Source organism: Rhinoraja longicauda, chromosome 32 (genome assembly GCF_053455715.1).
Source record: "Rhinoraja longicauda isolate Sanriku21f chromosome 32, sRhiLon1.1, whole genome shotgun sequence".
Taxonomy (NCBI): Eukaryota; Metazoa; Chordata; class Chondrichthyes; order Rajiformes; family Arhynchobatidae; genus Rhinoraja; species Rhinoraja longicauda.
The window spans coordinates 5,598,257-5,703,066 of NC_135984.1; the positions used below are offsets into that span (position 1 = coordinate 5,598,257).

Genomic DNA, 104,810 nt, shown 5'->3' on the forward strand with positions numbered 1-104,810 from the left:
AGCTAGCCTCTCCTGCGGAGTTCCACAAGGCTCCATCCTAGGCCCCATTCTCTTCTCTCTATACATGCTCCCCCTTGGCCAAATCATTCAAAGGCACGGCATTTCTTTCCACTGCTATGCCGATGACACACAGCTTTACCTCCCCCTGAAACCCAACAACCGGTCAAATTTAAACAGCCTCTTACACTGCCTTGAGGACATAAAATGTTGGGTGGCACAGAACTTCTTCCAATTAAACGAGAGCAAGTCTGAGCCCCCCCCCCCCCCCCCCCGACTCCATCAAATCGATAACGGGCAGCCTTGGAAGCCTATCCTGCCTAGTCAAACCGCATGTCAAAAACCTCGGCGTGATATTTGACTCTGCATTAAAGTTTGACAAGCAAGTCAACGCTGTGGTAAAAGCCAGCTTCTTCCAACTTCGTACCATAGCTAAAATCAAACCTTTCCTCCAATTCGACGACACTGAAAAAATCATTCACGCTTTCATTTCCTCCCGCCTAGACTACTGCAACTCCCTATACACTGGGATCAGCCAATCTTCCCTGTCCCGCCTGCAACTGGTCCAAAACGCCGCAGCAACACTCCTGACGGATACCCGTAAAAGGGACCACATCATGCCGATTCTGGCCTCTCTCCACTGGCTCCCTGTACGGTACAGAATCAACTTCAAGCTCCTCCTATTCACATATAAAGCCCTATATGGACATTCCCCCCCCCCCCCCCCCCCACATCAAAAATCTTCTAACCCACCTCTCTAACTCCAGGTCCCTCAGGTCGGCCGACTTGGGGCTACTCACTATCCCACGGTCTAGGCTTAAGCTCAGGGGTGACCGCGCTTTTGCGGTTGCAGCTCCTAGACTGTGGAACAGCATCCCTCTCCCCATCAGAACTGCCCCCTCCATCGACTCCTTTAAGTCCAGGCTCAAAACCTATTTCTACTCCCTAGCGTTTGAGGCCCTCTGAGGAGGCGCTGTGAACTGTTTTGTATGTGCTGTTATGTTTGTGTGCTACTGTATGTTTCATTTTTTCCTTAGTACCTGAACAGATGTACAGCACTTTGGTCAATGTGGGTTGTTTTTAAATGTGCTATACAAATAAAATTGACTTGACTTGACTTGACCGTTGTAATACAGTAAGCCCTCGTTATAACAGAGTCGGGGGGGGAATGGTGTCGTTTATTGCCGATGGTCCGCTGTAACCGAGGGAGGGTTTGTCCCCCATTGCCGCCAGTGGCCGGGAGCCGGGTCAGATCCTGGAGTGTCCCGTCAAGGGCGGCACGGTGGCGCAGCGGTAGAGTTGCTGCCTTACAGCACTTGCAGCGCCGGAGACCCGGGTTCGATCCCGACTACGGGTGCCGTCTGGACGGAGTTTGTACGTTCTCCCCGTGACCTGCGTGGGAGTTGGCCGAAGGGCCTGTTGCCGCGCTGTATCTCTAAACTAAACTGAGGGCCTGGTGGGCCATCCCTCACCACATGGAGATGACCGACACAAGATGGCCGCCCGGCACCACCTTGTACGGCACGGTTGTGGATCAGCACTAACCAGTGCTCCTGCCGCTGATCCCCGCAGCCAGAGAATGAAAGCAAAGATGGCGGTCTGGGGCAGACAGAATGTGCAGGAAGGAAGATGCTGGTTGATACCGAATATAGACACAAAATGCTGGAGTAACTCAGTGGGTCAGGCAGCATCTCTGGAGGGAAGGAGTAGGTGACGATTCAGGTCGTGACTGTAGTCTGAAGAAGGGTCTCGACCCAAAACGTCAGCTATTCCTTTTCTCCAGAGATGCTGCCTGACCTGCTGTTACACTCCATCTTTTGGTGTCTATCTTCGGCAACTTTGGGGCATTAGGATGGCGGGGAGAGGACACCCTGTCCCACTCCAAATGAGACTCCCACGACCATCTGCCTGCCCTGGTTAAAGGGCCTCTTTTAGAAAGGAGGTGAGGAGGAACTTCTTTAGTCAGAGGGTAGTTAATCTGTGGAACTCTGTGCCACAGAGGGCTGTGGAGGCCAAGTCAGTGGATATTTTTAAGGCAGAGATAGACAAGTTCTTGATGAGAACGGGTGTCAAGGGTTATGGGGAGGGGGCAGGAAAATGGGATTAGGAGGCAGAGATCGGCCATGATTGAATGGCGGAGTGGACTCAATGGGCCGAATTGCCTAAATCAACTCCTATAATGTGAACTTGTGACATCGTCCTGAAACATCAACTCTGTTTCTCCTTCCAAAGACACTAACCCGCCGAATAAAGTTCTTAACATCTAAAAATGTATTTTTGCTGCTGCAAGCAAAAAATATTAAAGGCAACTTGTTACCTTGTTTAATAGAGTTAAGTGTGGATTGATGCCATCGTTTGTTCATTTTGACACCGTGTCAATACCAATCACCTCCACAGTGTAGCCAGCAGCCTGAGTTTGTGCAGAGACTGCCCGCAAAAACCAAAACCCATTCTAAAAAGGTCAAGTAGTAACAAGGGTTTACTGCGTTACAGTTCCAGAGACACAGTTCAATGTTTGCAATGAAATAGAGATGAATAGGACAAAGATAGACACAAAAATGCTGAAGTAACTCAGCAGGCAGGCAGCTTCTCTGGAGAGAAGGAATGGGTGATGTTTCAGGTCGAGACCAGTCTTCAGAATTGGATGATCTTATAAAGTGTAGGTTAATTGCCTGGGCAAATGTAAAAATTGTCCCTAGTGTGTGTAGGATAGTGTTAATGTGCGGGGATCGCTGGGCGGCGCGGACCCGGTGGGCCGAAGGGCCTGTTTCCGCGATGTATCTCTAAATCTAAAAAATCTAAATCTAAAGTCATAAGGAATAGGAGTAGAATTAGGCCATTCGGCCCATCAAGTCTACTCCACCATTCAATCATGGCTGATCTATCTCTCCTAACCCCATTCACCTGCCATCTCCCCATACCCTCTGAAACCTTTACTAATCAAGGTCTGTTTCCAATTTGGCAACGTTCAAGGATTTTAGTTTTCCCTGCAGTCATTTTATTTTGAGGAGATAAGAGTGTATTTGTAGCATCTCTGGAGAGAAGGAATGGGTGACGTTTCGGGTCGAGACCCTTCTTCAGACTGATTTTGCAGTCAATTTGAAGCAGAAGGTCATTCGGCCCATCCAATGCATGTCATAGACAATAGACAATAGAAAATAGGTGCAGGGGAAGGCCATTCGGCCCTTCGAGCCAGCACCGCCATTCAATGTGATCATGGCCGATCATTCTCAATCAGTACCCCGTTCCTGCCTTCTCCCCATATCCCCTGACTCCGCTATCCTTAAGAGCTCTATCTAGCTCTCTCTTGAATGTATTCAGAGAATTGGCTTCCACTGCCCTTTGAGGCAGAAAATTCCACAGATTCACAACTCTCTGACTAAAAAAGTTTTTCCTCATCTCTGTTCTACATGGCCTACCCCTTATTCTTGGCCTGCCCCTGGTTCTGGACTCCCCCAACATTGGGAACATGTTTCCTGCCTCTAACGTGTCCAACCCCTTAATAATTTCATCCCCAGTTGAGCAATCCTCTGCCCTGAAGTTAGGTACAAACAGTTGGAGTAGCTCAGCGGGTCAGGCAGTATCTCTGGAGAGAAGGAATAGGTAACCTTTTGGGTCGAGACTCGACACGTCACCCATTCCTTTTCAGAGATGCTGCCAGACCCACTGATTTACTCCAGCTTTTTGTGTCTATCTTCGGTGTAAACCAGCATCTGCAGTTCCCAATGGTCACCACCCAACATAAAATGACTTCGTTGAGTGGTGTGAGCTGAATCACCTGCAGCTCAACACCGACAAGACCAAGGAGTTGGTGGTAGACTTTAGGAGGAGAGGAACACCCCTGTCCCCTCTCTCCATCAAATGGTGTGAATGTGCAGTTTACCAGTGAGTGTACCTGGACAGGTCCAGGATTGCTGAGGCCCTGTACAAGAAAGGGACCGAGCCGGCTGTACTTTTTGAGAAGGCTACGCTCCTTCAATGTCTGCAGTAAGATGCTGCACTTGTTCTACCAGTTGGTATCACAAAATGCTGGAGTAACTCACCAGGTCAGGCAGCATCTAGGAGAGAGGGAATGGGTGACATTTCGGGTCGAGACCCTTCTTCAGACTTTTCTACCAGTCGGTGGTGGCCAGTGCCATCTTCTTTGCTGCCGTGTGCCGGGGCAGCAGGGCAAAGGCCAACAGGATCAACAAACTCATCAGGACAGCTGGCTCCGTCCTGGGGGCGGAGTTTGATTCAAGGGAGGTGGTCTTGGAGCGGAGGATGCTCAACAAACTGCGAAGCATCCTGGACAATACAGCCCACCCCCTCCATGACACACTGGTCAACCTGAGGAGCACCTTCAGCAACAGACTGGTTCCACCAAGATGCAACACAGAACGCCACAGGAGATCCTTCTTCCCTGTGGCTATCGAACTGTATAACTCCTCCCCCTTCTGTCGTGGGGTAGACTGAGACTGATACTGACCTCCGCAATCATATATGTTGATTATTTTTAATATTGTCTTTTTACCTATTTTTAATATTGTCTTTTTACCTTACTAATGTCATTTAATTTTTTTTTATTTATCCTTGGAATATTACTGCTGAGGTGACCCGTTGTCTTGTCAAATACATTTCATTGTACCGTTTACCCTGTGCCAACCTACATATGACAAATTAAATGTATTATTATTATTATTATTATTATTAATTTCATGTTTCATGTAATTTGTGCTTTTTTATGACTGTTGGCAGATCAATTGTACCCTCCTGGATAAATAAAGTTCTATCGTATCGTGGTGAAAAGCCTTGATCACATTGAATGGCGGTGCTGGCTGGAAGGGCCGAATGGTCTACCCCTGCACCTGGTTTCAATGTATCTAGTGTATGTGTCTATGTTGAGCCTCTGGGACTGGGCTCGCTGCGCTGCCGCCGCACGGCCGCTGGGGGGTGCACAGGAGGCGGGCGCTGGCCGCCTGAGTGACGGCGCGGCAGGCCAATCGCAGGACGGGTTTCCGAGGGGCGGGACTTCCGTCGGGTGATTGACGGGTGGCGGCGGGCGGAAGCGAGTGGAACGGTGTGTCGTCCCCGGGAGCGGCGGGACCGGGACAGGAACAGAGATACAGCGGCGGCTCCAGCAGCCCGGCCCGGGCCCAGGTACCGCTCCCCCCTACCCGTGCAATGCAACCCCCCCACCCGTGCAATGCACCCCCACCCGTGCAATGCACCCCCCTCCTCACCCTGCAACCCCGGAACGGCCTGGCCCCAGGTACCTCGACTCGTGCAATGCATCCTGCAGCCCTCGGCCTGGCCTGCAGGTACCTCTCCCCACCCCCCCCAACTCACCCTGCAACACCGGCCTGACCTGCACTAACCTCGACTCGTGCAATGCACTCTACAGCCCTCGGCCTTGCCTGCAACTACCTCTCTTCCATCCCCCACCCATGCAATGCACCCCTCACCCATGCAATGCACCCCCTTATCCATGCAATGCACCCCCCACCCATGCAATGCACCCCCTCACCCATACAATGCACCCCCTCACCCATACAATGCACCCCTCCACCCATACAATGCACCCCCCCCACCCATGCAATGCACCACCCTCACCCATGCAATGCACCCCCTCACCCATACAATGCACCCCTCCACCCATACAATGCACCCCTCCACCCATACAATGCACCCCCCCACCCATGCAATGCACCCCCTCCTCCTCACCCTGCAACCCCGGCACCATATAGCGGCGGCCCGGCCTGGCCTGCACTAACCTGGACTCGTGCAATGCACCCTGTAGCCCTCCCTCGGCCTTGTCTGCAGCTCCCTCTCTTCCATCCCCATTAATGCCATGCACCCATCTCTCCTCATCATGCAACCCTGGGACTGTTGCAGCCCTTCCTTGACTCGGCCCAGCCCGCAGGTAGCTCTCCCACCGCCATTCATGCAACCCTCGCCATGTTGGCTCCGAGAGGTACCTCTCCCCATCGCGACCTGTGCAATGCACCGTCCCTGCCCTGCAACCCCCGCCACACAGACAGACATGCTGTCCACCCCCCCGACCCTGCCTGTACATGCACGGTACATTTTGCAGCCCGAGTTCTCTCCAGAGATGCTGCCTGTCCCGCTGAGTTGCTCCAACATTTTGTGTCTATCCTCAGTGTAAACCAGCATCTTCAGTTCCCACACATTTCTCTACAAAACGTTTTACTTTCCAGTCTTTGCGCCTCTCTCCTCCCTCAATGTGCATCAATAATTGTTGCAAACATGGTTGGATGAGAATCCGAGACTAGATTAGCCATTTAAGGGGCATACAAATTAGCCATTAAATTGATGCAAAATCATGTCTGCAGGCACAGGAGGCCAACGAGGGAGCAGCCACATAGGTGACATTTTCAGCTGCTTGTGAACGAAGGCCTGGGCTTTTAATTTGCAAAAAAAACACTATTTATTTGGGAATATCTCATTCCAAAGACACTTAATAGCTAAATATGTATCATTATCTGAAGAAGGGTCTCAACCTGAAACGTCACCCATTCCACCTCTCCAGAGATGCTGACTGTCCCGCTGAGTTACTCCAGCATTTTGTGTCTACCTTCGATTTAAACCAGCATCTGCAGTTCCTTCCTACGGCTAAATATGTATTTTTGTTGCTGCAAGCCAAAAATACTGAAGACTGTTTGTGACAATGTTTAATAGGGTTAGGTGTTGATCAAAGTGATCGTTTGTCAATTTTCAATGCCTTGTCAATTTCACTGCCTTATCGATTTCACTGCCTTGTCAATTTCACTGTCGTGTCAATTTCACTGCCTTGTTAATTTCACTGTCATGTCAATTTTACTGCCTTGTCAAGTTCGAGGCCTGAAGGGGAGGCTACAACATGGCAGGATTGAAGATTTGGAGGAGTGAAATTTGGGTCTTGGGACTAGTCGTAAGGCTAAGAAGATGGAACTTTACTTGCAGATATTCAGTCGCTGGTATTACTGTACCGGGCCCTGGTGAGTTGTACCGGGCCCTGGTGAGACCGCACCTGGAGTACTGTGTGCAGTTTTGGTCTCCAAATTTGAGGAAGGATATTCTTGCTATGGAGGGCGTGCAGCGTAGGTTCACTAGGTTAATTCCCGGAATGGCGGGACTGTCGTATGTTGAAAGGCTTGGGAGTGATTGGGCTTGAATACACTAGAATTTAGAAGGATGAGGGGGGGTCTTATTGAAACATATAAGATAATTAGGGGATTGGACACATTAGAGGCAGGAAACATGTTCCCAATGTTGGGGGAGTCCAGAACAAGGTGCCACAGTTTAAGAATAAGGGGTAGGCCATTTAGAACGGAGATGAAGAAGAACTTTTTCAGTCAGAGAGTGGTGAAGGTGTGGAATTCTCTGCCTCAGAAGGCAGTGGAGGCCAGTTCGTTGGATGCTTTCAAGAGCGAGCTGGATAGAGCTCTTAAGGATAGCGGAGTGAGGGGGTATGGGGAGAAGGCAGGAACGGGGTACTGATTGAGAGTGATCAGCCATGATCGCATTGAATGGCGGTGCTGGCTCGAAGGGCTGAATGGCCTACTCCTGCACCTATTGTCTATTGTCTATTGATATTCAGTCCCAGATGTAGGAGGCCTTGATAATGATTCTGACAGTTCCCCACGGGGAAAGTATTCAAGGCCTGACGCCAACTCTTGTGTTCAGGGTCTGATGGTAAATGAGAAGCCAAGTCTGAAGACTGGTCCTGACCTGAAATGTCATTTAGATTAAGAATAAGGGGGTAGGCCATTTAGGACTGAGACGAGGAAAAACTTTTTCACCCAGAGAGTTGTAAACCTGTGGAATTCTCTGCCGCAAAAGGCAGTGGAGGCCAAATCACTGGATGTTTTTAATAGATGGTTAGATTTAGCTCTTGGGGCTAACGGAATCAAGGGATATGGGGGAAAAAGCAGGAAAGGGATATTGAATTTGGATGATCAGCCATGATCATATTGAATAGTGCTGGCTCGAATGGCCTACTCCACCTATATTCTGTCATCTCTCCATTCCCTTCACAGATGCTGCCTGACCCTCTGATTTCCTCCAATAGTTTGTAATTTGCTACATTTCCAAAGTAAGCACAAGCTTTGAAATTATACACTTTTTAATCCTACTTATAATGGGAGCAAATTCCTACAAATGTACCCAGAAACAGTTGTGTTGGTCTTCATTATGAAGTGAGTCAAATTAAAAAAAATTAAAAAGTGCTGGAGAAATTCAGCAGGTCAGGTGGCATCTGTGGTGGAAATGGAAGGACCTTGTTTTGGGTCGGGATCTTTCTTCAGACTGGTGTCCCTGTCTGAAATGTCGACTGCCCATCTCCCTCCACAGATGTTGCCTGATCCGCTGAGTTCCTCCAGCAGATTTTTTTTTTTTTGCAAAAGATTCCGGCATCTACAGTCTCCGGCAATTCCACTTAAAATGTTCATACTTCCCAATCCTTGCCTGGCTGATCGCGTCCCCGACTCCTTGAGAAAGTCGGCCCTGCCTCACTGGCCATTTGTTCCGCTGGTGAGAGAGAGAGAGACACGCGGTCTGGGTGGCTGAAATACAAGCCGAACGTATTACAACATGCAGCAAAGCAGGCAGCGTCTTTGGAGAAATGACCAGTGAATGTTTCATGTCAGTAACGCTGTTGCAGCATTCCGTTAGTGCTTTCCACAATCTGCAGTGGTTGTAAACACGAGAAACTGCAGATGCTGGAGTCTTGAACAAAACAAAGTGCTGGAGGAACTCAGTGGGTCAGGCAGCATCTGTGGAGGAAAATGGACAGATTAGATTTTTATCGGGGTATTCGCCTGAAGAAAAAAAAACCCTGGGTGCTCCAGTTTCCTCCCACATCCCAAAGCCGTGCGGGTTTGTAGTTTAATTGTAAATTGCCCCTAGTTTATAGGGAGTGGGTGAGAAGGTGGGATAACAGAACTAGCGTGAACGGGTGATGGCTGGTCAGTGAGCCGAACGGCCGTTTCAATGCTTTATTATTTTTGTAAAAGATGCTGCCTGTGCTGCTGAGTTCCTCCAGTAATTGGGATCTGCAGTGTCTATTCCCGGAACCTCTCCATCCCCCTCCTCATTTGTACTTTACAGCCTGTCCTTCTGACTGGGCTTATGGGCATCTGCCCTAAAGCTTTCGGCAACATAGGAGGCCATACAGGCCTTTGAGTCCATGCTCCCTCTCAGCCGACCAATCCCATCAGACCCTTCGGGTAGGAAGGCACTGCAGATGCTGGATTACATCATCTGCACGGTGGCGCAGCGGTAGAGTTGCTGCCTTACAGCGAATGCAGCGCCGGAGACTCAGGTTCGATCCTGACTACGGGTGCTGTCTGTACGGAGTTTGTACGTTCTCCCCGTGACTTGCGTGGGTTTTCTCCGAGATCTTCGGTTTCCTCCCACACTCCAAAGACGTACAGGTATGTAGGTTAATTGGCTGGGCAAATGTAAATTGTCCCTAGTGGGTGTAGGATAGTGTTAGTGTGCGGGGATCGCTGGGCGGCGCGGAACCCGGTGGGCCGAGGGGCCTGTTTCTGCGCTGTATCTCTTAAAAATCTAAATCTACACCGAAGATAGACACTAAATGCTGGAGTAAATCAGCGGGACAGGCAGCACCTCTGGAGAGAAGGAATGGGTGACGTTTTGGGCCCCATATCTGAGGGGGGATGTGCTGGCGTTGGAGAGGGTCCAGAGGAAGCACAGTGGCCTGAACTAGGTCGCAGCCTTACAGTGCCAGAGACCCGGGGCATACTCCACCAAGTCACTCCAGCATTTTGTGTCTACCTTCAGAATACAAAGCTGTACATAAAGAAAGATTTCTTTAGCCAGAGGGTGGTGAATCTGTGGAATTCATTGCCGCAGATGGTGGTGGAGGCCAAGACATTGGGTATTTTTAAAGTGGAGATTGACTTGATTAGTAAGGGTGTCAGGGGTTATGGGGAGAAGGCAGGAGAGAGCGATTGTGAGGGGGGAAAATGATCGGCTGTGTTCAAATGGTGGAGCAGTCGACGGGCCGAATGGCCTAATTCTGCTCCTCTACCTCCTGAACGTCTAAGATTGGGATTGAACCCAGGAACCTGGGACGTTGGTGCTACCTGCTGTGCCACCAAGGCACCTTCAGGCTTTGTGGGGCAAGCTCGTGGCATTAGCCAGTTCTGGCCAGTCATACTGGGTTTATATTATTTCTGACGTTTAGTTTTAGTTTTGAGATATAGCGCGGAAATGGGTCCTTCGTCCCACTGAATCCACACCGACCAGCGATCGACGCGGATTAACACTATCCCACACACAGTGGGGACAATTTTACATTTTATACCCAGCCAATTAACCTACAAACCTGTACATCTTAAGAGTGGGAGAAAACCGAAGATCTCGGAGAAAACCCGCGCAGGTCACGGGGAGAACGTACAAACTCCGTGCAGACAGCACCCGTAGTCAGGATTGAACCCGGGTCTCTAGTGCCGATGGGCAGCAACTCCACCACGCCACTCTAAAGGCCTTCTCCTTTAATGACTGGGGAAAATCGAAAATAAGACTGGATGTTAACACTATCCTGTAAACATGTTTGGTGTAAAAAACAAGGAACTTCTTCCCACCCAGTCCCCTGCAAAAAGTCTATCCCCTACTCCCAATTCCTCCGTCTAGGCCGCATCTGCGCCCGGGATGAGGTGTTTCAGACTAGGGCTTCCGAGATGTCCTCGTTCTTCAGAAAACGGGGCTTCCCCTCCTCCATTATAGATGAGGCTCTCACTAGGGTCTCTTCTACATCCCGCAGCTCCGCTCTTGCTCCCCCTCCCCCCACTCGCAACAAGGAGAGGATCCCCCTCGTTCTCACCTTCCACCCCACCAGCCAGCGGATCCAACATATCATCCACCAACATTTCCGTCACCTACAACGGGACCCCATCACTGGCCATATCTTCCCATCCCCTCCCCTCTCTGCGTTCCGCAGAGACCGTTCCCTCCGTAACTCCCTGGTCCACTCGTCCCTTCCTACCCAAACCACCCCAACCCCGGGCACTTTCCCTTGCAACCGCACGAGATGCAACACCTGTCCCTTTACCTCCCCCCTCAACTCCATCAAAGGACCCAAACAGTCTTTCCAGGTGAGACAGAGGTTCACCTGCACCTCCTCCAACCTCATCTATTGCATCCGCTGCTCTAGATGTCAACTTATTTATATCGGCGAAACCAAGCGCAGGCTCGGCGATCGCTTCGCTGAACACCTGCGCTCGGTCCGCATTAACAAAACTGATCTCCCGGTGGCCCAGCACTTTAACTCCCCCTCCCATTCCCAGTCTGACCTCTCTGTCATGGGCCTCCTCCAGTGCCATAGTTGGAAATTGGAGGAGCAGCACCTCATATTTCGCCTGGGCAGTTTGCAGCCCGGTGGTATGAACATCGACTTCTCCAACTTCAGATAGCTCCTCTGTCCCTCCCTTCCCCTCCCCCTTCCCAGATCTCCCTCTATCTTCCTGTCTCCACCTATATCCTTCCTTTGTCCCACCCCCGACATCAGTCTGAAGAAGGGTCTCGACCCGAAACGTCACCCATTCCTTCTCTCCCGAGATGCTGCCTGACCTGCTGAGTTACTCCAGCATTTTGTGAATAAATCGATTTGTACCAGCATCTGCAGTTATTTTCTTATACAAGGAACTGCAAATGTTGGTTTATAAAGAGTTGAGTTTAGTTTATTGTCACGTGTACCGAGGTACAGTGAAAAGCTTTTGTTACGTGCTAACCAGTCAGCGGAAAGACAATACATGTCTTAGCCATGAGCCATCGAGCCGTCCACAGTGTGCAGACACATGACACGCAATAGACAATAGGTGCAGGAGGAGGCCATTCGGCCCTTCGAGCCAGCACCACCATTCAATGTGATCATGGCTGATCATTCTCAATCAGTACCCCGTTCCTGCCTTCTCCCCTGACTCCGCTATCCTTAAGAGCTCTATCTAGCTCTTTTGAATCCATTCAGAGAATTGCCCTCCACTGTCTTCTGAGGCAGAGAATTCCACAGATTCACAACTCTCTGACTGAAAAAGTTTTTCCTAATCTCAGTTCTAAATGGCCTACCCCTTATTCTGAAACTGTGGCCCCTTGTTCTGGACTCCCGCAACATTGGGAACATGTTTCCTGCCTCTAACGTGTCCAACCCCTTAATAATCTTATACGTTTCGATGACATGAGTAACGTGTAGTGCAAGGGGACAGGGTGCTGGAGTAACTCGAGGTCAGGCTCCAGAGATGCTGCCTGACCTGCTGAGTTGCTCCAGCACTCAGTGTCCTACTTGGTACTCTGGGGATGCTGCCTGACGCACTGCAAGACTTTTTTTTGAAAATCAAGTTCTTTGCTGTTAAGATTCGTTGAAGGTAAACCTTTCCCTGTGTCCGATTCTATTATTTAAACAGTGATTTAATCGGGAGGACGTTGGTGAGTCCAGACGGGACGACTAGACTGGGTTAAGGACTACGCGGGACATCGCAAACCTTGGGGTAAATGACCGTTGTGTTTCAGCTTGAATGCAACGCCAGAGAAAGTGCATTGGAGGAAATAGTTGTAAAAGGTGGGCACGGAAATGCAGTGGCCAGTGCAGTCCCAGTGTCGGTCGCACCTGTCTCTGTGGAGTTTGCACGTTCTGTGGGAACTCTGGACTCCTCTGTGTCCCAGACACATGCAGGTTAATAGGGTAGATGGATCGGGGTGGAGTTGATGGGCGAGTCATTATCAATGGTTGGGAAAGAACTGCAGGTGCTGGTTTAAATGGAAGGTAGGCACAAAGTGCTGGAGTGACTCAGCAGGTCAGGCAGCATCTCGGGAGAGAAGGAATGGGCCAGGGTCATCGGGTCTCGACCCGAAACATATAAGATAATTAGGGGATTGGACACATTAGAGGCAGGAAACATGTTCCCAATGTTGGGGGAGTCCAGAACAAGGGGCCACAGTTTAAGAATAAGGGGTAGGCCATTTAGAACGGAGATGAGGAAGAACTTTTTCAGTCAGAGAGTGGTGAAGGTGTGGAATTCTCTGCCTCAGAAGGCAGTGGAGGCCAGTTCGTTGGATGCTTTCAAGAGAGAGCTGGATAGAGCTCTTAAGGATAGCGGAGTGAGGGGGTATGGGGAGAAGGCAGGAACGGGGTACTGATTGAGAGTGATCAGCCATGATCGCATTGAATGGCGGTGCTGGCTCGAAGGGCTGAATGGCCTCCTCCTGCACCTATTGTCTATTGTCTATTGAAACGTCGCCCATTCCTTCTCTCTCTCTCGAGATGCTGCCTGAGTTACTCCAGCTTTTTGTGTCTACCTTCGATTTACACCAGCATCTGCAGGTTTTTTTTCCTACAGAGAGTTTGAGCAGATTAGGTTTTGAGGGCTATGGGCCATAGAGTGAGACTGGTGTAGATGGGGCATGTTGGTTAGTGTGGGCAAGTTGGGCCGAAGGACCTGTTTCCAAACTATATGACTCTACAACTCTATCTGTGTCAAAGCATTACATGATTTGCCGACCAAGGTGCCCCATGTAGAGTTGCTGCCTTACAGCGCCAGAGACCCAGGTTCGATCCCGACTATGGGTGCTGTCTGCACGGAGTTTGTACGTTCTCCCCGTGACCGCGTGGGTTTCCTCCGGGTGCTCCGGTTTCTTCCCACACTCCAAGGACTTGCGGGTTTGTAGGTTCATTTGTTTCGGTAAAAATTGTAAATCGACCCTAGTGTGTAGGATAGCCCGAGTGTGCGGGGATCGCTGGTTGGCGTGGGCCGAAGGGCCTGTTTCCGTGAAAAACTAAAAGCTAAATTTACTTAGGAGACTAGAACGTTTCCTGCACCAGGGGTCAGGATGTTCACCAGTGAAATGAGATTTTTTCCGTAAATTGGCTTTTAAGAAGCAGAAACCTAATTTTCTCGGAACATGTTGTGCAGGTAAACAGATAGTAACAGTTCCAGCATTTAACTGTAAGTTGTTGGCAGTGCTTGTGATGGGGGATGAGAATAGTTTTAATTTAGACACACAGCGTGGAAACAGGCCCTTCGGCCCAACGAATCCACAACGACCGTCGATCACTGGCCCACACTGATTCTATGTTACCTCATAGAAACATAGAAAATAGGTGCAGGAGTAGGCCATTCGGCCCTTCGAGCCTGCACCGCCATTCAATATGCTCATGGCTGATCATCCAGCTCAGTAACCTGTACCTGTCTTCTCTCCATACCCCCTGATCCCTTTAGCCACAAGGGCCACATCTAACTCCCTCTTAAATATAGCCAATGAACTGGTCTCAACTACCTTCTGTGGCAGAGAATTCCACAGACTCACCACTCTCCGTGTGAAGAAATGTTTTCTCATCTCGGTCCTAAAAGACTTCCCCCTTATCCTTAAGCTGATTCTATGTTACCTCAGTTTCGTGTCCACTCCCTGCACACTGGTGGCAATTTACAGAAGGCCAATAAAGCTACAAACCTGTACGTCTTTGGAGTATGGAAGGAAACCGGAGCACCTGGAGAAAACCCACGTGGTCATGTGGTGAATATGGGTTTCTGGCCCTGGGAGGTAGCAACTCTACTGCTTGATGCAGCTTTACATTCACATCAGACGGAACAAGGCAACATTAATATGAAATAAATTATCAGTTATTTTTTGCGCACGTTCTCCCCGTGACCTGCGTGAGTTTACTCCAGGATCTTCAGTTTCCTCCCTCATTCCAAAGACGTACAGGTTTGTAGGTTAATTGGCTTGGTATAAATATAAATTGTCCCGAGTGTGTGTAGGATAGTGTTAGTGTGCGGGGATCGCTGGTCGGTGCGGACTCGGTGGGCCGAAGGGCCTGTTTCCGCGCTGTATCTCTAAACTGAACTAAATAAACTGGGGTAGCGCAGCGGGTAGAGCTGCTGCCTCGTGCTGCCAGAGACCTGTCTTCTCCCTGTGTATCTCTCAACGCCTAATGCACTAACGCTCGGGAGGGTGTGACTGGTGGCTGCTTTCTGGGAGAGCCAGCTGTCAAACTGTTGGACTCATCGCGACGCCTGGTCTCCCATTTAGATCGGCGTGAGGCTGAGCCGCACGGGGACGCTGGGTACTGGTCCCCACCAGGGCCGCGGACCCCTGCTTCACCCCCGCCTGCCCTCCACCCCCGGGACAGGATGAGTCAAGAGGTGCTGAACTCTGCCGCAGTTCCCCTCTGTGGAGAGGACGTCCAGGGAGACGGACGCTGGCACTCGCAGGTAAGTGAGCTCAGCCCTGCCGTACACCGCTGGTACACCTGCAACTCTGGGGTGTGTCTATGTATATGTGTGTGTACATACACGCATGTGTACACATATATACCTATATATATATGTGTGTACATACACACACGCATACGTACACATATATACCTATATATATTATATGTATGTATATTTGTGTGTATCTATATGTGTGTGTGTGCATAAACACACATGCATATATACACAATGTATTTGTATATATATTAGATATGTACGTAGACAAAATGCTGGAGTAATTCAGCGGGTCAGGCAGCATCTCGGGAGAGAAGGTATGGGTGACGTTTCGGGTCGAGACCCTTCTTCAGACTGATGTGTATGTATTATAGGCACGGGAAAGGGAAAACACCCGTCCCTTCTCTCCAGAGACGCTGCCTGTCCCACTGAGTTACTCCAGCTTTTTGAGTCAATCTCCGGAGATTGATGTGTTTGAGGTGGGGAGAGTGGGCAGAGAAGAGGCAGATGGATTATTGTAGTACAGCGAATTGTGGACCCATGAATTTATGTTAGTGGGAATAAAGGCGTTGATTATTTTCTAAATGGGGAGAGATTCCAGAAATCGGAGGTGCAAAGGGATTTGGGGGCGCTGGTGCAGGATTCCCAAAAGGTTCACCTGCTGGTCGAATCGGTGGTAAAGAAAGCAAATGCAAAGCGAGCATTTATTTCGAGAGAGCTTGTACACAAAAGCGGGCAAGTAATGCTGAGGCTGTGGAAGGTGCTGAGCAGGCCGCGTTTGGAATATTGTGAGCGATTCTGGGCGTGGTATCGGAGGAAGGATCACTGTGACCATTCCTGGAGATCGTGGCCATCTTGTCCAAGTCGCTACTCTGCGGGTAGACAACCATGAACATGGGGAGTAGATCACCATGAAGATGGGGAGTAGATCACGAGGATCCTGGAGAGTAGATCGCCGTGAACATGGGGAGTAGATCACCGTGAACATGGGGAGTAGATCACGAGGATCCTGGAGAGTAGATCGCCGTGAACATGGAGAGTAGATCACCGTGAACATGGGGAGTAGATCACCGTGAACATGGAGAGTAGATCACCGTGAACATGGGGAGTAGATCACCACCACTCTGCCCGTGCCGTGACCCTGGGCTGCGATTGGCCATTGGGGGGCGATCACCACCACCCCATTGCATGTCAGTGCGGGTGGGAGGGGCTGAATGGCCACCTGGGGCTCTCTCGCGCCGCCCGTGTCCCAGGTGAGCGGGTTCTCGTGGCGTTAACCCCGGCTCCACTCGGTGGCGGCCACGATCACTTCGAGTACCACGGGATTACGCCGCGTTGGCCGTGAAGCGGGCGCGGCGGCCTGAGCGTGGCGGTCTGAGCGCTCTCTCTCCACTTCCAGCACAGCCGCTTCGTCTTGGACTGCAAGGACAAGGAGCCTGACATTCTCTTTGTGGGGGATTCCATGGTGCAGCTTCTCCACCAGTACGAGGTACGTGTGTGTCCTAGCCCCTCCCCCTCCTCTCCCGCCCCCTCCTCTCCCGCCCCCTCCCCCCCTTCCCCCTCCTCTCCCGCCCCCTCCTCTTCCCCCCCCTCCTCTTCCACCCCCTCCTCTTCTCCTCCTCCTCCTCCTCCTCCCCCCTTCGTCCCTGATGATGGTACTTTATTGTCACGTAACTAGCTGCAGGGAAACTTGTTGTTTCTGCATACAAAGTACATGAAAGAGTCAGCACAAAGGGGCCGACAAAGTTACAAAAAGTCCTCGTCCCCTCCCCACATCAGCCACCAGTGTGAACGGGCGATTGCTCTGATCTCCGACCCGACCTGTGGCCTTGAGCTGACCTCCTCCCTCACCCACCCGCTCCGTGCCAGCCTGTCTGCGAGCCGCGTTGCCCGTGGGCGAGTGGGTCGTGCCGCTGGCCCTGACTCTCGACGGTCCCTGGCGTTGCCGAGACCACGGCCGTCAAAGGAAGAGTCCTTCCCCAATACACTGGAAGGCAAACAAGGGCGGGCTCTGCAAGACTCTTAGTTTAGCTCAGAAATACAGCACGAGAACAGGCCCTTTGGCCCACCGTGTCCGCACCGACCAGCGATCACCCCGTATACCACCCCGACAAACCTGCACGTCTCTGGAGTGTGGGAGGAAACCGGAGCACCCGGAGGAAACCCACGCGGTCACGGGGAGAACGTGCAAACTCCGTACAGACAGCACCCACAGTCAGGATCAGGTGTTGCTGTAAGGCAGCAACTCTACCGCTGCGCCACCGTGCCGCTCCTAACAACATTAACATGAAGTCCCACTGATTTAATAAAGATAAACTAATCGCACGTGGTGGATGGTGTGTGACCTGGCGTACGGGCCCCGCTGATTTAACCGTGCCGCGCTCTTTGTTACGACAGATCTGGAGAGAGCTGTTCTCGCCTCTCCACGCGCTCAACTTTGGCATCGGTGGTGACACCACGCGACACGTGCTCTGGAGGCTGGAGAACGGGGAGCTGGAAAACATTAAACCCAAGGTACAGGGCAGAGGAGCGGGCCCAACCACACCACGGCATTGCAGCGTACAACCACACTTGCACCAGATTATTGCCTTGAAATATAGTTTAGAGATACAGCGCGGAAACAGGCCCTTCGGCCCACCGGGTCCGCGCCGACCAGCGATCCCCGCACATTAACACTATCCTACACCCACTAGGGACAATTTATTTACATTTACCAAGCCAATTGACCTACAAACTGTACGTCTTTGGAGTGTGGGAGGAAACCGAAGATCCCGGAGAAAACCCACGCAGTTCACGGGGAGAACGTACAAACTCCGTACAGACAGCACCCGTAGTCAGGATCGAACCCGGGTCTCCGGCATTGCATTCGCTGTAAGGCAGCAACTCTACCGCTGCGCCACCGTGCTGCCTAACCTAAGCTGCCCATTTGCAAACACCTTGGCCTGCGGTATTAATGTTCCTTTCAGGAAGAAAGTGTGCCCGGTCCTTACCTGCTCCGGCATCTTGATGAGTGCTGGCTCACCAACATGGTTAGTTGTCTCCTCAAGTTTAGTGTAGTTTGGAGATTCAGCTTGGAAACAGGCCCTTCGGCCCGTTGAGTCCGTGCTGACCAGCCATCCCCGTGCTGTGGGTATTTGGGGATGGCCAATGACTGCTGATGTTGCCATTAAAGTCCTCATCCTGTAACTAAATAGTTTAGTGTGTCATTGTCATGTGTACCGAGGTACAGGGAAAAGCTTTTTTCTTGCATTTAAATAAGACTGATCCACATTTTAGACTTTAAGTTCATTGAGATTGTTAGAATATGCAGTTGTACAGGGCCCTAGTGAGACCGCACCTGGAGTATTGTGTGCAGTTTTGGTCTCCAAATTTGAGGAAGGATATTCTTGCTATTGAGGGCGTGCAGCGTAGGTTTACTAGGTTAATTCCCGGAATGGTGGGACTGTCATATGTTGAAAGACTGGAGCGACTAGGCTTGTATACACTGGAATTTAGGATGAGAGGAGATCTTATCGAAACGTATAAGATTATTAAGGGGTTGGACACGTTAGAGGCAGAAAACATGTTCCCAATGTTGGGGGAGTCCAGAACAAGGGGCCACAGTTTAAGAATAAGGGGTAGGCCATTTAGAACTGAGATGAGGAAAAACTTTTTCAGTCAGAGAGTTGTGAATCTGTGGAATTCTCTGCCTCAGAAGGCAGTGGAGGCCAATTCTCTGAATGCATTTAAGAGAAAGCTAGATAGAGCTCTTAAGGATAGCGGAGTCAGGGGTTATGGGGAGAAGGCAGGAACGGGGTACTGATTGAGAATGATCAGCCATGATCACATTGAATGGCGGTGCTGGCTCGAAGGGCCGAATGGCCTCCTCCTGCACCTATTGTCTGTTGTCTAATATATGTTTAGTTTAGCGATACAGCGTGGAAACAGGCCCGACAGCCCACCGAGTGAGTCCACGCCGACCAGCGATCGCCCGTTCACACTGGTTCCATGTTATCCCGCTCTCTCATCCACTCCCGACACACTGGGGCCAGTTTTGCAGATGGACCTGCAAGCCAGCACGCCTCGGAGATGTGGGAGGAAACCGGAGCACCCGGTGGAAACCCACGCGGTCACGGGGAGAGCGTGCAAACCCCCCGGGCGGACAGCATCCCGAGGTCGGGACCGGACCCGGGTCTGTGGCGCGGTGAGGCAGCGTGCCGCCCGGCCGCCGTGTTCCGTGTGATGGTTGAGCGTTGGCATTGAGTCAGGGTGCCCGGTGATTGCAGGTGATCGTGCTGTGGGTCGGGACCAACAACCACGAGCACACGGCGGAGGAAGTGGTCGGCGGGATCGAGGCGGTCGTGCAGCTGATTAACGGCCGCCAGCCTCAGGCTAAGGTGCTGGTGCTGGTGAGTAAACTCCACTCTGCTCCCCCTCTCTCCACTGCTTCTCATGCTCTCTTTCTATTCCACGTTTCCATCCTCTTTTTAAAAAAAAAAAAAATTCTAACCCATTCTGTTTTGTATCATGTGTAGGTTTTTGTAATATGTGCAGATGCTGGTTAATTCGAAGGTAGACACAAAATGCTGGAGTCACTCAGCGGGTCAGGCAGCACCTCGGGAGAGAAGGAATGGGTGACGTTTCGGGTCTCGACCTGAAGAAGGGTCTCGACCCGAAACGTCACCCATTCCTTCTCTCCCGAGATGCTGCCTGACCCGCTGAGTTACTCCAGCATTCTGTGTCCACCTATTGCTATTTTTTTTCCCCATTATTACTTTTCTTTCTATCATATACTATTTTTATTTTATTATCTTTATTTCTGTTATTGTTAATTCTATCCTATTCTTCTGTTTTATTTCTCCTATTTCTTCTGTCTCCTTTTTTGCAAATGGGGTTCGGGGTGAGTTCACTGTATCAATGAAAAAATACAAGGTGCTGGAGTTTACTCAGCGGGTCGGGCAGCATCTCTGGAGAATGTGGATAGGTGACGTTTCAGGCCTGGGTCGGGAATGCTGGACAAGGTGGGGTGGATGGGGGGGGTGATTCGCAAATGTGTGGATATAGTCTCCTAGCAGTTCATCCAGCAAGTCTGACGGAGAAACAAGGAACTGCAGATGCTGGATTACAGAGAAAGACGCAACGCGCTGGAGTAACTCAGCAGGTCGGGAAACATCGCTGGAGAACGTGGGCGGGTGACGGTTTGGGTCTCGACGTGAAACGTCACCTGTCCCATGTTTTGCTGAGATACTCCAGCACATTGAGTCAACCTTCTGTGGGCAGGTGATGGTTTGGGTCATAGAAACATAGAAAGTAGGTGCAGGAGGAGGCCTTTTGGCCCTTCGAGCCAGCACCGCCATTCATTGTGATCACGGCTGATCGTCCACAATCATGGAACGTCACCTATCCACGATGCTGCATGGCCCGCTGAGATACTCCAACACGTTGTGCCTGCCGTGGTAGACCGGCGCGCGCGCGGGTGCTATCATGTCCGTGTTGCGCCCTCTTACTCCCTGCTCTTCCCCGTCAGAGTCTCCTGCCCCGGGGGGAGAAGCCAAACCCGCTGAGGGAGAAGAACGACCAGGTGAACCAGCTGCTGAAGAGCTCTTTGCTGAAGTTCCCCAAGATGCAGCTCCTCAACGTGAACGCCGGCTTCGTGCACTCGGACGGCACCATCTCCCACCACGACATGTTCGACTACCTGCACCTCACCCAGATGGGCTACGCCAAGGTGTGCAAGCCCGTCTACGAACTGCTGGTTCAGCTGCTGGAGGAGACACCTGAGGAGAAGCGGGCCACCCTGGCGTGATCGCTCAGCGGCCCTTCCCCCCGCCTGTCGCAGGGTCGGAGCGGAGCCACCGCGAGGCCGGCAGCGACCAGCACTGCCCGGAGCACCAAGTAAAGGCACCTTTGTTGCATCATTACACCAAGCGCAGGGTTCCCTCCGAGCTGGATACATTCATTTCCAATAGCAAGCAAAGCAGTCCATGCATTAGGCCACAGTGCAGCTGAATATATACGTTGCTCTTTTTACTGTCATTAGGCAAAATGTCTTTCCTATTAAACATAAGTGTGTGTCTGCAGTAACTAGCCAGTGGTTTTCATACGTTAGAATCAAGCACTCGTGGTTCTCACTGATTTTATAGCTGATTTGATATAACAGGCCACTTCCAGCCAACTCTCTTTTAAACGTAGAGCAGGCAGAGCAGCTGAAATATTTCTTTTTGTATGGTGCAGAATTCCCTTGTGTGCGTGTATATATATATAGAGTTTCTCCACTGGGTGTCAATAGTCTACAGTACTTTGTAAATACTGCCCGGTGTGGAGTTGACCCCTGGTGGTAGTGGGTGGAACACACAGGCACCAGGATTGCACATTGACAATATTTCCTGCGTTGTGTAATATAGTCGCGTCAGAGAGCCTGTAGTTGAAAAGCCAACTCGTTCTATTGCAGTTTGCTCTAACAAGAAGCAGCAACACGAATGTGTGGGAAGGAACTGCAGATGCTGGCTTACACCGAAGGCCAACACAAAAAGCTGGAGTGACTCAGTGGGACAGGCAGCGTCTCTGGAGAAAAGGAATCGTTGACGTTTCAGGCCGAGACCTTCCTTCACACTTCAGTCTGAAACGTAGTCCTTTTCTCCAGAGATGCTGCCTGACTTGCTGAGTTACTCCAGCTTTGTGCGTCTATCAGCAAAGCCTAGCGTGTGTTGCTAAGTGAGCCTTTAGTTCGTTTTAATCGCATTAAACGCCCACCTGCCAGCATTTTATTCTCAGTCCGCTTACTTGTGCTGTAGGAGAATGAGTGAGCAAGAGGTCGCTCGGTCCGTGTTTACACACCTGCGTAAGGTTGTCTGAATCTTCCAGTTAGTAACTGCCGACCCAGAATTCTGGATGCTCCATTGCAGTTAAGAGTTTGCAGCAGTTGCTTCCCGCCGGCGACATATCGTAACACTGCCACGTTGCACAGGGTTAAGATCCCTGACAACGCCGAGCCATCCGTCAGAATAACGCGGCCTTCACTGTGTTTACGGGCGGGCCAAGTGACTAAATCAGTGAGGACGCAAGGAACTGCGGCTGCCGGAATCTTGCGTGGGACACAAAATGCTGCAGTAACTCAGCGGGCCCGGCAGCGTCTCTGGAGGACGTGGATAGGTGACGTTTCCCAGTTTGAAGACGCCTCCCGGCCTGAAACATCGCCTATCCACGTCCTCCACAGAGGCTGCCTGACCCGCTGAGTCTCTCCGGCACTTTGTGTTCTGATTTAAATCAGTGATTTGCAGGGCCCTGAATCCGGGAGAATAGAAGAGTGCTTTTGAATGAGTTAGGACTTGGCCCCTCTGAGGAAGAATAAATATTTCAGCGCTCGGGTCTGCATGCTGACTCTGGCTTTTCTAGGTGGCTTTTGCTTGGGTTCGCTGAAGGCAAAGAGAGAGAGAGAACACTATTTACCCTGCACAGTGTCAGTGTGTCTGCGGGTATCTCTGTGTGCGTGTGTGCGTGTCAGTGAGAGGAAGGTTCTGTGTGAGTGTCATACATTCTACTACAGGTTAGATTCGTTTGCTCGTGACGGGAAGCAAACGCTTGTCCTGATTTTAAAAGTCTTTTTGTCGCTTAACCCCACTTTGCTCCATTGCTGCTCTTCGCAGGGATCACGTAGCACAGAGCGCTGTAATGTAGCACTTAAGACACTTGCAACGCCAGTCAGAGATCTGGACCATTATTGTCGAGGCATGAGTTCAATTCCCACCACGGCCGCTGTAGAATTAAAAATCCAAAAATTTAATGAATCTGGGATTTGTTTTGGACGAAAGCTGGTCTCAAAAATGATTAACATGAAAACCCATCAGGCTCACCCCCTTCAGAGAAAGGTTTCATAAGGAATGGGAGTAGAATTAGGCCATTCGGCCCATCAAGTCTACTGCGCCATTCAATCATGGCTGGTCTATCTCTCCCTCCTAACCCCATTCTCCTGCCTCCTCCCCATTTCTTGCCCAGTGTGGGTTCCCCCTGACTCCACAGGGCATCTTCACTCCGGGGGCTTTAGAGATGGACAATAGCCCACAATAATCTGCACTCCCTGACTGCATTAAAACCAAAGATGGGTTTCTTGTTCCCAAATCACCGACTGAACCAAGTAGCCAACTAGCGGCAGTAGGTTTAGGAAGGAACTGCAGGTGCTGGAAGATAGACTCAAAATGCTGGAGTAACTCAGCGTCAGGGACAGGCAGCATCTCTGGAGAGACCCTTTAATCTCGACCCAAAACATCACCCGTTCCTTCTCTCCAGAGATGCTGCCTGTCCCGCTGAGTTACTCCAGCATTTTGGGTCTATCTTCCGGCACCTGCAGCTCCTTCCTAAACCTACTGCCGTTAATTGGCTACTTGTGCCGTAGGAGACTTAGGAGTAGGAGACCTAAGTTGGAGACTTGTGCTGTAGGAGACCATTTGTTAGTCGGCTACTTGTGCTGAGTTACTCCAGCATTTTGTGTCTGAACGGCAGTAGGTAACAAGATGGAAAGGCAGGTGGTGAGAGCAGTACCTGGGATTTCTTTGGTCGGGAGAGAGTGTAAGTGAGGTTCGATTGCAGGTTTACCTGGCACAAGGTTCGCTTTGTTGGGCTGTCATTTTCCAGCCTGTATTTCTTCCTTTGATCATGTTAGTGACAGACGCACAGTTACAGGAGAAAATAACTGCAGATGCTGGTACAAATCGAAGGTATTTATTCGCAAAATGCTGGAGTAACTCAGTAGGTCAGGCAGCATCTCAGGAGAGAAGGAATGGGTCACCCGTTCCTTCTCTCCTGAGATGCTGCCTGACCTGCTGAGTTACTCCAGCATTTTGTGAATAAATACCATCGACGCACAGTCACAGCTATGTATCGTTCACAGTTGGATGTGGACTGCTAACAACTCCACCCACTCTTTTGTTAATCGGCTTTGTTAATCGATCAGCTGCTGATTCGCCATTTGTTAAGAGTGTCCCGTTTAATCGGTTGAAACCTAACGTGATGTGGACCGGTCGGTCCCTGTAGATGGGCAAGTCCTTGCCCTTGAAGTTAACGCAGCCCGCGCGTCAGGGCCCACCCTCTGCCATTGGCTCCCCTGGCGATCTCAAACCCACCCTGAGTGTGCCGAGAGGTTTGGGAAGAAATTAATGACTGGCCAAAGCACGCGCTTCCCAGAGCTGTGGCCACGCCAAGCCCATCGCTTGTCTCACACCAACCAGGTTTTGTTTTCTTCAACAGCCTAAGAAAAATTCTTGTTTTTCCAACAAGGAATCTAAGAAGGGAAAAAAATAAATCTTATTTTATTGAGGTTTCTTATTTTTAAATCCTGACGTAAAATCCTCACTTGGAAAACCAAGGCGTCTGCTCTGAGCCGGGTGAGGGAACGCTGCCTGACGAGGGGTGGGGCGTGCAGGAATCACTGTGACACTGCATCACTCTGCTTCCCAGTGGCTGGACGATCCCACTCCACCTGGCAGTGTACAGGTTATCAAGCACTAGCATTGGCAGCTTGCCCCGTTAACCCTGCGCTGAATCAGACACCCGTCTGCGTTCTCAAACACCCCAGCCGATGCTAAGCTTGTATTTTAGTTTCCTGCCCCCTTTCAGCTCACAGGCCTGTTTTCTTACGGAGTTGCCGTCACAGTCTGGCAGCGTCTGTCGGTGGGGTGGTCACTGTGGGGTTAATCTTGCGTTCCGTGCTTTTCGGGAGAGTTTCGCAGGTCGCAAGAGGACTGGTGCCCAGAGCTGGACCCAGTGTGGTCTGGGCTGGCATCTGCACAGGATAGGCGTGATCTGCTTATAAAGGGTTCGGTGAAGAGAAAAATGCGAGAAGCTTGGTGAGAGACCTGCACACACCCGGGCCCCGTTTAAATAAAAACACGCACTCAATGGTAGAACACTCCTCAAGAGATGCTTCACTTAAAGAGGAAAGTAGACCAAGATAAATTAAATCCTTTAAATAAATGACTCGCTAGAAACTGACTCTGTAAACACGTCGGATGCGGTAGTTGCACTTTCTGTTTTTAGATGCCTGGTTTATTGTGATATGTTTTTAACTTTTGTGTGGCTTTGGGCACCTCTGCTCTCGTGTGTCACCGAGACCTCACTCCTGGTTTGGGGGAGGGAGGGGTTGGTGTGGTGGAGGGAACTCTGTGGAAGGTCTCTGCCCTTTGGTGGCATTGCTCTGAAAATCTAATGAGAAAACGACTTGTGGCTACTTTGACCCAAGTTCTTCAGCAAACCTGTGAAGCCCGCCCGAGAGGCACTCCATTGCAGGGTGTGATTTTCCAACGTGCTGGAGATTTTCCTGAAGCTTTGTTGGATGATCTGAGTGTGTCTTCAGAGAGGCTGAGTCTGTTCTTGTGCGTGAAGGATTAACAATTTGGGTGTGTGTGTGTGCCGGATAATGCAGGAGCTTCTTGTAATTTATTACTCTCCATCTCCGTTGAATGTACCTGAAAATACCCGAGTTTAAACTACATTGCATTGTAAAATGCACTGCTCACCTTGAAACGTAACGACAAGAAATTTTGACTTTACACTATCTTCTGAAATCTGTTTTCTGGGGAAATCCATAATCCTTCAAATTATAAAGGATTTCCGCACGCACTTCCTCCCCCAGGTAGGTGAGTAGCCTCTGAGAGTCATAGATTTGCTGCACTGGAGGAGGAGGCCATTTGGCCCATCGTATCTCCTGCTACTTGGATAAAGAACTATCCCAGTCTAATCCCACCCATCACACACGCTCCGTAGTCCCACAGTTTGTGGCTCACCAAGTTCACATCCAAGTTCTCCAACTTGGAATTCGGGTAATAATTAATGGAGCAGCATTCTATGAAACTATAAGCTCGTAATAGAGGGTGAATGTATACTTTGTGTGGGGAAATGTTCCTTTCAAAGAGTCCTTAATTCCAAGGGTTTATTCCCTCCTCCCCGCCCACAGATAAAATGGAACTCTTTGGTACATTTTTTTAAGACATATATGGGATATCTGAAATATGGGACCACATTTGTTGGCACACTACATGGACTGGGAAATATATCCTCCAATTGCTTTAATGAAACTCTTTCCCCCCCCCTGCTCATATTTTACTACTGGCATGTATAATCTCTGCATCAGACTATGCTTCCAGAAACACATTGTATAGTAATGCTTGATAAAACTGTGCTGTAGCCAAATACTTGTCTGTTATATTCAAGAGTGAAGGAAGCATACAGTGCTATTTGTGTCTTGTTTGAGTGACTTGCTGAATGGTAGTGTATATGCTTATTTAATAAACAAGAATGTGTAACTGTTATCAGATATCTGAGCAGTGGTGTTTCGTGCTTCTATGTACTGTAATTAATGCTCCGTGTACTGTGATATTAAAAATGGTTTGAAACTTTGCGGCTGGTTCTGATGTGCGGTGGTAAGGATGTGATCTCCACACTCTGGACTGTGTAAGAAAATAACTGCAGATGCTGGTACAAATCGAAGATATTTATTCACAAAATGCTGGAGTAACTCAGCGGGTCAGGCAGCATCTCGGGAGAGAAGGAATGGGCGACGTTTCGGGTCGAGGCCCTTCTTCAGACTCGACCCGAAACGTCGCCCATTCCTCTACACTCTGGACTGATGTTTCACTGAGCTCTGACCCCACCCCCTGCATTCAGTATCATTGCAATGGGGAAAGTAGAACACATCACTGAGGCCCTCGCTAAAATATTGAGTATAGAAGTTGGGAGGTCATGTTGCAGTTGTATAAGACGTCGGTGAGACTGCATTCAGAGTATCGTGTTCAGTTCTGGGCACCGTGTTACAGGAAAGATATTGGCATGTTTGCAAGGGTGCAGATAAGATTTACGAGGATGTTGCCAGGACTAGAGTGTGAGCTATAGGGAGAGGTTGAATAGGCTGGGTCTCTATTCCTTGGTGCGCAGGAGGGTGAGGGGTGATCTTATAGAGATGTATGTGTCAAATCATCTCTATAAGATCAATGCGGCATGGTGGGGCAGCGGTAGAGTTGCTGCCTTACAGCGAATGCAGCGCCGGAGACTCAGGTTCGATCCTGACTACGGGCGCCATCTGTACGGAGTTTGTACGTTCTCCCCGTGACCTGTGTGGGTTTTCTCCGAGATCTTCGGTTTCCTCCCACACTCCAAAGACGTACAGGTATGTAGGTTAATTGACTGGGTAAATGTAAAAATTGTCCCTAGTGTGTGTAGGACAGTGTTAGTGTGCGGGAATCGCTGGGCGGCGCAGACTCGGTGGGCCGAAGGGCCTGTTTCCCCGCTGTATCTCTAAATCTAAAAAATGAGAGGAATAGATTGGGTAGATGCACAGAATCTCTTGCCCAGAGTAGGGGAATCGAGGACATAGGTTCAAGGTGAGAGGGTAAAGATTTAATAGGAATCTGAGGGGTAACTTTCTCACACAAAGGGTGGCGGGTGTATGGAACAAGGTGCAGTAGAGCACCAGAGACCCAGGTTCGATCCTGACAATGGGTGCTGTCTGAACGGAGTTTGTACGTTCTCCCTGTGACCACGTGGGTTTTCTCCGGGTGCTCTGGTTTGCTCCCACATTCCAACGATGTGCAGGTTAGTAGATTAATTGGCTTCTGTAAAATGTCCCTAGTGCGTAGGATAGAAAGTGTATGGGTAATTGCTGGTCGGCACAGACTCGGTGGGCTCGGTGTTTCCACGCTGCAACTCCAAACTAAAGTATTTCATTGTCGCATGTACCGAGAACGGAACAATGTGATTAGACAATAGACAATAGGTGCAGGAGTAGGCCATTCGGCCCTTCGAGCCAGCACCGCCATTCAATGTGATCATGGCTGATCATTCTTACTTACCGAAGCATCAGGGGTCTGCAAACAACACTAATAGATAACATAATACACGAAAACTCAATAAATTTTAAAAAGCGATATTAATGCAATAGAAAATGTTAGTAAACCCGAGTGTAACCACGACAGTTCATAGTCTGAAGTTGAATTGGTGTTTGTCGTGTTCAAGAGCCTGATGGCTGTTGGGTACAAGCTGCTCCTGAACCTGGAGGTCACGGTTTTCAGTCTCCTGTGCCTTCTTCCGAATGGTGGGGATGAGCTGAGAGTGTGGCCAGGGTGGTGTGGGTCTCTGATGATGCTGGCTGCCTTTTTGAGGCAGTGCCTCCATAAAGATCCCTTTGATGATGGGGAAGTCAGTACCAGTGATGGGACTGACCTCCCCAGACTATGAACTGACTTGGTTACACTTGGATTTTCTTTTGCATTAATATTGCTTTTGGAGGGTTGTGGACCAAGCGCAGGCAAGTGGGACTAGGGTAGCTGGGACACTGTTGTCAGGTGTGGGCGAGTTGGGCCGAAGGGCCTGTTTCCACACTGTATCGATCTATGACTTATGGAAGCCTGACATAAAAGTAGAGAAGACAAAATGTAGGAAGGAACTACAGATAGACAATAGGTGCAGGAGGAGGCCATTCGGCTCTTCGAGCCAGCACCGCCATTCAATGTGATCATGGCTGATCATTCTCAATCAGTACCCCATGCTGGTTTACATCAAAGACTGACACAAAAAGCTGGAGTAACTCAGCGGGTCAGGCAGCATCTCTGGAGAAAAGGAATAGGTGATGTTTCTGGTCGAGACCTTCATTCTAGACCTGAAACGTCACCCGTCCTCTTTCTCCAGAGGCGCTGCCTGACCCGCTGAGTTACTCCAGCATTTTGCGTCTGTAAAAGGGGAGAAGTTGTTCCTGAGTCTGGAGGTGCAGAGACCTTGTGTCATTAGCAGGAAGAATTGAGGCAGTGGTATGTTTTCACTGCTGGTGAATGATACAAAATCGTGGTATCAAAGCATAAATGCCAAAGAGGTAACTGTACATAAATGATGCATTTGGAAATAAAGTGAAGCACTGAGGGAGTGGCATAGTCTCCTCGTTGGCACCTTAGTTTAGTTTAGAGACACAGCGCAGAAACAGGCCCTTCAGCCCACCGAATCTGTGCCAACTAGCGATCCCTGCACACTAGCACGATCCTACACGAGCACTACTGACCATTTACAATTTTACCTTCTGCCGACAGGGGTGGGGAGAAGAGGCAATGGTCAGGGTGGGGTGGGTCTTTGATTATGTGGGTGAAGTGCAGACGGAGCACTGCTGTGTAAACTGAACTGCAGGTGTAAAACCAGTGGGATTCATGTGATACCACCAGGGGATTGCAGTGAACCTGCAGCTCAGCTGCATCTGGGGATCATTGGCTTGTTTTATTGTTTTCCACCTGCAGGTAGTTACAGTGTTCATCTCCACTGAGGCCCCTGTGTCATTAACGGGAAGAATTGAGGTAGTGGTACGTTTTCACTACTGGTGAAATTTTACAAAATCGTACCATCAAAGCGCAATTGCCAAAGAGGTAACTGTACATAAACTATGTATTTGAAAATAAAGTGAAGTACTGAGGGAGTGGTATAGTCTAAGAAAATAACTGCAGATGCTGTCATGGGCCTCCTCCAGTGCCATAGTGAGGCCCACCGGAAATTGGAGGAACAGCACCTCATATTTCGCTTGGGCAGCTTGCAGCCCAGTGGTATGGACATTGACTTCTCCAACTTTAGATAGTTCCTCTGTCCCTCTCTTCCCCTCCCCCTTCCCAGATCTCCCTCTATCTTCCTGTCTCCACCTATATCCTTCCTTTGTCCCGCCCCCTGACATCAGTCTGAAGAAGGGTCTCGACCCGAAACGTCACCCATTCCCTCTCTCCTGAGATGCTGCCTGACCTGCTGAGTTACTCCAGCATTTTGTGAATTAAATACCTTCGAGTGGCATAGTCTAGTTGGCATCTTAGTTTAGTTTAGAGATACAGTGTATAAACAGGCCCTTCGGCCCTCCGAATCTGTGCTAACCAGCGATCCCTGCACACGAGAACTACCCTGCACAAACACTAATGACAAGTCACAAATTTACCGAAGCCAATTAACCTTTGTACGTCTTTGGAGCGAGGGAGGAAACCGGAGCTCCCGGAGAAAACCCACGTAGGTCACGGGGAGAATGTGCAAACTCTGCACAGACAGCACCGGTGATCAGGATCGAGCCCGGGTTTCTGGCGCTGTGAGGCAGCAGCGCGACCGTGCCGCCCTAATCCCATCTGTTACTGAGGTTACACCAAACAAAAGCTTTTCACTGTACCTCAGTACACGTGACAATACACTAAACTGAAGTCTGAGATACCATTTACATTTGCTGGACCTACAAGAAGTTAAGATGTTATAGACAATAGGTGCAGGAGGAGGCCATTCAGCCCTTCGAGCCAGCACCGTCATTCAATGTGATCATGGCTGATCATTCTCAATCAGTACCCCGTTCCTGCCTTCTCCCCATACCCCCTGACTCCGCTATCCTTAAGAGTTCTGTCTAGCTCTCTCTTGAATGCATTCAGAGAATTCTGAAAAGATTGGCTTTTCCTCGCAAATGCTTGCCCATCAATCAATGTTGCTGCGTGTGCTTTGACTGCGACCACATTGTGGAAGTTCCTGGGGTCGTTTTGGGCTCTTCCTAGATTGCAACATAAAGATTGCAACATAAAAACTCTTCTCAGATTGCAACACCAAGTGGTGTGGGGAGCTATTAGTTTCACCAGCCAATACGGCAAAGAGCCACTCCACCCTCCAAGCCTGTTCGTCTATTGGCACCCTATTTTTGAACCACAAGGTCACACATTCATTAAGAAACCATTTCTCAATCGTAAGTCTTTTTTTAAAAAGCTCACAAGTTAGATATTTCTCGGTATTACCCTTTTACGTCAAAGTCTTAATAAACACGACTACACCCTGACCTCTCTCCCTCATGGCGCTGGAAATTCTGATAATCGAGGCAAAGGAGGCTTAGTTTAGGACGCAGGCCCTGCCTGGGTCGCGCTGACCAGCAAACCCCAACACACCAGACACAATTTACCATTTTTACCGAAGCCAACTAACCGACAAACCTGTGCATCAGGAGTGTGGGATGAAACCGGAGCACCCGGAGAAAACCCACAAGGTCACAGGAAGAGTGTACAAACTCCATGCAGACGGCACCGGTGGTTAGGATGGAACCCGGGTCTCTGGTGCTGCAAGGCAGCAACTCTACCACTGCACCAACTACCACGGCACGCTGTCTTTGAAAACTTTGATTTTTGAGCCGGGGTTTCCACTTGTGTGAAGGACTACAACTGGAGGTCGTCAAAGTAAGACGTCATCAAGAAATCCAGCGGGGACCTGAGACAAAACTTCTTTACCCAGAGAGAGGTCAGGATGTAAACATAGGGGTCTCCTTCCAATCGTTGTAACCCTGCAGTGCGATTGATCTGAATTGTATATCTTATAACTAAAATCATGCCCAAATTGTGACTTACAGAAATTGCAGATTCTGGAAGATCAGGGCAGAATAACTGGTATCCTAGTGAACTGCAGATGCTGGTTCAAATCGAAGATAGACACAAAATGCTGGAGTAACTCAGCAGGACAGGCAGCATCTCTGGAGAGAATGAAAGGGTGACATTTTGGGTAGACCCTTCTTCAGACTGATGGTCTGAAGAAGGGTCTCGAACCGAAACATCACCCATTCTCACCAGAGATGCTGCCTGTCCAACTGGGTTAGTCCAGTATTTTGTGTCTATCTTCGATTTAAACCAGCATCTGCAGTTCCTTCCTACACAGTGAATCCTCGTGAATACTTTCCAGAGAGGCTGCCTGTCCCGCTGAGTTACAGCGTTTTGTGTCTATATTTTGTGTAAACCAGCATCTGCAGTTCCTTCCTGCGCACAAGTGAGTACTTTATCCGTTCAGGAAGGGAAGTGCACTATGAACTAGCATAATTCCTTGGGGAAAGATTGCAATGTTACCTTGATACACACCGTAGACTGAATGCTAGCGTGGGTCTCAAGAAAGCATTGATCTGAAGAGTGCGGAGAACCACATCTATTGGTTTTGTTTCTGCATCGTCGATAGGTCTTAAAATCTTAAATAGGGGGAAAAAAGAGAAAAATTGAAGTGAAGAACGACGTTGAGGGAAGCACCTCCTTGACCCAGTGGGTGCGGTGAAGATGGGGGTGGACGTGTGAACACTGATGTGAATTCCACACCAGCCGCCTTTTGGCACCAAGGTAAAGCCCCACCCAAGCTGGGACACAAGGTGTGGGATTCCCAGCACACTGTCACAACACTTAGGAAGCATCTGGATGAGCGCTTGAACTGCCAAAGAAAAGTGGATTACTGACCCAGGGAGTCACGAGTCATACAGCGCAGAATGTACAGGAAGGAACTGCAGATTCAACTCTCCCCGTCCCTCCCCCACCCTCGTTCTCCGACTAGTTTCACTCTCCTCCTGATTAATTTTACTGATTGTACGCCTCGCTGTCACCTTCTCCTCAGCCAACAATGAACCATTCTACATTTCCTCGATCGTCTGCTTTGATCTGTCTTTTTCACACCTTACCCTTACATATCTCTAGTCTCCCTCTCCCCTGACTCTCAGTCTGAAGAAGGGTCTCGACCCGAAATGTCGCCCATTTCTTCTCTCCAGAGATGCTGCCTGCCTATCCCGCTGAGTTACTCCAGCAGTTTGTGTCTATAATACAGCATAGAAACAGGGTCTTCAGCCCAACTTGCCCATACTGACCGGATGCCTCATCTACGCTAGTCCCACCTGTCCCCATTTTGACAGTCAAGTCAAGTCAATTTTATTTGTATAGCACATTTAAAAACAACCCACGTTGACCAAAGTGCTGTACATCTGATTAGGTACTAAGGAAAAAAATGAAACATACAGTAGCACACAAACAGTTCACAGCGCCTCCTCAATGAGCCTCAAACGCTAGGGAGTAGAAATAGGTTTTGAGCCTGGACTTAAAGGAGTCGATGGAGGGGGCAGTTCTGATGGGGAGAGGGATGCTGTTCCACAGTCTAGGAGCTGCAACCGCAAAAGCGCGGTCACCCCTGAGCTTAAGCCTAGACCGCGGGATAGTGAGTAGCCCCAAGTCGGCCGACCTGAGGGACCTGGAGTTAGAGAGGGGGGGTTAGAAGATTTTTGATGTAGGGGGGGGAATGTCCATTTAGGGCTTTATACGTGAATAGGAGGAGCTTGAAGTTGATTCTGTACCATACAGGGAGCCAGTGGAGAGAGGCCAGAATCGGGATGATGTGGTCCCTTTTACGGGTACCCGTCAGGAGTCTCGCTGCGGCGTTTTGGACCAGTTGCAGGCGGGACAGGGAAGATTGGCTGATCCCAGTGTATAGGGAGTTTCAGTAGTCTAGGCAGGAGGAAATGAAAGCGTGAATGATTTTTTCTGTGTCGTCGAATTGGAGGAAAGGTTTGATTTTAGCTATGGTTCGAAGTTGGAAGAAGCTGGCTTTTACCACAGCGTTGACTTGCTTATCAAATTTTAATGCAGAGTCAAATATCATGCCGAGGTTTTTGACATGCGGTTTGACTAGGCAGGATAGAGTTCCAAGACTGCCTGTTATCGATTTGATGGAGTCGGGGGGGCCGAATAGGATGACCTCAGACTTGCTCTCATTTAATTGGAGGAAGTTCTGTGCCATCCAACATTTTATGTCCTCAAGGCAGTGTGAGAGGCTGTTTAAATTTGACTGGTTGTTGGGTTTCAGGGGGAGGTAAAGCTGAGTGTCATCGGCATAGCAGTGGAAAGAAATGCCGTGCCTTTGAATGATTTGGCCAAGGGGGAGCATGTATAGAGAGAAGAGACAGTGTCAGTGTCCTTTGGCAGCTCGTTCCATATACACATTACCCTCTGTGTGTGAAAATTGCCCCTCACATTCCTTTTAAATCTTTCCCTTCTCGCCTTAAACATATGTCCCCTGGCTCTTGGTTCCCCAACTCTGGGTAAAAGACTCTGTGAATTGACCCTACCTATTTCCCTCATGATCATACACACCTCTACAACATCACCCCTCATCCTCCTCCCAACCTGCCCAGCCTCACCCTACTGGCCCTTATCTCCTGGCAACATCCTGGTAATTATTCTCTGCACTCTTTCCAGCTTTAACAACATCCTTCCTAAAGCAGGGTGACCAAACCTTAACACAATACTCCAAATGCAGCCTCACCAATATCTTGCATAACTGTAACACAACATTCCAACTTCTATATTCAATACGCTGACTGATGAAGGCGATGTACCGAACGCCTTCTTCACCAATCTATCCACCTGTGACGCCAGTTTCTAGGTACAATACACCTGCACTCCTCGATCCCACTGCTCTACCATACGCCCCAGGGCCCTGCTGTTTATTGTGAAGTTCCTGCCTTGGTTTGACTTCCCAAAATGTAGCACTAATCTGCGTTAAACTCCATTAACCATTCCTCTGCCAACTTGCCCAACTGATCAATATCCCGCTGTAATTTTTGGTAATCATCTTTGCTGTCTTTGATACCAGCCAGTTTAATTGCCAGTTAAGAGTTGCTAATTATGCCTGGTACATTCGCATCCAAATTGTTACTATAAAGCACAAACAGCAATGGGCCCAGCCAGCACCAATGCCCGAGACACACTTCTAGTCACATCTCCTCCAGTCCGAGAAACCACCTTCGACCTGCACCCTCTGCATAAATATCATGGCCATTTTTCCAAATGATTATTGATTAGACGAGGGTTGGGACACACAGCTACGTGTCTCGGTGGTAGACACACCCTTGTTCTCTAACATGATTTTTTTTCCGTACACGTGGGAAAGTAGGCAGGGTTTGGGATTTAAATCTTTCCGGTACCTCTGACAGTGTAGCACCTAGTGCCAGCATAGATTGTTTGCACTGAAGTCTCTAGACAACATTGTGTGATACGCTGCTGCCTGAAATGAGGCAAAGGTGATACAGTCGACTAATAAATCTGAAGTCTGAAGGGTCTCGACCTGAAACGTCACCCATTCCTTCTCTCCTGAGATGCTGCCTGTCTCGCTGAGTTACTCCAGCATTTTTGTGAAATAAATACCTTCGATCTGTACCAGCATCTGCAGTTATTTTCTTACAATAAATCTCTTTAATGGTTTGTCATTTAAAAAAATCCCTACAATCCCCTCCGCAGAGTCTTGCAGACGGTTTTGAAGGAGTTGAACCAAGGGGGGGGTGAAGGGGGGGGGGCTGCTTTTGGCGTTGGTGGTTGTTGTTGTTGCTGCAGCTCATCTGGAAGGCTGGGCTTGCGGATGACGTGGAGCGAGGCCGGGCGGCGTTTGTTTACCCGGGGCGGCTTGTTGTTGTTGCTGTTGCAGCGGCGGCAGGTGGTGTGCGGGGACGGGGCTGGAGGGAGAGGCAATGCAGGAGGTTGGGTCCGGGTTGTGATGAAGAGAGAGCGGCGGCAGCTGCTGCTGCAGTGACCGGTGGCAGCGGCGGCTTCCTGGTCGGACCTGTGTGGGGCCAGGCGGCCCGCTCGCCATTGGCGGAGGCGGCAGAGAGATACATTGCCGGGCGCTCGCCATTGGCTGAGAGATACATTGCCGGGCGCTCGCCATTGGCGGAGCCGGCAGAGAGATACATTGTGGGGCCGGTGTAGCAGTTTGCGGAGTGAACGCTGCCCAGCGCCAACGTCAACACCAACAACACCCCCAGCACCACCGCCACACCACCGGGGACATGCCCCCCCTCTGCCCCGGGGTCCCTGCAGCCCACCCGGGGCACACACTGGAAGCCTGAAGCCCCATCCCAGTGCAATGCGGGCACGCCATTCCTCATTGCACGGCGGCGGCGGCGTCTTCATCACCATCTTCACCATGCCACCGTTCCGCAGCCCAACGCGCTCCCGGTCGGCCTGGACTTTACTACTCAACGTCTTCCTCCTCAGCTCCCCGCTGCCCACGGACGTCGGCAAGGGGGTCCTGGGGCAGGAGATCATCCAAGTCAAGGGTGTTTTCGACAGAGTCTACCTGGTGGTCGTCAACAACAGCGTGCAGAAGATATTCGCGTTCAACCACACGGTTTCCCGGGACAAGGTATTTCTGTGTGTTGTCTAACTTACAGCGCTTCCCCCTGTTTTGCGTCTGGCCGCGGGCTTTGCCGCCCATCCCCCGCTCCTCTGGTGAATCACTGGACGGCCACCGATGTTGTTATTGTGACAGAAACGGCGGCGGCCCGGAAGCAAGTGCTTGGCCGATCACTTGCAACCCGGATCCGATAGCGTCCGACCAAAGATAGACACAAAATACTGGAGTAACACAGCGGAACAGGCAGGATCTCTGGGGAGAAGCAATGGGTGACGTTTCGGGTCGAGACCCTTCAGACTGAGAATCAGGGGAGAGATATGGACGGGTAAGGTGTGAACCCAATAGATCAAGGCAGACGGTGGCCAAGGAAATGTAGAATGGCCTGAAGAAGGGTCTCACCCATTCCTTCTCTCCAGAGATGCTGCCTGCCCCACTGAGTTACTCCAGCATTTTGTGTCTATGTTTGGTTTAAACCAGCATCTTCCTACACATTTAAAATGGTTCGTTGCTGGTTGAGGGGAAGGTGACAATCAGTAAAATTAATTTGTAGGACTAGTCCGAGAATTAGGGTGGGGGAGGGACAGAGAGAGAGGGAGAGGGAAAACAAGGGTCACTTGAAGTTAGAGAAAGCAACTTGGTCTGAAGAAGGATCTTCTCCAGTGATGCTGCCTGTCCCGCTGAGTTACTCCAGCATTTTGTGTCTATGTCTTCAATATTCATGCTGCTGGGTTGTAAGTGGCTACTGAGTCTTGGAAACAAAACAGGCAGCCTCCTGCACTCCTCAGTCTTGCAGATATCTCATGAAATCAACGGAGAGCGGAAGGAGAACATTGGGCACATCCTTCCCCAACCGTGGGTTTGCCATCAACAATCCAGCCTCAACACTTCCCCAGTGGCCCTGATGTCCCCCTTAACAATTACCTCTCCTATTCCCTTTTGACAATCACGATTGAAGTTCATAAATCATTGGAGCCATTCGGCCCATCGTCTACTCCGCCATTCAATCACGGCTCCCTCTCAACCCCATTCTCCCGCCTTCTCCCCATAACCACAAATGTGCTCCCATCACCCCCGTGAATTTGGAATTGCTTCGACTCCTTGCAAAAAGTTTTTTGTTTTTTTCCTCACCCTAGTTCTTTTTTTCTTCAAGCTGTGTCCTATATCTTTGGTCTGAAGAAGGGTCCCGATCCAAATCGTCACCCATCCTTTTTCTCCAGAAATGCTGCCTATTTCCATACTGCATGACTCAATGACTCAAGAGGGAGTTACATTTAGCTCTTGGGGCTAACGGAATCAAGGGAAATGGGGGGAAAAAACAGGAACGGGGTACTGATTTTGGATGATCAGCCATGATCGTATTGAATGGGGGTACTGGCTCGAGGGGCCGAATGGCCTACTCCAGCACCTATTTTCTATGTTTCTATGACTCTACCTCATACATAAACCGCATCAGATGTGTAAGGTTGAAGCACGCTAGGAAGGCCCTGGGTGGATGCCATGGAAAAATGATTGTAATCATGTGTAAAGTCAATGTTTAACCACATTAAACTGTGATTGAATTTGTTGTGCAGAGCAGGGAATTCAATGGAACGGAGACAAGATAACAGTTGTGTGGATAATGCTAAGTGGCGGACTGGCAAGTTAATAAGTGCAGGTCCACCACCAAATGTCCGGCAACTGATGGTCCGGCACCTCCTTTGATCCGGACAAAATCCGGAGAGCTCACTGTGGCCGGTTTCCACTGGGAGATCTCTACTCAATGAAAGCTGCTAATTTCCAGCTTATTCTTTCATTCACTAGCTATTTAACCAAGTGGACATCGCAGGGATGAGGGGAAGGGTAGAGGGAATCCTAAGTAGTATTTCCTACCTTTTATAGACAGGAAAAGCTGGAGTAACTCAGTGGGACAGGCAGCATCTCTGGAGAGGAGGAATGGGTGACGTTTCGGGTAGAGACCCTCCTTTAGACCATATTGATTTCTCCAACTTCAAGTAACCCTTGCCTTCCCTCTCTCTCTCTCTCTCTCTCTCTCTCTCTCTCTCTCTCTCTCTCTCGCTCTCTCTGTCCGTCCCCCCCCCACCCTAGTTCTCTGACTAGTTGCACTGTCCTGATTAATTTTATTGATTGTCTGCCTCGTTGTCACCTTCCCCTCAGCCAACAATGAACCATTCTATTTATTCACAAAATGCTGGAGTAACTCAGCAGGTCAGGCAGCATCTCGGGAGAGAAGGAATGGGTGACGTTTCGGGTCGAGACCCTTCTTCAGACTGAACCATTCTACATTTCCTTGAGCATCGTCTACCTAGATCTGTCGTTTTCACACCTTGCCCTTCCATTTCTCTAGTCTCCCTCTCCCCTGACGCAGTCTGGAGAAGGGTCTCTACCCGAAACGTCACCCATTCCTTCTCTCCAGAGATGCTGCCTGTCCCGCTGAGCTACTCCAGTTTTTTGTGTCTATCTTCGGTTTAAACCGGCATCTGCTGTTCCTTCCCACACATTCCCTACCTTCTGCCTAGGATTCCCGGGTGCTGCACCCTCGAGTTTGTACGTTCTCCCCGTGACATTTGTGGGTTTTCTCCGAGATCTTCGGTTTCCTCCCACACTGTCTGGTGGTCTCTGGGGATGTGCATGGAGCACAAATCAAGGCGGCAGGACGCCTGTGAATTTTGTCAGTAAACTTTGGCCATGTGTAGGAAGGAACTGCTGATGCTGGTTTACACCAACGATAGACACAAAGTGCTGGAGTAACTCAGCGGCTCAGGCAGCATCTCTGGAGAAAAGGAATTGGTGACGTTTCGGGTCGAGACCTTTCTTCAGTCTCGAGTCTCAAGAAGGGTTCCGACACGGAATGTCACCTATTCCTTTTTCTCCAGGGATGCTGCCCGACCGGCTGAGTTACTCCAGCACTTTTGGCTGGGTAAATGTAAAAATTGTCCCTAGTGGGTGTAGGATAGTGTTAATGTACGGGGATCGCTGGGCGGCATGGACTTGGTGGGCCGAAAAGGCCTGTTTCCGGCTGTATATATATATGATATGATGATATGATATGATGTAAACCATTCTTTCCTACACAAATTGTATCACGCCCTGTCACAGGTGCTGTGAGCCTGCTCATTGTACACAGCCTTGAAACTACAGTTTAGTTTTTTGCCAGGCGTGCCGAGATACAGTGAAAAGCTTTTGTTGCGTGCTATTCAGTCAGCAGAAGGACGACACATGATTACAATCGAGCCATTTGCAGTGTAGATTTAAGCGTGTGGAGTGATTGTGATGTGAGTTTGTGGAGCTGCTTCTGTGGCCGAGGACTCAAGATGGCGCCTGGATTGGGCGCCATCTTGGAAAAACAGCATTACATGCACCACAACCTTGCAATGTCGTACACCTAAACTTACCTCCTGGTCTAAGCTTTGACATCAGGGGATATTAAGTTTAATAAAATGGGTGACAACGGTGGCGCAGCGGTAGAGTTGCTGCCTTACAGCGAATGCAGCGCCGGAGACCCGGGTTCGATCACGACTACGGGTGCTGTCTGTGCGGAGTTTGTACGTTCTCCCCGTGACCCGCGTGGGTTTTCTCCGAGTTCTTCGGTTTCCTCCCACACTCCAAAGACGTACTGGTTTGTAGGTTAATTGGCTTGGTAAAAGTTAAAAAAAAGTTTGTCCCGAGTGGGTGTAGGATAGTGTTAATGTGCGGGGATCGTTGGTCGGCGCGGACCCGGTGGGCCGAAGGGCCTGTTTCCGCGCTGTATCTCTAAACTAAAAAGAAATATCACCTCAAGGTTGAAAGTTCATATATCAGCCATTTGAAAAGATGCATAATTTGTATCTGATTTGTATACACATTCCATTTGACTAAAGCTACTTTCTATTGATTACATTTGAGCTTCTGGATACACAAGCTGTTTGCCAGCACTGGGCCTGTACTCGCTGGTGTTTAGAAGGTTGAGGGGGGACCTCATTGAAACTTACAAAATAATGAAAGGCATAGATAGAGTGGATGTGGAGAGGATGTTTCCACTGGTGGGAGAGTCTAGGACCAGAGGTCACAGCCTCAGAATTAAATGGCGCTCTTTTTGAAAGGAGGTGAGAAGGAACTTCTTTAGTTCGAGGGTAGTTAATCTGTGGAACTCATTGCCACAGAGGCCTATGGAGGCCAAGTCAGTAGATATTTTTAAAGCAGAGATTGACAAATCCTTGATTAGAACTGGTGTCAGGGGTTATGGGGAGAAGGCAGGAAAATTGGATTTGGAGGCAGAGATCAGCCATGATTGAATGGCGGAGTGGACTCGATGGGCCGAATGGCCTAATTCTACTCCAATAACTTGTGTGAAACTGGTAATGTTTGTTGGGCTTGTTTAATCGGAGATTATTAATATATTGTAAAGTCCTCAGTAATTCACAATGGTTATGCCTTTGAACTAGACTTCCAGAGACCTTGGCTACTGATTTGGTCACGCGAGTATAAACCCTGCAATTACATCTGAGCAAATTAAATTCAATTAGTTTTACTTGATATTTTTTAACAACTTTAATTGGAAGTAACATCTTTACTTTTATTTTTTTTTAACATCTGGGGCTTTCATTTTTTTCAGCAGAGTTGTGGAAGAAAATCATCCCAAATTAGATTTTCTTGATTAGTGAGGGTGTCAGGGGTTATGGGGAGATGGCAGGAGAATGGGGTTAGGAGGGAGAGATAGATCAGCCATGATTGAGTGGCGGATTAGACTTGATGGGCCGAATGGCCTAATTCTACTCCCATTCCTTATGACCTTATAACTTGTATTTTTTTCCATTCATGGCCCTTTCAATTGTTAACCAAGAGTTACCTAGCTAGGATTTCTATGATTGAGATTTGATATCTGTTTACACAGAATTTAAATATATCCTGCAGACTGCAAGACAAGTCGAGATTATTGTCATGTGCTCAAGTGCAGTGAGCTGCTGTAAATTGTCCCTCGTGGATTGAATTGAATAAATGTTATTAGCCAAGTATGTATCCATACAAGGAATGTGCCTTGGTGCTTTGCTCGCAAGTAACAACATGACAAACAGTAAACAACTAAAAATAAAACATTATAATTTACACATGTGAAGAATGAAATAAAATACCAGAGCAAAAGGAGGCTACAGACTTTTGGCTGTTGAGTAGAGCTACTACTCGTGGCAAAAAGCTGTTTTTATGTCTGGCTGTGGCTGCTCTGACAGTCCGGAGTCGCCTTCCAGAGGGAAGTGCTTCAAAGTGTTTGTGGCCAGGGTGAGAGGGGTCAGAGATGATCTTGCCCGCTCGCTTCCTGGCCCTTGCAGTGCACAGTTCATCAATGGGGGAAGGTTGCAGCCAACAAACTTCTCAGCTGATCGAACGATGCGCTGCAACCTCCGGATGTCGTGCTTGGTGGCTGAGCCAAAGCAGACCATGATGGAGAAGGTGAGGACGGACTCCATGATGGCAGTAAAACTGGACCATCACTGCCTGCGGCAGATTGTGTAGGATAGAACTAGTGTACGAGTGAGCAATGGTCAGCGCGGACTCGGTGGGCTGAAGGGCCTGTTTCCACGTTGTATCTCTAAAAACAAAACTCTCTCCACAGTTGAGCCAGCAATGAAAACCACAGTAGTTGGAAGGAAGTCTGCCCACATTAGCCAGCCCCACATCATCTAATGTTCCAGTCTTTCAGTGACCTCAGAAAATGGGAGCAGTGTCTTAGTATTTAATTATCATTTGTACCAAAACAGAACAATGAAATTCTTACTTGCAGCAGCATCAGGTCTGTAAACGTAATACTCAAGAGATAATATAATAAACAAACAAAAAATCCATTCAAATAGAACTGTGGAGATGACACAGGGGGCAGTGGAGGCCAATCCTCTGAATGCATTCAAGAGAGAGCTAGATAGAGCATCTAAAGGATAGCGGAGTCAGGGGGTATGGGGAGAAGGCAGGAATGGGGTACTGATTGAGAATGATCAGCCATGATCGCATTGAATGGCGGTGCTGGCTCGAGGGGCCGAATGGCCTCCTCCTGCACCTATTGTCTATTGACATGGGCACGATACGTAACATTTGTCTTTTCTGTCGTTTGCAATTGATTAACGCTGGGTTGTTCTTTCAAATATAAGATGCTTTGCGCTCAAGATAGTGTAAGAAAATAACTGCAGATGCTGGTACAAATCGAAGGTATTTATTCACAAAATGCTGGAGTAACTCAGCAGGTCAGGCAGCATCTCAGGAGAGAAGGAATGGGTGACGTTTCAGGTCGAGACCCTTCAGACTTCAGATTTATTAGTCGACTGTGTCACCTTTGCCTCATTTCAGGCAGCAGCGTATCACACAATGTTGTCTAGAGACTGCAGTGCAAACAATCTATGCCGGCACTAGGTGCTACACTGTCAGAGGTACCGGAAAGATTTTAACCCCAAACCCTGCCTATTTTCCCACATGTACGGGAAAAAAATCATGTTAGAGAACAAGGGTGTGTCTATCACCGAGACACCAACCCTCGTCTAATCAATAATCATTTGGAAAAATGCCCATGATATTTATGCAGAGGTGGTTTCTCGGACTGGAGGCAATGTAGTGTGCCTCGGGTACAAATCGAATGCTGGTACAAATCGAAGGTATTTATTCACAAAATGCTGGAGTAACTCAGCAGGTCAGGCAGCATCTCAGGAGAGAAGGAATGGGTGACGTTTCGGGACCGGAAACGTCACCCATTCCTTCTCTCCTGAGATGCTGCCTGACCTGCTGAGTTACTCCAGCATTTTGTGAATAATTGCGCTCGAGATAAGTAATTAAGTAAATAGGAGACGACAAAGACATGGGAGCAAAATTAGGCCATTTGGTCCATCGAGTCTCCTCCGCCATTTTCTAACGGCTAATCTATTTTTCCCTCTCAACGCCCACGTCCTGCCTGCTCCCCGTAGCCTTTAATGCCCTAACACTGGGCGTTAGTGAAAAGCGTGCCTCTTCCTGCGGTTCCCCTCCTCATCCGGGAGCTGAAGGTTGTGTGGGGTGTCTGTGAGACCTTCATAATATTGAGGTACTTTTGTTCGAAAATTAAAAAGAATATTCTCAGCAGACTATCTCCCCGGCTTGAAAGCCAGCAGAACACCCACAAGTCCTTAAAGGGAGTATCCTGCCACGTCATTGCCAGGGTGGAGATATCAAAACCTTTTAGGTGAAAGGGGCAAAGTTTGAAGAAGATGTGTGGGGCAATTTTGTACACAGAGAGTTGTGGGTGCCTGGAACGTGTTGCCAGAGGTGGTGGTGGATGCAGATACATTAGTGACATTGAAGAGGCCTTTAGACAAGCACATGGGAGTGGAAGCATATGGATCACGTGCAGGCGGAGGAGATTAACTTAACTTGGCATCATGTTCAGCGCGGATATTGTGAGCTGTGGGCCCTGTTCTTGTGCTGTATCTTTAAGCATTTCACGGGGGTTGCAGTATGTATTTGACTGTGTGGAAAAGTTTAGTTTAGATAGATACAAAGTGCTGGAGTGATTCAGCTGGTCAGGCAGCATCTCTGGAGATAAAGGACGGGTGACGTTTTGAGTCGGAACCCTTCTTCGGACTTTAGTTTATCGTCACATGTACCGAGGTACAGTGAAAAGCTTCACGGTGGGGCCTTTCGTTGAGAAAGGTGGCGGCCACTGTTGTCGCTGATCGAGTGGTCTACGAAAGGGGTTGGTGTTCAGTGTGTGTGGATTAACCGTGTTCTGTCCTTTCTGCAGACTGAGGGGGTGCGTGTCCATGTTAACGTTATCTCTGAGCAAGCCAGAAACCCCGTGCTCTTCGTGATCCGGCAGCAGAAAGCGGTGGTCTCCTTCCAGGCACCACTCATGCTCAGGGGACTGTGAGTATTGCTCGAGACCCCCCTGCGTAAGCCCAAACTCCCCCCACCAACCCACCTTCCCCCTCCTCAAACTCTCCCCCCCCCCACCAACCCACCCCCGTCCACAAACTCCCCCCCACCTCCCCTCCCCAAACTCCCCCCACCAACCCACCTTCCCCCTCCTCAAACTCCCCCCCCCACCAACCCACCCCCGTTCACAAACTCCCCCCCACCAACCCACCTCCCCCTCCTCAAACTCCCCCCACCAACCCACCCCATCCACAAACTCCCCCCCACCAACCCACGCCCCCTCCCCTCCCCTCCTCAAACTCCCCCCACCCACTAACCCACCCTGTCCACAAACTCCCCCCCCACCTCCCCTCCCCAAACTCCCCCCACCAACCCACGCCCCCTCCCCCCCAGCTCACCAACCCACCTCCCCTCCCAAAATACCCCCCACCAACCCACGCCCCCTCCCCCCTCCTCAAACTCCCCCCCACCCCGTCCACAAACTCCCCCCCACCTTCCCTCCCCAAACTCCCCCCACCAACACACCTCCCCCTCCTCAAACTCCCCCCCACCCCGTCCACAAACTCCCCCCACCTCCCCTCCCCAAACTCCCCCCACCAACCCACGCCCCCTCCCCCTCCTCAAACTCCCCCCCACCCCGTCCACAAACTCCCCCCCACCAACCCACGCCCCCTCCCCAAACTCCCCCCACCAACACACCTCCCCCTCCTCAAACTCCCCCCCACCCCGTCCACAAACTCCCCCCCACCCCGTCCACAAACTCCCCCCCACCAACCCACCCTCCTCAACAAACTCCCCCTCCCCAAACTCCACCCACCAACCCCCCTCCCCAAACTCCCCCCCAACTCACAACCCCCCCCCCAACCCCACCTCCCCCGCCCCCTCCCCTGACATCAGTCTGAAGAAGGGTCACGACCCGAAACGTCACCCATTCCTTCTCTCCCGAGATGCTGCCTGACCCGCTGAGTTACCCCAGCATTTTGTGTCTACCTTCGATTTAAACCAGCATCTGCAGTATTTTTCCAGACAATAAAGTATCACTGAATTATTACATTTTGTGTCTACCGTACCTTATTGTCATGTGTACAGTGATATTCTGACAGCGTGGAAACAGGCCCTTCAGCCCAACTTGCCCACACCGACCTGCATACCCCATCTACACTAGTCCCACCTACCTGCGCCAGGCCCATATTCCTCTACACCTGTCCTATCCATGTACCTGTCTGGATGTCTCATTGCAAAGGGTTGGAGGGATGAGGGATGGCAGGCAAGTGGGACAAACTGAGATGGGGCATCTTGGCCGGCGTGGGCAAGTTGTCCTGACTTGCCCTGTCTAATTCTAATCCTTTGCCGCCTCAGTCTTTCTCACTTCCCACACAAACCGCCCCTCCCTCGGCTCCTGGGAGAGCAGGCAAGAGGCCTCGGAGCCTCAGGCTGTTATGACGTATATTCTGACTGAACTGCAGCAGTTCACAAGTGGAGCGGGGTGAATAATGCATGAACAATGGTACGTGTTCAACCAGGGACCGTCTGCGGCTATCCACACACTCACACCTGGCAACCAGGTTCAAAAGCACCGTGCTAATTAATTAAAGACCAATTACTGGCCACTCTGTCACGCTCAAGATGCTGCACGCACACAGTATAATTTATGCCGCTATTGTGCCACGGGACTGTTGTTTTGGGCCAAGTCTTTGGGTAGTTTTAAAGCGGAGTTAGAAAGGTTCTTAATGAATACGGGCGTCAAAGATGACAGGGAGAAGGCAGGAGAATGGGGTTGAGAGGGAACAATAGATCAATAGACAATAGGTGCAGGAGTAGGCCATTCGGCCCTTCGAGCCAGCACCACCATTCAATGTGATCATCATGGCTGATCATTCTCAATCTCGACCCGAAACGTCACCCATTCCTTCTCTCCTGAGATGCTGCCTGACCTGCTGAGTTACTCCAGCATTTTGTGAATAAATACCTTCGATTTCTGCGTTATTTTCTTATACAATCAGTACCCATGATCAGTTCTCATCAGATTGGCCATGATCGAATGCGGAACAAACTTGATGGGCCGAATGGCCTAATTCTTCTCCTATATCTTATGATCATAAGACGGGCTGTACAGTGGCTTTCTTCTGTTTGCTCTCTGTTAATGGTGTAGGGGTGCGTTCAACTGCGATGTTTTCACGATTGTGCATCTTGCTGGCATTTGTTGTATGAGGTCGCCCTCAAAGACCACTGTAACGGTCGTGTGGGCTCCTCCCTCAACAAGTCACGGTGGCGCAGCGGTAGAGTTGCTGCCCTACAGCGAATGCAGCGCCAGAGACCAAGGTTCGATCCTGATTACGGGTGCTGTCTGTACGGAGTTTGTACGTTCTCCCCGTGACCTGCGTGGGTTTTCTCCGAAATCTTCAGTTTCCTCCCACACTCCAAAGACGTGCAGGTTTGTAGGTTAATTGGCTTGGTAAATGTAAAAATTGTCCCTAGTGGGTGTAGGATAGTGTTAATGTGCGGGGATCGCTTGTCGGCATGGACCCGGTGGGCCGAAGGGCCTGTTTCCGCGCTGTATCTCTAAACTAAACAAAAGTTTCGAAAGGAGGGCACAATGAGTAGCCTGTGTTATTATCCGTCTGAAGATAGACACAAATTGCTGGGGTAACTCAGCGGGTCAGGCAGCATCTTTGAAGAAAAGGAATAGGTGACGTTTCTGGGTCGAGACCCTTCTTCAGACAGAGTCGGGGAGAGGTAAGTGAGACATATGGACGGTACAGAGAACAAATGAATGAAAGATATGCAAAAAGCAACGATGAGCAAGGAGAGGTGGAGCCCACAATGGTCCATTGTTGGCTGTGGGGCAGGTGATAACGAGTTACACAGACGGTGAACAGAGCGACAATGAACCTAGGATGGGGGAGGGATGGAGAGAGAAAGGGAAAGCAAGGGCCACTTGAAGCTTGAGAAATCAATATTCATACCGCTGGGGTGTAAGCTGCCCAAGCGAAATATGAGGCGCTGTTTGTCCAATTTGCGCTGGGCTTCACTCTGGCAGCTTGGTTCTCCATCCAAGGTTTCTCCTGCACACCGCAAGGTTCACTAAAGCTGACGCCGTGTTGTTAAATCGTGGCGTAACCTCACTGTCTCTTTCTGCAGGTATCAGAGGAAATACATCTACCAGGATGTGAGTCGCACGCTTTGCCAGTCGGAAGTCAAGAGGGAGTTGCAGATGCAGTACTTCTATGTGGATGTCTCCACCCTGTCGGAAAAGAACGCCTCGGTCCAACTCTACGTCAAACGCATCAAACACTTCATCCTCGGGTAAACTGGTGCGGTATCATCAGAGGGGACTCCGTGCCCGCAAGGTTTAGGACTTCTGTCGTCTTGCTGCGGTCTCCGTGATAGGAAACTGCTTGGTACTAGTTGGTACTTGGTACTAGTGACAGGAGAGGACTTTGTTCCTTGGAGCGCAGGAGGATTAGGGCTGATCCTATAGAGTTGTGCAAAATCATCAGAGGAATAGATCGGGGAAATGCAGAGTCTCTTTCAGGGGAATTGAGACCCGGAGGATAATGGTGAGAGGTTTGTGAAGGGAGAATGATTTAATAGGAACCTGAGGGGTAACTTTTTTACACAAAGGGTGGTGGGGGTATGGAATGAGTTGCTGGAAGAACTAGTTGGGGCAGGTACTATAGCACGTTTAAAAAACGTTCAGACAGGTACATGGATAGGATAGGTTTAGAAGGATATGGGCCACGTGCAGGCAGGTGGGACTAGTGTAGATGAGGCATGTTGGTCGGTGTGGGCAAGGTGGCTGGAAGGGCCTGTATCTACGTTGTGTGACTGTTGGAGTAACTCAGACAGCATCTCTGGAGGACGTGACTAGATGGCTCTTCGGGTCGGGACCCTCCTTCAGGAGGAACTAGTGAATGTTTTGTGCAGCAAACCTGTGCAATGCTGGAGTGGTGACAGACGGCAGGACTTGATCGTTATCGTATTCTGGGTCTGGCACAGAGTCAAGGGCTTGGCTTCTTTCCCAATGTTCCTGATTCCCTTTTAAATATCTACAAACAGCGAGCGGCAGAGTTGCTGCCCTACGGCGCCAGAGACCCGCATTCAATCCTGACTACGGCTGCCGTCTGTTCGGAGTTTGTACGTTCTCCCCGTGACCTGCCTGCGTTTTCTCCGGGATCTCCGGTTTCCTCCCACGCTCCCAAGACGTGCAGGTTTGTAGGTTAATTGGCTTCGGTAAAGTTGTAATTTCTTCCCAGTGTGTGTCGGATCGTGTTAGTGTGCGGGGATCGCTGGTCGGCGCGGACTGGGTGGGGCTAAAGGGCCTGTTTCCACGCTGTATCTCTAAACTAAATTAAACTTAGCGAGGAGGGTCTCGACCCGAAACGCCACCCATTCCTTCTCTCCCGAGATGCTGCCTGACCCGCTGAGTTACTCCACCATTTTGTGTCTACCTTCGACAGAAATAAACTGTTTGGTTTTGTGTAAAGGCTGGTGAGACTGGTGTTTGTATAATGCACTGAACATTTTATACTCGTGTATCCAACAGAACTGCACAGCCGTTCAAGTTTAACGCAACGCCTTCTCAGCCACAGGTAAGGACAGTCACGTAATATTGTAAGGACCAGCACTGAGAATCCTCCAGGCAGAATCCCCCCTCTGTTCACTGTCTCCTGGCAGGCAGCGGGTGGGGCGGCTGTGGGATTTTGTACTTTAAAGAAATGACTACAATGAGTTCAAAAATACAATGTGTTTGGAAAAAAAACCCCACCTCTTTTAAACTTTCCTCCCTACTGTTTAAATCTATGCCCTCAAGTATTTGAAGTATTTTGTCTCAGGGGGGAAAAATACTCTGGCTATCTCCCCAGGTCAGGTAGCCTTTGCAAATTGGAGGAGCAGCACCTCGTATTTTGCTTGGGCAGCTTACACCCCAGCGGTATGAATATTGATTTCTCTAACTCTAAGTAACCCATGCTTTCCCTCTCTCGCCATCTCTTCCCCACCCTGGTTCTCCGACTAGTTTCACTGTCCTCCTGATTAAATAATACTGATTGTATGCCTCATTATCACCTTCCCCTCAGCCAACAATGTACCATTTTGCATTTCCTTGATTAACGTCCCCATTGATCTGTCGTTTTCACACTTTACCTTTCCATATCTCCAAGTCTCCCTCTCCCCTGACTCTCAGTCTGAAGAAGGGTTTCAACCTGAAACGTTGACCATTCCTTCTCTCCAGAGATGCTGCCTGTCCCGCTGAGTTACATGGAACATAGAAAATAGGTGCAGGAGGAGGCCATTTGGCCCTTCAAGCCAGCACCGCCATTCATTGTGATCATGGCTGATCATCTACAATCAGTAACCCGTGTCTCCATCTTCTTTGTAGTGAATATTGGTCGCTAACATTCTAGTAGAGTTAATTAGCTGGTAGCCATGTTATTTACTATTGGAGAGTTAACAGAAAGCATGGAACAGTACACCATAGGAACAGGCCCATCGGCCCACAATGTCCATGCCAAGTTAAACTCTACCCTCAAAGATAGACACAAAATGCTGGAGTAACGCTGTCTGTACGGAGTTTGTACGTTCTCCCTGTGATCGCGTGGGTTTTCTGCGGGTGTTCCGGTTTCCTCCCAGACAAAAAAAGTACAGGTTTGTAGGTTGACACAAAATGCTGGAGTTTGGAGGATAATTGGCTTTGGTAAAGATTGTAAATTGCCCCTAAGTGCGTAGAATAGTAACAGTGTGCGGGGATCGCTGGTCGGTGCGGTCACGGTGGGTCAAAGGGCTTTTTCCGCACTGTATCTCTAATTTAAACTAAACTTGGGATGTCGACCGTGACGAGTTTACGATGTCGTTATTGTCTCTCGTCCTCTTCACCCTCAGTACTTTAGGTACAAGTTTCCTGAGGGAGAGGAGTCGGTGATCGTGAAAGTGACCTCGGATTCCGTGTTTCCCTGCTCGGTGGTCTCCATTCAGGATGTTGTGGTGAGTGGGGAGTGTCGGTGCCAGGGCCCCAAGCCAGGGCCTTGCATAACGACCGTACATGCCCCTTACAGCGCCAGAGACCCGGCCTCCATCCTGACTACGGGCGATGTCCTTATGGAGTTTGTACGTTCTCCATGTGACCACGTGGGCTTTCTCCGGGCGCACAAGGACTGCACCCCAATCATGCGCAGACCTGTCATGGAACAGAAACATCAACTTGAACTGAATATTGGAACAAACAACATACTGCGGTCACTTGCGAGTTGAGCGATCGTGTTCAATGGGGCTTTACTGGACACAAAAGCAACTGCACGGTGGAATTCATTCTGCATCTATTACACATGCGGTTGCCGCCATGTTTTGGCGCCATTGGTCAAAGTCCGGTCGGCCCGCGCGCTGATGTACTGGAGCAATTCCTGCGAGCCAACGTCCCTCTCCGCTCCTCGCCCGGCCATCTCTGTGTCATAGGGCGCCTCCTGCAGCCGACCTCAAAGGCGCTGGAGGGAAGCATGACCCCGGTTCACCCTCCTTGCACCTCGCGTGTGACGTTCCCAGCTCCCTCCCGGTCCCACCGACCGACCTGGAGGATTCCCGGTCGAGACGAGCCTTCTGGAGGGTTCCCGGCCGAGACGAGCCTTCTGGATGGTTCCCGGTCCCACCGACCATCGAGCCTTGGAGTTGGCTCGATGGTCAGGGCATCTCGGGAAGGCCACTGCCGCGCAGAGCGAGGGAATCAATCTGCAACTGGGGGCAAAAGGAAGAAACATCCGCCTTCATTTGATTTGATTTTGAATATGGACTTTGGGTTTCATTTTGTTTTGCAGTAATATTGGGGTTTTATATTTATTGAGCTTATTTTAAATGATATTATCTATTGGGTACCGTGTTTGCAGAGCAGTGATGCTGTGATGCTGCTGCAAGGAGGAAATTCATTGTTCAGATTCGGTACATATGGCATTTAAACATTTTTTACGTGAAGTGGCAAGGAAATCACCTGAAACTAAAGTCACAGTTTTCTTCCTTTCACTAATCTCTGAGAGTGGATTATTGAAACGTTCCAAGCTGTGAATGATTTTTTTGTTTATCTCCTTAAGATGGAGTGTTTATTGTTAATATGTTGTGTTGTCCAGCTCTTTTAACAGAGTTAATGTCGACTGTTTGTCAAAGCTCGGGGCTGCCCAGTTAATGGTGGAGCACCCAGTGCCCCACATCTGGCTTCTTGAACAGCGCGGAGTCGTACAGTGCTGCTGTTCCCCGGTTCTGGGGACCTGGGATTGATCCTGATCTCCTGTGAAACTTCTGTAGACGGACGGAAGGAGAATCTGGGAGGGATGGTGGGCACTCGAGAGGGAATACATTCTAGGGAAACAAGCATGGGGATTGGACTGAGGGGAGTGTACCAAGAGCTGGCAGAGATGTGAAAGGCTGAATGGCCTCCTATTATAATTTCCAGGAGCAGAATTAGGCCCATTACGCCTACTCCGCCAATCAATCATGGCTGATCTATCTTCCCTTCTCAACCCCATTCTCCTGCCTTCTCCCCGTGCAAAAGGAAAATTACAATTGTGAAAATGATGAAATTAGAGAACATTAATGGTAAGGTATGGAGGAAGGCATTAGAAGTGTGAAATTACCAGGAGCTGGGGGTCCTCTGTAAAAACTAGTCTCTTTGGATTGGGAGTTTATTTGCTGATGTTCGTCATTTTGCATTTCTTTCAGTGTCCGGTCAATGATCTAGACAACAATGTTGCCTTCAGTGGTACCTATCAAACCATGACGAAGAAAGGAGCCATTACCGTGCAGGTAAACGACACTCCCTCATGACAAAACTGTGCTGGTGTTGAGATGCAATGTGTGTACTTCCTTGGCTGAATTGGTAGCCCCCCCTGCTTCTAGTCAGGGGGTAGTGGCATGACTTCCAACCCTCCGCCCACAGGTCCAATCTTTAGACTTGAGAGATACAGCGCAGAAACAGGCCCTTCGGCCCACCGAGTCTGTGCCGACCAGCCATCCCCGCACACTAACACTATTCTACACTAGGGGGCAGTTTCCCCAAACTAATAACTAGGGGTTAATTTTAACCAGGGTTAATTTTACTGAAGCCAATTAAACAACAACCCTGCACGTCTTCGGCATGTGGGAGGAAACCAGAGCACCCGGAGAAAACTCACACGGTCACGGGGAGAACGTACAAACTCCATACGGACAGCACCCGTAGTCAGGATCGAACCCGGGTCTCTGGCGATGTAAGGCAGCATCTCTACCGCTGCGTGGGTTTTCTCCGGGTGCTCTGGTTTCCTCCCACGCTCCAAAGACGTACAGGTTTAGTAGGTTAATTGGCTTGAGCAAGTTACCCCTGGTGTGTAGGATTGTGCTAGTAGGGAGAGCGTTGGGTGGGCTGAAGGGCCTGTTTCCACGCTGTATCTCTAAAGGTTGCATTTACCCCTTCATGCCCGTGGTGCCAGCATCGCAGATGTTGACGGGATGTGTTCAAATCTTCCCCCGTGGGTATTTAGTTCATCCTGCTTCTCCAGTCTCAGCCCAGCTGCGTGGTCTTGATTGAAAAGTAGTGGCAACGTTGGGGGTTAATCAAGCAGTCTGTTGTGAAGGTCCTGCCAGAAATCAGTTTTAGTGGCCATAGCTTTTACAGCTCGCAGCTCACAGCCCAGTGGTATGAATATTGATTTCTCTAACTTCAAGTAACCCCTGCATCCCCACCCTAGTCACACCAGGTTTTCATTCTCACCTAACAAACATCTAACATCAGCCTGTCCCCCATATCATTGTCACTTGTTTGTATCTTTCATTCATTTGATCTATATCTCTCTGCACCATTGTCTATATCTCTCGTTTCCCTCTTCCCCTGACTTTCAGTCTGAAGAAGAGTCCTGACCCGAAACGTCACCCATTCCTTCTCTCCAGTTACTCCAGCATTTAATGACCATGGCGTTCACACAGTTGGTCTAATTAGCTTGCTGGAGTGATATCACCTGGAGCGATATTGGTGGGGATACAGTGTGGCGAATGCCAAAGAATGTTGAGAGGAGGTGGTCAGGCTGCCTCTCATTGAAGAGAGACACACAGTGCTGGAGTAACTCAGCGGGTCAGGCAGCATCTCTGGAGAGCATGGATAGGTGACGTTTCGGGTCGGGACCCTTCTTCAGACCCCCCTTCACTTCCATTCATCTTGACAAAGCTATTTATGAGAAAGACTATGAGAGCTGACATCTTGATCAGTGCGGGTGTCAGGGGGTTATGGGGAGAAGGCAGGAGAATGGGGTTGGGAGGGAGAGAGAGATCAGCCATGATTGAATGGCGGAGTAGACTTGATGGGCCGAATGGCTCCTAAAAAACTTTTAAACTAAGTTATGAACCACGAGAAGGAGGATATCGCCAGTGGCAAGAGTTGCAGGTGTGACCCAAGGGGAATATCTCCCCAACCATTAGAAGGTCACCTTTGGTGTCTCTATAGAGGTTGTGTATAAAGTGAAAGCAATGAACTCTACGCCTTTCACGATCGTCAAGCATTACTTGTTGTTGTTCCAACAGCGCAAGGATTTCCGAAACAGCAGTTTTTATGTGGTGGTGGTGGTGAAGACGGAAGACGAGGCGTGCGGCGGGGCACTGCCCTTTTACTCCTTGAAAGAAGGTACGGGACAGGGAGCGGTGGGCAAGCTTACTTTATGATCTATCTTTATATTATATATAACTAAAAGTCTCATCTTGTACGTATGTTCCCGAAATGCGGCCAAACCGGTACACGATAGCGCAACAATTTTAGGCCCACTTTACTCACCATTCGCCTGTGGTGTGCAGTGTCAAGTTTTGTTCAAATTGTTGCGCTCGTGTACTGCTTGGCTGTATTTCGAGAACATACATATATATATATATATATTTTGAGATCGCTGGCGTCACAACGGGAACCCAAAGTGTCCACGTGGGTCGTCTAGTTATTATTATTATTATTATTATTATTGTATGTGTACCAAAATACCAAGCTTTTGATTGCCTGCTGTCCAAAAAAAGACTATACAGAATACAATCAAGCTGCCCGCTGTGCAAAAGATAAAGGATAAAGGGGACAACATTTAATGGAAAGATTATAACTTTGCTCATTCAACATGGGTGGTGCAGCGGTAGAGATGCCGCCTTACAGCGCCGGAGACCTGGGGTCGATCCTAACTATGGATACTGTCTGTACGGAGTTTGTACGTTCTCCCTCCGGGTGCTCTGGTTTCCTCCCACCTTCCAAAGACGTGCGGGTTTGTCGGTTAATTGTCTTCTGTACAAATTGTCCCCTGGCGTGTGGGATCAAACTAGTGCACAGGTGATCGCTGGCAAAAGCAGTTTCAGCCTTGGTTTCAGATTTCCACCAGGGCAGTTTTTTTTTAATGTTGTCTACAGTTTTGAGTTTGATTTTGCTGCCAAGTTCTTTGCAAGTAGATTGTTGCTGTGGAGTGAATGAAAGATAATGACGACATTTAAAGACACATTTTCTTTTCCAATAATAAAGTTTATTCAGAGTAAAAACATATACGAAACAAAAACTGTGCAAAAGCTCTAGTTACATTCTTGTGTGTGTACATTCATTAGTGTTACATTTAGCAATGGTTGCACTGTCTATAAACAAAATCCCCTTACCACTCGTGTGGCACCCTGGGGTGATATTCCTCCCTTGTTTGAGGGATGTCCCCACCGGACTCTGCCCCTCAATGACCAGCAGCGGAAGGACCTTAGACAGGCACATGGGTAGGAGAGGTTGAAAGGGATATGGGTCAAACGCAGGCAAATGGGACTAGCTCAGGTAGGCATCTTGGATGGGTTGGGTGAAGGGTGTGTTTCCATGTTATGTAACTCTACAGATGAAAGAACATGCAGATTTTCTGTAGTTGCATCTGTGCAGAATGCCTCAATCTGATGACAGACAATAAATGCTGGAGTAACTCAGCGGGACAGGCAGCATCTCTGGAGAGAAGGAATGGGTGACGTTTCGGGTCGAGAATCCTCCTTTGGGCCTCAACCTGAAACGTCACCCATTCCTTCTCTCCAGAGACGCTGCCTGCCCCGCTGAGTTACTCCAGCATTTTGTGTCTATCTTTGGTTTAAACCAGCATCTGCACTTCCTTCCTGCACGCCTCGATCTGATAGTTCTGCATTTGTCTTTCACCTTCTTCTCCCATCTGGCAAATGGTCCAAAAGTGTGAAAACGCAAAGCTCCAGATTCAGGGACAGTTTCTTCCCAGCTGTTATCAGGCATCTGAACCATCCTACCATCAACTAGAGAGCGGTCCTGAGCTCCCATCTACCTCATGGAAAGACCCTTGGACTACCCTTGGTGGACTTTTCCTTGCACTAAACTTTATTCCCTTTATCATGTATCTGGACACTGTGGATGGCACAAACGTAATCATGTATAAGACAATAACTGCAGATGCTGGTACAAATCGAAGGTATTTATTCACAAACTGCTGGAGTAACTCAGCAGGTCAGGCAGCATCTCAGGAGAGAAGGAATGGGTGACGTTTCGGGTCGAGACCCTTCTTCAGACTGATGTCAGGGGGCGGGACAAAGGAAGGATATAGGTGGAGACAGGAAAATAGAGGGAGATCTGGGAAAGGGGGAGGGGAAGAGAGGGACAGAGGAACTATCTAAAGTTGGAGAAGTCGATGTTCATACCACTGGGCTGCAAGCTGCCCAGGCGAAATATGAGGTGCTGTTCCTCCAATCTCTGGTGGGACTCACTATGGCACTGGAGGAGGCCCATGACAGAAAGGTCAGACTGGGAATGGGAGGGGGAGTTGAAGTGCTCAGCCACCGGGAGGCCAGTTTGGTTAACGCGGACCGAGCGCAGGTGTTGAGCGAAGCGATCGCCGAGCCTGCGCTTGGTTTCGCCGATGTAAATAAGTTGACATCTGGAGCAGCGGATGCAATAGATGAGGTTGGAGGAGGTGCAGGTGAACCTCTGTCTCACCTGTATCATGTAATCATGTTTTGTCTTTCTGCTGACTGGTTAGCACGCAACAAAAGCTTTTCACTGTACACATGACAATAAACTAAACTCTCTCTCTCTCTCTCTCTCTTTTGCTCTCGTCAGATGAGCCAATGGGCCAGGGAAATCGGAGCAAGATTCTGACTGTGACTGTGGTGCCAGCTGTGACTTGTAAGTAGGTCGGCTTGGAGTGTTTCCATGTTTGGAGACAGTCTCTCCAACCGCTTTTTAAAAGCAACTCAAGTGCCAGAGATAGACACAAAATGCTGGAGTAACTCAGCGGGACAGGCAGCATCTCGGGAGAGAAGGAATGGGTGACGTTTGGGGTCGAGACCCTTCTTCAGACGGTATATATGTAGGGAGTGGTTGGGGAAAGTGGGATAACATGGAACTAGCGTGAACGGGTGATCGTGGTCTCAGTGGGCTGAAGGGCCTGTTTCCAGGAAGCAGGGTCTCGACCCGAAACGTCACCCATTCCTTCTCTCCAGAGACGCTGCCTGTCCCACTGAGTTACTCCAGCAGTTTGTGTCAATCTTTGGTGTAATCCAACATCTGCAGTTCCTTCCTGCGCATTTCACGTGCCAGGGATTTTGTGTTGGAGTAAACATTTAAATTTTAGTTTCATTTTTAATTGATTTTTCAAGCATGAAAGATTTCATTTCCATAAGGGACACAAGTGAACCAGATGGGATTTAGTGACAATTCAACAGTGTGCCGACTTCACTGCCTCTTGCTCAGTGTTTAAAGTTGCCCAATGGCACTGTTGGGATTTGAACCCATGATACATGTTGAGGAACCATTAGCCCTGGTGTCTGGATTATTCGTCCAGTGATATAACTACTGGTTTATTTATTTTTTTAAACATCTTATCAGAGGATTATGGGGAGAAGGCAGGAGAATGGGGTTAGGAGGGAGAGATAGATCAGCCATGATTGAATGGCGGAGTAGACTTGATGGGCCGAATTGCCTAATTCTGATCCTATCACTTTTGATCTTATGATCTACTGTGTTAGCATTAGTTAATGCTCTGAGTCAAAGATAGAGTTCATAAGTTCATGACTTACTAACCAACCCGCCTATGTTTATGTCCATGTCATACATATAGATTTATTTAGATTTAGAGATACAGCGCAGAAACAGGCCCTTCGGCCCACCGGGTCTGCGCCGCCCAGCGATCCCAGCACATTAACACTATCCTACACCCACTACGGACAATTTTTACATTTACCAAGCCAATTAACCTACGTACCTGCACGTCTTTGGAGTGTGGGAGGAAACCGAAGATCTCGGAGAAAACCCACGCAGGTCACGGGGAGAACGTACAAACCCCGTACAGACGGCGCCCGTAGTCGGGATCGAACCCGAGTCTCCGGCGCTGCATTCACTGTAAGGCGGCAACTCTACCGCTGCGCCACCGTGCCACCCAGCGGCATATATTTATATATATATATATATATCACATTAATTTGTGAAGGAAAAAAAAAACTGCAGATGCTGATTAAAATCGAAGGCAGACAGACTGAAGTCAGACTGAAGAAGGGTCTCGACCCGAAACGTCACCCATTCCTTCTCTCCCGAGATGCTGACCGTCCCAGCTGAGTTACTCCAGCATTTTGTGTCTACATTCATTTGTGACGTACCATACTTTGATCCTGCAACTCTCCTCTTGTGTTCCCTCTGGCAGCTTTGACCTATGTCAAAGGGGTGATCTTCAGTCTTGGGATCTTCCTGGCATTTTACCTGCTCACACTGCTCATCGCTTGCTGGGAACACAACAGGTAAGAGAGTTGCTGCAAATGTTTGCATCTTTCACACACGTGCGATCCCACAGCGGCCCATCGTTTTTTTTTTTTTTTAATGGATACTGCAACTAAAATGTCGTTACCTTTCCTGTTGCGATGTCGATAGGGGTCGCCAACCGTCCCGTATTGGCCGGGACATCCCGTATTTTGTCCCGTACGGGACCGCCCTTGTCCCGTATTAGTAGGGTTGCCAACTTCCTCGCTCCCAAATAAGGGACAAGGGGCGACGTCACCGCCCCGTGCCCCCACATGACCTCACCCAGCCAGCGGCTCCCGCTCCACCAATGGCGGCCGCCATTGGTGGAGCGGGAGCACGTGGCCGCTGGCTGGGCGAGGTCACGTGGGGGCGCGGGGCGGTGACGTCACCTTGTCCCGTATTTGGGAGCGAGGAAGTTGGCAACCCTAGGTGCAGTATAGCTGAGGGCTTGGAAAGGAAGTTGTTTTCTGGTGAAAATCTCTACGAGAATGTCTTTTGAAAACTGCATTGTGGACTTGCACTCCACATTCCACCCTTTATCTTGTATTTTCACTGAATGTACCTGTTATCCTGCATTTGCACTAAACCTTCTTCCCTTTAACCTGTAATTGTTCACTCTGGGCGGGTTGATTGCCATCAGTTCAGTTCAATTCAGTTTATTGTCACGTGTACCGAGGTACAGTGAAAAGCTTTTGTTGCGTGCGATCCAGTCAGTGGAAAGACAACGCATGATTGCAATCAAGCCATTTTCAGTGTATAGATAGATACATGATAAAGGAATAAAATTTAATGCATGGTAAAGTCCGATCAAAGATAGTCCAAGGGTCACCAATGTGGTAGATGGTAGTTCAGCACTGCTCTCTGGTTGTGGTAAGACATAAACTGTCATGTATTGTCTTTCCGCTGACTGGTTAGCACGCAACAAAAGCTTTTCATTGTACCTCGGTACACGTGACAATAAACTACACTAAACTAAACTAACTACACTTGTAGGCTTGTATATACTGGAATTTAGAAGGATGAGAGGGGATCTTATCGAAACGTATAAGATTATTAAGGGGTTGGACACGTTAGAGGCAGGAAACCTGTTCCCAATGTTGGGGGAGTCCAGAACCAGGGGCCACAGTTTAAGAATAAGGGGTAGGCTATTTAGAACGGAGATGAGGAAAAACTTTTTCGGTCAGAGAGTTGTGAATCTGTGGAATTTTCTGCCTCAGAAGGCAGTGGAGGGCAATTCTCTGAATGGATTCAAAAGAGCTAGATAGAGCTCTTAAGGATAGCGGAGTCAGGGGGTATGGGGAGAAGGCAGGAACGGGGTACTGATTGAGAATGATCAGCCATGATCACAGTGAATGGTGGTGCTGGCTCGAAGGGCCGAATGGCCTCCTCCTGCACCTATTGTCTATTGTCTAATAAATTAACCTAAACTAACTACACTAAATGTCTGCATGCACTGTCTTCAAATACATTGCCTGATGATCATGTTTAGTGATCTTGCTTTTCAAATTCCTCCTCAGGCAGCAAAAGAAAAGAGAACGTCTGCTGGGCAAACTGTCCCCTCCGGATCAGTGCGGTAACTAAGAACATCATTTTCCTCTCTTTGGAGAATGGATCTGTGTATTTTGTTTCTGTAGTTTCCACAGGAAAACAGCTTGCATTAGGTAGGGGTTTCCGTGCCTCTCCAGGGCAGTTCCCACTAGAGCCGGGATCCAGAATGCGTTGCGTGTGTGTTTCCAACGTTCTCCCGTGCAGCCAGGGGCAGCGGTAGAGTTGTTGCCTCAGAGCACCAGAGACCTGGGTTTGATCCTGACTACGGGTGCTGTCTGTACAGAGTTTGTACGTTCTCCCCGTGACCTGCCTGTGTTTTCTCCCACACTCCAAAGCCGTACAGGTCTGTAGGTTAATTGGCTTGGTTTAATTGTAAATTGTCCCTGGTGTGTGTAGGATAATGTTAGTGTGCGGGGATCGCGGGTCGGTGCGGACTCGGTGGGCCGAAGGGCCTGTTTACGCGCTGTATCTCTAACCTAAAGTAAGCAGACTGCCAGTGCCAACAAGGCAGTGCACTGAGACGCTGGTGGCTGGGAGACACATCACAGGGATGAAACGCTAGCATTCATGGCCTGGGCCTTTGGAGGATTTAGCATGGAGAGGTAACCCAACTGATATATCTGACCTACGTATAGCTGGGGTCATTCCAGAGACCAAGGACTTCAACCGTCTGCAGCTCCCAGTGTTGTCCTGGGGCAGAGCTGGCAGTGAGGTGCCATCTCTCAGAGGTGGCACTACCACAGCGCCTTTAGTGTGTTACTGCCTCGTCCGACTTCCACCTACACAACTGCCTGAGGTTGCCGACGGTCTCCAGGGGCATTAACACAGACACACTCTTTCCTTTAAGGTGAACAAAGCTCATCTGCGACAGCTTCTGGGCAGAACTGATGCCCCTCATCCGTGGGATATTCTACTTTAACCACTATCTACTCGCTGTGAGGTATTGGCTTTCTTCCTGGGATACTGCACCCTGGAATGTGCACAATCCTTTACGATAGCTCAGCTTCAGTTTTATAACCAAAGAGACCACATGCATTTTTAGAAGCTCTCTGAACTTCACCCATCACCTTCGAAGAATGTGTACACATGTGTACCCCAGGTCTCCCTGTCCCTAAGCTGTCTCTAAACTAGTTACATAGAACAGCACAGCCTCAGCCCACACTGTTTGTGTCATTCTCAGATAGACGCAAAGTAACTCGGCGGGTCAGGCAGCATCTCTGGAGAAAAAGGATGGGTGACGTTTTGGGTCGGGACCTGTCCTCAGACTCAAGAAGGGTCCTGACCCAAAACATCACCCATCAATTTTTGTCCAGAGATGCTGCCTGACCCGCCGAGTGACTCCAGCATTGGTCTCTTGTTTCTCTGGTGAAGAAGGACGGTTGGCGTTTCAGTTTGGGACCCATCTTAGAGTCATAGATTGATACAGTGTGGAAACAGGCCCTTCGGCCCCACTCGCCCACACCGGCCAACAATGTCCCAGCTCCCCAAGTCCCACTTGCCTGCGCTTGGTCCATAACCCTCCAAACCTGTCCTATCCATGTACCTGTCCAACTGTTTCTTAAACGATGGGATAGTCCCAGCCTCAACTACCTCCACTGGCAGCTTGTTCCATACACTGCAATCTTCTATTGTAATTCTCTGTCTCCCCAATATGTATACCTGGGCGATTTCTCTTCCACTGCAAAGTAAGACTACTAAACGCTGTGCTATGTTTCTATGTTACACGTTTATCTTTTCTCTCCCTCACTGGTGAGTCTGAACAGTAATTCTTTTCCTTTTGTATTTTTTGGCTGCTGGTCTCTCCGGCTACAGATCCATTGTTAGGTAAGGCTCATCACTTTATGGTAAAGCGTGGGGGAGCTTGGGCCAGGCTCGGGCAGGTTGGCATTCAGTCATCGTGTGCTGGGGCACCAGTTTGAAATGTTTGCTCTTTGCTCTGCACGGCCCACATCGTAATGCAAACTGAGACACAGAATGGAATTGGCTAATGGAGACTGAGACACCATTATTGTCTCAAACTAAGAATTCTGTGACACGGAATGGAATGGAACTCGTCAGGAGTGTAACAAAATACTTTCCACTGAGAACATAGAATATACACCGATCAGCCAAAACATTATGACCACTGACGGGTGATGTGAATAACATTGATTATCTTGTTACAATGGCACCTGTCAAGGGGTGGGATATATTAGGCAGCAAGTGAACAGTCAGTTCTTGAAGTTGATGTGTTGGGTGCAGGAGAAATGGGCAGGAGTAAAGACCTGAGCGACTTTGACAAGGGCCAAATTGTTATGTCCAGACGACTGGATCAGAGCATCTCTGAAAAGGCAAGGCTTGTGGGGTGCTCCCGGTCAGCAGTGGTGAGTACCGACCGACGGTGGTCCGAGGAGGGACAAACCACAAACCGGCGACAGGGTGTTGGGCGCCCAAGGCTCATCGATGCGCGAGGGCAACGAAGGCTATCCCGTCTGGTCCGAACCGACAGAAGGTCGACTGTGGCACAAGTCCCAGAAATTTTTAATGGTGGTCACGGGAGGAATGTGTCACAATACACAGTGCATCGCACCCTGCTGCGTATAGAGCTGCACACGGAGGACCAACAGCATATTAGGCAGGTGGTCATAATGTTTTGGCTCATCAGGTCATAATGTTTTGGTGTAGAACAGTGCAGCACAAGAACACAATGTCAGTGCCAAACATGATGCCAAAACCATCTACCTGCACATAACCCATATGTGCGGCACGGTGGCGCAGCGGTAGAGTTGCTGCCTTACAGCGAATGCAGCGTCGTAGACTCAGGTTCCATCCTGTCTACGGGCGCCGTCTGTACGGAGTTTGTACGTTCTCCCCGTGACCCGCGTGGGTTTTCTCCGAAATCTTCGGTTTCCCCCCACACTCCAAAGACACACAGGTTTGTAGGTTAATTGGCTGGGCAAATGTAAAAAAAATTGTCCCTAGTGTGTGTAGGATAGTGTTAATGTGCGGGGATCACTGGTCGGCGCGGACACGGTGGGCCGAAGGGCCTGTTTCCGCGCTGTATCTCTATATCTAAATCTACAACAAAAAAATCCCCATTGCCTACATATCCATGTACCGATCTAAAAGTCTTTTTTAAATGCCACAAGAACATCTGCTTCGACCACCACCCCCCCAGCAGCACATTCCAGGCATCCACCATCACCTGTGTAGGAAATACCTGCCCCACCCATCTCCTTTCATCTTTGCCCCTCTCACCATAAAGCTATGCTGTCCATCGTTTGAGTTTCTATCCTGGGGGGAAAAAAGCTTTTGACTGTCTACCCTATCTATGCCTCCCATAATTCTGTCAGGTTTCTCCTCAAACTCTTGCATCCAAGAGAAAACAATCCGACCTCTCCCTGTAGCAAATGTGGAGTAAATCCCTCTGGAGGTGGCAACAATGCCACTTGCCCACCATGCCCACATGCTGAGAAATGGACGCACACACTGGAGAGATGCTCAGGGGCATGTAGCGTGTCCTTTTATATCAAGACGGTGTAGCAGCAGGTACAGCGGCAGAGACAATAGACAATAGGTGCAGGAGGAGGCCATTCGGCCCTTCGAGCCAGCACTGCCATTCAATGTGATAATGGCTGATCATTCTCAATCAGTACCCCGTTCCTGCCTTCTCCCCTGACTCCGCTATCCTTAAGAGCTCTATCTAGCTCTCTCTTGAATCCATTCAGAGAATTGGCCTCCACTGCCTTCTGAGACCTAGGTTTGAACCTGACCTCGGGCGCTGTCTGTGTGGAGTTTGTGCGTTCTCCCTGTGACCTCGTGGGTTTCCTCCGGGTGCTCCGGTTTCCTTTCACATTCCAAAGACGTGCAGTGTGTAGTATGGAATGGTACTTTATGGTACTGCACCTTATTTGCCATGTGCACCGAGGTACAGTGAAATTCATTTTTGTAAACACTTCGGTACAAGCATCACTATACATAAGCACTTAGATTCATTCTCCTCTGCAAAGTTGCCCCTAGTATGTAAGGAGTGGATGAGAAAGTGGGATAACCTGGAACTGGTGTGAAAGGGTGATCGTGGAGCCGGTGGGCCGAAGGGCCTGTTTCCATACTCTATCTCTAGAAGATAAGCGTAAGGTGGGATTGAAGGAGTTCGTCCCCAGTGTGTGTCCGGGGTGAGTGGACAGACCTGACACTTCTTCCCTGCATAAGACCGACGGCAAGTGCAAAGCTATTGCCAATTTGGTCAATGCTTCCGAACCTTCCTGACATTAAAAATAAATGAGCTGACCGGGAGATATCCGGTTCCCAGGCTGGGTTACGACAGATCGATGCAAGTGAAGGTCGCCAAAAATGCCCACATTTAACCTGACTTGTAGTGCGTGCTTCTGTGGCTGATGTTTGTGCCGCACAGTCCTCTCTGTAGGAGACTTATCTCACCTTGTGATCCGATTATTATCCTTTAACAATATCAGACATCCAAACTCCACAATGGGAGGGTGAGGGGGGGACCTCAACGAAACGTACCGAATAGTGAAAGGCCTGGATAGAGTAGATGTGGAGAGGATGTTTCCACTGGTGGGAGAGTCTCGGACCAGAGGTCACAGCCTCAGAATTAAAGAACTAAAGTTTGTTTAGGAAGGAGATGAGGAGAAATCTCTTTAGTCAGAGGGTGGTGAATCTGTGGAATTCATTGCCACTGAAGGCTGTGGAGGACAAGTCAATGGAGGTTTTTAAGGCAGAGATAGATAGATAGATTCTTGATTAGTACGGGTGCCAGGGGTTATGGGGAGAAGGCAGGACAATGGGGTTAGGAGGGAGAGATAGATCAGCCATGATTGATTGGTGGAGTAGTCTTGAAGGGCCAAATGACCTTTCATTTCACTGCACATCTTGTATGTGTATGTGACAAATAAACTTGACTTGACTTGACTTGGCCTAATTCTGCTCCAATCACCTATGACCCTTATGAAATCCATTTAAAGCTTTATTTATACCGGGACAACCGCACACTAAAACTGGATTATTTTGCAATCCCCTGTCTTTATCGCTCGTCTGTTTATACCCAGCTGCCTGGGCCCCGAGTTTAACAATTTCCATATTAAACCTTTCTGACCTCTCTTGGTCCCTTTATGCTGTTTCTTTAAAAAAAAAACACAGTCCTCTGACTAAGCTTTCAGTTGCCTTTCGTAGAACGTAGAGCAGTACAGCACAGGAACAGGCCCTTTGGTGCATGCCAAAGATAAAGGCATGATAAACTAATCTCCTCCGCCTGCACATGATCCATGACCCTCCATTCCCTGCATATCCATGTGCCAATCTAAAAGCCTCTTAAACGCCACTATCGTATCTGCCTCCACCAGCACCCCCTGGCAGCGCGTTCCAGGCACCCACCACCCTCTGTGCAGAGAATCTTGTCCCACCCATCTTCTTTAAACTTTGCCCCTCTCACCCTAAAGCCATGCCCTCTCGTCTTTGACATGTGCACCCTGGGAGAAAGGTTCTGACTGTCTACCTTATCACTGCCTCTGTTAATCTTAGATATAGATACTTTTATCAGGTCTCCCCTCAATCTCGGATGTTCCAAGAAAAGACAATAGACAATAGGTGCAGGAGGAGGCCATTCGGCCCTTCGAGCCAGCACCGCCATTCAATGTGATCATGGCTGATCATTCTCAATCAGTACCCCGTTCCTGCCTTCTCCCCATACCCCCTGACTCCGCTATCCTGAAGAGCTCTATCTAGCTCTCTCATGAATGCATTCAGAGAATTGGCCTCCACTGCCTTCTGAGGCAGAGAATTCCACAGATTCACAACTCTCTGACTGAAAAAGTTTTTCCTCATCTCCGTTCTAAATGGCCTACCCCTTATTCTTAAACTGTGGCCTCTGGTTCTGGACTCCCCCAACATTGGGAACATGTTTCCTGCCTCTAACGTGTCTAACCCCTTAATAATCTTGTACGTTTCGATAAGATCCCCTTTCAAAAGAAACCCAAGTTTCTTCAACCTCTCCTTCTAGCTAATAACCCCCAATGCAGGCAGCATTGTGGTGAACCTCCTCAGCACCCTCTCAAAACCCTCTACATCCTCCCTGTAACGGGGTGCCGTACACAATACTCCACATCTTCCCTGTATAGTCCTGTCACATTCCGTTTGATAATGCTCCTGTGAAATGTCATGGGGAAGGTTATCTCTGATAGTCTCTCGTGTTGTATAACGGGCTGCCCAGTGACACAGCGGTAGAGTTACTGCCTCACGGTGCCAGAGACCCAGGTTCGATCCTGACCTCGGATGCCGTCTGTGTAGCGTTTGCACGTTCCCCCTGTGACCATGTGGGGTTTTTTCTGGGCGCTCCGGTTTCCTCCCACGTCCCAAAGACTTGGGTTTGTAGGTTAACTGGCGTTTGTAAATTGTCCCTAGTGTGTAGGATGCAGATCTAGTGTATGGGGGGGGTCTGGTCGGCGTGGACTCAGTGGGCCGAGGGGCCTGTTTCCACGCTGTATCTCTAAACTAAAATAAAAGCCAAGATTTCCACAAATGGTGTTGCAATTAAAACCAACAACCAACTCCTCTAGCGTGTCCTATTTTACCACAGGCATTGACCCAGTTACAAGTTATAACAATGTTAAGTGTGTCTTTGCTAATTCTGAAGTCAATACAAAACTAGAACTTAAGTGCTTGCAAAACCGTGGCCACCAGCTGTTTATTTTCTATCCAACATTATCAACGTCATTTTAAATACTTTAAATCAGCCAACAGCTAACTGCCTGTTTTCCTTCTTGGCCCTCTGTTGTTTGTACGAGGGCTAAATATTGACCAACGTCAGTCAAATTTGCCATAATTCTTCAGTAATTGAGGAGATATTGACCAGCTCAATGGGGGGGGGGGGGAGGGGAGGGGAGGGGGGAGTTTAAAGAGTGATAATCCAAGTCATTTTGGTCAGGAGCTGATGTTGGACGTCCTAACATTTTACCACCCCTCCCCCACACACAGTCTTGTTGCATGTCTGCTATCTGTAACTCTGACACACCCTTGCTAATTAATTTATTGGAGACATCCACTTGCCAATGAGCCTAACTGGCTGCACAAGGCCCTTTCATCTCTTCCTTCTTGGCAGGCTGTCCACGTCCTTTTGGTTGGCCAATTAAGTCACTCAAAAGGGAATCCATTGTGTCAAAGTCCAACTTAATCAAACAAAGTCCAATTTACAAAGTCGAACTGAGCCAAGTCATGCTCTGATGAGACACTGGGAGTTTTTAAATAAGTGCACCAGATCCATATTTGTCCTGGGTCATCGTTATTTTTGCTCCCAGTGAGAGATATCACGAGGGACAGGGAAGCTTCACTTTGGGCGGCACGGTGGCGCAGCGGTAGAGTTGCTGCCTCCCAGCGCCACAGACCCGGGTTCGATCCTGACTACAGGTGCTGTCTGTCCGGAGTTTGTACATTCTTCCTGTGACCGCGTGGGTTTCCTCTGGGATCTCCGTTTATTCCCACTCTCCAAAGGCGTGCAGGTTTATAGGTTAATTGGCTTCGGTAAAAAATGCAAATTGTCCTTCGTGTGTGCAGGATAATGTTAGTGTGTGGGGATCGCTGGTCGGTGTGGGCTGAAGGGCCTGTTTCCGCGCTGTATCTCTAAACTAAACAAAACAAATATGGCCCTCGCCCTCTTGATCAAGGGTTCACTCCCAGGCTGAGATGTTGTCATGCCTCCGCCATTTTCAATTCGATCTGCCTCTGCTGTAAGATCTGAATGTAAGACCGGGCCGGGCATGTTTCACCTGGCGATTGTCCACCATCCACCACAAACTCAACAAAGGTGATGGCAAAAGAACAACCTGTTCCACACTCAATATTTCCACTGAGGTAACTGGAGGAATAAAAAAAGAGGTTGGACACGTTAGAGGCAGGAAACATGTTCCCAATGTTGGGGGAAGTCCAGAACAAGGGGCCACAGTTTAAGAATAAGGGGTTGGCCATTTAGAACTGAGATGAGGAAAAACATTTTCAGTCAGAGAGTTGTGAATCTGTGGAATTCTCTGCCTCAGAAGCCAATTCTCTGAATGCATTCAAGAGAGAGCTGGATAGAGCTCTTAAGGATAGCGGAGTCAGGGGGTATGGGGAGAAGGCAGGAACGGGGTACTGATTGAGAATGATCAGCCATGATCACATTGAATGGCGGTGTTGGCTCGAAGGGCCGAATGGCCTCCTCCTACACCTATTGTCTATTGTCTAAAGTGCTGGAGTAACTCAGTGGATCAGGCAGCATCTTTGGATCCATGGAACATGGATGGGTGATGTTTCGGGTCAGGGCCCATTTTCAGATTGATGAACTGGAACTAATAATGACTAGAATAGTTGATAACTTTTGAAACAACTGATGATAACTCGAAGAATAATTGGGATGAAGGAAGGAGGCCTTGTCTATTGGCCTGATCGTGCTACTGGCCACGTCTGCTGGTAGACAGAGACCTTTGTATTATCATGTAATAAAAAGGAACAATAGATATTGGTTTTAGACACAAAATGCAGCGGGTCAGGTAGCATCTCTGGAGAAAATGGAGAGGAGGCGTTTCGGGTCAGGACCATTCTTCAGACTGATGAAAGTAAACATGAATCTGAAGAAAGGTCCCAACCCCAAACGCCACTTGTCTATTTTCTCCAGAGATGCTGCCTGACCCGCTGAGTTACTCCAGCGTTTTGTGTCTATCCTTTGTGTTATCAGTGTGGTTTGGGACAGGATGGTGTTTCCACATAGAATCACATGTTGTCTTCCACGGTTTCTTTAAAACTCTGGCACTGTGTTTTATTTCAGCGGGCAGTTACAGTTCGCAGAGTTCTGACCTCTACACTGGAAGTCCAGCCTGTCCAAGCTACGGATCCTTTGGTAAGTCCAGCTATTGATAATGTATGATGGGGGTACAACTGCATTAGGGCATTAGTCACCTCGAAACCCATGGGTATTAATCCCCAGTGGGGAAAATTAGCGGGGGAATCTTAGCTCGGGAGATTAGTTTCCTCTAACTGACCAGTCTAAAGAAGAAGCTCCCATCAGTATTGTTAACCATGATACATATTGTAAAAGTCCACCTGCTTTATTGTCAGTTAGGCAAGGAAATCGGGTTCAGTTGAATTTAGTCTATTGTCACGTGTACCGAGGTACAGTGAAAAGCTTTTGTTACGTGCTAGCCAGTCAACGGAAAGACGATCCATCATTACAATCGGGCTGTCCACAATGCACAAATACATGATAAAGGGGATAATGTGAATGACATTTAGTGCAAGATAAAGTCCAGTGAAGCCCGATTAAAGATAGTCCGAGGGTCTCCGATGGTATTGATAGTAGCTCAGCTCCTGAGTCTCCAGGAGGTTTGCAAGCACTGGGTTCAGTTAGCCCAAACTTTCCAATCCACGTTCTCGTCAAGAAACTCTGCAAGATGATCCATATTTTGGCAGCGTAAAGGATTAAACCTCTGGGCATCGTATCTCGAGTTCAATGAAGAGGTGGGGATTGGGTACTGTTTCGGTCTGCGTTTTTTGTTTGTTATTAAAGCAATGATTTGGCTCAATGGGCCCCTAACAAAGGCCAGTCAAGACCCCATCACTGATGTGTGCAGAAAGAATGGGGCAGCACAGTGCCCTGGCAGAGCTGCTGCCTTACCTTGCTGAGACCCAGGTCCCCACTCATTGGTGGAACACATCATGGAAACGGGCGTGGGGGGGGGGGAGTTATAATTTGTAGTTGTTCAAGAAATTAATTCAAATTATATAGTCGTATAAGATGGAGGCAGACCCTTCTGCCCAATGTCCACGCCAAAAAGATGCCTATTTTATACTCGCCCCATTTGCTTGTGTTTGACTCGTACCCCGCTCAACCTTTCCAATCCACGTACACATCCAAGTGCCTTTTAATTCTAAGCTCTCCGTTATCTGTTGCAGAGAACGGCTCCAGTCTTGGTTCCAAGGCTGTTACAGACAGCGTAGAGTCCGATTCCACCTACGGCTACATGGGTAAGGTGACAACCGCTTCCCACAGCAGCGTGCGTTCGTAGGTCGTAGGAGCAGAATTGGGCCACACGGCCCATCGAGTCCACTGCCATTCAATCCCGGTTGATCTAGCTTTCCCTCTCCTGCCTTAACCTTTAATAACCCTTGACACCCGTACTAGTCAAGAATCTGTCAATCGCTGTGTTAAAAATACCCAAAGACTTGGCCTCCACAGTCATCTGTGGCAATGAATTCCATAGATTCACCACCCTCTGACTAAATAAATTCCTCCTCTCCTTTCTGTAGATACTTCCTCTTAATCTGAAGCCGTTCCCTCTGGTCATAGACTCTCCCACGGGTGGAAATATCCTCTCCCCATCCACTCCATCCAGGCACATAACCCTATACGGACTCGAGATTAACTCGTGCCGCAGGGTCATCCAAGTGTACGTGTACTCCTGATGCAAAGAACATTTCACAGGCAATGGGGCAAGACATAGTGCTGCAAAACCTTCTCTTCAAACAGATGTGTTTCAAGAGTTAGACACAAAATGCTGGAGTCCCTTCTTCAGACTGAAAGTCACGGGAAAGGGAAACGAGAGATATAGACGATGATGTAGAGAGATATATAATAAAGGAATAAGAGCTATGCTAAAAAGTAACAGTGACGAAGGAAACAGGTCATTGTTAGCAGTAGCCAGGTGAGAACTAGGCTAGAAATCGGGGAAAAAAAAGATCAGTTTAGTTTAGAGATACAGCAGGAAAACAGGCCCTTCGACCCACTGTCCATGCCGACCAGCGATCCCCGCACACTAACACCATCCAACACGCACTTGGGCCAATTTACAATTTTACCGAAGCCAATTAATCTCCAAACCTGTACGTCTTTGAGGTGTGGGAGGATCCCGGAGAAAACCCTCGCGGGTCACGAGACTTTACACCCTTCATCCTTGCTCGGATCCTTGGGCTGCCATGTGTTTGCACCAATGTACCCCTCCCCCCCTCCCTTCGCCTTGTTGCCCTCACAGAGCGCCCCCTGGAGAACGTGGTCCGCCCACGCCTCGATTCCCTCAGCTCCATCGAAGAAGACGAGTACGACACACTGGCGGACATCGATTCTGACAAGAACGTCATCAGAACCAAGGTGGGTGAGCTGGGAGTTCATCACGACAGGAGCAGAGTTAGGCCATCCGGGAATATGAATGGAAACCTGCGGATTTATTAAAGTTTCAAAGTAATCAATGCCACACAAATTGCCACAAGGTCATAAGTGATAGGAGCAGCATTAGGCCATTCGGCCCACCAAGTCTACTCCGCCATTCAATCATGGCTGATCTATCGAGGCACGGTGGCGCAGCGGTAGAGTTGCTGCCTTACAGCGAATGCAGCGCCGGAGACTCAGGTTCGATCCTGACTACGGGCGCCGTCTGTACGGAGTTTGTACGTTCTCCCCGTGACCTGCGTGGGTTTTCTCCGAGATCTTCGGTTTCCTCCCACACTCCAAAGACGTACAGCTATGTAGGTTAATTGACTGGGTAAAATGTAAAAATTGTCCCTAGTGTGTGTAGGATAGTGTCAATGTGCGGGGATCGCTGGGCGGCGCGGACCCGGTGGGCCGAAGGGCCTGTTTCCGCGCTGTATCTCTAAATCAAAAAATCTCTCCCTCTCAACCCCATTCTCCTGCCTTCTCCCCATAACTTCGTACAGCCCGCACTCAGCAAGAATCTATCAATCTCCGCCCTAAACATATCCATTGACTTGGCCTCCACAGCCGTCAGTGGCTAGACAGCCGCAGTCTCAGGAAGCAGCCGTCTCTGGAAGGAGTAGAGATGTTTAAATGTTTAGTCCAACACAACATCTCTGCACAAAATGTGTAGGAAAGAACTGCAGATGCTGGGTTACACCAAAGATAGACCCAAAATGCCGGAGTAGCTCGGCGGCACAGGCAGCATTTCTGGAGAGAAGGAACGGGTGACGTTTTGGGTTGGGACCCTTTTTCTCCTGGGTAGAGGGGCCCTCGTTACTCCAGCTGGCGCTCCGCTCGTTTGAAGGAAAGCGCGGTGAAACCGATGACAAAAATACCACAAGTGCGTGAGGGAGAGATATAGGAGGTCCTTCCTTCCCGCTGCTGTGAGACTGCACAACCAGCACTGCTCCCAGCAGACGAGACAACAATAGTAACAGTTAAGAACACACAGAAAACTGATGACAATTTATCCTTGTCTTTACTTTTATTTATAATGCCTTGCTATCCACTTTGCTGCTGTAACACTGTAAATTTCCCCGGTGTGGGACAAATAAAGGAATATATTATTATTATATTATTTTTTATAGCGTCTTTCACAGCAGGAAGTGTCGAAGCTGAAGTCACTGTTATAATGCACGAAACGCAGAACCAAATTATTTACTTATTTTAACTGGCTTTTCATTGTTATTTTACACAACTTCACGCTGCCTCGGCATGTCCAGGCCAGCAGCATGATCAAGGACCAGTCTCACCCCCGTTCAAACCCTCTTCTCCCCTCTCCCATCAGGCAAGGTGCAAACCCACACCTCCAGATTCTGGGACAGTTTCTTCCCAGCTGTTATCAGGCAACTGAACCATCCTATCACCAACTAGAGAGCGGTCCCGACCTCCCATCTACCTCAGTGGAGACCATTGGACTATCTTTGATTTGGACTTTACTGGACTTTATCTTGTTCCTGTATCTGTACACTGTGAACAGATTGATTGGTATCATGTGTAGTCTTTTCGTAGACTGGAAAGCACGCAACAAAAAATCTTTTCACTGGATCTTGGTGCACGTAACAGTAATAAACTAAACTAGAAAAACGTTTTGTCAATAAAGAATTATGTCAGTTTTTCACTGTAACTGCCCCCCTCCATTCCTCACCATCATTTACCTTTTGATTCTAAATTTTAATAACAAATATCATATGTTCAAAACCTTGTATGAACCAGTAGGGTAAGTGAATGAATAATTGATTGAGTTCCTGTAGCGACCAGCATTACAGGTTTCACTGTGAAGGGGATTAAGTGCTGATCGATGCACACAGGCCAGGACTAGGCACAAAGAAAGAGCAACAAACCTTTTTTTAAAAAGAAAGAAAAGATATTTCTCTCTTTTCCATTTGCAGAAGTTTCTGTACGTCTCCGATCTCTCCCGGAAGGACAAGCGTGTTCTCAGTAAAAAGTACAAGATCTACTTCTGGTGAGTCGGTTCTCTGATACGGGGAAGTTGGCAAACTTGTATTTTCTGCTCATTCCCACCAATTTTATCTTCCTCCCACCTCAAAGCGCAAGGACGTACAGTGTGGTGTGTACGGTGAATTACAGGCAGCAGGCCTGATTCTGATTCACTCGGTGATATCAGTAGCAGGCATGACACTTGGCGAAGGGGAGATGTCGGGACCCTCCTCATTCATTCATCCCCTTCCCCACTCGTGGCACACTGAAGGGCTATGGATACTACAAACCAGCAGCCAGAGATAAGTTCATGCTCATATGTGACTGAAGCAGAATTAGGCCATTCAGCCCACTGAGTCCACTCCGCCATTCAATCATGGCTGATCTATCTCTCCCTCCTAACCCCATTCTCCTGCCCCATTCTTCACCCCATAACCCCTGACACCCATACTAATCAAGAATCTATCTATCTCTGCCTTAGAAATATCCACTGATTTGGCCTCCGCAGCCTTCTGTGGCAATGAATTCCGCAGATTCACCAGCCTCTGACTAATAAAACTTTCTCGTCATCTTCTTCCTAAAGGAACGTCCTATAATTCTGAGGCTGCCAGCTCTGGTCCTCGACTCTCCCACTAGTGGAAACATCCTCTGCACATCCACTCTATCCAGGCCGCTCACTATTCAAAGCCGCCATTTAATGTCACCGTTTAATTCAATACTAGAGTAGTGGGAGACTTGTGCTAGCACCACTTGACTGGCTCCTGTAACTCTACCACTTGAAAGAAATGGCGCGGCAGTAGATTTGCTGCCTCACAGCGCCAGAGACCCGGGTTTGATCCTGACTACAGGTGCCGTCTGTACAGAGTTTGTACGTTCTCCCCGTGACCTGCGTGGGTTTTCTCCGGGTGTTCCGGTTTCCTCCCACACTCCAAAGACGTACAGGTTTGTAGGCTAATTGGCTTTGGTAAAATTGTAAATTGTCTCGAGTGTGTGTGGGATAATGTGAGTGTAGGATAGTGTTAGTGTACGGGGATCGCTGGTCGGCGCAGACTCAGTGGGCCGAAGGGCCTGTTTCTGCGCTGTCTCTCTAAACTAAACTAAGAAACAGAAAATTATTATTGGTTCAGGCAGCGTCTGTGGAAACAGAAATAGAGTTAACATTTCAGGTCAAAGCCCCTTATCAAAACTCCATGCACCACATCACTCTTTGCAGTCATCTTGTGCTCTTAGGGTGCTGCATTAAATACTTGCTGCATCATCTGGCAAGAACACTGGTGTTGAGGAAGCAGTATTGCAGTCTCCATTGCATGGCATCTTTTTATAATTCTATGTGACCCATCGTCATTCTGTTCAAACAAAGAACTGCAGATGCTGGTTTATACCAAAGTCAGACACAAAGTGCTGGAGTAACTCAGGGGGTCAGGCAGTCTGAATAAGGGTCACGACTCGAAACGTCGCCCATTCTTTTTCTCCAGAGATGCTGCCTGACCCGCTGAGTTACTCCTCTTATACTTATAAATAAAGTTCTATTGTATTGTACCGTATTAGTATTCCTTGGTATTTATTCACAAAATGCCGGAGTAACTCAGCAGGTCAGGCAGCATCTCGGGAGAGAAGGAATGGGTGACGTTTCGGGTCGAGACCCTTCTTCCAGCATTTTGTGACCCATTCCTTCTCTCCCGAGATGCTGCCTGACCTGCTGAGTTACTCCAGCATTTTGTGAATAAATACCTTCGATTTGTACCAGCATCTGCAGTTATTTTCTTATACTACCTAGTATTCCTTGGTAGATCAGGTAGCCAGCACCAGTACTTCATGGTATCCGCTCTCAGGATGGTAATGGAATATTTTGGTGCACAGGAGTTGATGATCATCTTGTTTTTCTGTGGCAGGAACATTGTAACCATCGCGGTTTTCTATGCCTTGCCGGTGATTCAGCTGGTGATTACATATCAGACGGTAAGGAGCTGAATTATTCACACTATTGCAGGCTGCTTTGGCATTCGTGCACTGGAGTTTCATGTTGGGAATGCGCGTCTTGGCTGTGGGCGTTGAAGGCTCTAAGCGTGGGTCTAGGTGGGTGTTGCAGTTTAAAGGTGGATTTTACAAATGGGTTAACATGGCGGAATGAGGAGTTAATGCTTCACAATCCTGTGGTAGAGTCAAAGAGTCATACAACGTGGAAACAGGCCCTTCAGCCCAACTTGCCCACACCAACTAACATGTCCCATCTACACGAGTCCCACCTGTCTGTGTTTGGCCCATATCCCTCTAAACCTGTCCTATCCATGTACCTCTCCAAATGTTTCTTAAACGTTGCGATAGTACCTGCCTCAACTACCTTCTCCGGCAGCTCTTTCTGTGTGAAAAAGTTGTCCCTCAGGTTCCTATTAAATCTTTTCCCCACTCACCTTAAATCTACGTCTTCCGGTTCCATTGCGTTATATTTTCAGTACTGACATCGGAGGTCCCAATGATCAGACGTGGGTGGGGAGATGGCAGGAGAATGGGGTTAGGAGGGAAAGATTCATCAACCATGATTGAATGGCGCAGTAGACTTGATGGGCCGAATGGCCTAATTCTGCTCCTATCGCTTATGGACTACTGGGCAGGCCAGGACACACAACTGCAGGGGAGAAACATGGGGAGAGAAGTGAGAAACATAAATGGCCGGTCCGATACAAACGGTACAAACTTCACCTGAAGGTTAGGATTAGGGTTAGGAAACAGCCCTTGACAAACATCTGGTGGTTTTTGAGGATGTAATGCGTGGTCACGATAAGGGATGCGGTATTCTTGGAGCTGCAGAAAGTGTCTGACAAAGACCCCAGGAATAGTTAAACTCAGTGGTGTTGCGGCTAATGTCATGGGTTAGATTGAAAGTTGAGCAGACAGGAAAATTCTAACATGAATAAATGGTCTGTTTTGTGTGGCAGGCAGTATTTCGATGGCGCGAAGTGTTCGGCCCTCTGCTATTTAAAGTGTTCAGTATCGATAGGACTGAGGCTACAGTATGTTATGTCTTGAAGTTTACTGATAACACTAAGCTGGCTGGGACTATCAGTTGTGGGAAGGATGTAAAGAGACTTAGAGTGAGGGAAGGAACTGCAGATGCTGGTTTACACCGAAGACAGACACATACTGTAACACTGGAGTAACTCAGCGGGACAGGCAGCATCTCTGCAGAGAAGACGTACAGGTATGTAGGTTAATTGGCTGGGTAAAATGTAAAAATTGTCCCTAGTGGGTGTAGGATAGTGTTAATGTACGGGGATCGCTGGGCGGCACGGACTTGGTGGGCCGAAAAGGCCTGTTTCCGGCTGTATATATATGATATGATATGATATGATATGAAGGGATGGGTGACGTTTCGGGTCGAGAGACCCTTCTTCAGACTGACTCAGGACTTGAGGGACTAAGCAACTGGAAGAGATTGAGCAGGCTAGGGCTCTATTCCTTGGAGTGCAGAAGGATGAGTGGCAATCTTATCGAGGTGAACAAAATCATGAGAGGAATAGATCAGGTAAATGCACACAGTCTTTTGCCCAGAGTAGGAATTGTGAAGCAGTGGACATAGGTTTAAGGTGAAGGGGGAAAGATTTAATGGGAACCTGAGGGGTAACTTGTTTACATAAGGAGGAGGTGGGTGGATGGAACAAGCTGCTGGAGGAGGTAGTTGAGGCTGGGACTATCGTAACGTTTAAGAAACATTTAAACAGGTGCATGGATGGGCTACATTTAGAGGGATATGGGCCAAAAGCAGGCAAATGGGACTAGTGTAGATGGGGCATGTTGGTCAGTATGGGCAAATTGGGCTGAAGGACCTGTTTCCACGCTGTAGGACTCTAAGACTTGTCCTGCAGTCTGATAGTTTTGGGTCTGGATTTTGCAATGCTTGGATCAGGAATTTTTGATCACGTTGTGGGATTGTGAAGAGTTCAGTCCCAATCGAATGATCTGATGTCTCCGAGAACGGGCGGTGGCTGCTGGACTCATTGATTGTTTTCCTCTGACAGGTTTTCAATATCACAGGGAATCAGGACATCTGTTACTACAACTTCTTATGCGCTCATCCTTTGGGAGTGCTGAGGTCAGTGGTCATACCTACGCGACCGTGCCATCCTATTTGATGGGGTTTCCTTTGCAGAGGTCATAGAGAGAGAGAGAGAGAGAGAGTCTGCACGGAGTTTGTACGTTCTCCCCGTGACCTGCGTGGGTTTTCTCCGAGATCTTCGGTTTCCTCCCACACCACAAAGACGTACAGGTATGTAGGTTAATTGGCTGGGCAAATGTAAAAATTGTCCCTAGTGGGTGTAGGACAGTGTTAATGTGCGGGGATCGCTGGGCGTCGGTGGGCTGAAGGGCCTGTTTCCGCGCTATATCTCTAAATCTTAAAAAATCTAAAAATGAGGGGCCTGGAGAGTGATAGGTGGATACAGACAGAGGAGGGGGATGGAGGACAAAGAACAGAGATGAAAAGGCAAAAGACGTGAGGTGCGGAGGAAGGAATATGTGTGGAAGCGGGGGCTATGGGTACGTCCAGCGGGATGCAGGGGAGGGGGAGGAAGGAAGGGCAATATGTAGATTATTTACCTGAGAAACATCACCTCTCCATGTGATGCTGCCTGACCCATTACTCCAGCACTCTGTGTCCTTTTGTGCATTAACCAGCATCTGCAGTTCCTGGCTTCCACACTTCAATGTGATGTTATCTGTTCATGCGTCTGCGTGTTCATCACTAACTCCTGGTCATTTTGTGCTCTTTGCTCCAACAGTGCATTCAATAATCTCCTGAGTAACCTTGGCTACCTGATGCTGGGCCTGCTGTTCCTTTTCATTGTCCTGCAGCGCGAGATCCTCCACAAACGAGCCCTGATGCGGAACGACGTCTGTGCCCTGGTATAAACCCGGTCGAACCCCTACTGCTTGTTTAACCCCCGGTTACCGTACAATGCAGCTGATGGCAATGAACAGTTTTGGGAACCCCCACGGAAATCCTGGATGGAGTAGATGTGGAGTGGATGTTTCCACTAGTGGGAGAGCGTAGGAGGCAGAGGCCACAGCCTCAGAAGTAAAGGACGTGGCTTTAGGAAGGAGATGAGGAGGAATTTTGTTCGTCATAGGGTGGTGAATCTGTGGGATTCATTGCCACAGGAGGCTGCCGAGGCCACGTCAATGGATATTTTGAAGGCAGAGAAATAAAATCTTGATTAGTGCGGGTGTCAGGGGTTATGGGGTGAAGGCAGGCGAATGGGGTTAGGAGGGAGAGATAGATCAGCCATGATTGAATGGCGGGGTAGTCTTCATGGGCTGAATGGCCTAATTCTGCTCCTATCACACATGAACATTGGTGTTAAGGAGGGCACCACTCCATATTCAACCACTTTTTAGTTCATGAAATGATGCCTTGTCACATTATCACTCAAATACCTCTTGCAGGAAATGTCTTTGCTAACTTAAAATAGTCCTTTATGAAAATTGTGTACCTGAGCTAAAATAATAGATATATACATATCAAATGAAGCCATTAGGATTTTGTGAGTTTTAAAATGGAATTTGATGGCATCTTCAGACAGTTGTTCAGAGTGAATCAGTTGCTTTAGAGCTAGATAGAGCTCTTAAGGATAGCGGAGTCAGGGGGTATGGGGTGAAGGCAGGAACGGGGTACTGATTGAGAATGATCAGCCATGATCACATTAAATGGCGGCGCTGGCTCAAAGGGCTGAATGGCCTACTCCTGCACCTTTTGTCTTACCTGAATCGCGTGTAAGTCATTGGAGGAAGCCTGGATCTGGGCACGCAAGACTGAGATCCAACATGCGTAGGAAAAATAACTGCAGGTGTTGGTTTAAACCGAAGGTGGACACAAAAAGCTGGAGTAACTCAGCGGGTCAGGCAGCATCTCCGGAGAGAAGGAATGGGTGACGTCTCGACCCGAAATGTCACCCATTCCTTCTCTCCAGAGATGCTACCTGACCCGCTGAGTTTCTCCTGCTATTTGGGTCTACCTGAGACCCAACATGGTCGACGACTGCGAGAACTGCCAGCGGCAATAACTTTCATGAAGGGCCAGAGGCACTTCACAGGAGATCCCATCCCCTCCCCTCTCTGCGTTCCGCAGAGACCGTTCCCTCCGTAACTCCCTGGTCCACTCGTCCCTTCCTACCCAAACCACCCCATCCCCGGGCACTTTCCCCTGCAACCGCACGAGATGCAACACCTGACCCTTTACCTCCCCCCTCAACTCCATCCAAGGACCCAAACAGTCTTTCCAGGTGAGACAGAGGTTCACCTGCACCTCCTCCAACCTCATCTATTGCATCCGCTGCTCTAGATGTCAACTTATTTACATCGGCGAAACCAAACGCAGGCTCGGCGATCGCTTCGCCCAACACCTGCTCTCGGTCCGCGTTAACCAATCTGATCTCCCGGTGGCCGAGCACTTCAACTCCCCCTCCCACTCCCAGTCTGACCTTTCTGTCATGGGCCTCCTCCAGTGCCATAGTGAGGCCCACCGGAATTTGGAGGAACAGCACCTCATATTTCGCCTGCGCAGCTTGCAGCCCAGCGGTATGAACATCGACTTCTCCAACTTTAGACAGTTCCTCTGTCCCTCTCTTCCCCTCCCCCTTCCCAGTTCTCCCTCTATCTTCCTGTCTCCACCTATATCCTTCCTTTGTCCCACCCCCCTGACATCAGTCTGAAGAAGGGTCTCGACCCGAAACGTCGCCCATTCCTTCTCTCCCGAGATGCTGCCTGACCTGCTGAGTTACACCAGCATTTTGTGAATAAATACCTTCGATTTGTACCAGCATCTGCAGTTATTTTCTTATAAAAGACATTGATCAGTTGGAGTCAAGGTTGAAGTCGCCGGTGGCAGAGTTGGTTTAACTTTAAGCAACATTATCTGTGTCTGACTTGCAGGAATGTGGAATCCCGAAACACTTTGGGCTATTTTACGCGATGGGAACTGCCCTGATGATGGAAGGGCTCCTCAGTGCCTGTTACCATGTGTGCCCAAACTACACTAATTTCCAGTTTGGTGAGCCTGCATTTATTTCTACCTAAACCAAGTGGACCCGTTGTACCTCGTGGTCCGGTATCTGTTATACCTTTGGTGAGACTCTGGACGGACTACGAGTACACGTGTTTAAAAGGTTACAATGCTGGAGCTTAACTCCAGGCTGTTTATTCCCTGGCCACCTGGAACCAGAGTGGCCGCCTAATCACATCATTACCTTATATACACGTTACTACACAGACAAACAAAGTAGTCCTTGTGATACAATAAAGTAGTCCCTACAATATCACAACAGACCCGTTGGGCCCAAACCTCTCCTGCATTGGTGCAGCACCCTCTCCTCCCCCCCTCCCCTCCTCTCCTCCCCTCCTCTCCTCCCCTCCTCTCCTCCCCCCCCCTCTCCTCCCCCCCCTCTCCTCCCCCCCTCTCCTCTCCCCCTCTCCTCCCCCCCTCTCCTCCCCCCCTCTCCTCCCCCCCTCTCCTCCCCCCCTCTCCTCCCCCCCTCTCCTCCCCCCCTCTCCTCCCCCCCTCTCCTCCCCCCCTCTCCTCCCCCCTTCTCCTCCCCCCCTCTCCTCCCCCCTCTCCTCTCCTCCCCCCCTCTCCTCCCCCCCTCTCCTCCCCCCCTCTCCTCCCCCCTCTCCTCCCCCCCTCTCCTCCCCCCCTCTCCTCCCCCCCCCTCTCCCCCCCCCTTCTCCTCCCCCCCTCCCCTCCCCCTTCCTCTCCCCCCATCCCCCTCAACCCCCCTTATCCTCTTCCCTCCCTCCCTAGGAGATAGATTTAAACTTTAAAATCTGAATAACTTTAAAAATATAAAACCGATTTCAATGAAACTTCTTCCATTAGCACAGTGAGTAAAGTGGGCCTAAAATTGTCGCGCTGTCGTGTACCGTTTTGGCTGTAGTTCAGGAGCAAACAAACAAACAAATGAGAGTTTTAGTGTATAGATGCCGAGAGATGGTAAAGTCCAAGAACAACAAGCATTGGGCCCAGAACCTGGTGCTTAAGAAGCTGTTTGGATCGGCACCTGGACACGCTGGCAATGGAGGGATATGGGCCATGTGCAGGCAGAAGGTATTAGGTTATCTTGGCATTATGTTTGGCAAGGCCGCTATAGGGCCAAGACTTGTTGCTGTGTGATGCTGAAGATAGACACAGAATGCTGGAGTAACTCAGCGGGACAGGCAGCATCTCTGGAGGAACGTCACCTATTCCTTCCCTCCAGAGATGCTGCCTGTCCCGCTGAGTTACTCCAGCACTTTGTGTCTATCTTTGGCGTAAACCAGCATCTGCAGTTCCTTCCTTCACCTGCTGCACTGTACCGTTCTGCGTTCTATAAAAGCATTTACAATGTACGAGGTTGTTCCTTCATTCCCACCCACTCCAAACTGGGAGGAATGTCGGAACGCCGGCAACTGCAGGTGCTGGAATCTGGAGCAAGAAATAAACTACTGGAGGAACTCAGCAGTAAGTGTGGATGGTCGACGTTTCATCCCTGCATCAGGTACAGATAGAGTTGCTGCCTCACAGCGCTGGAGACCCGGGCTCCATCCTGACTGCGGGCGCTGTCTGTGCGGAGTTTGTACGCTCTCCCCGTGACCTGCGTGGGTTTTCTCCGGGTGCTCCGGTTTCCTCCCACACTCCAAAGACGTGCAGGAGGTCCATTTTAACTCTCGGTGGAAGGAGGCTTTTCCCAGTTGTGGTGATGCCTCTCTCTGTTTGGTTCACAGACACGTCCTTCATGTACATGATAGCCGGCCTGTGCATGCTGAAACTCTACCAGAAGCGCCACCCTGACATCAATGCCAGCGCCTACTCTGCCTACGCCAGCCTTGCCTTGGTCATCCTCATCTCTGTCTTAGGAGTGGTGAGTTCATCTTCTCTGGGGAAAGGGAAGAAAACTGTGAATAATTGATGTTATCAAGACGAGGAGTTTAGATTTATGATTTAGAGATACAGCACAGAAACAGGCCCTTCGGCCCACCGGGTCCGCGCTGCCCAGCGATCCCCGCACACTAACACTATCCTACACCCACTAGGGACAATTTTTACATTTGCCCAGCCAATTAACCTACAAACCTGCACGTCTTTGGAGTGTGGGAGGAAACCGAAGATCTCGGAGAAAACCCACGCAGGTCATGGGGAGAACGTACAAACTCCGTACAGACGCCGCCCGTAGTCAGGATCGAACCTGAATCTCTGACGCTGCATTCGCTGTAAGGCAGCAACTCTACCGCTGCGCCACCGTGCCGCCTGGGGAACACAGTGGCATCAAGGAGCTTAAAGGGCCTGTCCCACTTTAGGCGATTTTAAGGTGACTGCCGGCCACTAGGCTGTCGCCGACAGTTCGCCGGAGTGTCGCAGGCATGATTGCGAGGAGTCTTCAAAGAATCCTAGTGGATCTCGGCCCGTCGCTGAGAAATCATCCGTTTGAAATTTCTCGGCGACAGCTGGCTTGTCGCCAGGTATCGTTGCTTATTGCGGGCGCTGTCGCATGCTGTCCCCAGGTTTGCTAGGTTCTCTTAGATGCATTTGGAAGCACGTAATATTAAAATAAATAAAGTCATTTCAAAATACTTGTGTTTAACCAATTTATTTACCGTCAGGACATTTGACAGGTAGATTGGAGGCGACAGTTTGACAGTCAGGTAAGCGTGGGAATTTTCGCGATGTTTATGGCCATCAGCCATTACATTTAAAGTGGGCTCCCAACCCAGATACGCAACCCAGAAACCAGATATGCATCTCCCTTACATTTTCAAAGAATGCCCACACACTTTTCACAAAAATCCACTTAACCACTTTTTAAAATATATATTTTTAATACAGCTATTAGTAAACTGGAAGTAAATCCAGTTTATGCCTTGTTACAGTGAAGCTTGGTTTCCAAGTAACCCGGGCAAGTTTTTTAAAATATCAAAACTCTCAAGTACTTACCGACTTGTCAGTGATTTCAGTGAAAATCAGGACGCCGGAGAAACATTGACAGCGTGGGTATTTCCGCGATGTTTATGGCCATCAGCCATTACATTTAAAGTAGGCTCCCAACCCAGATACGCAACCCAGAAACCAGATATGCATCTCCCTTACATTTTCAAAGAATGCCCACACACTTTTCACAAAAATACACTGAACCTCTTTAAAAAAAAAATTTTTTTAATACATCTATTAGTAAACTGGAAGCAAATCCTGTTTATTCCTTGTTACAGTGAAGCTTGGTTTTTAAGTAACCCATACAAGGTGTTATAGTTCAAAACTCTCAAGTACTTACCGACTTGTCAGTGATTTCAGCGAAAACCAGGACACCGGAGAAGCATTGACAGCGTGGGAATTTTTGCGATGTTTCCGAAGACGGTGTAATCTCGACCTGACTCGGCATTGTCGTGGTCATTGTCGTCGGGTAAAAGAAAATTTTGGCGATCTGCTACAACTTTGACAGTTGCCGGCAGTCGCCAAAAAAATCGCCTAAGTGGGACAGGCTCTTCACACATCAATCTGAAGAAGGGTCTCGACCCGAAACGTCACCCATTCCTTCTCTCCCGAGATGCTGCCCGACCTGCTGAGTTACTCCAGCATTTTGTGAATAAATAGAACAGAAGCATTGCTGGGGTTTAAGAATGTAGCTCACCCTCAACCTACTCAAGAGCAATTAGGACAGGCAGTAAATGTTGGCAACGTTAACATGCAGTAAGCAGACTGAAGAAGGGTCTCGACCCGAAACGTCACCCATTCCTTCTCTCCAGAGATGCTGCCTGACCCGCTGAGTTACTCCAGCATGTTGTGTCAATCTTTGATGTCAACCAGCATCTGCAGTTCCTTCCTACACAATAAATGTTTGCCTTGCCTGTGACGTCAGATTCAAAGAAATAACGGGAAGAAATTATAGAAGGTGGGACTGAGCGGGGCATCAAGAACCAGAGGACAGATTCACAGTGAGAGGGGCAGGGTTTAATATAGAAACCGAGGGGCAACATTTTCACTCAGAGTGTGCAGGGAGGAGCTGCTGACGCTGGTTTAAGCCGAAGACGGACACGAAATGCTGGAGTAACTCAGCGGGACAGGCAGCATCTCTGGAGAGAGGGAATAGGTGACATTTCCGGTCAAGACTCTTCTTCAGACCCTTCTTACCTGCATGAGCAGTTCCTTCCAACACATTTTGCCAGAGGACGTAGTAAAGGCAAATGCATATCAACATTTAGAAGACTCTTGGGCAGAGACATGGATAGAAATGTTGACAGGGATATGGGCCACACGTGGGAAAACGGGACTAGCTTAATGGGGCATCTTGGTCGGAATGGATAAATTGGCCCATAGGGCCTATTTTTGTGTTTAGTTTTAGTTCAGTTTAGTTTACTTTAGAGATGCAGCACGGAAACAGGCCCTTCGGCCCATTGAGTCCTCACCGAGTCCACATCGACCAGCGATCCCCGCATACTTGCTCTATCCTACACACACAAGAGACAATTTACAATTTTACCGAAGCCAATTCACCTACAAACCTGTTCGTCTTTGGAGTGTTGAATGACTTAATGACCCCAAGTTCTCTGCTTAATGTTTTTTCTTTTCTTCTTTCTGTCCAGGTCTTTGGAAAGGATTACATTGTATTCTGGGCAGTTTTCTCCTGCATTCACATCGTGGCCACACTTCTGCTCAGTATACAGCTCTATTACGTGGGTCGTTGGAAACTGGGTAAGGATCGACCCTGCTCAGAACATGCCGCGAGGCAGGCACTTTGTGCCACATCCCAGTCTCATAGAGTCGTACAGCATGGAAACAGGCCCTTCAGCCCGACTTGCCCACACACGACTTGCCAACATGTCCCACCTACACTAGTCCCACCTGCCAGCGCTTGGCCCATACCCCTCTAAACCTGTCCTATCCATGTACCTGTCCAAACGTTGCGTATGTTGAAAGACTGGAGCGACTAGGCTTGTATTCACTGGAATTTAGAAGGATGAGAGGGGATCTTATCGAAATATATAAGATTATTAAGGGGTTGGACACGTTAGAGGCAGGAAACATGTTCCCAATGTTGGGGGAGTCCAGAACCAGGGGCCACAGTTTAAGAATAAGGGGTAGGCCATTTAGAACGGAGATGAGGAAAAACTTTTTCAGTCAGAGAGTTGTGAATCTGTGGAATTCTCTGCCTCAGAAGGCAGTGGAGGCCAATTCTCTGAATGCATTCAAGAGAGAGCTAGATAGAGCTTTTAAGGATAGCGGAGTCAGGGGGTATGGGGAGAAGGCAGGAACGGGGTACTGATTGAGAATGATCAGCCATGATCACATTGAATGGCGGTGCTTGCTCGAAGGGCCAAATGGCCTCCCCCTGCACCTATTGTCTATTGATAGTCCCAGCCTCAACTACCTCCTCCGGCAGCTCGTTCCATACACCAACCTCCCATTTTTGCATGAAAAGGATACCCCTCAGGTTCCTATTAAATCTTTCCCCCCCCCCCTCACCTTAAAACTATGTCTTCTGGTTCTCGATTCCCCTACTCTGGGCAAGAGACTCTGTGTGCCTACCCAATCTATTCCTCTCATGATTTTGAACACCTTGCTTCTTATTTAGTCACCGCGGGCAATATCTGAGACTCACATGGTACAACTTGAATCTCTATCTCAGAACTGGCCTCAGTTTCAGTGGGAGAGAGGAGGAGTTGTACTTCTGTTGCACCTCCCACTTTACTCCAAGAATATTCCGGATGTCACCGTAGTTGTATTGTGCTAAATAAAGCCTGGTCTTACCTGGCTGGATGCTGGTTGCTGGTGTTAACACTGAGCCTCTGCGGATGGCAATGTGATGACAGCCGTTTTCTAGTGGGGTTCATTTGGGGTTCAGCATTGGTGTGTAGGAAGGAACTGCAGATGCTGGTTTATACCAAAGAGAGACACAAAGTGCTGGAGTAACTCAGCAGCTCGGGCAGCATCTCTGGAGTAAAAGGGCGGGCGACGTTCCAGGTGGGAATTCTCCTTTGCCACCCATCCGTTTTGGCCGGAGATGCTGCCTGAGCCGCTGAGTTATTCCAGCACTTTGTATCCGTCATCTTCAGCGTCGGTCTCTGTTTCACTGCCAAAGAGGAACAAAGACTGACGGCTGAATTGGAGACAACAAAGCAATGAGGTAGACCTAAGATAGACACAAGATGCTGGAGTAACTCAGCGGGACAGGCAGCATCTCTGGAGAGAAGGAATGGAAAAGTCACCCATTCCTTCTCTCCAGAGATGCTGCCTGTCCCGCTGAGTTACTCCAGGACTTTGTGTCTATCTCCGATGTCAACCTGCACCTGCAGTTTCTTCCTACACGATGACATTGACCTGTTGTATGCCGGTCCGTACGCTTTTGTTAACAGGGAGGATTTTACTGCACATCGTGTATGTGTATGTGACAAATAAATTTGACTTGACTTGACTTTTAAATGGTGCATCTTTAATTTCATCCTTCACATGTTTAAACTATAATTTTTTATTGTTAATGTTTTAATCTTAATTGTTTACTGCATATCGTGTTGTTACTTGCGAGCAAAGCACCAAGGCACATTCCTTGTATGTGGACATACTTGGCTAATAAAATTTAATCAATTCAGTTCTATTCAATTCCTTTCACAGACGTGGGGATTTGCAGAAGGATCATTTGTGTAATTTACACTGATCACATCCGGCAGTGCAGTGGACCTGCTTATATAGTAAGTGCCCTCTAAATGGTCTACCATCACAGCTGGAATCTCTACTAGTCTTCTCTCCTGTTTTACAGTCACAGAGTGATACAGTGTGGAAACAGGCCCTTCGGCCCACCTTGCCCGTACCGGCCAACATACCCCATCCACGCTAGTCCCACCTGCCTGCGTTTGGCCCATATCCCTCTAAACCTGCCCTATCCATGTACCTGTCTAAATGTTTCTTAAACATGATGACCGTCCCTGCCTCAACTGCCTCCTCGTGATCCATTTTTAAAGTGGAGATTGGCAGGTTCTTTCTTAATAAGGGTATCTAAGGTTATGGGGAGAAGGCAGGAGAATGGGGTTGAGAAGGAAAGAGAGATCAGCCATGATTGAACGGCGGAGTAGACTCGATGGGCCGAATGGCCTAATTCTGCTCCTATGACTAATGAACTCCATTATGACGGTCATATGGGCTTGTTACAAGGACAAAAACTGCTGGAAGAACTCAGTGGGTCAGGCAACATCAGAGGAGGCAAATGGACAGATAACATTTCAGGTCGTGACCCTTCTTCAGACGGATGCAGTCGAGGGGCGATGGCTGGTAGAGAGAGGTGAGGGGAAGGGATGGGGCGAGAGCCAGAGGGGGATCCAGGTGAGGAGGGGATGATTCGGGTGGGGGAAGAGAAGGGTGGGGAGAGTAACGAAGGCTGGAGTAACGAAGGCTGGAGGTAGAGAAGACAACAGGGTGTAGGTGGATCCGACAAGGAAGGAAGATGGGGAGTGAAAACAGAGAACCAGTGGGAGAGGTGGCGGGGAGATGGAAAGATGGGGGACCTGGGGTAGGCGATGACAGAAAGAGGAGGTGCAGGAGGGGAAAGTGACTGCGTGACGGGTGGGGGGCGAAATGAAAGGTGCGCGCGAGGGGAGGGGTGGGTTGGGGTTTCTGGGAGGATGACACGGTGGCGGTACGGTGGCGCAGCGGTAGAGTTGCTGCCTTACAGCGCCAGAGACCCAGATCCTGACTACGGGTGCTGTCTGTACGGAGTTTGTACGTTCTCCCCAAGACCTGCGTGGGTTTTCTCCGAGATCGTCGGTTTCCTCCCACACTCCAAAGACGTACAGGTTTGTAGGTTAATTGGCTTGGGTTTGTATACTCGGTATGAGTGTAAATTGTCCCTAGTGCGTGTAGGATAGTGTTAATGTGCGGGGATCGCTGGTTGGCACGGACCCAGTGGGCCGAAGGGCCTGTTTCCGCGCTGTATCTCTAAACTAAACTAAACTAAGACAAGGGAGGGTTTACTAAAGGCCTTTGTGTTTTGCTCCCAGGATCGGATGGTGCTGCTGATTATGGGGAACATTGTCAACTGGTCATTGTGAGTATTAGAGTGGTCCACCTCCCCTTGTACATGCCCGCCCACCCACCTGAACCCCCCCCCCCACACCTGGGCAACGGGTTTAACTGAGACCGGTGCATAGAAACAGAGAAAATAGGTGCAGGCATAGGCCATTCGTCCCTTCGAGCCAGCACCGCCATTCAATATGATCCTGGCTGATCATCCAGAATCAGTACCCTGTTCCTGCTCTCTCCCCATATCCCTTGAATCCTTTAGCCCTAGGAGCTAAATCTAACTCTCTTGAAAATATCCAGCGAATTGGCCTCCACTGCCTTCTGTGGCAGAGAATTCCACAGATTCACAACACTCTGGGTGAAAAAGCTTTTCCTCATCTCAGTCCTAAATGGCCTACCCCTTATTCTTAAATTATGTGACCCCTGGTTCTGGACTCCCCCCAACATCGGGAACATTTTTCCTGCATCTACCCTGTCGAATCCCTTAAGAATTTTATATGTTTCTATAAGATCCCCTCTCATCCTTCTAAATTCCAGTGAATACAAGCCCAGTCGACCCATTCTTTGTCTTTTTACCTATTGTCTTTTTACCTATTGTTAATATTGTCTTTTTACCTTACTAATGTCATTTTTAAAATCTTATTTACCCTTGGAAAATCACTGCTGAGGTGACCCTTTGTCTTGTCAAATACATTTCATTGTACCGTTGACCCTGTGCCAACCTACATATGACAAAAAAAATGTATTATTATTATTATTATCATATGTCAGTCCTGCCATCCTGGGAATTAACCTGGCGAACCTACGCTGCACGCCCTCAATAGCAATAATTGCTAGATGAAGAATACAAAATCCTTCCCTTCACAACCATCCATTGTCCAGGAGGCTTCACAGCCCCTCAAGCAATTTTCTAGCATCCTAAGTGTTATAGTGTGGAAGACCTTTGCACAGCAAGTTCCAACAGACATGGTGACCCGGGTTCCATCCTGACCTCGGGTGCTGTCTGCGTGTGGAGTTTGCACGTTCTCCCCGTGACCACGTGGGATTCCTCCGGGTCCCCCCACATTCCAAAGACGTATGGGTTTGCAGGTTAATTGGCCTCTGTGGACTGTCCCTAGTGGTGTCGGACAGAACTACAGAAAGGGCTGATCGCTGGTCGGCACGGACTCGGTGAGCTGAAGGGCCCGTTTCCACGCTGCGTCTCTGAACTCCACTCCAGGTTGCGACCTGTAAGAAGGAGCTACAGGTGCTGGTTTACACAAAACATAGGCCTCACTCAGTGGGCCAGGCGGCGTCGCTGGAGAAAAGGAATAGGTGACATTTCGGGTTGGAACCCCTCTTCAGACTGAGAGGTGGAGATTGGGGGGGAGGGGGGAGGGGAGGCATCCTGAAGCCGAGAACGGTTGTGTTGTGTTGAGGCGTTTGGTCTCAAGCCCCACCTGGCCTAACGCGGGGCTAACTGACTTGGGTTTATTTTTCAGAGCTGCATACGGACTTATTCTGAGGCCCAAAGATTTTGCCTCCTACTTGCTGGCAATTGGGATCTGCAACCTGCTGTTGTACTTTGCATTTTACATCATCATGAAGGTAACAGCACGGCTGACTAGTTGAGGAGTTTAGATTATTGTCAGGTGTACCGAGGTACAGTGAAAAGCTTTTGTTCCGTGCAAACCAGTCAGCGGAAAGACAATACATGATTACAAATCAGGCCACTCACAGTGTACAGATACTTATCTACTTAAAACATAAAGTGTTATCAAGATTTTAAGAGCTGAGAAACAAACCATTCCACCCAACAGATCAGTTCCTAGTGTCATTGAGCAGTACAGCATGGAAACAGGCCCTTCAGCCCATCTTGTATATGCCAACCAAGTTGGCCTAGTGGGCTAGTCTCATTTGCCTGCATTTGGCCCACATCCATCTAAACCTTTCCTATCCTTGTATGTCCTTATGAGTTAGATATAGCTCTAGACCTAACGGAATCAAGAGATATGGGGAGAAAGCAGGAACAGGGTACTGATTCTGGATGATCAGCCATGATCACATTGAATGGTGGTGTTGGCTCAAAGGGCCGAATGGCCTACTCCTGCACCTATTTTCGATGTTTTCTATCTGCCAGGTCAGTTCTGCTCCTCAGCAGCTTCCATCCTCCTCTCTTCATCCAAACGGGCATACAAGTCTCCTCTTCCCTTCACTCTTGGACTGATGCATTGCCCTTTTAATGGACCTCCCCAGTTTACCTCGGCCACTGCGGGTGGAACTGAGGACCCCTTCTGCAGATAAACAGAATGTCCACTCGAAACCCTGGTTGGAGTTATTTGTTTCATTTTCTGGTTGCCCTGCAGGTTTGTAGGTTGATTGGCTTCTATAAATTGCCCCTGGTATGCAGGGAGCGGATGTGAAAGTGGGATAGCACAGAACTAGTGTGAACGGGCGATCGCTTGTCAAAGTGGACGGTGGGCCGAAGGGCCTTTATCCGTACTGTATCTCCAAACTGAACTAAATGCAATGGGCAGGCAATTGGTCAATCTCCATCGCCATCGATGTCCACAAACCCGATGTTTCATACACACGTCGTCCTCTCATCAGGTTTCCAATGTTTCCAGGATTATTAAGGGGTTGGACACGTTAGAGGCAGGAAACATGTTCCCAATGTTGGGGGAGTCCAGAACAAGGGGCCACAGTTTAAGAATAAGGGGTGGGCCATTTAGAACGGAGATGAGGAAAAACTTTTTCAGTCAGAGAGTTGTGAATCTGTGGAATACTCTGCCTCAGAAGGCAGTGGAGGCCAATTCTCTGAATGCATTCAAGAGAGAGCTAGATAGAGCTCTTAAGGATAGCGGAGTCAGGGGGTATGGGGAGAAGGCAGGAACGGGGTACTGATTGAGAATGATCAGCCATGATCACATTGAATGGCGGTGCTGGCTCGAAGGGCCGAATGGCCTCCCCTGCACCTATTGGTGACAAAATGAGGCATTCCTGAACACAATATTATGATTCTGAAATGTGTTTGTGCTCTGTATCGGAGCTTTAGTTCAGTTAGTTTTGTTTAGTGTTGTTTGGTTTATTATCACGTGGACTGAGGTTCAGTGAAAAGCTTTTGTTGAGTGCTATCCAGTCAGCAGGAAAGACAATACATGTCAAGTCAATTTTATTTGTATAGCACATTTAAAAACAACCCACGTTGACCAAAGTGCTGTACATCAGTTCAGGTACTAAGAACGAACATACAATGGCACACAAACATAACAGCACATACATAAACAGTTCACAGCGCCCCCTCAGAGGGCCTCAAACGCTAGGGAGTAGAAATAGGTTTTGAGCCTGGACTTAAAGGAGTCGATGGAGGGGGCAGTTCTGATGGGATTACATACATGATTACATTCGAGCCGCTCAGGGTCAGGGGTTATGGGGAGAAGACAGGAGAATGGGGTTAGGAGGGAGCGATAGATCGGCCATGAATGAATGGCGGAGTAGACTTGATGGGCCGAATGGCCTAATTCTGCTCCTATCACTTATGACCTCATGACCATTCACGGTGTACTTACACATGATAAGGGAACAACGTTTAGTGCAAGCCAAAGCCAGTAAAGTCCAATCAAAGACAGTCCGAGGGTCAGCACTGAGGTAGACAGTGGTTCAGGGCAGCTCTCTGGTGGTGGTAGGATGAGGCTGCTGGGCCTTTCACGGCTGTTTCTCTTGGTTCCCAGTTGCGGAGTGGTGAACGGATCCGCGCCATTCCAATGATCTGCATCGTCTGCACGGCTGTCGTCTGGGGCTTTGCTCTCTTCTTCTTCTTCCAAGGTCTCAGCACGTGGCAGGTAAGGGGGGTCATTTTAGCTTTCAGTTTTTTAGAGATAATGCCAGTTTCCACGCGGAATCTCTAAAGTCCACTAAAGTAATGTCCATACATACTGCTGTTGGTATTTAATTGTAGAATCTACACTAACTGTTCATTTAACATTCTGAATAAGCTTCTGCTTTCTTTCCCCAATGTGAAGAAAACTCCGGCAGAATCCCGGGAACACAACAGGGATTGCATCCTGCTCGACTTCTTTGATGATCACGACATTTGGCACTTTTTGTCCTCCATTGCACTATTCGGATCGTTCCTCGTAAGTAAACGTCTCCGTTAGCTCGCTGTTCTGCCGAGATTAGAACCAGCCCTCCGGAACATCCTTATTTTGTCTCAAAGTCAGATTTCAGTCGTTCTGCCGTGGGGCATCGCACTAAGTTAAAAAAGGTTCAGTTCAGTTTAGTTTATAGTCACGTGCTCCAAAGTACAGTGAAAGACTTTCGTCGCGTGCTCACAACAGCCAGCGGAAAGACGATACCTGATCACAATCGAAGGTAGACACAAAATGCTGGGGTAACTCAGCGGGTCAGGCAGCATCTCTGGAGAGAAGGAATGGGTGTCGTTTCGGGTCGAGACCCTTCTTCAGACTGAGTAGTGTAAGAAAATAACTGCAGATGCTGGTACAAATCGAAGGTGTTTATTCACAAAATAGAAGGGTCAGACAGAAGGGTCTCGACCCGAAACGTCGCCCATTCCTTCTCTCCTGAGATGCTGCCTGACCTGCTGAGTTACTCCAGCATTTTGTGAATAAATACCTTCTTCAGACTGATGTCAGGGGAGGGGGCGGGCCATTCGGCCCATCAAGTCTACCCTGCCATTCAACCATGGCTGATCTCTACCTCCTAATCCCATTTTCCTGCCGTCACCTACTGCAACTCCACCTACTGCAGGACCACATCTCATAAAGTTCATCAGTTATAGGAACAGAATTGGGTCATCAAGTCTACCATGGCTGATCCATTTTTCCCCTCTCAACCTCGTTCTCCTGCCTTCTCCCCAGAGTCACAGGGAAGCCAGCACATGGCTGCAGTATGTATTGTTTTATGTGGGTTTCCCCCACACACACTTTGGTTTCACAACGTTACTGTGCGCCTTTTAATTTCAGGTCTTGCTGACCCTGGATGAAGATCTGGATGGCGTACCGAGAGACAAGATCTACGTGTTCTGAGGCCTGGTGGAGCTGATGTGCAGGGACTGCACGGCGATGCACAAGGACATCACTTGCGGCCCCTTCCTCCAGACCTGCAGGGCCGTTGCCAGCAAGTTGAGCAGGCGCTGGGGCCAGTTGCTTTGTGCTGGCCCGTGAGTGCTGCCTTGCCTTTCAAACAAGTGGCCGACCCTTGCCGCAGAGCCTCCAGGGGGCAGCATGGAGCAAAGATGTTGGCTTGGCTTGGTCCAATGTTAATGGGCCTGCAATCTTTTCGGTCCCAGCATCACCTCCATCTTGCCTCCCAATGTCACTTTTCTGAGAGGCTGCTCGTGTTTGAAGAACTCTAGTTTTACGAGATGCAGAAAGCAGAATAAAACGGCGGCAAAGATGGAAAACTGATTCTTCAGCGGAAACCCATCTATCCCCACTTCTTCCATGGTGTCAGTCCTAACCCAAGCTGCACAGCCGAGAGCAGACAATGATATCAGAAGAAGAAGATACCACTGGCTTTAAAAGCAAAATAGCCTTTTTGGTGCTGTGTCACAGCCTCGCTAATGGAAACCACGAGGAGGAAGAAGTGTTTGTGGAAATGTAGACCGGGTGAGGTGGTGGATCGATGTTGAACCCAACCCGATGGAACTCATGCACCAAGCCCAACCCAAAGGCTGGTCTTTGAGCTCCTGGTAACCAATCTTGTGGGGCACCGTTGGCTTTCAAAGCATCAACAAAACTTGTTCGTCGGCTGGTACCTTGGTTTAGCCAACGCCGGGCCCGCAAAACATGAGGGCAGAGATTCCGTGTCTCTAAACTAAACTGAGATGCTGGAGGAGTTTCCCCTCGGTTGGCCAGGGGACCGTAGGTAAAGGTTAACATCTCGCGACTGAATCTTGCACTGATTCCTGAATCTTGTCAAAAGGACCTTGTCAGAATGAAACAATGCCTAACATGATTGAAACGTTGGTGCTTTTCGACCCTGCTGGTTTAGGATTGAAGTTGGGTTGCACTGAAGTGGGGACCTGTGTTCAGTTCGCAGATACTGCAAGTAACACTGAGATGATGTTTGATATCTGCACCATGCACAACTAGCTCCCAAAAACCATCCCTGGCTGGCAGTTCTACACAACTGAAGGACAGGGGGGCAGAGTATAATATGTCTCGATACTGTGTGTCCCAAGAGTGCTATAAACTGGGGCTGATTTTCATGGGAATTTTACTTTTGCTGGGTGTAATATGAAAATATTCTCTCCTCCACGTTTTACTGTAGAATACCTCCCCCACCCCTCTGTTGAAGAATCTTCCCCAGCATGGGATCAGTATTCAGGACGATGTGTTTTACTTTGTAAGCTGCTTTCATAGTTTGGCCATGGGTTAACATTTGCCAACTTCCGCTGCGTTGAGTTGGTGCTTAATCCAAGATGTGTCATTGCGGTCTGTTTAAAGTCCTCAGGTTAATTTTCGCGGGGAGTTTGAGTTGAGTTTTCCCAGTACTTCTCTCCAAGGTGGCTGCCCATATCTGCAGGGTCTCACAAGGGCGGTATCTCCAGTGTCATTTCCATGCATTAGACTTTCAGCAAGCTGTATCTGTGCTCCCACTCACAAAGACATCTCTGTGCAGCCAAGAGAGACACGAAACGCTGGAGTAACTCAGCGGGACAGGCAGCGTCTCTGGAGAGAAGGAATGGGTGACGTTTCGGGTCGAGACCCTTCTTCAGACTGAGAGTCAGGGGAGAGGGAGTCTAGAGATATGGACGGGTAAGATGTGAAAACGACAGATCAAAGCAGACGAAGGGAAGGAAATGTAGAATGGTTCAATGTTAGCTGAGGGGAAGGTGACAAGGACGCATACAATCAGTAAAATTAATCAGAAGGACTGTGAAACTAGTCGGCGAACTGGGGTGGGGGAGGGACGGAGAGAGAGGGAAAGCAAGGGTCACTTGAAGTTAGAGAAATCAATATTCATACCACTGGGTTGTAAGATAGACACAAAAGGCTGGAGTAACTCAGCAGGACAGGCAGCATCTCTAGGGAGAAGGAATGGGTGACGTTTTGGGTCGAGACCCTTCTTCAGACTGGCTGCCCAAGCAAAATACGAGGTACTGTTCCTTTAATTTGTGTTGGGCCTCACTTGACAGTGGCTGGTTGGCATTCATGGGCATACAGTCGTGGCAGGTACGTGCCCCTGATAACTGCATGGATGCTGCTTAACCCACAGGGCTCACTTCGATTAGAGACGCCAACATAGGCAGTGCCCTGCTGAAGAATGTACTGGTTGGGAAAGTGGTATCCCAGCTTCCATGATGTTTGAGATGTATAATTCATTTATTTTTTTGTATTGTAACTGTTCTTTGTGGGGCAAAGATATGATTTTGCATGAAATCCCACAAATGCCAACGCTTACTTACAAGGTGTACAATTTACCACCCAAAGAGGCACGTGTTCATCAAATGGTTTCTGAGACAGCACAAACGCCATTCTCTGCACTTTGATCATTTGCAGCAAAATACTTCCTCTATTTCCATCACACTGTTACACACGTAATCCATAAAACACATGGGCGCAGAGTCTTTGGGAAAGCGATCCTTCCAGCGTTCCTGTGTTGCTTCCCAGAACAGGAACTAGAGGTAATATAGTTAAGTCCTATAACTCTAGGTAAGCCCGTTATTAATTGGATAGCCAGAATTGATCTTTTCCAAGGCTGTGGACAGTATTTGATGATGGCAATGGAATACCACGGCATAAAATCCCCGCCCTGTGGTTGGTGTTGGAATCATGATGTGCCTAAACATCTTGCAGAAAATTCTGATTTTGGCAGGCTCAGGAAATTGTTCAAGATTATGGGTAAGTTTATTTTTTAAGAAGATACTTTCTTTTGAGCTAATTAAACTGACCCCAAATTTATTTTATTTTTTTGCGACTTTCCGCTTGCAGAGGCTCGTGTTGACTTCTTCGTTTCGCTGGCATTGTGTGTGAAGATTTTGGTGGGGGAGTGGGGTCACAGGGTGTAGATAGAAACATAGAAAATAGGTGCAGGAGTAGGCCATACTGAGTTGGATGATCAGCCATGATCATATTGAATGGTGGTGCTGGCTCGAAAGGGCCGAATGGCCGCCTCCTGCACCTATTGTCTATTGTCTATTGTCTAATAAACTAAACTAAACTATCTACACTAAATGTCTGCATGCACTGCCTTCAAATACATTGCCTGATGACCATGTTTAGTGATCTTTATTCAATATGATCATGGCTGATCATCCAACTCTGTATCCCGTACTTGCCTTCTCTCCATACCCCCTGATCCCTTTAGCCACAAGGGCCACATCTAACTCCCTCTTAAATATAGCCAATGAACTGGCCTCAACTACCTTCTGTGGCAGAGAATTCCACTCACTGTGTGAAAAAAAAACTTTCTCATCTCGGTCCTAAAAGACTTCCCCCTTATCCTTAAACTGTGACCCCCTTGTTCTGGACTTCCCCAACATCGGGAACAATAAGTGAGAGGGTATCTCCAGAGGTGTTGGCGTTGGGAGTGGGGGGGGGGGGGGTGACTTTACCACCGGGTGGTGCTGCTGAACCTTTGTCCGGGCAGGAGATCAATCGATGGTCAAAGCAAGACATTCCATTGTATCTGGTACAATTGACGTGTGCAATTGACAATAAACTCAACTTGACTTGACAAAAGTCTTATTTCTGACGTTCATATGAATGAGTGGCCCAGACGACTGTGGGGAGGAAAGCAATTATTTTGCTGTTTAAAATGGGGAAAAAAGCAAAATTAGAGATTACCAGCATAAGGCCGACCATCTTATGTACTTGTATAGTATGGTTTGTCAGCATAGTATGCAAAGTTTTTCACTGTACCTCAGTACACGTGACAATAATAATAAACCAATATGTTGGAAGGAACTGCAGATGCTGGTTTAAACCATAGACCCAAAAAGTTAGAGTAACTCAGCTGGTCAGACAGCATCTCTGGAGAAAAGGAATAGGTGACGTTTCAGGTCAAGGCCCTTCTTCAGACCAATGAACCAATAGTCACATTGACTATTCTTATTATTGAATAGTCATATGAACATTGACTTCTCCAACTTTAGATAGTTCCTCTGTCCCTCTCTTCCCCCTCCCAGATCTCCCTCTATCTTCCTGTCTCCACCTATATCCTTCCTTTGTCCCACCCCCCCTGACATCAGTCTGAAGAAGGGTCTCGACCCGAAACGTCACCCATTCCTTCTCTCCTGAGATGCTGCCTGAACCTGCTGAGTTACTCCAGCATTTTGTGAATAAATACCTTCGATTTGTACCAGCATCTGCAGTTATTTTCTTCCAATAGTCACCTTGAGATCAAATAGAAATTCAAAATATTTTTTTGCCCAGAGGTGGGACTTCCACAGGAGGAGTTGTGGAGAATGACGGAACTCTGTTGAAGGGAGATCTGGGAAGCCGAGGGACAGGGAATATAGGGTTGTGTCAATCTAACTTGAAAGAAGGCTCAAGATATCACTGGCTTGGGGTGGTGCTGATTGCCTGTTTCTTTCTAATTTGGCTTTTTTTTGTGCCATTTTCACAAACTAATCGCTCTCCTCCCCATAACTGTGTGGTCCACTTATTCATCTGACCATCAAAAATACTTCTTGTCAAGTCGAGTTTATTGTCAGGTTCTATAGAATTGTAGCAGCCTTGCTGCGTTCAGATGGGTTGTTAGTCGGGAACAAACTCGGCTAGCCAATCTCAAATTTTCACTGGCCATGTCCCACCCTGTGTCGCTGGCAGTGTTGGGGCTGCACAAAGGGCAATTGCTGAGGTACTAACTCTAGGAAGTTTCCTGCTGCCACCTTACACTTGGACTTCCACCATCGACATTGTGAATGTACGCACAGATTTGCTCTGTGTTCGCACAAGGATGAAGGCGACACTGGCAGGTTCTCACCTTCGGAGGACTCTGTGCAAAGCTCCGGCTGTAGCAAGTGGTGACACTTCCAAAATATGCTTTCTTATCACAAGTGGTGAGACATCAGATCAGTGTTTATTCTTTGGAGAGCTGGGAATGCATGCCTTAAGATGGAGGTTGAGGTGAACTGATTTGCATCCAGGATATCTTTGCACAGGCCATCGTTAGCTGTGGGCTAGGTGAATGACAAGATGACTTTGTAGCTATCACAACGACTTGTGTGGGGGAGGATGCAAGAGCTACTTGCAGGTACTTTATTTTTCTGCCTATTTCTAAGCAAACGAGTTGTCTAACCAGTAGTATAAGAAAATAACTGCAGATGCTGGTACAAATCGATTTATTCACAAAATGCTGGAGTAACTCAGCAGGTCAGGCAGCATCTCGGGAGAGAAGGAATGGGTGACGTTTCGGGTCGAGACCCTTCCTCAGACTGATGTCGGGGGTGGGACAAAGGAAGGATACAGGTGGAGACAGGAAGATAGAGGGAGATCTGGGAAGGAGGAGGGGAAGGGAGGGACAGAGGAGCTATCTGAAGTTGGAGAAGTCGACGTTCATACCACTGGGCTGCAAACTGCCCAGGCGAAATATGAGGTGCTGCTCCTCCAATTTCCGGCGGGCCCCACTATGTCATAGTATATCGAGTGTATATGTCTGGCTCATCAATAGCAAGGGCATTAAACTGTATTTGGGTAAATGGAGGTGGGGTGGGGGGCTCAAGATACAACCTTGAATACTGTGTGATGCAACGGGGAGATGTAGTTCTATTCCTGGATGCTTTTCAAATAGATTTCTCACAGTGGAGGTATTTGACACGTTTTTTTGTCAACGGGGGAAATTTGTGATACAAAACTTTGAATGGGGTTTGTTAACATTAACAGATACATCTGGTGCACGAAGCCGTCCATCCCGTGACTCTTTGACTGTGGTAACTGTAATCAGGTTTTATGCACAATGCTCCTCGATCGTCCTGGCCTTTTCAGCCTTGTGAAGGCAAAAGGGCGAGGGGTTCACTTTGTTTACAATACACAAAGAACGATCATGCCTTTGAGGTGAAGTGGCTCACTTTCAGCCATTTACTGAAAGGTGCAGTGTTCCATTAATGTTCATTTTACTACGTGCCGTGTTGATTATTTTTTTTTGTAAAGCATATGATGTCACAAATCATTACAAATAAAAACCTAAAGCCTATTTTGTGTCTTTGAGGCTCCTGTTTTTAGCTTTCCTACTGAATTAGGAGCAGGGGCATTCGTGTGCAAAACACAAAGTGCTGGAGGAACTCTGCGGGTCAGGCAGCATATCATATCATATCATATCATATATATACAGCCGGAAACAGGCCTTTTCGGCCCACCAAGTCCGTGCCGCCCAGCGATCCCCGTACATTAACACTATCCTACACCCACTAGGGACAATTTTTACATTTTACCCAGCCAATTAACCTACATACCTGTACGTCTTCTCTGCAGAGATGCTGCCTGTCCCGCTGAGTTACTCCAGTGTTACAGTATGTGTCTGTCTTCGGTGTAAACCAGCATCTGCAGTTCCTTCCCTCACTCTAAGTCTCTTTACATCCTTCCCACAACTGATAGTCCCAGCCAGCTTAGTGTTATCAGTAAACTTCAAGACATAACATACTGTAGCCTCAGTCCTATCGATACTGAACACTTTAAATAGCAGAGGGCCGAACACTTCGCGCCATCGAAATACTGCCTGCCACACAAAACAGACCATTTATTCATGTTAGAATTTTCCTGTCTGCTCAACTTTCAATCTAACCCATGACATTAGCCGCAACACCACTGAGTTTAACTATTCCTGGGGTCTTTGTCAGACACTTTCTGCAGCTCCAAGAATACCGCATCCCTTATCGTGACCACGCATTACATCCTCAAAAACCACCAGATGTTTGTCAAGGGCTGTTTCCTAACCCTAATCCTAACCTTCAGGTGAAGTTTGTACCGTTTGTATCGGACCGGCCATTTATGTTTCTCACTTCTCTCCCCATGTTTCTCCCCTGCAGTTGTGTGTCCTGGCCTGCCCAGTAGTCCATAAGCGATAGGAGCAGAATTAGGCCATTCGGCCCATCAAGTCTACTGCGCCATTCAATCATGGTTGATGTATCTTTCCCTCCTAACCCCATTCTCCTGCCATCTCCCCACCCACGTCTGATCATTGGGACCTCCGATGTCAGTACTGAAAATATAACGCAATGGAACCGGAAGACGTAGATTTAAGGTGAGTGGGGGAAAGATTTAATAGGAACCTGAGGGACAACTTTTTCACACAGAAAGAGCTGCTGGAGAAGATAGTTGAGGCAGGTACCATCGCAACGTTTAAGAAACACTTGGAGAGGTACATGGATAGGACAGGTTTAGAGGGATATGGGCCAAACACAGACAGGTGGGACTCGTGTAGATGGGACATGTTAGTCGGTGTGGGCAAGTTGGGCTGAAGGGCCTGTTTCCACGCTGTATGACTCTTTGACTCTACCACAGGATTGTGAAGCATTAACTCCTCATTCCGCCATATTAACCCATTTGTAAAATCCACCTTTAAACTGCAACACCCACCTAGACCCACGCTTAGAGCCTTCAACGCCCACAGCCAAGACGCGCATTCCCAACATGAAACTCCAGTGCACGAATGCCAAAGCAGCCTGCAATAGTGTGAATAATTCAGCTCCTTACCGTCTGATATGTAATCACCAGCTGAATCACCGGCAAGCATCTGTGGAGGGAACGGGCAGTCAGAATACTTCAGATGCTTGACAATAGACAATAGGTGCAGGAGGAGGCCATTCGGCCCTTCGAGCCAGCACCGCCATTCAATGTGATCATGGCTGATCATTCTCAATCAGTACCCCGTTCCTGCCTTCTCCCCATACCCCCTGACTCCACTATCTTTAAGAGCTCTATCCAGCTCTCTCTTGAATGCATTCAGAGAATTGGCCTCCACTGCCTTCTGAGGCAGAGAATTCCACAGATTCACAACTCTGACTGAAAACGTTTTTCCTTATCTCCGTTCTAAATGGCCTACCCCTTATTCTTAAACTGTGGCCCCTTGTTCTGGACTCCCCCAACATTGGGAACATGTTTCCTGCCTCTAACGTGTCCAACCCCTTAATAGTCTTATAAGTTTCGATAAAATCTCCTCTCGTCCTTCTAAATTCCAGTGTATACAAGCCAAGCCGAATGGCCTCCTCCTGCACCTATTGTCTATTGTCTTTCAACATATGACAGTCCCGCCATTCCGGGAATTAACCTAGTATACCTACGATGCATGCCCTCAATAGCAAGAATATCCTTCCTCAAATTTGGAGACCAAAACTGCACACAGTTAGGTGGCTATGATGTTGGGTAGGTTAGGTGGCTATGATGTTGGGTAGGTTTGGTGGCTATGATGTTCGGTAGGTTTGGTGGCTATGATGTTGGGTAGGTTTGGTGGCTATGATGTTTGGTAAGTAAGGTGTATTAAATGCATTTTCGAGTTACGATATTTTCGATTTACGATGGGTTTATCGGAACATAACCCCATCATAAGTCGAGGAGCATCTGTACTTGCAGTAGAAATTACCTTTTCTCCATTTCACAAGGATGATTCCTGTTCTACAGTTAAGGGGATTTGTAGAACTTGCAATAAAGAAACATTAAGCAACCACTGTGCACTCTGTGTAGAATACCAGGAATACTTTAATGAGACCCATTCATACGTTTTATTGCATTTGACATTTCCATTACTAATGATCTCTAAAGTAAACACTTTCCCATATGATCAGGTACAGACATGTTCAACGTTGATTAAATATCGATAACTTTACAGTAATATTAACATTACCTGAAGTCGGTCACGCCCATTGCACTACACGAAATCCCCCAGGAACCAACTGAAGCCCAAAAGGATCTGTGCAGATTTGCAATAAGATTCTTTGCAAACATTCTCAGCATCCAAATTCCAATCATAAACCAGGAGTATAGACTCGATCTCCCAATCTACCTCATTGTGGCGCTTGCATTGTTTTCTATCTTCACTTTCTCTTAAGCTGTAACACTCTATTCTGCACTCTAGTTACTTTTCCCTTTGCACTACCTGTGGTACTTGTATATGGCTCAATTGTACACATGTACAGTATATTTTGACAGGATAACATGCAAACAACGTTTTTTTTACTGTATCTCGGTACACCTGACAATAATAAACTAATACATGTCAACCACTAAAGAATTCAGACATCGGAGACCAAATATTGCTATGCTCCCAGATTCTTTCATCATGCAATGTGGTACCAGGGAGCTTAAATATAGTTTTCATTTTCTATTTATTCTCGTACTAACCTCGGTTTCCTACACTGTTCCAAGTGAAATAGCTTGAGGAACTGTCCGCAGGAATGTTTTATAGCCTTCAGGACTCAACTTGGATTCAACACCATCAAATAATGATCATGCTCAACCTATACACACACATGTGGAGGGAGGACCTGCAGATGCTGGTTTAAACCTAGGACAGGCAAACAGATGGGTCAGGCAGCATCTCTGGGGAAGAGGAATAGATGACATTTTGGGTGGAGACCCATCTTCAGACCCAGTGTGTAGGAGGGACTGCAGGTGCTGGTTTAAACGTATTTACACACATCTTAAGTTTCTTTACATCTCATTGCTATCAACAGTTGTCATCTATCTTTGGTCATTTCACCACTTCTGCCCCCTTTATCCCAGTTTAGAACCTTGCATTTGTTTGTTCCAACGTGAAAGGTTCTTTGTATTTGATTCCAAGTCTGATGGAAGGTCATCGACCTGAAATATCAAGGCTTTCTCTCTCTCCAATGGCAGCCGATACTTGAGGATTTCCAACATCTTTCATTCCATTTCAGGTTATTCTCTATGGATTTCCAATTTGGAAAATCTGGCAGTGAGCGGCCGGAAGTTCAGACCGCTATAACTAAACGTTGTTCACGTTATTCCCTTTGTCATGTATCTGTACACTGTGGACGGCTCGGTTTTAATCCTGCGTTGTCTTTCCGCTGACTGGTTAGCACGCAACAAAAGCTTTTCACTGTACCTCGGTACACGTGACAATAAACTAAACTCAGACTATAATTAAACTCTGTTATAAAGAGGTCCATAAAAACGCCGGTTTACTGTAGTCTCAGCCCCTGATGAGAAAGAAGAAATATTCTTCTTTTAAATATTAGGGGATACAATTTCATTTTCACCAGCATTTCACATATCACAATCCCCTCCCTTATTTACCTCCACCACCCCATTTTCATAAGCATATGGTAAAGTGGATAAGACGTACAGGTATGTAGGTTAATTGGCTGGGTAAATGTAAAAATTGTCCCTAGTGGGTGTAGGATAGTGTTAATGTGCGGGGATCACTGGGCGGCACGGACTTGGAGGGCGGAAAAGGCCTGTTTCCGGCTGTATATATATGATATGATATGATGATCATGATTTTCGATGATCATACAAATTAACTCCCAAGGGAAAGTGAATCCCACACGCTCATTAAAACCTGCACACCGCTTTTCCCACCCGAAACATCACCCATCCTTTTTCTCCAGAGATCCTGCCTGGTCCGTTGAGATACACCGGCACTTTGTGTCCATCTTCAGAGCTTTTTTGCAGTAATGATTGACAGAAAAATGCGCTTTTTAAAATATTAGGGGATACAATTTCATTTTCACCAGCATTTCACATATCACAATCCCCTCCCTTATTTACCTCCACCACCCCATTTTCATAAGCATATGGTAAAGTGGATAAGAGGTTTGTAAGGACAACAAGCAGAGCTGCATGCAAAGATTCAGTCCAAGGGTTAACAAGAGCTTTGGCCATTGGGACCGCACAGAACACCAAGACCTGGCTAAATCTTTCGACTCAAGGGTGAAGAGTGTTTTATTGTCATATGTCCCACATAGAACAATTACATTTTTACTTGCAGTAGCACAACAGAATATGGAAACATAGTACACTACTGGACCAAGTTGGGCCCAAACCTCTCCTGCATTGGTGCAGCACCCTCTCCTCCCCCCTCCCTCCCTAGGAGATAGATTTAAACTTTAAAATGTAAATAACCTTTCAATGAAACTTCTTCCATTAGCACCAAAGGGACGACGGTGAGTGAGGTGGCTATTGTGTCCCGCTTTGGCTGTCGTTCAGGAACAAACAAACGAGAGTTTTAGTATATAGATAAACTATACAATAAACAAGAAGAAAGTTCAATGTGAGTGTATATATACATATACACACACGTAGACACACATATATTGTAAAGCGCTTTGTGCATGTGTTAAGGCGCTATATAAAATAAATATATTATTATTATTATTATTATATATATATATTTAGACACAAAATCCAGGCAGCATCTCTGGAGAGAAGCAATGGGTGCCGTTTCGTGTCTGAAGAAGGGTCTCGATCTGAAACATCACCCATTCCTTTTATTCACAAAATGCTAGAGTACCTCAGCAGGTCAGGCAGCATCTCGGGAGAGAAGGAATGGGTGACGTTTCGGGTCGCCCGAAACGTCACCCATTCCTTCTCTCCCGAGATGCTGCCTGACCTGCTGAGTTACTCCAGCATTTTGTGAATAAATCGATTTGTACCAGCATCTGCAGTTATTTTCTTATACTATTCGTCATCCATTCCTTCTCTCTGGAGAGCTGTCTGTCACGATGTTACTCCAGCATTTTGTCTATCTTTGGTTTAAACCAGCATCTGCAGTTCCTTCCTACACAATATATATATGTGTGTGTGTACCATGTATGCACACGCACACTGAACTATCTTTTTTCTCGTTTGTGATACAGTTTACTGTGTGCGATGTTTACATAATCAGCGCGCATACTTATTTTGAAATGAAAAACTATGATATGATTAATGATTCTCCATTTCCCAGAGTGAAACCTCCGGCAACTTGTAATAAATCAAAATAAATGGCAAGGGTAAACTTGCAGGGGCACCTGGGGACTGAGGCAAGGCTGAGAAGGCAGCATTAACGACCCACGCCATCTCCCAAAACACTTCATGACCAATTAAGTACTTTTGAAATGTCGTTCCTTTCACCTCACTTAAGAGAAATGCCTCCTACTTCAGGGCCTGTTCCAAAGTTCACCTATAAGGATGTTTTTTAAGAGCCTTGTCAGTCAGTATTGTTTATTTGAGAAAGCATTTTCACTGGTTGAAGCAATTAAATGGCGTAAGTGTTTCATGCAAGGACAGTAAGGCTATGGCGGGGATTTCACTTTGAGCATTTCTCTTAATCAAGAGCCAATCCTTGCGTTGTGATGGATGGTCGTTAACTTATTATCTGTTACACTGCAATATATGCTTACACGGCAATAAATCCTACCCACATCTTTCAGCACGGTCGTAAATATTAGCTGTGAAT

General features: G+C 48.5%; 2 protein-coding genes across 4 annotated transcripts; both read left to right on the forward strand.

The window, feature by feature from the left end:
- Positions 1 to 5,011: 5,011 nt before the first annotated feature.
- On the forward strand, positions 5,012 to 23,891 carry pafah1b2 (platelet-activating factor acetylhydrolase 1b, catalytic subunit 2). 2 transcript variants are annotated; one of them, XM_078426977.1, is made up of 7 exons: positions 5,019 to 5,136; positions 12,402 to 12,485; positions 15,025 to 15,206; positions 16,603 to 16,692; positions 17,601 to 17,717; positions 19,469 to 19,591; positions 20,710 to 23,891. In XM_078426977.1, exons 3-7 carry the CDS (start codon positions 15,126 to 15,128, stop codon positions 20,986 to 20,988), a joined length of 690 nt encoding a protein of 229 aa, XP_078283103.1. In that variant the 5' UTR covers positions 5,019 to 5,136; positions 12,402 to 12,485; positions 15,025 to 15,125; the 3' UTR covers positions 20,989 to 23,891. The 2 variants fall into 2 exon arrangements, with proteins under 2 accessions (XP_078283104.1, XP_078283103.1); XM_078426978.1 differs by lacking the exon at positions 12,402 to 12,485 and having other exon boundaries at positions 5,012 to 5,136.
- An 11,715-nt stretch (positions 23,892 to 35,606) lies between these two features.
- sidt2 (SID1 transmembrane family, member 2) lies at positions 35,607 to 96,622 on the forward strand. Of its 2 annotated transcripts, XM_078426972.1 has the most exons (26): positions 35,607 to 36,140; positions 43,864 to 43,985; positions 47,136 to 47,300; positions 48,541 to 48,586; positions 49,875 to 49,976; positions 51,696 to 51,779; positions 53,526 to 53,625; positions 56,071 to 56,136; positions 57,650 to 57,743; positions 59,262 to 59,317; positions 68,087 to 68,158; positions 69,211 to 69,282; positions 70,287 to 70,402; positions 72,397 to 72,470; positions 74,338 to 74,404; positions 76,462 to 76,535; positions 77,221 to 77,344; positions 79,370 to 79,487; positions 81,194 to 81,330; positions 84,044 to 84,152; positions 86,070 to 86,146; positions 87,449 to 87,495; positions 88,952 to 89,057; positions 91,181 to 91,291; positions 91,472 to 91,585; positions 92,432 to 96,622. In XM_078426972.1, exons 1-26 carry the CDS (start codon positions 35,862 to 35,864, stop codon positions 92,492 to 92,494), a joined length of 2,595 nt encoding a protein of 864 aa, XP_078283098.1. In that variant the 5' UTR covers positions 35,607 to 35,861; the 3' UTR covers positions 92,495 to 96,622. The 2 variants fall into 2 exon arrangements, with proteins under 2 accessions (XP_078283098.1, XP_078283099.1); XM_078426973.1 differs by lacking the exon at positions 43,864 to 43,985 and having other exon boundaries at positions 36,034 to 36,140.
- Positions 96,623 to 104,810: the final 8,188 nt, after the last annotated feature.

Excerpts from the sequence above, each read along its gene's own strand:
- pafah1b2 (XM_078426978.1), top strand. The coding sequence starts at position 15,126 with ATGAGTCAAGAGGTGCTGAACTCTGCCGCAGTTCCCCTCTGTGGAGAG. Across the intron at positions 17,718-19,468 it reads TGGAAAACATTAAACCCAAG|GTGATCGTGCTGTGGGTCGG; the intron begins GTACAGGGCAGA and ends CGGTGATTGCAG. Across the intron at positions 19,592-20,709 it reads AGGCTAAGGTGCTGGTGCTG|AGTCTCCTGCCCCGGGGGGA; the intron begins GTGAGTAAACTC and ends CTTCCCCGTCAG.
- sidt2 (XM_078426972.1), top strand. The coding sequence starts at position 35,862 with ATGCGGGCACGCCATTCCTCATTGCACGGCGGCGGCGGCGTCTTCATC. Across the intron at positions 70,403-72,396 it reads AGAACGTCATCAGAACCAAG|AAGTTTCTGTACGTCTCCGA; the intron begins GTGGGTGAGCTG and ends TTCCATTTGCAG. Across the intron at positions 72,471-74,337 it reads AAGTACAAGATCTACTTCTG|GAACATTGTAACCATCGCGG; the intron begins GTGAGTCGGTTC and ends TTTCTGTGGCAG.